General features: G+C 45.1%; 2 protein-coding genes across 2 annotated transcripts in view; both read left to right on the forward strand.

Moving 5' to 3' along the window:
* The first annotated feature begins 33,763 nt into the window (after positions 1-33,763).
* LOC142492352 (uncharacterized) lies at positions 33,764-94,585 on the forward strand. The gene is made up of 6 exons (XM_075594999.1): positions 33,764-33,979; positions 46,371-46,455; positions 79,606-79,683; positions 80,049-80,768; positions 93,772-93,835; positions 94,516-94,585. The coding sequence occupies exons 1-6, from the start codon at positions 33,764-33,766 to the stop codon at positions 94,583-94,585; spliced, it is 1,233 nt and encodes a 410-aa protein (XP_075451114.1).
* Positions 94,586-98,367: 3,782 nt separating this feature from the next.
* FH (fumarate hydratase) overlaps positions 98,368-144,179 on the forward strand; it is a 94,440-nt gene continuing 48,628 nt past the window's right edge. Inside the window, exons 1-3 of the mRNA XM_075596840.1 lie at positions 98,368-98,691; positions 121,070-121,204; positions 123,888-123,998. Coding sequence (XP_075452955.1) covers positions 98,566-98,691; positions 121,070-121,204; positions 123,888-123,998 — 372 coding nt within the window. The 5' untranslated portion in view covers positions 98,368-98,565. The remainder of the gene's footprint in view (positions 98,692-121,069; positions 121,205-123,887; positions 123,999-144,179) is intronic.

Genomic DNA, 144,179 nt, shown 5'->3' on the forward strand with positions numbered 1-144,179 from the left:
AAAGCTTAAGTGTACACTAATAGAGTTAGCGCCGTTTCTTTCACCTTCACTTAGCATGTACTTGGAAGTGACATTGTTATACTCAATTAAAGGATAAAAAATTGAGATAATCAAAATATTACATCTTGTTGGATAACATTTAAATTATGTAAATTACTCAAGATGATATTTGAGCTAAACTTAAATAAGGGAAAATTAGGAAAAATTAGGGAAAAGTTGCCCATGAAAAAATATTGAATTAATTCATAATGATTAATAACGATAGCAATAACAATAGTTTGATTCACAAATGCAAATTTAAATTTCGTTAACATATACACAGGTATATATGAAGGTATATATGAAATGGGGAAAAGAGGGAAAAGAAGGGATATATTCTTATCCCAAAATCACAATATCTGAATCATTGTAGAAAAGGTGCCAAGTCCATTTCATATATACCTTCATATATACCTGTGTATATGTTAACGAAATTTAAATTTGCATTTGTGAATCAAACTATGTGACAAAGTGTCCTTTGGCTTGAAAAGGAAGTAAGGGGAGAAATGTCACACAGGAAAGTAATGGGACTGAACTATCTTGTCAGCAGACACAGGGGAGGGTAGAATAGCCTATTTTAATATAAGAGGGCTGAGAGGTTGCTATAGCAACCCACTGACTATGTGGATAGGGCAGGGATTGAAACAATGTGTCTAAAACACAGACACTGTCAGTCTTCGGAGCAGAGAAGCATGCAACTGAATAAAGAGCTGATAGGCAGAAGCTGCAAAGGCGGGGGGGGGGGGGGAAACATAAACAACAATCCTGTTCCAGGACAGGTTTATTGAGGGCAGAGGGGAGTAAAGATGTCACTTGGCCCTTTATTCACCCCCTTGTCCTCAATAAACATTACAATATGTACTAACTAACAACACACAACCCACCCACCTCTTGTGCCTCCACATAAAACCATAATTAATTTTTTTTTATACACAGGATTGATACCAGAGGCCGGCGGGGTGTCCCTGGGCATCGAGGTGGTCCCCGTGGGTGTCCGGGGGCTCCACCGGGATCTGGCGGTCCTCAGGTGGTTTCCACAGGTGTCCGTGGGTGTGACGGTAAGGGGGTAACCAGGCCATAAATAAGGTATTATCCCCGGCTGGTTACCTCTGATCCATATTTAGGGTTTTAGTGTCAGCTCTTCACCCTGTTTTTTGTACCTGCAATGTATGTGATTGTGCAACAATAAAGAATTTATGTGTGTTTTACCTTTCCAGGGGTGCTAGCAAGCGGAGATTGCTATGCTATGAGATTCAAGGGGGTTTTTACGGAGAAAGTTTTGCCAGAATGTGTCTAGGTTGCGGGATTCCCCAAAAATGTAACCGGGAATCAGGACGGATTCTCGGATACATTGAGACACATTGCTCTGGCAAAATCTCCCCTTGAAATAACTTGGTGACACACCGCTAGGACTCCCTCCTTCAGCACAGACCAGAAAGGTAAGCGGGGCATAAGGGTGTAAGGTATTGCCAGAACGGTACCAGGGTCCCCCCCAGTAACAAAGGGTTCCCCAGTTCAATGCCCGGTTCCCAGAACCAGTATAGAGGTTCTGGGGGTTACTCCAACCGTATATGAGGTTGTGAGGGTTTTTATGAAACCTAAGTCCTATTTTCAGTAAGAGAATGATATACAGCCCTGAGAATGAACCTAAGTGTTTTTTTAGTTCTAACTAAGTTTGTTTTTTCATAAGGGAGTGAGCTACAGCTCTGGGAAGGAACTTAAGCGTCTTTTAATAAAAGTGTAAGGTATATTTTTTTAAACAGGTATGTTTAAAATATATTATGATTATGAACTGTAAAATATGAGCTGGGGACTTCCAAGCCCGGGAAACCGAGAGACCATGTGGCTACTAAGTTTTGTGCCAGTCAGTCTTCTTAAATCCCGGACTTGAAAGCCACAGAGATTGCCAAGGTGTTAACGCCATTTGGGCACCGGGAGTAGGCTTAAGTACTCATGCCCTGGGATGAAAGGCTGTCCTTGACCACCATTTGCTTAGGGGCAGACTGTGAGGCGCTTAACTCCGCATGGAACTTCTGACTGACAAGTGGCAGAGGTGCCAAGTTGGCGCATGCCCTTGTCAGAATCTGAATCCGGGCTTGCCCGGCTGAGATAGAGTGGCAATGCTCTGATTGGCGGGTAGGATTTTTCCCAGGCTCAGATTGGCTGTAGTATTTCATGAATGAATCTGAAATACTATAAGAAAGCTTGCAGCCAATCCGGATGAGATATTCTCTAAGACTTTGAGCGCCAAGACGATAGCAGCAAATTCAAACTCACCAAAAGATGCTCTTGGAGAAATAAACGCGAGCCGGCTTCTGAAATTTCAAGGCAGGAAATTTTCTAAGTCCCACTTTTCGGGGCCAAGTTCTGAGAAGAGAACGTAGCGGTCGTGGCTGGAATTACAAGCCAAAAAGAGTACCAGGACGTTTGCTACTCCCTCCCGGTCAAGGGATTTTGGCTTCTCCGGAAGAGATACAGTGGTGGTGTCTGGTAATTCATGCAGATTTGAGTTCCAGGACTTTTTCCGCTAAGTCCCGGTCAACTTCTTACTTTGTTTTATGGACTGTAGAAGCTAGGAAAGTCTATTCCCCCCCCCCCCCCAGATCCCCAGTTAGTGTGCCTTTCTCTTGTATTTTGTAATCCACTGTGTGTACCTCTGTTTCAATGGAATAAATTACATTTTGTTTAATTATTTGGTTTTGCTCAGTGATAAGATCCCGGTATAAATTCCTGGTCTCCCTTGACAACTACCAATACTAATGCTTCTGTGCTTCAGTATCTGGTAGATCGCAGAGACCAGTTAGAAATGCTTATGGGGTTGGCACAGGCTCACCTCAGGGAGGCTCAGACCAAGCAGAAGACTTGATATGATCAGAATGCCAGTAGCAGATCATTCATCCCAGGACAGCAAGTACTTGTTCTGAAGCCCACTCTTCAGACCAAATTAATGGCTGCCTGGTCTGGACCGTACACAGTACTCAGGAAGATCAATGACTGCAACTATGTTTTGCAGTTAGATGGAGAGACAGTGTAAGGAATCGGGGGCCACATCCCCTGCGACGTGACCCCTCCTTACCCACTACCAGTACTGCAGCTGCCGCTGCCCCTGCCCCCCATCGCTACCCTTGCCGCCGCGTGGCACTTACCGCTACTCACGCCGCGGCCACCATCTTGGATTCTCGCACCGGTGTTACAGAGCACGCATCTATCCTTGGCACTTGTAACACGCGCGCCATGCCTGCCTTCGCCCCCCGCTCGGTGCGGGAGTCCTTGCCACGCCCCCTGCACTCTCAGCTGAGCCCTGTTACTCCCAGCCTCTCAGGAGCTTCTCCTCGTCACGCCCCCGTCCGGATTGGTGGATACCGCTTTAAATACCCTGCTCTGTCACTTCCTCCTTGCTCTGCATAGCTTCTCGCTTTCTGTGTAGCCTAGAAACTGTGTCGTGCTCCCTTTTTTGTCTTTACTCCTGCAGATTTGTACCGGCTTGTCTGACTACCTTCTCTGGCTCCCGACTTCGGCTTACCCATCACGATTCTTACCTCTCAGACCCTCGGACATGGAAACGGATTTTACTACGGAACTCTCTATACTCCAGAACTCGGCAAGTACAACGACTATTCTAAATCTTAACCCAGGCCTGGCCACACTACAACCACATCCCGGAATCCGCTCCCTCTGCTATCGGTGTGTATACTCAACATCCCACCTCAGTACAGGGGACTGGTCTGGTCTGCGGGCTGCACAGGGTGACAGACAGGTAGAAATAGGACTTATCATATTAATATGCTTAATGAGTATTTTAAACAATGTGGCATCAGTGCTGGCTATTTGTAGCCCACCAATGTGGGACCCGGCGGAGCAATGCTCTGCCTGACCTCCTAGGGGAATCTAGGCAGGGGGGCACAGTAGAGCAGGTTGAGATAAGGTCTCAGCTCAGTGCACAGCAGAGAGTGCAAGCAAAGGCTATGCTAGACAGCATAGGAACCTGTTCATGGACACACATTACAGATCACCCAGTGCTTACTGGTGATTAGCGACCTCTACATAAGCATGCTTATTGTTTATCAGCAGAGGTGAAAAGCAGCATAGAGAAGGAAGTGGAGCAGATGCTGGCATAGGGGTAATCGAGATGGTACAGAGTCCTTGGGCTTGTCTGGTAGTCCTGATACCTAAGAAGGATGGTGTCACGGGAGCTTGTGCAGGGTTATAATATACACAAAATAACTGGGTTGAATTGAATGCGACCGTAATATAATAAAGAAAGTTTATTCCTTGAAGAAGGTGAACACAAAGAATATACAAATAAACACCCAAGATATATACACTTACTTAGGGTTTGGGCAATGAAGCAATCAGGATCTGGATTGGCAATTCATTCAGCAATACAGGATACAAACGAAGACACTGGGCATAGGGCTTTCACTCGTTTATATGGCATTTAAGCCCTATCCCTTAACATTGGGTGTCAGGTATTGGTTAACAATTACCTGCACCCATTTACCTTGTGACAGCTAACATGGGAAGCCTTTTGGGACATGCCCCAGGTAGCTGACACATGCGCACATTCCCTGACTGGGGGTCTCATTTTCGTAACCCCACACTAAAGGAATGGCGCCTCTCAGTCTGCCAGAAGAGGATCTGGGCAGGAAAACCTTTGTCTGTAGGTGTGATTTATAACACCTACAGAACTACTCAAGTCCTGCTTTTCCCCTCCCTAGTATATAGAAACAGGGTGGGGGAGCCTTTGATCAGGGTCCTTGTTGTAGACATTGACCATTAACTGACCATTAACATACTGCAGGGGCTAGTAGGTTTCGCAGGCTTTCTGCTAGGCATAAAATACAATATATTTCTATGAATACATATCTATTAAAATAATCTGTCCGGCTGGGCCGAGCGGGCTGCAAATTGCCAATACGGAGGGTATTCTACATAGTGACCAATTTTCAGCTCGCTGGGACCCACCGAACCGGAGTTACAGAAATACACTTTAAACAGAGAAAGATTGGAGATTGCATTTGTCTGCCGTTGAAGTCAATAGCAGAATCACATTTTAACCATTGACCCATACTCCGTTCTGTTGATCGGAGAGGGCTGGAATTTGCCATGCAATCACGCCGGAGCAGTGACTACATGCTGGCCAAATCTCAGTCCTCTGGTCCTTACAGAACCGGAGATCTGGGTTTACACTTTTCACCCTTTTAGACTTGGTGTTAAAACGCCACGCGGCTTTTCTCCGCCATTGCTGGCAATGGGAAGACCCTCATGGCCGGCGAGACCCTTTCTCGCCATCATTGACTGTCGGACCCTGTTGGGGGTCGAGTAATGGGGTCCCCTTAAGCTAGGGGCAGAAAGAATTAACCCGCTAGCTGCCCTAGGACCGGAGATACCATTTTTAATATGAATGAACTTGGCCGTGAGCAAGTTCCCACACCACTTGAGTGATCAAAACTTTTTATTGAAAAGGTATCCGCTTTTGCGGCTTGCGGTCTGGCTGGCTGCCAGCTCGTCTCCGGAGGTCGGCCTTGAGGAATCCCCATTGAAATGCATTACTCCATTCACTTTCAATGGGAAAACGCCGCTCCTCTCGGGCGCCACCTGCAGGTCTTCTCAGGTTTTGGGCCCAAATCGGCAGAATCTCCATAGGATTACATGGAGCTCCAATGGCGACCTACGGAGATCCTGCAAAATGGAGGCTGAAAAGGCGGGAATGGGAACAAAGGGCCATAAACATAAAAATACCATCAACCCTTTCCCTCCCGCCTGGATCCCAGTGTATGTGTTGGTGCAAACACTGAAATGGGGAAAATATGCATTTACTTGGAGGGACACATTTGGTGCTGAAGCAGGGGCATAAAAACAGTACTGAACATCATTCTAGTTAACCCCTTGCCTCCCATACGAGGGCAGGGGTTGGCCAGCTAGGGTGTAACCCCTGTATTACCGGTCCAAGCCCCCCCTCCGCTACACCTCCCCTTCTTAAGGGTTGCCCTGTGGCCCACTACCCCTCACGGGAAGCGGGTCACTGTTGGCACCGTTGAAGAACTCAAGTTCAGATGGGTATTCTTGATGAGAAAGTCCATCTGCGTTGCTGTGTTCACTACCCTTCTTGTTTTGGATAGTGAACTCAAATTCCTGCAGGGCCATGCTCCAACGCAATAGCTTGGCATTCTCCCGGATGCCCAATGTAGCCGACTAAGGGGGTTGTGGTCAGTAATGACTGTGAAAGAGTGCCCATACACATAGGGTTGTAGCTTCCTTAGTGCCCACACAATGGCCAAGCACTCTTTTTCAATGGTGGCATATGCCACCTCCCTGGGGAGCAGCTTATGGCTGAGGTACACCACAGGGTGCTCTTGGCCGTCCTCCCCCACCTGGCTAAGTACAGCCCCAAGGTCAAAGTCCGAGGCATCAGTCTGTATAAGAAAATGTTTGGAGTAGTCCGGGGCAGTCAGTATGGGGGCTCCGGCAAGGGCAGTCTTCAGTGCCTGAAAAGCAGTTTCACAGGCTGGAGACCAGGTAATAAGCACAGGCTGTTGCTTTCTGGTCAGGTCAGTCAGGGGTTTGGCCACGGCGCTGTACTGTGGGACAAACTTCCTATAGTACCCTGCGGTGCCTAAGAATGCCATAACCTGTTTCTTGGTTCTGGGGACAGGCCACTGGACTATAGCCTCTACCTTGGCTGGCTCTGGTAACAGATGCCCTCCAGCCACCCTGTGCCCTAAGTACAGGACCTCAGCCATCCCTACCATACACTTTGTGGGTTTTAAAGTAATCCCAGCTTCCCTAATTCTATCTAGCACCGCTAGTTACTAAGGAGTTACTAAAGACAGAAATGTCATCTAGATAAGCCCTTGCATAACTTTGCATCCCTTCTAGTAGGCGGTTGACCAGGCATTGGAAGGTAGCCAGGGCATTGTTCATCCCGAATGGCATCACTAAGAACTCATAGAGACCACTTTGGGTGATGAATGCTGACTTCTCCCTAGCCTCCAGGGTAAGTGGGATTTGCCAATAGCCTTTGCTCAAATCCATTGTGGTCAGATACCTTGCCCCGCGAGTTCATCTAATAACTCATCCATGCGGGGCATGGGATAGGCATCTGAGACCGTCCCAGCATTGAGCAAGCGGTAGTCCACACAAAACTGGGTGGTCTTGTCCTTCTTAGGAATTAGGACTACCGGGCTAGCCTAAGGGCTCTGGGACAGGGCAATTACCCCTAGGGTCAGCATCTCCTCTATCTCCCTCTCTATACTTGTCTTGACCACTGCTGACACTCTATAAGCGTGCTTATGCAGAGGTTGCAGGTCCCCTGTGAGCACTGGGTGTCAGTGAAGAGGGCCCTATACTGTTCTAGCATGTCCCTGGCCTCTACCTTCTGCCTAACACTTAACTGACCTCCTATCTCCACTTGCTCTACAGTGCCTCCCTGCCTAGCCTCCCCTTGAAGATCAGGCAGAGCATTGCTCGGCGGATCTTCCAGCGGTGGGCTACAAATCGCCATCACCGCTCCCATACTCTGAGCTCTGTATTCTTTTAACATATTAAGGTGATATGTCTTATTCCTATCTGGCTCTACCTGTACAATGTAGTTGTACTGATTCATCTTTCGGATAACCGGGTACGGTCCCAACCAGGCAGCCATCAGTTTGTTCTCCCGAGTCGGTTTGAGAACAAGCACCTGCTGTCCTGGGATGAATTCCTTGCTATGGGCATTCCGGTCATACCATTGCTTCTGCTTGGTCTGAGCGGCCCTTAGATGGTCCTGGGCCACCCCCATGAGCATCTCTAACCGGTCTCGGAGATCTACTACATACTGGATCACAGAAGCATCAGTATCAGTAGATTCCCCTTCCCATCCCTCCCGGATTAGGTCCAGAGGTCCCCGTACCCTGCGGCCATATAGTAGCTCGAAGGGAGAAAAGCCGGTAGATTCCTGCGGTATCTCTCGGTATGCAAACAGCATGTGCTGCAGGTGAATCTCCCAGTCTTTCCCCTCCGCCTCTATAAATGTCGGTAGCATCTGCTTCAGAGTCCCGTTAAACCTCTCACACAATCCGTTTGTCTGGGGATGGTAAGGGGTAGTGTGCCGGTGCTGTACACAGCATGCATCCCAGAGACACTGTAACAGTTCACTCATGAACTGCAACCCTTGATCGGTTAGGATCTCACTAGGGAAACCTACCCTAGCAAAGATGTTCAGTAGCGCTGCCGCTACTGTCCGGGCATCTATGGTGCCAAGCGCTACTGCCTCAGGGTACCGGGTGGCAAAATCCACCACCGTGAGGATGTAGCGCTTCCCTGACCTACTAGGAATCGTGAAGGGCCCTACGATAGCCATCGCTACCTTCTGGAAGGGTTCCCCCATTACCGATAGTGGGTTCAGGGGTGCCTTCACACGGTCGCTCGCCTTGCCTACCCGCTGGCAGGAGTCACAGGAGCGGCAAAAAGTGCCCACATCCCGGGACACCCCCGGCCAGTAGTAACGCTGCAACAACCGGGCTCTCGTCTTAGTGACCCCCTGATGTCCCGCTAGCAGAATAGAGTGGGCTACCTGTAACAGTTGCTGTCTGTATCCCTGGGGCACTACTAGCTGTCGCCTACCGGTCACCCTCTCCTCTGTCCCCGGGATCCCTGCTTCTCTATACAGGAGTCCCTGGTGCCATAGGCAGTGATCAGCGCCCTCCCCTGCCTGAGACTCGGACACCCGAAGTCTCATACCGGCCAGGCTGGGGTCTGTCTTCACTGCCTCCCTAAACTGGGTTCCTAATTCTGGCCACCCCCTGGTCATATCTATGTCGGGGGAACGGCGTACGGAAAGGGGAAACAGTAAGTCGGTCTGTGGTTGCAACTGAGCCTGGCTTACCTCCCCAGTCTTCTCAGAGACCTCCGCTAACGTTGGTCCCAAATGCAGGGGGACTGGAGCCGCCGCCATCGCCGCTGTTTGGCTCCGGGTCTTGGTACCCGATCGAAGGTGCAGGTCATCGGACCCAGGTCGTTGCCGAGGAGCACCTCTGCATCCAAACCGGGTAAAACCCCCACCTCCCACACACCCTGTCCCTCCCCCCCACGGGCAATCTGTAGAAACCGTGGCTCTCCATCTGCCACGGTGATCTGCATCCCGGGTCCCGGCAGCAATTCCCCTGGTCGTACCATATCAGGTCGTACCAGGGTTACTGCAGCACCTGAATCCAGCAAGCGACTGCTTGCCGGTCACCGACTGTGACCGTGGTGAGGTGTCTGCTCCGGCCATCCTTCTGCCGCATCTCCGCTGGGGCTCCGGGATGTCCGCCGTTCCTTGCTGTAGGCACCGAGGAAACCAGGGCAGGCTCTTCATGGGACATCCCGCTGGGGGTTGTTTTCATGACTGGACTGGGATCCTTGGTTGAAGCCATTCGTACTCGGGCTACCTGCTTCGCAGCTGGGGTGCGTTGCCCCTGATGGGGTCCGCCAGAGCGCAGCGGCTCCGGGCAATCCGGCTTGAGGTGACCGGTGCAGGTTACAATTGTAGCACCGCCGCTCATGCCGGAGCTCTCCCGGCCTGGGAGGACTTCTGGTCGCCGACTGCTTCGTGATCCACTGGGGAGTGATGCGGACCCCCTTGGCTGGGGCCGCCACCGCTTTAGCCGCAGGCTTGCCGTTCATCAGGGCTCGGCTTGTGATGTAGTTGTCCGCGAGCCTTGCTGCCTCCTGGTGAGTCTTGGGCTTTTTGTCAAACACCCAAGCCCTCACTGCCAGAGGACATTGTTGCATCAATTGTTCCTGGAACACCAGATCCAGCAGAGTCTGGTATGTCTTATCCCCGCATCCTTCCACCCACCGGGTCCCGTGCAATGCCATGCGGGTGTCAAAAGTTACAAATGACTCCAGAGGTTGTTTCTCCTCCAGACGGAACTTGCCACGGTAAGCTTCTGGGGTGAGGGCATATTGAACTAGCAACAAGTCCTTTAAATGTTCGTAGTCATCGGCGTACTCCTCCGGGAGTGCCAGCATGGTCTGCTTGGCCAGACCAGACAGCAAGGGGTCAAGTCGCATTACCCGCTCCTGTGGAGGTACCTTGTACCGGCGACACTGCATCTCAAAGTTCCTGAGAAAGCTGTCGATCTGGTCGGCATCCTCCACGAACTTGGATAAGCTGTGATGATTCAGCTGGGGAGTATTCCAGTCCCCATGTGCAGGGGGAGAATAAGCGGGTCGGTTCACCGCCATAGCCATGAACTGGGTCCGCTCCTCCAGGGTTCCCGATCGCTCCACAGGGTAAGCATCACCATCATTTCTGGGGTAAACGGACTCGTTGTCGCAAAGGCCAATACCCCTCTGGCTGCATTACTTCCATGGCTTTGGGATTCACCTGCTCCCTCTGCTTGTCTCTGCCGTCCCGGAGCTGGGTCCATTCCCTGCTCTCCGGGCAGTTGATGTGTGGCTGCTGGAGCTGTGATTCGGAGCTCAGCCAGCTGGGTTTCGTGGGCTCTGATCGCCTCCTCCATCTGTTCCATATCTCTGCCCTCCATGGGCAGCCCGTACTCGATACACCTTTCTCTCAGCTGTGCCCGGGTCCGGACAGTAGATGAACCGGCACCCTCGCTCATACTTAGATGCTTCTCACGAGTAGGATAGAACAATTAGGTGGTGCAATATCCCCTGTTATATGATGTACAATCGGTGTCCAACATTAGTAGCCTCAGGAACTCACACTTTTCCCGAGTTCCTGCTGTATTACAGAGTCCCGCAGTAAACTGTAATACATATTCAATTCAATCCTGCCGCTGCCACCAGTTATTATAAGCCTGTCACAGGAGCTTGTGCAGGGTTATAATATACACAAAATAACTGGGTTGAATTGAATGCGACCGTAATATAATAAAGAAAGTTTATTCCTTGAAGAAGATGAACACAAAGAATATACAAATAAACACACAAGATATATACACTTACTTAGGGTTTGGGCAATGAAGCAATCAGGATCTGGATTGGCAATTCATTCAGCAATACAGGATACAAACGAAGACACTGGGCATAGGGCTTTCACTCGTTTATATGGCATTTAAGCCCTATCCCTTAACATTGGGTGTCAGGTATTGGTTAACAATTACCTGCACCCATTTACCTTGTGACAGCTAACATGGGAAGCCTTTTGGGACATGCCCCAGGTAGCTGACACATGCGCACATTCCCTGACTGGGGGTCTCATTTTCGTAACCCCACACTAAAGGAATGGCGCCTCTCAGTCTGCCAGAGGAGGATCTGGGCAGGAAAACCTTTGTCTGTAGGTGTGATTTATAACACCTACAGAACTACTCAAGTCCTGCTTTTCCCCTCCCTAGTATATAGAAACAGGGTGGGGGAGCCTTTGATCAAGGTCCTTGTTGTAGACATTGTGTCGCCCCCTGACCATTAACATACTGCAGGGGCTAGTAGGTTTTGCAGGCTTTCTGCTAGGCATAAAATACAATATATTTCTATGAATACATATCTATTAAAATAATCCATCCGGCTGGGCCGAGCGGGCTGCAAATTGCCAGACCCTCATGCCGGAGGGTATTCTACATAGTGACCATTTTTCAGCTCGCTGGGACCCACCGAACCGGAGTTACAGAAATACACTTTAAACAGACAAAGATTGGAAATTGCATTTGTTTGCCATTGAAGTCAATGGCAGAATCACATTTTAACCAATGACCCATACTCCGTTCTGTTGATCGGAGAGGGCTGAAATTTGCCATGCAATAATGTCGGTGCAGTGACTACATGCTGGCCAAATCTCGGAGGGTCCTTAATGAACCATCTGGGTTTACACTGTTCACCCTTTTGGACTTGGTGTTAAAACGCCACGCGGCTTTTCTCCGCCATTGCGGGCAATGGGAAGACCCTCATGGCCGGCGAGACCCTTTCTCGTCGTCATAGACTGTCGGACCCTGTTGGGGTCGAGTAATGGGGTCCCCTTAAGCAAGGGGCAGAAAGAATTAACCCACTAGCTGCCCTAGGACCGGAGATACCATTTTTAATATGAATGAACTTGGCCTTGACCAAGTTCCCACGCCACTTGAGTGATCAAAGCTTTTTATTGAAAAGGTACGCCTCCCATACGAGGGTAGGGGGTGGCCAGCTGGGGTGTAACCCCTTTATTACCGGGCCAAGCCCCCTCCCCCGCTACAAATGGAACCACTCAGTTCTGTGTGGACTACCAGCAACTCAATGATGAGACGGGGTCGGATGTTTATCCCATTTCCCACATGGATGAGCTCTTAGATTTGCTCAGGGCAAAGTATCTGTCTACCATGGATTTGTTTAAAGGGTACTCGTAAATCCCTCTGACCTAGGAGTTTAGGGAGAAGTCAGCATGCATTACTCCAAGTGGCTTCTATGAATTTTTAGTGATGCCATTTGGGATAAAGAATGCCCCTGCTACCTTTCAACACCTGGTCAATAGGTTGCTGGAAGGGATGCAAGGGCATACCTAGATGACATCACTGTGTTCAATAATTCATGGGACTCACATTTAGTGCACGTAGCTGCAGTGCTGAAAAGGATCAGGGAGCAGGGCTGACACTGAAGCCTGCAAAGTGTCTAGTGGGTATGGCAGAAGTGTTGTACTTAGGACATAGAGTGGGTGGAGGGCACCTGAAGCCGGAGCCGGCGAAGGTGGAAGCTATAGTGCAGTGGCCGGTACCTAGGACAAAAAAGCAAGTCATGGCTTTTTTAGGCACCGCAGGCTACTATAGGAAGTTTGTCCCTCAGTATAGTGCTATTGGGAAACCCCTGACTGACTTAACACAGAAGCAACTCCCAGTTCTGGTAGAATGGTCTCCTGCCTGTTGTGGCGGTGAAGGGTTAACCAGGCCAATAATAAAGGTATTATGCCAGGCTGGTTAACCCTAAACCTTGTTGGGACTGAAGGGGTTAAATTGTATGGTCACTATAATGCCATGTTTCCCCTACACTATCTTTATTGTCCCTGTTTTGCAGCCCCAGCAGTTAGCTGCAGTATTGTGAATGAATGGGAAATGTGCAAACTTTATTCGCGACACAAGGGGGAGCTTCTAGCGCTGTGCCAAGTGCTAAATTGCATAAGTGTGACTGCGAGTAAGTGGCTGCATTGAAGATAGGTATCAGTTTTCAGACCACAGATGTTGAAACCGCAAAGTCAATTGAATAAGTGGTCTGCGGTTTAGCTGAAGTACCTTCTTGCTACAATGTATCCAGCCGTCTCGTGATCCACTTAAGCTGAATTGGTGGCGCGCGTCTGCGGTTACCGATCAAAGCCAGCATGGATACATTGTATGCCGGCTTGTAACCCAGAACGATTATAGGTCAAACCGCAACCCACATCCCAGAGCCCCTTCAATTAAGTGGATAACTTGCGCTAGGAAAGAGCTAGCACTCTAATTTTTGGAGTGTAGCTCGTTAACAAAGTACCATGAATATACATATGAGTTTTATATTTGTTGCATATACAGAACATACATATAAAAATAAACTTTATTTCAATGGTGTTTTAAATGTACAGGCAGGAACCCTTTCCTGCCAGCCCGGCAATGAATCCATTAACATGCCCATATGATATGGATAAATGAGCTGAGGGATTTTTCATCTCCGTACTTCAAAGGGCACCCTGCTAAATTGGTGCCCTGGTGTCTAGAGAAGTCAGGAGTTGAAAAGCCTCAGAGTCCGGAGGTGTTAGGGTGGCCGGGATATTGTTAAGTATCAGATACCGGTGCGAAGTATGGGCACTTCACACTTGGTAGCCAAACCCCAGACTTACTGTCACCAGGTAAGAGGTTGGGCCCGGTATGCTAAGCAGCTTAGGTGTCAGGTTGGCGCATGCTCTTAGCAGACTGGGAAGCAACTTCTGCCCGTTCTAGGAACTCCTGGCAAGTCGGGGATAGGTGGGAAAAGTTGTTCCCACTGGAAGATTGGCTGTGTATGTTAGAGATAGGGCTCTTTACCCTTTAAGAATGCCTGCAGCCCAGTCCTAATCAGATTCATCTGAGATCCACCTGATTCAACCAAGAAACGTCCAGATTTCAGCATCAGCGGTTTCGGAGTATGAGGGGTTAACTACATCGTAACGAAGATTTGCACCCCTCTTCTGGAATTTGTTTGAGCTGGGGATTCCCGAATGAATCCTGTAAGGACTTTACGAAATTATTCCTTTTGGCGGAGATATAGGGGTGGCAAGTTGCGCCCCTAGCCAAAGACTGTCGCTCGGCTCAATCATGACACCTGTGATAAAGCTTCTCAGGCACTGAAGACCGCAATGGCTAGTGCTCCGATTCTGGCTGCATCAGATTACGCTTGGGTGTATGGTTATGGTCAGCGCAAGGATGTCCAAGATGGATCTCAATATAAAAACAATAACAGATGCAAAAGAATATAATATTTGACTTCAAACAGGGGATTAGCCCCTGAACATGAAAGTAATCCACACCAATTGGGGGTGACACTAAATATATATGTGAAACAGATTCTCACACGGCCATGTGTCCTCTCTCCTCCCTTGATCACCAGTTGGACCGAGTATTTGTGAGTAGATGGCGTCACTCCCATGGTCCCAATAAGGAAAATGGGCAAGGCCACAGTGAATGATCAATATAGTTTAATGGTAACAAATAAACATAGCAAAACTCACAATTAAAAATGCACAGAGCAGCTCCGGATCTCTTGGCAAGTCCTCTGCTTTACGGTGAGCCCCCACAAGCGCATCCGACTGCGGGACCTGTCGGCGAGGTCTCGTCTGAGATATATGGTGGCTGTTCGTGACCAAACTAACAAGCACCAGCAGGGAACAAGACTTTTCGCAAGTAAATTGCTTCATCAGGTTCCTGCTGGGTGCTTGTACTCCCAGTGGTATATGTAGGCTGTCTTTAATTGGCAAATTCATGTAATCATTAATCATACAATCAAATGAAAGATCGCTTTGCCACATCAATGGAGGTTCAATCCTGTAATGCTGTCACATATTAAATCCATACAGTCAATAAAACTTAATCTGCTGATTCAAACTAAAAAATAATCATAATAAAAGCCGCATTCTTGTTGTAACACACCAACAAGTTCTTAATGGTGTTGAATTTAATGCAGCCGCCTTAAATGGCTCTCATCTGTAATCAGTACTTGATTCCATTAGTCATACATATTACACAAATGGAATCTGGAAATATATAGATTGAATTTGAAAATATAGAAGTGGAGATCCGTGGAAGGATGGTACGGAACACAGCCAGGTAACAGCCAGAATGAAAAAAAGCGGGGGCAGCAATCATGGATCTGATTAAAATAGATTTATTAAACCAGTGAACACATGGTACAGGGCAGGTGCAAAAACACCACTCTAACGCGTTTCACGCTACAATAGTGCTTTGTCAAGGAGTCACGAGGTCACATTATCTCTGGGATGGGATCCCTTACTTCGTGTCTGTCTGAATACATAGACATTTTCCTACAGCCTTATGTCACAGGGATGAGGTCCTATCTCAGAGATACGACACAGGTTTTAAACATGCTGCAGGAAGTCGAATGGCAAACAGGGTATATGATGTGTACATGTGATGTCACATCACTATACACGGCTATCAATCACAGTGATGGAATTGAGGATATTAACAGGATTTTAAGTTCAGATGCAGAAGTACATCATGAACAGAGATATTTTATATTGGACAGCATTTCGTTCATTTTAAAGCACATTTTTTTTAACTTAGATGGCACATATTTCCTTCAAAAGTGTGGTACCGCCATGGGCCCAGGTTTGCGCCAAGCTACGCCAATTTGTACATGGATGTTTGGGAACTTAAAAAGTGATCATCTAACATTTGTTAGTAAGTTTACAACTGCCAGGGGTTTTATTAAAAAAACACTAAAAAAACACTGGAGAATACTACAGACTGACGACACTTTGAAGGATGTCTGTAAAGATCTCCCACGGTTTGCTTATAAACGGGGAGAGAATTTAAAAGACATCCTAATCAAAGTTGACAATCAGAAACACTACACTACTCCACATTTTCTTAAGTACACCCAAGGCGGGTTGTTATAAATGTTATGGATGCAGTATTTGCAATAGCTTAAATACTGGGGATAAATTTCACCATCCCAGGAGTGGCAAATTGTTCAAAATTAAAGAGCGTATCACATGCACAACCACCAATATAGTGTACATGATTAAATGTCCATGTGGACTATGTTATATTGGTAAGAGCAATCGAATGCTCAAAACAAGATTCATTGAACATAAGAGTAAAATCAGCAATTGTGCAGAGGATACTGCTCTTATTAAACATTGCACCAAATTCAGTCATACAATATCTTCATTGAAATTAATGGGGATTGAACATATTAAAAAAACTAAGGCAGGTATTGACAAGGATGTCTTACTACTACAGCGTGAATCCTTCTGGATTCATACATTAGACACAGTTTATCCCAATGGATTAAATGATTTTCTATCATTGGGGTGCTTTATTGAGGAAAGATAAATGTTTTTTCTTTCCAATCAGCTGTAGGTTGCTGCCATTGCTTGCTGAACTGGATTAATAAAAACTGTAAGGTTAGTACACCTCTGGGATTATGAATTTATTAAAAATGAATCTATTGAGTGACAAAAAGACAAACCATTTTTAATTTTATTTATCTTTATTAGTATTCACTTGACACAGTAGGGTTAAATATTATGCAATCTGTCCATATTAGGTGGTGCTGATGTACCCTTCCTTTCTCCTTTAATTATACAATATGATCGTCTGATGACCAAGATATCACCATTGGCTGCTGGAACCATGGAGAATGATGACCAAGACACATCGAGGGACCAAAACAACAGGATGCATGAGGATATGATGGCCACCGTGTGAGCAGGACGAATACAGATGCCATTGGAGCAATAAAACGCATGCGCAGTGACTGAAATGCAGTCTGCGTTTCATGTGCTCCATAGAGAAGCAGAAAGCAGGAAACCGGCAACAGGATGGACCACGCATGCGCAGAGCCTGAAACGCACTATGCTATGAGTGTGTTCCATTACACAGGGCCCAGATGGATGACGTCATTGAACATGGACGCAGCCAAAGGACCCGGATAATGAGGAACTGCGGAGGTAGCCACGAGACAAAGGAGTGGAAGAAACAGCTGAAAGAGGTTGATATTACTTTACTAGGAATACGGACATTGGAGGAAGAGATATTTTCAGCACATGTTTACTATCCGTACTAATTGGACAGGTTTCATGATGGGGATTGGGGCGCTATTTAAAGGTTGTGATGGGATTGTGTTTTATGCCACTATGTCACTTGATAAAGACCTCTAAGGTCAAAACATTGTGTTGGCTCAATAAATGATTTTAGATATTCAAAATCCGTTGTGCCCTGTGTTCCTTCCACTACTGTTTGGGAACAGGACCATATTTGGTCACCCCATGACTTTGGTGCAGACCTGGTCCTATGGCGGAGATATATTGATGATGTGTTCTTCATTTGGAGGGGGAGCGAGATTCACCTCACCCTCTTTTTAGAATACATCAATCGCAACAATCTCAACCTTGTTTTTACCTCTCAGAGAAGCTATGAATCCATAGACTTCCTTGATCTCATGATTTACATCGAGGCAAATCAAATTAAAATAAAAACATTTTTTAAGCAGGTAGATTGTAATAACTACCTGCTTAGGAATAGTTGCCATCATAGACAATGGTTAGAGAACATACCTCCAGGACAATTTAGGAGAGTGCGACGCAACTGCACCGATGACCATATTTTTAAAGAACAGTCTGAGATTTTAAAAGATAGGTTTGTGAGGAAAAGTATGACACGGGAACATTAGATATGGTAATTAAAAAAACAAGTACACTAAGGAGTGAGGACATATTGTCAACTAATGTGAAACAACCAATGGGAGAATATCAAGACCATTGCAAAATACAGGCTATCCTTAGAAAGCATTGGCATCTCCTTCTAAGCGACCAGGTTTTAAAAGAATATCTTCCAGACCAACCAAGAGTTATTTTCAAACGGGCAGAAAATGTTAAGAGCAAATTGGCACCAAGTCTGTTTAAATCAGAAGGCCAGCAAAAAGACCATAATTGGCTGACAAAGCCTAGAGGCTTTCCTAAATGTTTCACGTGTAAGGCCTGTAAACATGGCTCTAAGGACAAAACGGAGTTAAGTCTAACACAACAGGCGAATCTTTTAAAACGAATAATTTTATGAATTGCCGTTCGGACTATGTTGTGTACCTGTTATGTTGTCTACAGTGGCGTCCGCTTTTTGTCTAAATCGGCTAGATCCGCGATTTTCAGATTATCCCGGTTATGTGCGGTTTTGTGTCGTTTTCGCCCGGAGTGAACTGCGTTATTTTCGCGCTCGTGATATTAGCATTTTATTCTCGCTGTCTGCAATACTGCAATGCCGTGTAAAAACTCAGGGGGGCGTTTGCGAGCTGTTGTCTTGGAAGTCTAATACCTTCGCGGTTCAACCTATGTCAGTACACAGTCTGTGTGTGCGTGCGCAGTAATTGTAAATTTGCATATTTAAAGTATACATGCATTTGCAGTGCTGTGCTGCTTTACGGTATGTCTCATTTGAAAATTGTTGAAACGCATAGGCGTGTACAGTACTGTAACAGTGTCACATTTCGGCATATACAGAGCTCTCCCCTCGCTCAGGATAATTAACTGCACTGCACTGTATTTCAACTTCTTATCTTCTGTGCAATGCAGTACATCTCTCCCACACCATTCCTTTGAACGTGTGTCTGGTTTCAATCACATTCCTGCTTGACAGCAGGAATTTACTGCGCATGCGCCTGTAACTTCACCCACCACTGCATGCTTGCCTGAGTGAGTGACCAAAAAAAAAATTACAAATTAAAAAAACATTTTTATTGTAATTTTTTTATTTTTATTTTCTCCACAAGCCTGCAAAAACCATCTTACTGTATTACAATATTCAATCTGTGCTGTAGCTTTTGACTGCGACCCTGTGCGTTTGACTGCACATGGTTGATTTGTGTGCTTTTTACGTACTGTATTTTGGGGGTGTATTATTATGATGAACTGCCTTTTGAAATTAAAGTATGTCTTTAGCGTTGAACTTCATGCGCCTGTCTTTAATTTTTGGAATCTTGCCATTGTGTTTTGAATCCGTCCATAGCTGAGCTTGAAAGCCTCACTGCGTCTGCGTGTAATCCTTGTTCAGATGGAAGCTTAGCTGCTTACTGCGCATGAGTCACCCAACCCCCCCTCTCCACAGAGTCATTCGACAGATACCTGCACAGAGTCATTCATTTTCTGAAGTTAGTCATTGTGTTTTTAATCCGTCCCTAGCCGAGTGTCACGGGAGACTCCTGTGGCGGGTAGGATCTCGGTGGCCAGAACAGCACGAGCGTAGTAGGGGTCACAAGCAGAGGTCCAAGGCAGGCGGCAGGCAGCGAAGTCAGGTACAAGCAGGGGTCCGAGGCAGGCGGCAGGCAGCGAAGTTAGGTACAAGCAGAGGTCGGCAACGAGGAGACTGGAACAGGACAGGCGGGGCAGGACAGGGACTAAGAACAGGGAGCAGGGACTGAGACCGGGGAGCAGGAATAACCAGGGACAAGCCAGATTACTAGCAAGGACCTTTACTGTGAGCAGACTACAATACAGGTACAGGTACAGGAAACAGGTCAGGATCAAAGACAGGCATGAGCATACTGTAGGAGTCTGACTAGCAAGCAAAGGCAAAAGCAACAGACAGGAAGCAAGCTATAAAGGACAGAGACAGAAGCAACAAGAAGACAGACAGACAGAGGAACCCAGAGCCAACAGAAGACAGCAGCACACCCAGTGGACAAGGAAGCTATGGCTAGGCAGGAGGTCTAGGCAATCCTGACATTACTCCCCCCTCTCAAGAGCGTTCTCCGGACGATCCTCCAGGCTCTTCCCGGAGGCCTTGATGAAATGGCGACTCAAGGTGACCCACCTCTGGTGGCTTGTCAGTGGGCAGAGGGTACTCCACAGGTACATTTGGTGCAGCAAGGAACCTCCAAATGGGTGCGTTCAACCCAAAAGCAGGGGCAGAGAAGCCAGTAGATCCTCCTGACAACCCTCCTGGTTTAGCAAGGTGTCCCTGATGGAAGGCCGACTCACGATGGCCTTCGGACAACACTCCAAGTTTTGCAGGAACATAGGGATCAGCAACAACTCCGGACAACCTTCCAGGCTCTTCAGGGAAATCTTGATGGAAGGCCAACTTAATGTGTACGTCAAGTGCTGATGGGAAATCTGTGAGAGGTGCATTTATCCTTATCGCAAGAGCGTTGGCATCAGCATCAAGAATATTAGGCATAGCAAGGAACTTCACCAGGGATCCGTCTAACGTCATAGCAGGGGCATCGGACACAGATACATCAGGCTCTTCACATGCGGCAGAGGGGACATATTCACTTTCCGTGGTCTCTTTTTGTGACCAATATATCTCTTTTAGTTTTGGAATCTGGAACTTCCCAATGGATACGCTCAAATCCATTGCAGAGGCAGACTTTTCACATGTGTAAGTGGGAACGTAGAATTCACGCTCCATGGTCTCCTTTTGTGACTGCCGTTTTGTGGTATCACCTAAAGTCTGATTAAGACCAGCTATTTGATTTTTCAGCTCTTGAGGCTGTCCTTCTGCATTTCTTTTCCCACTCAATGCAGTTGTCAGTTCGGCTTCTTTGGAGTTGAGTCGCGACTCCATATCTCCCAGCTGACTCAGAGTAAAGCTTAAATATGTTTCATCTTCTTCATTTCTGATCTGCAGCTGCCGGTACTCCTTCCGGGCATTGTCCAGCTCCAGCTGCAGCCGGACCTTATCACGGGCTGTGTGGTCCAATAATTTGCAGGCATCGGCCATTTTGACCTCATAGCGCTTTGTCAGGCCAGCCACTTGACAGACGGAAACCTTCTCTCTCTCCTCCTTTGTGGCAAGCTGTGTCTTGAGCTCAGCGATCTGCGCCTGCAGCGCTGTGAGCTGCTGAGATGTGTGTTCAGCTGCTAGCTTTAGCTCTTCCTCCAGCGAGGCTCTGGTTATGCTCAGTGTGGCCTTCAGCTCCTCATGCTGTTCTTTGGGGACACACTGGGTACTCAAATAATCTTGCATCATACTTATTTTGTAGGCAGTCTGGAAACTTTCTTCCTGCAGAACTCGCTGCTTTTCTTCAGCATTTACCCATTTCTCTTTGGTGTCCTGCAGATGTGTACGCAGTTCTCGCAGCTGACTCTGCAGCATATTTTCTGCTTGTGTGCGCCGCTCCAGGGAGACACGTTCTTCTTGCAGCACTCTCTCTGCATTCTGCAGTGCTGTCTGCACGTCTAACTTTTCCTGGGCCAACTGTTTCTTCTCCTCTCCTAATTCATGGAGCTTCTTATCTCCTTCACTGACTTGGACATAGAGATTCTTGCACTCCTGGGTTACCATTTCAAAACTGCTATTTAACCCTTCGAAGATCTCTCTCAAAGAACGTAGTTCTGTGTTGAAGTGGCAATTCTTCTCCTCAGAGGCTTCCAATTTTGTGCCAACTTGAGCCATGAAACTCTGGTACTGCGCATTATCAGCATAGGCCTTCTCCAGCTTACTTGACAGGATTACCCTGTCCCTCTCCAACTGCTCTCTTTCTTTCTCCTGGAGAACACACTTAGCAATTGCTGAAGATAGACCGCTTTGTAGTGCAGTCTTGGCCTCTTGCTCCTTATCTAAACGTTCATAAAGACAATCAATCGCTTTCTGTGCAGCTTGCAGCGTCTGAGTAGGGGCATCTTTCTTTTCTTCCACTATTCCTGGGATACATCTGTGAGTTGCCTTAAGCTGCAGCATATCTCTTTCATCAAATGCAGACTCTGAGGTTAAATTTTCATTCTTAATTCCTTCTGCAACTTCCACAGTAATGCCTCCCTTCTTTTTCTTCTTCCTTGCTTTGAGAAGTTCTGAAGAATCAGTGGTACTGTGTTCACATTTACTGCTCAAGACTGTTTGAGTGGGAGCCATAATTAAACCACACTTCCTAAGACACCAGTAAAGAGGAAATGTGTTTTTAAAGCAGAAGCATTAGAATCAACAACAGGAATATTAGACACAGAGAGACACAAGATAGGAGAGCTGACCCTTTGAGACTTTAACATCAGTCACAGAGATTATAAATGCAAGTAAAAAACATAGACAGAGAAACCTGCAGTTATATCTGAATCTTTTAGGCATAAGGCGTAGGGATATCATACAGACAGAGAAAACCTGCAGTTACATCTAAATCTTTATGCATCAGGCGTAGGGATATCATATAGACAAAGAAAACCTGCAGTTACATCTAAATCTTTATGCATCAGGCGTAGGGATATCATATAGACAAAGAAAACCTGCAGTTACATCTAAATCTTTATGCATCAGGCGTAGGGATATCATAGTAGACAAAGAAAACCTGCAGTTACATCTAAATCTTTATGCGTCAGGCGTAGGGATATCATATAGACAAAGAAAACCTGCAGTTGAATCTGAAACTTTTGATATCAGGCATAGAAATATCATAGACAGCAGGAAACTAATCCAGAGAAAACTTGTAGTTAGATCTGAAACTTTTGACATAGGAATATCAGACAGAGAACCCTGCAGTCAAATCTGAAACCTTTGATATCAGGCGTAGGGATATCATAAGTTGCAGAGAAACAAACTTTAGGGGAACTTGCAGGTAAACCTGAAACCTTAGAACCAATCATATGAAAAACTATAGATGAAAGAAAATCAAAGCATGTAGCAACAAAATAATGGGAGCACTTTTGTCTTTTGAAATGAAGACCCTGTGAACAGCAGTAAATCAAGGTAACCGTCTTAAATAGAAATGTGAGTCTGAAAATCTGCAGTGGCCCACCCACAATGCAGAGACAATTCTTGTCCAGGTAATGAAAGTCTGAAAATGGCAAAAACAGGTACTGCAGGGAGGGTTTTTTTTTTTTTTTTTTTTGTAAAAGGGAATTCTTCTCAGGGAGAAAGTGGCACAAAAAACCCTGCAGAAACCTTTGCAAAAATAAACATCTCAAAGAAAGCTGCAATAGTCGGTAGCAACAGTTCTAGTCTCAGAAAAAATGTTTTTTCGTTATGAACGCAATAATTCTTGCAGAACACTTAGCAGCAACAAAAAAAAAACCTTTCAAAATCCCAACTTGGATTTCCAAAAAAGAAACGAAAGTACTTATCTTCAACCATGCGGATGTGGTCTGCTGCAGCAGGCAGGAAAGGGTGCAGGCAGAAGAAGAATCTGTTCCAGCGAGATCCAGAAGTGGCCTTTGCTTTCTGTCACGGGAGACTCCTGTGGCGGGTAGGATCTCGGTGGCCGGAACAGCACGAGCGTAGTAGGGGTCACAAGCAGAGGTCCAAGGCAGGCGGCAGGCAGCGAAGTCAGGTACAAGCAGGGGTCCGAGGCAGGCGGCAGGCAGCGAAGTTAGGTACAAGCAGAGGTCGGCAACGAGGAGACTGGAACAGGACAGGCGGGGCAGGACAGGGACTAAGAACAGGGAGCAGGGACTGAGACCGGGGAGCAGGAATAACCAGGGACAAGCCAGATTACTAGCAAGGACCTTTACTGTGAGCAGACTACAATACAGGTACAGGTACAGGAAACAGGTCAGGATCAAAGACAGGCATGAGCATACTGTAGGAGTCTGACTAGCAAGCAAAGGCAAAAGCAACAGACAGGAAGCAAGCTATAAAGGACAGAGACAGAAGCAACAAGAAGACAGACAGACAGAGGAACCCAGAGCCAACAGAAGACAGCAGCACACCCAGTGGACAAGGAAGCTATGGCTAGGCAGGAGGTCTAGGCAATCCTGACACCGAGCTTCAAAGCCTCACTGCGCCAGCGTGTACTCTAAGCCTCTTCGAGATGGGAGCTACCTGCTTACTGCGCATGAGTCACCCAACCCCCCCTCTCCACAGAGTCGTTAATTTTCTGAATCTTGTCATTGTGTTCTTAATCCGTCCATAGCCCAGCTTCAAAGCCTCACTGCGCCTGCGTGTGATCCTTTTTCAGATGGGAGCTATTTAGCTGCTTAGCTGCTTACTGCGCATGAGTCACCCAACCCCCCCCCCCCCTGTCCACAGAGTCGTTAATTTTCTGAATCTTGCCATTGTGTTCTTAATCCGTCCATAGCCGAGCTACAGTACAAAGCCTCACTGCACCTGCGTGTAATTCTCTTTGAGACGGGAGCTATGAGGCTTTGTTTACAGCAACGTTTTGGAAAATCCCTTCTCGAATTTGATTTGCACAGAGCATCACCTTGATATTATAATAATAATAATAGCATGTTTTTGTATAGCGCTGTTAGTTACAGTATATGTAGCGCTTTGCAGAGACATTTTGCAGGCACAGGTCCCTCCCTGTCCGGTGGAGCTCACAATCTACTGTATGTTTTTGGTGCCTGAGGCACAGGGAGATAAAGTGACTTGCTTTTTATGTACTGTATTTGGGGGTTGTATTTGGGGGTTTATTGATCAAATTATTATGATGAACTGCCTTTTTAAATTACTGTACTCTACTCTACAGTATGTAATTTCTTTGAACTGCAGCACAACTAATCCTTCATCCCTCCCCCACGCACACACAAACTATTTTCGACAGACACCTCCACAGAGTCATTCATTTTCTGAAGTTAGTCATTGTGTTTTTAATCCGTCCCTAGCCGAGCGTCAATCGCCTCACTGCGCCTGCGTGTACTCTAAGCCTCTTTGAGATGGGAGCTAGCTGCTTACTGCGCATGAGTCACCCAACCCCCCTTCCCTCTCCACAGAATCATTCGACAGACACATCCACAGAGTCATTCATTTTCTGAAGTTAGTAATTATGTTTTTAATCCGTCCCTAGCCGAGCGTCAATCGCCTCACTGCGCCTGCGTGTACTCTAAGCCTCTTTGAGATGGGAGCTAGCTGATTACTGCACATGATTCACCCAACCCCCCAAACCCTTTGAGGCTTTCTTTATGGTAACGCTTTGGAAAATCCCTTCTCGAATTTGAAATGTAAATCTGATGTGCACAGCATTGTGAGAATTGAGAGAACAAAAAAACCATTAACTAATTTATGTTGTTTTGTCATTCATTCTTATACTGTAGGGGTGGGTGGGGGGGAGGGTGTGTGGTTGTTGTCAATGATTATGATTACCAGGAATGTAAATAAATATTTATTTTATTTCATCAGGAACCAAAAAATACAAATATAAAAATAATCATGAATAATACATAATGCAGTCTTTATTAAGTTCTTCTAGCAGATTGAAATTGGATAAACATTTACAAAACATTTGTAAAACATGGAGAAACATGAATTATGCACATTTATAAGAATATTATTTAATAATAAATATACTGTAATGTATAATATATATATATATATATACAGTATACATAGTAATATTATTTTTTCGGGTTTATTACACAGTATACTGTACTGTATATAAAAAAGTATTGTACAGTATACTGTACGGCCGGAAAACATCAGCATACTGTTTCAGGTACAGTATTCTATCCTAATCAATAACAACGGCAACTAAACTGTAGACTCCGGTACGTGGGTTTTTAAATCCGATTCAGCAATGTGCAGGCATTGTTACACAAAGCGATATTATCCATCGAAATCCCTCCATTAGCCGTTTTCTTTTCTGAGGAAAAACAAAAAGAAAAGTTTTACTGTAATGGTCAGCCCCCTAAAGAAGTTCCCAGCCAGTCCCACCAATAATTTTCTCGGGGAGCGTCTCCTGTTCACATGCGCATGCGCCTACCGTCGATGCGATGACACATATGCGTTTCAAGAAGGCTCCAATGAGCATGCGCCTAGCGTTCCACCAATTGTTCAATATCTGCAGTACTGTAGAAGCCGCTCAGCCAATGATATTGCTTACAGGAGAATCGCTTGACTTTTGAATCGCACCGATATTGATACTGTATTGTCAAAATAAAAAAAACACAGAAAATAATACGGCAACAATACTCACCATAGAATTTCCCATTCAGCTGGCGCCGGCACCGGTCCACTGCCAGTTCAGCGTTCTTGATCAATCACGTCGATAGTTTGCAGCGGGACTAGTCCACCTGTAGTCAGCTGATGAGGCTGGAAATTGCTTAGGTACATGCAAGCTTGATCGAAACTGCACGAGAAATCCGGCTCAGGTTCAGGGTTGTCACTGACGGCGGGACCGTCATTGGAAGCCGGTGCTGGTGCATTGCTTGGCAGCGACTGTCGTTTCTTAATTGGTTTTAACACGACCCTTCGCCTTTTGCCGTCATCGTGATCATAGATACAGGAAAAAGCCGGTGATACACACCAAAACCCTCCAACAAATTGTGGCTCAATACGATAAAAACAGGGATCGCTACATAACCTTTTTCTTATTGCACGCTTCCACGTATGAGGAGTTGGCAAAAATTTGTAAAAGTCATAGTTTTCGATAAAATACCGATAAATTTGAACAACTGTTGCCATCTTATCCTCTGTTGCATTAATCGCGGCCCATATCAAAGGTTTTTGGACAGCGGGCTGCACTTGAACACTCATGGCGGGCGGGTCTCTGGAGAATACTGTAACCGAAACTGGTCTTTGTCTTTCTTTAATATGAAAAGCCTAAATTGATACATTTTTGCAACCTCTTCCTTCAGTCTCAAGGCCAAGTTACAATAGCACACTGTGGTATCTTTTTTAAACGAAACACCTGCAAGTCGACACATTACTGAAGCTCGTGATTTAGTATAAAAAGCAAAGCGGAGCGTGACCAGGGCGGAAGTGAACAGCGTCGCCGGGCAGGGAAAGCACCGTGCACGCAATAACACACTGTGCAAGCTAAAACGCTCAAATGAGCAACATCAACCGATACTAATAGTTAAAAGGTATCACAGCAATAATTAATCCTTAATCCAACGCGTTTCGAAGCTGTAACGCTTCTTCAGGGATAATTTTAATGGCACTAACCCCAGGCAATAAGTACTCAGGTCTCTAATGTTATTGGTCAACCCATTAAGGCCATTGACCAATCACTGTGTATACTCATCATTAGGGGAGTGGCATTAAATCGTTATGCATATGACAGGTATTAAAAAACATAGTAATATACATCTTTAATCAATAATCTCTGCAATAAAAAAACAAGAAAAAAGAAGAAAAAAGAGAAAACATGTTAGAAACATGCACTTGAGGTATAAACCCCAATTGGGTACATATAAAAAACACTCCTCCTAAAAATTAAACATGATAAGTTTCTACGTGACAAAGGAGATTACATCAATAACATACAGAGAGACTGGGCCAAAAAAGAGGAGAGAGGTAGAGTTGTCAGTCAGACCTATGTTCCCAACAATAGGGACAAGTCTAACTCCTCCCGTTCGAGACAGAGAGACCCAAATGATCAACCATATAGATCAAATAACCAGTCACGTGGAAACTTTCATGCGAATGGTGGTGGGAACAATACAAGGGGTTCCCACCACCAATATGATAATCATGTCCGCAATCCTAATTATAGAGGGAAAAATTATATTAGAGATTTTAAGCCAAATTTTAAACCCAACCCCCATCAATATCAACAACAAAAAAGCTATAAAGAATATGTTCCAGTGAGAACAGAGTCTTACACATATTCACCTAAGGTTTTACCCAAACGCAGTATCTATTCACGTTCCCCTAGTCATTCATCTCCGTCTTTTTTAGAGCTGGTGAAGACAAGATTGGCACCCCCAATAGAGAAAGGAGTGAAGGCAAAAGAGATCACATTGGACCCTCCTTCATCTCGACAGAGAAAAAGATCTCTGTCAGACGAGGAACCAGAGGTGGTGCCCTCATCCAAAAGAAAAGAGAGTCATCAAGAAGGGTCTCCTCAATAGAGAACGGTATTTTTAATCTCTCTATTAGCATTCTGACGCAAGATCAAGTCAGAGTGTTAAGCAGGGGTTTGACCTTCTCCCGAACTTGTGGACCGAGCTCATTTCAACTGTTCAAAGATCTCCACAAGTTCACACGAAATTTAACATTAAAAAGGCACTTTTTAATAAATGAATTGGAGTCTGCTCCAGTTTCTGTTTTATCAATCCCAGATGCACAAGCTACCCCTACTATTCAGAACCCTAGACCGAATATAAGACATACGGCCTTTAAGAATCAGTCCAAATTTTATCCAGCCCAATCAAAAGGACACCATATAGATGCATTTTTTACAGTGGTAAATAATGAAATTGGTGCTTTGGCCGAAAATTTCGACATAGGCAAGATTAGACAAAATCTAAATGCGAAAGAAAACTTGGCCTTGAAAATGCTTAGAGATAATAAATATTTAATCATTAGACAAGCAGACAAGGGAGGGGGGGGGTGGTGTTACAGAACCGTAAGGATTATGAACAAGAAGCACATAGGTTGCTGCACGACACCTCCTTTAATAAAAGATTGTATAAGGACCCCACTTTGGAATTTCAAGGTCTGTTAAAAGTACTCTTAGAAGAAGCTACTAACCAGTCTGTCATTACCGATGTTGAATTTTCTTTTCTTTATCCGGTTTTTCCGAGGCTACCAATTTTTTACCACTTACCGAAAATTCATAAGTGCATCACTAACCCGCCAGGACGACCTATTGTCTCAGGGATACAATCCCTGACTGCAAATGTGTCCCAGTATGTCGATTTCTTTTTACAGTCGTATGTAGTCCAACTGCCTTCCTATATTAAGGACTCTACTACAGTCCTTAAACTTTTCCAATCTTTTGAATGGAAGAGCAGCTACAGATGGCTGACTTGTGACATTAAAGCGTTATACACCCATATTCCCCACTCCAAAGGCCTAGACACTATTGAGGCCTGTATGAAACAGGACCAGCAATTACATCCCCTAAATATGGAATTTATACTTAAGTGCATTAATTTTATATTGAAACATAATTACTTTATGTTCCTTACCGAATTCTACATACAGGTTTGCGGAACTGCCATGGGCACTCGCTTTGTCCCCAGTTTCGCAAACCTGTATGTGGGACACTGGGAGAGTCAGTTCATTTGGGCCAATAACCCTTTCGCCAGTAATATCATCATGTGGCGACGTTACATAGATGACGTCCTGGTTGTTTGGGACGGAGACATTGAATCAGTCAAGCAGTTTGTTTCTTTTATTAAGAACAACTTATATAATCTAGAGTTCTTATCAAACAGATGCTAGTACTATTACTTATCTAGATCTTAAGTTAACATCTACTAAAGAGGGAAGGGTATCGACTGAAACTTTCTTTAAGGAAGTTGATACCAACAATCTATTAATGGCAACAAGCAATCACAAGGATACTTGGATTAAGAATATCCCAAGTGGCCAATTCATGAGACTTAAAAGAAATTGCAGTGATAATGATATTTTTATAAAATAAGCAGAGTTATTGTTTGGTCGTTTTATTGATAGGGGCTACAGTACTGATTATTTGAAGAGGGAACTAGATAGAGTTAAACTCATTGATCGTAATGATCTGCTGACCCAGAAAACAAAGGTTCTAAATAGGGATAAAACAAACAAAATAGATGTAGCATTTGTGACAAACTACAATACAGCCTATAAATCAATCGAGAAAGTGGTTTCCAAACACTGGGATATTTTGAGCAACGACCCAATTTTGGGTGAACATCTAGTTAAAAGACCCAGGTTTATATACAGGAAAGCTTCAAACCTAAAAAATATTTTAGCTCCTAGTGACATTGGACAACAGATATATCCAATTCCCACTAAAAATTGGCTGGACACTAAACCTAAGGGAAATTTTAATTGTGCCAAATGTTCAGTGTGGAAATATATGCATACTAATCGTAAGACTTTCTTCTCAAAAAAGACAAAAGAGGTTTTTATTATAGAAGATTTTATTACCTGTGATTCAAACTACATAGTGTACCTATTGGAATGCACCTGTGGATTACAGTATGTGGGGAGAACTAAGCGTAACCTTAAAGTAAGAATTCAGGAGTATATTCGTAATATAAAAAATGGTTTTGAGAAACATAGCGTCTCCAGACATTTCCTAACACACCATCAGAAAGATCCCTCCCTTCTAACATTTATAGGAATCAAATATGTGCCGAGAAATAGGAGCGGGGGAGACAGATTAAAAGCCTTATCTGCACAGGAATCCTTTTGGATTCATAAATTAAATTGCATGGCCCCTAAGGGGTTAAATGAAGATTTGGATGTGTGGGCATTTTATTAGGGGTTTTGGTCTTATTAGATTTTATACCTAACAGATAAACATACTATATTGAGTTTGATTAGCTAATCCCATTGAACAAGCATCTGACCTCCTGATATTGACTTGGAGGTTTTATTCTCCTTCTCCTTTCTATAAGTTTATTTTATATGTTCATGTGTTTTTTATACTGTATGTACCCAATTGGGGTTTATACCTCAAGTGCATGTTTTTTTCTTGTTTTTTATTGCAGAGATTATTGATTAAAGATGTATATTACTATGTTTTTTAATACCTGTCATATGCATAACGATTTAATGCCACTCCCCTAATGACGAGTGTACACAGTGATTGGTCAATGGCCTTAATGGGTTGACCAATAACATTAGAGACCTGAGTACTTATTGCCTGGGGTTAGTGCCATTAAAATTATCCCTGAAGAAGCGTTACAGCTTCGAAACGCGTTGGATTAAGGATTAATTATTGCTGTGATACCTTTTAACTATTAGTATCGGTTGCTGTTGCTCATTTGAGCGTTTTAGCTTGCACAGTGTGTTATTGCGTGCACGGTGCTTTCCCTGCCCGGCGACGCTGTTCACTTCCGCCCTGGTCACGCTCCGCTTTGCTTCATGCCCTACGAGTGACGTCATTGGAGCGCGCGATCCACAAGGCGGAACACCACCGCTGGATGCCGGTTGCCCTCCCCTAGTGAGCATAGGTCCATACGGGCGCGTGCCACGAGTTCCAGAGACTTAAATTCTGCTACAGAGACTATTTGCTGTGATTTGTACGTTGTACATAAAGGACATTACAGTGCGGTGTCGAGCCATACCCTTGGAGTACCTGATATGCTGATTGCAGGACAACATCGTGTGAGAGACAAATGACGTCAGAATTACAGCAGGAAAGGATCCACTGGGGTTACATCTTCGAGACCACCATCTCTGATGAGGAGTGTGCGGTAACTTCGTGTAATACTACACGTGAATGCTATATATGTTCATTTATGATGTACACAGAATACTTACCTCTTTTATACTAAATCACGAACTTTAATGTACTTCACCATTTGCGTTTTGCGCTTTTTTTTTGTCTTTTATCTTCTAGTGCGTGGGTGTGCTGAGCCACTCTTTAATTATAGCTGCATGCGCTAACACCGAACGGTTTTGTATGGTTTAAACACGGGTTTACCACTTCCACAGTAGGGAAGTGCCTTATTAAGATTTGTCACTCACATGATTTTATAAGGATTTAATGGTGTATTGTTTGACATTGTTTCAACACGGTTAAGTTGTTTTTTAAGTTGCGCACTTTATTCTTTTCTTTCTACATTACTGAAGTGCATGCGCATTACAATTCATGAATATCTGCCATCTGGTGGACACGCGAAGAATTGCAACCTATTAAATCCGAACCATTCTCAATAAACGCATCAACCGCGCGTCAGCCGCGCATGACCCGTGGCTGGGAACGCAAAATGAACGCGGCATGCGCCAGGTGAAGAGCGTCGCATTCCAGGAAAAAGCCAGGGAAAAAACGGCGATTTGTTAGAATAAAAGCTGCCACAGCAGTATGTGGTCTCCAGTATGTGGGACGTACCAGTAGGCCACTGAGGATCTGCATACTGGAGCACATGGGCAACATTAGGAAAAAACTTGTAACACATAGTGTATCTAAACATTTTCACATGAACATAATGGTGACCCTTCTGGTCTTTTCTATAGGGCAATCCAACACTTAGTGACAAAAGCGCTCAAATACCGGATCCTTTCAGTGCAATAATGTATGCAATATACAAATAAGCAGGATAGGAGAAGGGGATTGACAAAATCAATGCTGTCGTAAAGTCCCCAGACAGACCAATAATCCCTGAAGGGTAAGATAAGTAGTCATAAACCACAATCAAACCCTCATTGGGATGGTTCCTGGACTCCCAATAAACGTTCATTGAAAAGGAAGAACAATACTCACAGATGCCCCCGTCCTATATATCCTGATAGGCGTGCAGCCAAGTGAAGTGATGCTAATCTTGGAGAAGGAAAGAGAAAAAACTGGCGCACAGCCAAGAGTGGGTCCCAAATGGTATATAAAAAATATTCTTTGGGGGCTTCCGGTGACTTCATCCGACATGGCCGCGTTATAGGAGAGCTCCGTGGACCCCTGCGCATAATCTAAAATTTAATCACCTTTCCCCTAACTTTTACGGCCCCAAGCAATCATCCCCAGAAGGGGGAAAACCGTGGCAATGCAGTCGAGACAGCGAAAAGCCACAACTCCGGCGGTAACTAAATACTCTCCACCGGCACAGAGAAGCCCAGGCACGGCGTCCGAAAACCAAGATGGCGCCGATGCACGCGGCTCCCCCGCCACTGGAAGCGACCGCCACGACCCAGGAGAGCCCATAACAAAAACGTACCTCGAGGATTTAATGACATCCCTCCACAACAAACTCTATTCATCACTACAGCAGGACCTCAAGGCCGTCGTCATGGACCTTAAGGGGGAGATATCAGGCCTGTCCGAGAGAACCACCGAGCTTGAGACAAAGCAGGGTGAGACTCTGCAGAGGCTAATGGAGGCCGAAGACGAAGTATTTCGGCTGGGGAAGAGGTGACTGGCCTTAAAGACGCGATAGAGGACTAGGAGAACAGGGACAGGAGACAGAATTTGCGGATCCGCAACGTCCCTGAGGCTGTTCTCCCTGATCTCATCCGGCCGTACCTCCTGGAACTTTTTTCCTTCCTGTGTAGCGAGATGGAGACCAGAGACATGGAGATAGACCGGGCCCACCGAGCCCTTGGCCCCAGGTCGGAGGATCCGAATAGAAGAAGAGACCTGATTGTTAAATTCCACAGATACACCACCAAAGAACGAATCCTTACAGCTTGCCGAGAAAAAGGAGACATTATCTTCCAAGAGGAAAGAATACAAGTCTACAGCGACTTTTCCAGAACCACCGTTAACAGGCGAAAGGAACTCAAACCTTTAACGCTGCTCCTGCGAGAAAGTGGCGTCCGCTACAGGTGGGGATTTCCATTTAGACTAACGGCCAGCAAAAATGGGAAATTCTTAGCCCTGAGGCGCCCGGAGGAGATGGTGGAGTTCGCAAGAGCACTAAGCCTCACTCCCCCGCCCTCTTGGGGATCAGAGGAGCGCCCAAGCCGAGCTGCTGAAGCGGGAGACGGGCCCAACCGCCCCTTCCGCAGAACCGCTTCTCCAACCCAAGCGCAGGCAAAAAGAAAGTAAAGGAAAACCCAAACTAACCTCCTTATTCCCAGTTGGCCGTTACCGCAGACCTGTGCCAGCGCTGAGCGGATACGACCGCCTGCAGTGACCACTGAAGAGGAGACGCAGATACATCTGCCAGCGGCCGTCCACTCCGTTGAGTACACCTGAACGGCGCGATCAAATCCCCGGCAGCACAGACGGCCCACCTACATCATGGAGAGGGATCACTTGAAAGACAGCACGCCCCTGAGGGGCTGCGGGAGATGAAGCCATCGCCAAACTCGCGCCTGAGGACCACTCCGCTGAGTGCACCTCGACGATGCACCCAGAACCCAGGCCTCATCGGAGACCCACCTGCGCCACCATGGAAGACCTGCACGAGCGGACCAAGGAGCAGAGCCGAGAAGGAGACACCGGTTGCGGCTTTTGTGGGGTGTGGGGGGAAGGGGGGCGGGCCGGAGATCCCGGGAGGAGAGCTCACTTGGAGCCGAGGGAGGTCCCCTCTCTTGCGGAGAACCGGCAAGAGGAAGCCGCGGTGCCAGCTGCAGAGAGCCATTCCCGTTCCTGAAGACGGTCTGTAAGGGGAGGCGGAGGGGATGATGAGGGGGGTCTGGACAAGGCCTGACTCCATGGGCCATGCAGAAGGACTGTCGATCATCCATATCCATACAAGCGTACCTGGTCCCCCCATACCCTCCCCCCTCCCCTACCCCTAGTCATGTCCCGCCCCCCCCCCCTCCCAAGCACGAGCTAGGTAACAGAGCCCACCACATATGTGCCCCCACCCCTCCTCTTCCTCCCTCCTCCCCCCCCCCCGAGGTAGGACTAGGGGAATGAAACGGGACATAAATGGAATGTTGATAGAAACACCATCTGGCGGGGACATGTGTATTGCAGTAAGCAGACAAGGCATGAGTGCTCAAGTACTCCACAAATACTAGCCTGATAAATGGTATGTGTGCACTGTAGAATGCAAATCCTCTGAATGATCCACTTGAAACAGCTGGACCCGCCCCCTCCCCCCCTCTCTATCCCCACGCGCCCCTCCGTCACCCCCGTCACTCCCCTAGCCCCCCTCCACCCCCACATATCATCTTTCTCCAGGAGACACACTTCACAGACCACGAGCCACCTAAAATATTTAATAATACATTCCCGCTGGGCTATTATTCCTCGTTCAGTAGCAAGAAACGAGGGGTAGCCATCTTAATCCGCCAGGGAACCCCATTCAATTTTGTCAAAAAAGTTTCAGACCCAGGGGGTAGATTTCTTGTGGTATATGGCTCACTGGCAGGCACGGTGATCGCCCTGGTCAACCTCTATGCACCAAACGAGAACCAACCAGAGTTCCTGAAAACAGCCCTAAACACAATTGACCCTACTTACCTATCCTCACTGATAGTGGGGGGCGACCTAAAAATGGCCTTAAACCCACTGGAGGATAAGACACTCCCTTCTAACCGCCCACACACGGTACTATCCCTAAAGATGGGAACAGCATTTAGAGCAATTATCAAAGAGTTTCCCTAGTGGACGTTTGGAGATCTCAACATCAGGACCAAAGGGACTATACCTTTTACTCCGCACCCCGCCAGACCTATTCTCGCATTGATTACCTCTTTACAACCAAGAATGTCTTGGAGGCCTCCCAAAAAACGGATATAGGCCCGATCACATGGTCGGATCATGCCCCTATCTCATTAACTCTCTCAGTTCCATTCACAAAGTCGAGCGCATTTAACTGGAAACTAAACGATTCATTATTGAATCACCCGGAAAGAGAGAGAGAAATCAAGTCAGCCCTATCAGAGTACTTCAGGAACAACTCAGGTTCAGTCTCATCCTCAGCAGTACTATGGGAAGCCCATAAGGCAACCATCAGAGGTACTCTTATCTCCATAGCATCCCATAGGAAAAAAACTAAGGCAAAACTACTCAAAGACTTGACAGAGAAAATAATCAAACTAGAACAGCAACACAAATCCAACCCCTCAGGGAAAATATACAAAACCTTAACTACCGCCAGAAATGAGTTGAAAAAGATCCAACTCGAGGATGTCGAAAAAGCCCTTTGATGGACTAACCAGAGATACTATGATAAGGGCAACAAAGCTGACAGACTATTGGCCAGTAAAATAAGAGGGGTACAAAAGAGGTCCCAAATAACTGCGATCAAGAACAGGACAGGTCACATATTATATAATGACAGGCACATTGCGGAGGAATTCACCAAATTTTATACCAAATTATACAACCTCAGAACTCAAGAGGAAAATAATAGAGCATCAAGGCTTACGGCAGTCTCGAACTATTTAGATAGTTGCAACCTCCCATCCTTAACAGAGAAGGAGAATGAGACACTAAATGGGAAAATTACAAAAGAGGATTTGGCAGATGCGGTAAAAGCTCTAAAACTATCCAAAGCCCCGGCCCTGATGGATTCACAAACGCCTACTACAAGAGGTTTCTCCCGTCCCTATCTCCTTACTTGCTGGACTTGTTCAACTCCTTTATGGAAGGTGACCCCATACCAGCATCGATGTCATTGGCTAACCTAGCAATAATCCACAAAGAGGATAGAGACCCAATGCAATGTGGGAGTTACCGCCCCATATCGCTGTTGAACAACGACCTAAAACTATACAGCAAAATACTAGCTAACAGATTAAATCCCATCCTACCCAGACTTATCCATAACGACCAAGTGGGATTTGTCTCGGGCCATCAGGCTTCGGACAACAGCCGCAAAATTATAAATATAATAGACCACATTAACCTTACAAACACCAAGGCAGTTCTCCTGAGCTTAGACGCAGAGAAGGCGTTTGACAGAATCAATCGGCTATTCTTAGACAAAACCTTACAAAAATTTGGCTTCAGGGACTGATTCCTAGAGGGGGTCCGAGCACTGTACCAAAATCCATCGGCAGCAATCAAACTCCCGGGAGGCACAGCGCAGAGATTTCCAATAACGAATGGTACAAAGCAGGGCTGTCCTTTGTCCCCTCTCCTCTTCGCCCTGACGATCGAACCCCTGGCGGCCAAAATACGCGAGAGCATAAACATTCAGGGCGTACCAATTGGAGATACAAATGACAAAATCTCGCTTTTTGCCGACGACATAATACTGTCCCTAACCCACCCCCAAATATCGCTTCCCAACCTTCATAAAGAATTGGTGGAGTTTGGCAAAATTTCAGACTACAAAATTAATAATGACAAATCAGAAGCCCTACACTTAAATGTACCAGAATCGGAAGTTAATTTACTGAAACTGAACTTTAATTATAGATGGAGTTCCTCATACATTAAATACCTGGGAGTGAATGTATCAGGCAACTACCAATCATTGTGCAAATATAATTACCCGGCTTTATTCGGGAAAATCAAAAAAGATCTGGACAAATGGGAAGACTACCAGATCTCATGGATTGGAAAGATGATCTCGGTAAAAATGAATATACACCCAGATTGTTATACTATTTCCAGACACTCCCGATCCATGTTCCCAGCCCTGAACTTAAGAACATCCACAATAAAATGTTTAATTTCATTTGGAAGGGCAAAAGGCCCAGGGTGGGCAGATCGGTCCTCCTGACGTCAAGAGGAAGAGGGGGCCTGGGTGTCCCAGATATCACAAAGTATTATTTAGCGGCCCAGTTGAGGCAAGCTGTAGTGTGGAACGCTGCTTACTCCGATCCACAACAACCCCCACTTCCCCCCAGGATGTGAACAAAAGCAGTTCGACTATTTCCGTCTGAAGGGGGTTAGGGTGGTCGCCAACCTACTGAGCGATGGAAGGCTGCTGAACTTTCAAGAATTACGAACACAAAATATGAGGCCCCAGAACTGAGCCCATTTAAGTAACTCCAAATTAGACATTTTCTCCAAAAATTGTCCCCAAAATTTGAGTATCCTCCCCTCACCAACTTTGAGAGGCTTTGCCGAACTGGCACACATCAAACAGCCTTGATCTCTAACATATACGCTGTTATGGAGAGAACAGCAGGCCCCTCCACTCACGACTACATGTCCAAGTGGGCGGCGGAATTCAGTATAGACATAGATAGAGAAGACTGGGAGGATATTTGGGACGCTGCTTCAGGAACTTCCATCTGTACCACGGCAAAGGAGACTATCTACAAAATCTTGTTCCACTGGTATCTTACCCCAGTTAGATTGAAGCAAATCTACCCCCTGGCCTCAGATCTATGTTGGAGAGGCTGTGGACAGAGAGGAGACATGGCCCACATTTGGTGGTCATGCCCAAAAATCCAAAACTTTTGGCTTTCTATCCAAACTTTAATCCAAGAGGTAACTAGCCTCACATTAGCCCCAGATCCACTGACCTTCCTCCTGGGCAGGCCAATAGAGGAAATTGACCGCGGCTAGGTGTGCTGTGGCATTCTCCTGGAAAAAGAGCTCTCCCCCCTCCATACAGGCGGTTAAGAGAAGAATAGATGACGTAATGCTTATGGAACGTCTGACGGCGTTTCTCAAATGCAAGACTGCAAGTCATTACAAAATATGGGAACCCTGGGAGGTTCACTGACACCTAAGAGAACCTGATAGGAGACACCATGATCACCCAGACCACAGCCTGAAGGACGTTAGGGTCAGCGGGGCGGGGAAGGCTCACCCTCTCACCCCCCCCCCCCATCTCCACATCCCCTCCCCCCAATAACCCATCCCCCACCCCCCCATCCCCCCTCTCTTTTTCAGACAACTCGCTCTCCTGTTCACCCGGTGACCCAGAGGTCGCGCCACCCTTGGCGGTACACCCCCCCCCTTCCAACACGGAAAATCAGAAAACCAAAGTGTATTAGGATATTGTGACGTGATATATGCCTGTAAATTTGCCTGTTTCCTAATAAAAAAGTTAAAAAAAAAATATATTATTTTATTAATCCTTCATAAAAAGGAGGTTAACACCCTCCTACGCGTTTGTGTATACAATACACTTTATCAAGGATTATTGATAACGTGTATTGTATATACAAAACGCGTAGGAGGGTGTTAACCTCCTTTTTATGATGGATTAATAAAAGAATATTTTTTATATACCGTTTGGGACCCACTCTTGGCTGTGCGCCAGTTTTTTCTCTTTCCTTTTGTATAGGGCCATTGAGCAGGTGCCTGCAAACTGGCGAGGGGGAGATAGACTTACCCAATTGGCCAGAAAAGAAACTTTCTGGATTTTTAAACTTAAAACAGTAGCACCCCGGGGTCTAAATATAGACATCGATATAGGTGCTTTTAAATGAGTAACGAGGGCTGCCATTTTATATATATATTATATGGAGTACATCGTTTTTATGGATTACATTGTTCTTACTGTTTTTAATTGGAATGTTCTATGTTGTATCCCCTATTTATTGGACAAATTAATCATATATTGTTTCCTGTTTTTAGCTTGGATTCTTCTACAATTCCACTGTGTTTTGTTTTAAACAATGTTGCATTTTGGATTGTGTTATATAATTTTATGGGTTTCACTGGCCTCTATGTAGTATTGAGATTAGTTATCACTGACATTTTTTGAACATCTTTTAAAAATAACATGCATATATTATTGAGACTGTAATATGTATTTATAGGATTTTTAGGGTTATTGTTATGTCATGAATGGTCCCTTAAAAAAACCTTTCTAATAAGGAATGTTTAAATAACGGGTTCTGAACACGTAGTTCCCTAGAAAGGGTTCTCAACTTGAAGCATTTATAAGCAGATTTTATTACATGGTAATTGTATAAACTCACCACTAGAGGGAGCACCATGTCTGACTGTAATGAAGTTTATGTTGTAATATGTTGAACTCCAAAGTAGATGGAGTCTTTCACTCTGTTCTTGGAATATGGCTGAAAAACATTTTGCAGTAATAGCTAAGAACTGAGTATCCGCAAAATCACTATATATTCACATATTTTCAAATTCAATCTATATATTTCCAGATTCCATTTGTGTATTACTGTACTGTATGTATGATTAATGGAATCAAGTACTGATTACAGATGAGAGCCATTTAAGGCAGCTGCATTAAATTCAACACCATTAAGAACTTGTTGATGTGTTACAACAAAAAACTCAAAAATAGGAGCGCATGAAATGAAAACAAGAAAGACCCCAAATTAATACATATACTTTATATCATAGAAAGAAAATTCTTCATATAAACACACATACAGTATACAGAAACATATACATCAAAACTGTCTAAAATGACACTAATAAATAATACATATAGAGCCCAAGCAGCGTGGAGTAAAGGGGTGTAGACACCCAAAATCACAAATGTCCTAGTTGTAACAGGAGGGGAGAAGGTGCTAGGAATGCTAGATGGAAAAAACACAGACCTTAGGCACTCTAACTCTCCAGTGTACTCCTCGTGGTATACAGTAGCTGGGCTCTGGCAACAACACAATCAGACCGTCGTCACGGCCGTGCGTCGCTGTGTGATGATGTCACCAAAGCATTTCGTGTCCAATGACACTTCATCAGGGGGTGGTCATGAACTCTCATGGTGGCATTGAAATACCTCCAATGATTATTACATCCACCAATGAGAGACCCTGTCAGATTATAGCAATTCAACCCTCCAATCAGGACCAACTTAACATACTAGCATACAATATATGCTGATTAAAACAAACAAAAACAATGAACATAGAAACATACCAATGATTTAATAATTAAATTACTTAATGAATTAGATGCATACCCTAGCTGGCGATATTCTAGATAAAATAGAATTATTCACTAGAACATCCCAGCTAGCTGAAAATAAAATTTGGTCTGGGCTATAGCACACAGAACCCAATGTAATACATACACCCTTTATCTTATCCATACTATTAAAATTATTAAAATATAAAAGACAAGAGATAGATGTTAGCTTAGCACATATTGACATAATTAGCATTGACAATTAATGAATAAATAAACCTTCGCAACTTGTCATAATTTCCCCTAGGGGTCAGAGTGAAACTCGCAGGATCTCTAGAGGTAAATGAGGATACACAGAACCCCATACTATAAAAAATAGGGCATATAAAAATAGTCCCACGAGGTGCATATATAGACACATAAACACCTATGGACTCATAAAACTGCACAAAAATAACCTATAAAAATTAATACGTCATTGACTAATTCCTGATACTAAATAAATGCCCTAGTAGGAGATGTAATTCTTTATTAAATATTTACCATCGCAACCTATTAGGATTACAATAGGGTCAGAGCTATGCTCGCAGGACCCCATGTATCATACGTCAAAATTACTTAAAAGTAATATAAAAGGAATTATTAAAATTCCAAAAAAACAAGAAGTGATTATTAACAGTATAATGAATAAGTACATACAACATCACAACTTGCAATATTAGCTCCAAAAGTTCAGAGTGAACCACACAGGCCCTTCAAGATAGTTACAGAAATATAAAGAACCCATATTGTATTGGCTCCTTAAGATCAAAGGGAACCAGACCTTACTTCAGAAAAGGGGCCAACTCAATCTGCTCATTTAACCCTCCAGGTGATTTACTCCCCAAGGTATAGATCGAAAACTGTTCCCTTTGGAGTAGGAAATTGTCCCTATCCCCCCTTCCTAGGATCTCTGGGTATTATCTCGATTCCCCTAAAACGTAGGGTATCAACTTCCCCTTTATGATGTGTCAAAAAATGTTGAGCTAGATTGTGGATTGTTTTACCCTTTTCTAAATTCGGTCGCGCATTTTTAATCCCATTTATATGTTCACAAATATGCACTTTGAGGGGTCTAGTAGTTTTCCCAACATATAATAATGTACATGAACAGTTGATAACATATACAACAAAAGTAGTCAGACAGTTCACAAATTGATTCACAACATAATCATTCCCATTTTTATTGTCATGGATCACCTTATCCTTGCTCATATGTTTGCAAACCACACACCTGCCACATGTGTAGTTGCCAATGGGTTTGACAAGAAAATTGCCACTTGTAGATACACATTTATTATTATTATTAGCCTTTTTGAGAGCACTCAGTGCCAGCCGATTCTTGATATTCTTGGCTTTCCTAAAGGCTAATTTAGGTCTAGTAGACAGAGTTCCCTTTAGAATGGGGTCCATTTTAAGAATGTCCCAATGTCTATTAAGGATCCCTCTTATCTTATTTTCTTGTTTGCAAAAGCCTGTCACAAATATTGGTGTGTCACTATAAACACTTTTCTTTTGTACCAATTTTTGGGATTTAGGAATGAGTAGTTCTTTTCTCGAGAGTCCTCTACTTTTCTTAATAGATTTATTTATGAGTTTCTCATCATATCCTTTTTCCATAAATCTAGTGGCAAGGCTTTGAGTTTGTGTATTAAAATCAATAATTTGTGAACAATTCCTACGGACCCGCAACATCTGTCCATAGGGAATATTATCCAACCAAAAAGTAGAATGGTTGCTGTTGCGGTCCAAGTAGGAAATGACATCTACTATTTTGAAAAATGTTTTCGTAATAATGGTATTATCCTGGATAGTCATTTTAAGGTCCAAGAAATTAATTTCTCTATTGTTATTTTTGGGGAAAATAACAATAGAGAAATTAATTTCTTGGACCTTAAAATGACTATCCAGGATAATACCATTATTACGAAAACATTTTTCAAAATAGTAGATGTCAATTCCTACTTGGACCACAACAGTAACCATTCTACTTTTTGGTTGGATAATATTCCCTATGGACATGTGTTGCGGGTCCTTAGGAATTGTTCACAAATTATTGATTTTGATACACAAACTCAAAGCCTTGCCACTAGATTTATGGAAAAAGGATATGATGAGAAACTCATAAATAAATCTATTAAGAAAAGTAGAGGACTCTCGAGAAAAGAACTACTCATTCCTAAATCCAAAAAATTGGTACAAAAGAAAAGTGTTTATAGTGACACACCAATATTTGTGACAGGCTTTTGCAAACAATAAAATAAGATAAGAGGGATCCTTAATAGACATTGGGACATTCTTAAAATGGACCCCATTCTAAAGGGAACTCTGTCTACTAGGCCTAAATTAGCCTTTAGGAAAGCCAAGAATATCAAGAATCGGCTGGCACTGAGTGCTCTCAAAAAGGCTAATAATAATAATAAATGTGTATCTACAAGTGGCAATTTTTTTGTCAAACCCATTGGCAACTACACATGTGGCAGGAGTGTGGTTTGCAAACATATGAGCAAGGATAAGGTGATCCATGACAATAAAAATGGGAATGATTATGTTGTGAATCAATTTGTGAACTGTCTGACTTCTTTTGTTGTATATGTTATCATCTGTTCATGTCCATTATTATATGTTGGGAAAACTACTAGACCCCTCAAAGTGCGTATTTGTGAGTATATAAATGGGATTAAAAATGCGCGACATAATTTAGAAAAGGGTAAAACAATCCACAATCTAGCTCAACATTTTTTGACACATCATAAAGGGGAAGTTGATACCCTACGTTTTAGGGGAATCGAGGTAATACCCAGAGATCCTAGGAAGGGGGGATAGGGACAATTTCCTACTCCAAAGGGTACAGTTTTGGATCTATACCTTGGGGAGTAAATCACCTGGAGGGTTAAACGAGCAGATTGAGTTGGCCCCTTTTCTGAAGTAAGGTCTGGTTCCCTTTGATCTTAGGGAGCCAATACGATATGAGTTCTTTATATTTCTGTAACTATCCTGAAGGGCCTGTGTGGTTCACTCTGAACTTTTGGAGCTAATATTGCAAGTTGTGATGTTGTATGTACACTGGCGACACACTTTATTCGAGCTCGGCTAGTCCCACGAATTCGGGTATACTCGGGTGTATTGAGGTTTGTGACTGTTTTCTGCCCGAGTGCATTGCGTTATTTTCCAGGCAGGGATTGAAGCATTTTATTCCCGCTGGCTGCAATACTGCACAGTATATATATATATACTGCATTACAATTCATGAATTTATGCCATCTGGTAGACACGCGAAGCATTGCAGCCTATTAAATCCTAATCATTATCATTTAACAGATCAGCCGCCCGTCAGCCAGGCATGAACCGTGGCTGGGAAGGCAAACGCAACGGGGCTTGTCAGAGGTGAGGAGCGGCGCATTCCAGGTATCTGCCAGGTACATACTGGGTATTTGCTCGAATAAAGTGTGTCGCAGCAGTACTTATTCATTATACTATTAATAATCACTTCTTGTTTTTTTGGAATTTTAATAATTCCTTTTATATTACTTTTAAGTAATTTTGACGTATGATACATGGGGTCCTGCGAGCACAGCTCTGACCCTATTGTAATCCTAATAGGTTGCGACGGTTCAATATTTAATAAAGAATTACATCTCCTACTAGGGCATTTATTTAGTATCAGGAATTAGTCAATGACGTATTAATTTTTATAGGTTATTTTTGTGCAGTTTTATGAGTCCATAGGTGTTTATGTGTCTATATATGCACCTCGTGGGACTATTTTTATATGCCCTATTTTTTATAGTATGGGGTTCTGTGTATCCTCATTTACCTGTAGAGGTCCTGCGAGTTTCACTCTGACCCCTAGGGGAAATTATGACAAGTTGCGAAGGTTTATTTATTTATTTATTGACAATGCTAATTATGTCAATATGTGCTAAGCTAACATCTATCTCTTGTCTTTTATATTTTAATAATTTTAATAGTATGGATAAGATAAGGGGTGTATTACATTGGGTTCTGTGTGCTATAGCCCAGACCAAATTTTATTTTCAGCTAGCTGGGATGTTCTAGTGAATAATTCTATTTTATCTAGAATATCGCCAGCTAGGGTATGCATCTAATTCATTAAGTAATTTAATTATTAAATCATTGGTATGTTTCTATGTTCATTGTTTTTGTTTGTTTTAATCAGCATATATTGTATGCTAGTATGTTAAGTTGGTCCTGATTGGAGGGTTGAATTGCTATAATCTGACAGGGTCTCTCATTGGTGGATGTAATAATCATTGGAGGTATTTCAATGCCACCATGAGAGTTCATGACCACCCCCTGATGAAGTGTCATTTGACACGAAACGCTTTGGTGACATCATCACGCAGCGACGCACGGCCATGACGACGGTCTGATTGTGTTGTTGCCAGAGCCCAGCTACTGTATACCACGAGGAGTACACTGGAGAGTTAGAGTGCCTAAAGTCTGTGTTTTTTCCATCTAGCATTCCTAGCACCTTCTCCCCTCCTGTTACAACTAGGACATTTGTGATTTTGGGTGTCTACACCCTTTTACTCCACGCTGTTTGGGCTCTATATGTATTATCTATTAGTGTCATTTTAGACAGTTTTGATGTATATGTTTCTGTATATGTGTGTTTATATGAAGAATTTTCTTTCTATGATATAAAGTATATGTATTAATTTTGGGTCTTTCTTGGTTTCATTTCATGCGCTCCTACATTTGAGTTTTTTGTTTGCTGAGTGTGCCCCGATGATAACTGGAGATTAGGAGCTGCAGGGTGGAACCGGACAGCCGAGGGGGGAGTCATTTGGAGGGACAGCGCGCTCAATATACATTTTTTCGATGTGGCACAACAAGAATGCGGCTTTAATTATGATTATATTTTATAGAATCAGCAGATTAGGTTTTATTGACTGTATGGATTTAATATTATGTGACAGCATTACAGGATTGAACCTCCATTGATGTGGCAAAGCGACCTTTCATTTGATTGTATGATTAGTGATTACATGAATTTTCTAATTAAAGACAGCCTACATATACCACTGGGAGTACAAGCACCCAGCAGGAACCTGATAAAGCAATTTCCTTGCGAAAGGCCTACTTCCCTGCTGGTGCTTGTTAGTTTGGTCACAAACAGCGACCGTATCTCAGACAAGACCTCGCCGACCGGTCTCGCAGTCGGACGCGCTTGCGAGGGTTCACCGTAAAACAGAGGACTTGCCGAGAGATCCGGAGCTGCTCTGTTCCTTTTTAAGTGTGAGTTTTACTATGTTTATTTGGTACCATTAAACTATATTGATCATTCACTGTGGCCTTGCCCATTTTCCTTATTGGGACCACGGGAGTGACGCCATCTACTCACAAATACCCCTACTCGGTCCATCTGGTGATTAAGAGAGGAGAGGGCCTATATATATACTGTATATATATATGACTCTAAAGACCCCAGATATGTGAAGTGGCTCACACATGGCCGTGTGAGTATCTGTTTCACATATATATATATATATATATATATATATATATATATATATTTAGTGTCACCCCCAATTGGTGTGGATTACTTTCATGTTCAGGGGCTAATCCCCTGTTTTGAAGTAAAATATTATATTTTTTTGCATCTGTTATTGTTTTTATATTGAGATCCATCTTGGACATCCTTGCGCTGACCATAACCATACACAAAAGCTGCTTCATGAAGATTATGGGATGATCTTCTTCTGGTTAAACTGCAACATTACCCAACAGGCAAGTATTAATCTTTTATTTTACTGTGTATTTTCTGGTCCAATATTCTGTGTATTTTGAATTATTATACTGTGTTTTAACGGTGGTTTAACGTTTACACCTACATTCAGGGAGCGCCCCAGTTAATTTATATAATTGCATCAGATTATGCCAAGAAATTCCTGGTACAGACAGATGCCTCCGATTACGGTATCGGTACTGTACTCAGCCAAGTGGGCGAGGAGAGGGGTGAACATCCTGTGTATCTGAGCAGAAAATTGCTACCCGGAGAAGTGGCTTATGCCACTATTGAAAAAGAGTGTCTGGCCATTGTTTGGGCTCTACCGAAACTGCAGCCCTATTTGTATGGCAGGACATTTACTGTTATCACGGACCATAATCCACTAAGTTTGCTCCAAAGGGTGTCGGGGGAGAATGGCAAATTGCTCCGCTGGAGTCTTGCACTGCAATAATTTTATTTCTCCATACAGCACCAGAAAGGCAGCGAGCACAGAAACGCTGATGGACTTTCCCAGAACACATTCCTGGTGAGCCAAAAGCCTCAAGAGGTGTCAGGTTAGTTGACCGCCTGACGTGGCGGCTGCAGCCGAGCCTTCATCTTGAGGGGGGAGGTGTGATGGTGAAGGAGTAACCAGGCCATCAATAAAGGTATTTTGCTCATCTGGTTACCTCTATTCCCTGTTTTAGAGTGTCAGCTCTTCAACCTGTGTTTTGTACCTGCAATGAATGTAATTGTATGACAATAAAGATTTTATATGTGTTTTACCTTTTCCAGGAGTGCTAATCAGTGGATATTCTCAGTTTATGGGGTGACTTTAAGGTAAAGGTGTTGTCAGAATGTGTCTAGGTAGAAGGGGCCCAGAGTTGCTGGATACCCCAAAAATGTATCCGGGAATCAGATCATATTCCCGGGGACATATAGACAAATCATTCCGGTCAACGTCTTCCCTGGAAAGCAGTTGCGCGACACACCACCAGGTTTCCCTACTTCAGCACAAACCAGAAAGGTTAATGGGTGTGATGGTGAGGGGGGAACCAGGCTCAATAATAAAAGTTATGCCCACTTGGTTACCCCTGATCCGTGTTTCAAGGGTCTAGAGTGTCAGCTCTTGGCCCTGACCGTCGTATATGCATCACTGTGACATTACAGTTTTTTGTGTTTTTTACCTTTCCCGGAGTGTTAGCCACCGGAGCTTGCTTGGCTGTGAGTTTTTAGGGTGGGTTTTACAGAGAAACTTCTTTCAAATTGTGGCTATGTAGCGGGGTTCCCAAGTTATGGGATACTCCAAAGATGTACCCGGGAATCAGGTAAGATTCTCAGCACATTGAAGCACAGTGCTCCGGCAAAATCCTACCCTGGGAACGTTCTTGCGACTCACCACCAGGGTTCCCTGCTCCAGCACAAACAGGAAAGGTAAAAAGGGCATCAGGGATCAAGGTATCCCCAGAACTGTCCTGGGGTTCCTAGCATAAGGTGGGCTGCCCAGTGTGATGGTGAGGGTGTTACCAGACTTAATAATAAAGATTAAGCCCACTTGGTTGTCCTTGAACTGTGGTTTGGGGTCCTAGAGTGTCAGCTCTTGGACCCGTGTTTTGTGCATGCATTACTGTGACTGTGTGCAAATTATGTGACAATAAAGATTTTTCTGTGTTTCGCCTTCCTGTGGTGCTGGGACCAGGAGATTTCTAGGCTATGAGTTTCAGGGTAAGTTTGACTGAGAAACTTCTTTCAAATTTGTGTCTATTTAGCGGGGTTCCAAAATTACTGGAAACCCCAAAAATGTACCCAGGATTCAGGTTAGATTCCCAGCTACATTGAAGTGCAGTGCTCAGGTCAAAACCCTACCATGAAAAGCGTTCTTGCGACTTACCACTAGGAGGTTCTGCTTCAGCATAGGCCAGAAAAGTTAAACGACGGCACAGGGATGCAAAGGTTACCTGAAGCAGTCAAGGGATCTGTAACAGGGGACTTATCCCTGTTCAAAAACGTGCCTCTAATCCAGCAGTGTGGTGGTTAACTGCTGGTAGACAATTAACCAACACTACCTGGCTGATTACAGGTGTCAGAAAAAGCCTGCCTCTGAGACAGGAAAGGAGGATTCTTCCTGAGCTCACACGTGAGGTGAGCTGACCCAGGAAGCAGAAAGAGAGAGTTCCCTAGTCCACAACTGGGCTGACCTGTGGAACAAACCGATGTCTTGACAAACCAAAAGATAGTACCAGCACTCTCTGTCTCACAGCTACAGTTCTGTAGCTGTGAGACAGAGAGTGCTGGTACTATCTTTTGGTTTGTTAGTACTTTTGAAGGGAATTAGGGTCCCTTCCTGTTCCGTGCACCCTGCAACCTTGCTGAGTTATTGAGCCAGAGTGCTGTCTATCACCCCCCCTTTCTGCCTGAAACCGATGTCTTGAGTTGCACGCTGACAACAAGACAAAAGAGACAAGATTCTAAGCTTGGATCCTGACATTACCTTAGCACACAAGGGTGCGGACACCAGAAGAACTGAGAAGCCTTCCCCTACAGCTACCAGAGAGACAGATAAGCTTTACTTTCTAAGACTGTTGTATATCTGCACATATCCAAATATATGTTTGGGGCTGGGAAACATGCTATCTAAAGGGAGTTGTTGACTGCATAGGTTTAACTAGAAATACTCCCAAGTGGAGCAGAAGCTTTGTTTAACCCCTTATTTGCATACGTTTGATGATTTTCATGTGTTAAAGAAACAGGCGCAATAAAAGCCTTATTTTTGTTCACCTTAAAACCAGTCTCTATTGCGTACCTCTGCACACGTCTCTTACATATGGTGTCAGAGTGGGATGAGAGGTGGCCCTTGAAGTTCAAAGGGGCCCCGGAGACTGCCTGTGAAAATGTTTGTACTTTTGCCTGCATAGTTCCTGTAAACAGTCTGAGCAACAAAACCAAAGAAACACATCCAGGCAGCAAAACTGCACTGCCTGTGAAAAATGTTGTGCTTATTTTCCTGCATATGGTTCCTGCAAACAGCCTGAGCAACAAAGCAAAGAATCACATGCAGCAGGGCCCAGAATTTAAGGGATACACACCCAGGCAGGAAATCTACACTGTACTGAAGAAAGCCACAAAACCACAGATGGACTCTGTTCCCCAATCCCAAGAGGAGAGAGAGAGAGACTGCTGAAGCAGGTAAACCTTACTTGCCTATCACAATGTGTAATATGGTTGTTGAAAAGGGGCTTTGCCTTCCAGCCGTAGTCAGGGTTCAAGAAGTGAGTTAGCGCTCCAGAGGAGCTAGGCTTTGTTTATTGTTTTCTTTTTAAAAAAAAAATTGCGCTGAAGCAGTGAATACAGATGTGACCCACGAGTGGTACTGATTCTGGAAGTAAAGACTGCCACACCGCCTAGGACCACCAGCTGTGAATGGAGTATATGCAGAAAAGTGTGAAAATAGATGCAGGACTGTGCTGAAGCAGGGAAACTTTTACGGACGGTGACCCACGAGCGGTACTGATTCTGGGAATTTAAAATGGCCGCCCAGCTGAAGTCAAATACAGACTCTGCACAAATGGGGAAGAAAATGTGTTCCTGGTGTAAAGAACTCCACCACACGGAGCAGTGTCCCTTCAGGCCTTATTCAGACGATGAGAGTGAATGCATGCACAGTACTGCTAATATTTGTAAAACTTACCCAAGGGAAGAAAAAGTCTACAGAGATGCCTGTGAGAGCTGCGACCTCTACAAGCAAAATATGCTCACCTGTAGGACTACCACAATTTGGGGTTCTAGCAAATACAGTGATAACAGTTGCAATAGCGCCTCCTGAGGTCGGGAAGAAAAATACACCTGATATCCCCAAAATGGAGGACAAGATGCGGCGTTCCTGTAATGAACCCTACCCCACGGAAGAGTGGCCCGTCCAGTCCGATAAGGAGGAAGACATCTCTTATGGGGAACCGGAACCGAGTCACACCCACAAAACACCCCAAGAATGGTGGGGGTGCCTGAACTCGGTACGAACTGAAAAGACCACTCTCTATGTTGACGAATGCGATTGGCAAGAGCGGGAGCAGCAGATCACCGAATATATACGCCAGCTACTACAATCGCAAGAAAAGCATTGTGGATCCAGTGAAGCTGCTAAAATTTCAAATAAAGATGGAGACCCCAGTATTCCTGATGGGACGGAGTCATCCAAAACAAAGAGGCGGAAAAAGAAAAAGAAAAGCAGTTTTTCACTTACCGTGGAAGGAACAGACACGTCCGCAGATCCCGTGGAGAAAAAGGGGGACCGAGATGCCCTGCAGCCTAGAGAAAATGGAGAATTCGTCATGCGGATGACAGAATATACAGAGAGCCCTAGGCAGAAGTCGTGTAACCCAAAGAAGTGTCTGTCCGGTGCCAACAGTGAGGAACCCTTAACCAACCATCCCAGGGAAGCGGAGCCGGAACAAATGAGTGACGATCCCTTGACCAGCCCTGAAGATGCCCTGTAAAATGCCAGGCATAACTGTGATCTGCTCCATGAACAATTGAAAATGGAGAGAGAAAATAATGCTGAGCTACAGAAGACGGTGCTCGCAATTTACTCGGCGGCCAAGGCTGAGATAGCCACTGCAAACACTACTAATGCCACCATGGTGGAAAAGCAGAGCCAATCCGATAAAATGATGGCTAAGCTGGAGCAGAAGTATGAGGAGTCACTGAAGGAGATTACAGTCTTTCAGCAAGAGGTTCACAGTCTTCACCTAGAATTGAATGCCTCACAACAAGCGGTCAACAGTGTCCGGACAGAGGTGGACGCATCCCAGAAGGAGGTTCATACACTCTGCACAGCACTGGATGCCTCGCACCACGAGATCAGCAGCTGCCGCACAAAACTGGAAGTCTCCAAAAAGGAACTTCACAGTCTCGCTGAGGAGCTGGACAATTCTAAAAAAACTATTGTCAATCTTAATATAGATCTCAAAGTCTCAGAAGGGGCTTCAGATCCTCAACCTAGAGAAGGAAGTCTCACGCCAGGAGACTGTCATTCTCAAAGCAGATGTGCGTAAATGGAAGGCGGACTACATGGAGACTGCAAAAAAAGAAAATTTAAGACTGAAAGAAGAAAATTCTGAGTTGACAGACCACGTCAATAGAAAGAATGAAAAGCTCCACGAGTTGGAAAAAATAAAGAAACTTCTGGAAGGTGAAAAGGTTGAAGCAGAGCACCGACTGCAGAACCAACTACTGCTGCGGCACAGTTTATTCGAGCATTTGCCCGTTCTGTGCCGCAGCAGTAGCCTGGCGCGCGCCCGAGAGTGACGGGCGCACGCCGAAGCAGCGGAAGAGCGCCCTCCGATCGGGGCGCTCTCCCTACCGCTGCCGGGTCCGCCGGGTCCCCCGGAACCCCCTGCCGCTGTCCCGCGATCGCGGGACACCAGGGCTCCCTCGGGGAGCCCCTGGACGCGCGTGCAGGGGGCGCACGCTCCCGAAGACGCGTGACCGCGCAAGACGCGCGGCACGCCGAGGGGCGGCCACTAGCAAGCCGGGAAATCTCCCGGCTTGCGGATCTGGCCGCAGTGTAATAAACTGTGTCGCCAGTGTACAAGGTCTGCATACACACCTCCAGAATGCCGAGGAGAAGCAGCGAACTCTGCAGGAAGAAAATCTGCAGGCTGTTAAAGAGGTACAAGCGCTGCAGGAACGTTTGAATACCCAGTGCGTCCCCACAGAGCAGTATGAGGAGCTAAAGGCCACACTGCATGTCACCAGAGCATCGTTGGAGGCGGAGCTTCGAGACCAGGTGACTCTGTATGAGAGGGTGCGGGAGAAGGCCCAGAAACTGGAGCAAGAGCTGGAGAGACAGAGAGTCTGTTCCATTCCCTTGAGTCAGTACACCAAGGAGAAAACAGACGGAATACTCCCAAGTGGAGCAGAAGCTTTGTTTAACCCCTTATTTGCATACGTTTGATGATTTTCATGTGTTAAAGAAACAGGCGCAATAAAAGCCTTATTTTTGTTCACCTTAAAACCAGTCTCTATTGCGTACCTCTGCACACGTCTCTTACATATGGTGTCAGAATGGGATGAGAGGTGGCCCTTGAAGTTCAAAGGGGCCCCGGAGACTGCCTGTGAAAATGTTTGTACTTTTGCCTGCATAGTTCCTGTAAAGAGTCTGAGCAACAAAACCAAAGAAACACATCCAGGCAGCAAAACTGCATTGCCTGTGAAAAATGTTGTGCTTATTTTCCTGCATATGGTTCCTGCAAACAGCCTGAGCAACAAAGCAAAGAATCACATGCAGCAGGGCCCAGAATTTAAGGGATACACACCCAGGCAGGAAATCTACACTGTACTGAAGAAAGCCACAAAACCACAGATGGACTCTGTTCCCCAATCCCAAGAGGAGAGAGAGAGACTGCTGAAGCAGGTAAACCTTACTTGCCTATCACAATGTGTAATATGGTTGTTGAAAAGGGGCTTTGCCTTCCAGCCGTAGTCAGGGTTCAAGAAGTGAGTTAGCGCTCCAGAGGAGCTAGGCTTTGTTTATTGTTTTCTTTAAAAAAAAAAATTGCGCTGAAGCAGTGAATACAGACGTGACCCACGAGTGGTACTGATTCTGGAAGTAAAGACTGCCACACCGCATAGGACCACCAGCTGTGAATGGAGTATATGCAGAAAAGTGTGAAAATAGATGCAGGACTGTGCTGAAGCAGGGAAACTTTTACGGATGGTGACCCACGAGCGTTACTGATTCTGGGAATTTAAAATGGCCGCCCAGCTGAAGTCAAATACAGACTCTGCACAAATGGGGAAGAAAATGTGTTCCTGGTGTAAAGAACTCCACCACACGGAGCAGTGTCCCTTCAGGCCTTATTCAGACGATGAGAGTGAATGCATGCACAGTACTGCTAATATTTGTAAAACTTACCCAAGGGAAGAAAAAGTCTACAGAGATGCCTGTGAGAGCTGCGACCTCTACAAGCAAAATATGCTCACCTGTAGGACTACCACAATTTGGGGTTCTAGCAAATACAGCGATAACAGTTGCAATAGCGCCTCCTGAGGTCGGGAAGAAAAATACACCTGATAGCCCCAAAATGGAGGACAAGATGCGGCGTTCCTGTAATGAACCCTACCCCACGGAAGAGTGGCCCGTCCAGTCCGATAAGGAGGAAGACATCTCTTATGGGGAACCGGAACCGAGTCACACCCACAAAACACCCCAAGAATGGTGGGGGTGCCTGAACTCGGTACGAACTGAAAAGACCACTCTCTATGTTGACGAATGCGATTGGCAAGAGCGGGAGCAGCAGATCACCGAATATATACGCCAGCTACTACAATCGCAAGAAAAGCATTGTGGATCCAGTGAAGCTGCTAAAATTTCAAATAAAGATGGAGACCCCAGTATTCCTGATGGGACGGAGTCATCCAAAACAAAGAGGCAGAAAAAGAAAAGCAGTTTTTCACTTACCGTGGAAGGAACAGACACGTCCGCAGATCCCGTGGAGAAAAAGGGGGACCGAGATGCCCTGCAGCCTAGAGAAAATGGAGAATTCGTCATGCGGATGACAGAATATACAGAGAGCCCTAGGCAGAAGTCGTGTAAACCAAAGAAGTGTCTGTCCGGTGCCAACAGTGAGGAACCCTTAACCAACCATCCCAGGGAAGCGGAGCTGGAACAAATGAGTGACGATCCCTTGACCAGCCCTGAAGATGCCCTGTAAAATGCCAGGCATAACTGTGATCTGCTCCATGAACAATTGAAAATGGAGAGAGAAATTAATGCTGAGCTACAGAAGACGGTGCTCGCAATTTACTCGGCGGCCAAGACTGAGATAGCCACTGCAAACACTACTAATGCCACCATGGTGGAAAAGCAGAGCCAATCCGATAAAATGATGGCTAAGCTGGAGCAGAAGTATGAGGAGTCACTGAAGGAGATTAGTCTTTCAGCAAGAGGTTCACAGTCTTCACCTAGAATTGAATGCCTCACAACAAGCAGTCAACAGTGTCCGGACAGAGGTGGACGTATCCCAGAAGGAGGTTCATACACTCTGCACAGCACTGGATGCCTCGCACCACGAGATCAGCAGCTGCCGCTCAAAACTGGAAGTCTCCAAAAAGGAACTTCACAGTCTCGCTGAGGAGCTGGACAATTCTAAAAAAACTATTGTCAATCTTAATATAGATCTCAAAGTCTCAGAAGGAGCTTCAGACCCTCAACCTAGAGAAGGAAGTCTCACGCCAGGAGACTGTCATTCTCAAAGCAGATGTGCGTAAATGGAAGGCGGACTACATGGAGACTGCAAAAAAAGAAAATTTAAGACTGAAAGAAGAAAATTCTGAGTTGACAGACCACGTCAATGGAAAGAATGAAAAGCTCCATGAGTTGGAAAAAATAAAGAAACTTCTGGAAGGTGAAAAGGTTGAAGCAGAGCACTGACTGCAGAACCAACTACAAGGTCTGCATACACACCTCCAGAATGCCGAGGAGAAGCAGCGAACTCTGCAGGAAGAAAATCTGCAGGCTGTTAAAGAGGTACAAGCGCTGCAGGAACGTTTGAATACCCAGTGCGTCCCCACAGAGCAGTATGAGGAGCTAAAGGCCACACTGCATGTCACCAGAGCATCGTTGGAGGTGGAGCTTCGAGACCAGGTGACTCTGTATGAGAGGGTGCGGGAGAAGGCCCAGAAACTGGAGCAAGAGCTGGAGAGACAGAGAGTCTGTTCCATTCCATTGAGTCAGTACACCAAGGAGAAAACAGACGGAATACTCCCAAGTGGAGCAGAAGCTTTGTTTAACCCCTTATTTGCATACGTTTGATGATTTTCATGTGTTAAAGAAACAGGCGCAATAAAAGCCTTATTTTTGTTCACCTTAAAACCAGTCTCTATTGCGTACCTCTGCACACGTCTCTTACATATGGTGTCAGAGTGGGATGAGAGGTGGCCCTTGAAGTTCAAAGGGCCCCGGAGACTGCCTGTGAAAATGTTTGTACTTTTGCCTGCATAGTTCCTGTAAAGAGTCTGAGCAACAAAACCAAAGAAACACATCCAGGCAGCAAAACTGCACTGCCTGTGAAAAATGTTGTGCTTATTTTCCTGCATATGGTTCCTGCAAACAGCCTGAGCAACAAAGCAAAGAATCACATGCAGCAGGGCCCAGAATTTAAGGGATACACACCCAGGCAGGAAATCTACACTGTACTGAAGAAAGCCACAAAACCACAGATGGACTCTGTTCCCCAATCCCAAGAGGAGAGAGAGAGAGACTGCTGAAGCAGGTAAACCTTACTTGCCTATCACAATGTGTAATATGGTTGTTGAAAAGGGGCTTTGCCTTCCAGCCGTAGTCAGGGTTCAAGAAGTGAGTTAGCGCTCCAGAGGAGCTAGGCTTTGTTTATTGTTTTCTTTTTTAAAAAAAATTGCGCTGAAGCAGTGAATACAGACGTGACCCACGAGTGGTACTGATTCTGGAAGTAAAGACTGCCACACCGTATAGGACCACCAGCTGTGAATGGAGTATATGCAGAAAAGTGTGAAAATAGATGCAGGACTGTGCTGAAGCAGGGAAACTTTTACGGATGGTGACCCACGAGCGTTACTGATTCTGGGAATTTAAAATGGCCGCCCAGCTGAAGTCAAATACAGACTCTGCACAAATGGGGAAGAAAATGTGTTCCTGGTGTAAAGAACTCCACCACACGGAGCAGTGTCCCTTCAGGCCTTATTCAGACGATGAGAGTGAATGCATGCACAGTACTGCTAATATTTGTAAAACTTACCCAAGGGAAGAAAAAGTCTACAGAGATGCCTGTGAGAGCTGCGACCTCTACAAGCAAAATATGCTCACCTGTAGGACTACCACAATTTGGGGTTCTAGCAAATACAGTGATAACAGTTGCAATAGCGCCTCCTGAGGTCGGGAAGAAAAATACACCTGATAGCCCCAAAATGGAGGACAAGATGCGGCGTTCCTGTAATGAACCCTACCCCACGGAAGAGTGGCCCGTCCAGTCCGATAAGGAGGAAGACATCTCTTATGGGGAACCGGAACCGAGTCACACCCACAAAACACCCCAAGAATGGTGGGGGTGCCTGAACTCGGTACGAACTGAAAAGACCACTCTCTATGTTGACGAATGCGATTGGCAAGAGCGGGAGCAGCAGATCACCGAATATATACGCCAGCTACTACAATCGCAAGAAAAGCATTGTGGATCCAGTGAAGCTGCTAAAATTTCAAATAAAGATGGAGACCCCAGTATTCCTGATGGGACGGAGTCATCCAAAACAAAGAGGCGGAAAAAGAAAAAGAAAAGCAGTTTTTCACTTACCGTGGAAGGAACAGACACGTCCGCAGATCCCGTGGAGAAAAAGGGGGACCAAGATGCCCTGCAGCCTAGAGAAAATGGAGAATTCGTCATGCGGATGACAGAATATACAGAGAGCCCTAGGCAGAAGTCGTGTAACCCAAAGAAGTGTCTGTCCGGTGCCAACAGTGAGGAACCCTTAACCAACCATCCCAGGGAAGCGGAGCTGGAACAAATGAGTGACGATCCCTTGACCAGCCCTGAAGATGCCCTGTAAAATGCAAGGCATAACTGTGATCTGCTCCATGAACAATTGAAATGGAGAGAGAAAATAATGCTGAGCTACAGAAGACGGTGCTCGCAATTTACTCGGCGGCCAAGACTGAGATAGCCACTGCAAACACTACTAATGCCACCATGGTGGAAAAGCAGAGCCAATCCGATAAAATGATGGCTAAGCTGGAGCAGAAGTATGAGGAGTCACTGAAGGAGATTACAGTCTTTCAGCAAGAGGTTCACAGTCTTCACCTAGAATTGAATGCCTCACAACAAGCGGTCAACAGTGTCCGGACAGAGGTGGACGTATCCCAGAAGGAGGTTCATACACTCTGCACAGAACTGGATGCCTCGCACCACGAGATCAGCAGCTGCCGCACAAAACTGGAAGTCTCCAAAAAGGAACTTCACAGTCTCGCTGAGGAGCTGGACAATTCTAAAAAAATTATTGTCAATCTTAATATAGATCTCAAAGTCTCAGAAGGAGCTTCAGACCCTCAACCTAGAGAAGGAAGTCTCACGCCAGGAGACTGTCATTCTCAAAGCAGATGTGCGTAAATGGAAGGCGGACTACATGGAGACTGCAAAAAAAGAAAATTTAAGACTGAAAGAAGAAAATTCTGAGTTGACAGACCACGTCAATGGAAAGAATGAAAAGCTCCACGAGTTGGAAAAAATAAAGAAACTTCTGGAAGGTGAAAAGGTTGAAGCAGAGCACCGACTGCAGAACAAACTACAAGGTCTGCATACACACCTCCAGAATGCCGAGGAGAAGCAGCGAACTCTGCAGGAAGAAAATCTGCAGGCTGTTAAAGAGGTACAAGCGCTGCAGGAACGTTTGAATACCCAGTGCGTCCCCACAGAGCAGTATGAGGAGCTAAAGGCCACACTGCATGTCACCAGAGCATCGTTGGAGGCGGAGCTTCGAGACCAGGTGAATCTGTATGAGAGGGTGCGGGAGAAGGCCCAGAAACTGGAGCAAGAGCTGGAGAGACAGAGAGTCTGTTCCATTCCCTTGAGTCAGTACACCAAGGAGAAAACAGACGCAGCGGCAACCTTCACGACAAAAATTACAGAACTCCAGAATATAAAGGAGACACTTATACAAACTCAGAGAAAGCAAAGAGCGCAGATAAATTCCCTGAGAAGAGACTTGCAAGATGCCCTCAAAAACCAGAGATCTCTCGCAGATGAGATTACACTACTACAAGGACAAGTATTGACCCTGACCAAGCGTCAGTATCCCACAGCCACAAAAACCCAAAGAAAAAAGGGTACAGTGAGAGCAGGGAACACCGCTCACCTAAAAAAACAAGGTTACAAAGTCTAAACCACCTAAGCAAGCACTAGCTAAACCTTCAGCGACACAAAAAGGTATACGTGCCGAATCAAAACCAGAAAAATCCTTAGCTAGTGAAGCTGAGAAGATAGGACGTTCTCTGGAAAGGGAGGTGGAAGTTGTCACGGTGACTTTATGACAGGCTGCAATTTACACCAAAATATATATAATATTATAATAATATAATATATATATATATAACTGGGTTGAAAAGGGACGAGACTTAGATATGATAAAATATAATTTATTCCTTGATAAAGGTGAACACAACAGATTATACAAATAACAGGCAAAATATGGACACTTACTTAAAGATGGAAATGATGAAACAGTCACATCTGGACTGGCAGTTCATACAGCACTCTTCATCATCCCAAGACATTGCATAGCATTTCTCTCAGCAATCAAGATGGTATAGAAGAACAACACAGGATAAAGGGTGGACAACCGTTTATAAACCTTTTGTAACCCTATCCTTAACATTAAGTACAGGTGATTGGTTTTCAATTACCTGCAGCCACTCACTAACATGGGAACACATTTTGATACATGCCCCCAGCTAATTGGCACATGCTCAGTTGGACTCTGGGGTCTCATTTCTGCAGCCCCACATTTGCATCAGGAATGCCAGCCAGTCTACTAAACGGAATTTCTGGCAGGAAACCCTTTGTTGTAAGGTATGAAATGGGACACTTATAGCCTGCTCGGGTTTGAGTCATCTCCGCCCTCCTGTAAACAGTGTAGGTGATAAACTCCTTTGAACAGCACTTAAATTCTAGACATTGGGATGCTTCCTTGGCCATCTGCTACCTTATGGCTGTAAGGAATCCACTACCGGCTTTGACTATAGCCTTGCAGACCTGTGCAGTTGCAAGCTTCCTCTGGCAATCTATGGCACAGGTGCTGCCTCTCATTGCAGCTTCTGCCCTGTGCTCTTTCATTGGAGGAATTCTCACACACCCTCCTCCTGTGATTGGATCTCCGCCCTTTATATCATGGGCTTTGGCACTGAACCAGTGCCGAGCATAACCATTCCTACCTCTATGTTACTGTCTCTGCCACAAACCACCCCAGGCCTCTCTCCTAGCGTTCTTACCTTCCAAGTTCCTGAGTATCCAGAGGTCTGTTCTTTCTCCTGTGCTGAAGTGTTGTTGCCAGCACTGGTAACTGCTGCATTCCCTCCTAGCAGTGGCTACCCTTCCTGTCCTGCGGCCTGCTGCTATCCTCCTGCAGTGGCCTGTTCCTGGACGTCTGTGCTGAAGCGTTGTTGCCAGCACTGGCCTGCTGCTATCTCCTTGCAGTGGCCTGCCCTGGACGTCTGTGCTGAAGCGTTGTTGCCAGCACTGGTTTCTGCTGCATTCCCTCCTAGCAGTGGCTACCCTTCCTTTCCTGCGGCCTGCTGCTATCCTCTTGCAGTGGCCTGCCTTGGACTTCTGTGCTGAAGCGTTGGTTCTCCCCGACGCTGTCCTGCGGTGAACTTCGGCCAGCCTGCTGTCTCCTCCTGCTGAGATCGGCGTCATGGGCCGAGGCCGCACCTCGCGCAGAAACCACTCCCGAGCCTACGCTCCTAATCTGAAGCGGGGAACTCCTGACTACCTGTTGCCGAACTCCTGCTTCAATAACGACGATGCTGCCTTCTCCAATCCTGACCCTGCGATGTACGACTACGAACTGCGCACTCCGGATCAGTCTGCGTGGACTAAGGTCGGTGATTATATAACCCCACCTCAGCCCCGCGGTCCGGTCTCGGTTTGTGGCGAGCATCGGCGTAACAATGGCCAAGGGAATTTCCTCTGGTTTCTGCCCATACCTTGGAACACAGTATTAAAGATAATACACAACCATATTAAAATATCCGGTTCCGTTGGGTCCAGCGGGTCCAAACTTCCCAGTTCTCAATGCCGGAACTGGGACACCATATGGTCCAATTTGCGACTTGCTACGACCTTCGGAACTGGAGTTCCACAAATACACCTTAAACCATTCCCTATTTTAATACAATAAACTCCGCTGTAAATTAAATCACGGTTTTTCACTAAATCCTCATTGAAAACAACGGGCTTCGCCGCCATAGACTCTCAATGGCAAACCGCCGCCGTTGGCGGCTATGGGAATCCGCCACGATAGACTTTCAACGGGGCCACGCCGCCGTTGAAGTCAATGGGGGTTTTCCGCCATAGCCGGTCAACGGAAATTGGCCGCCATTGAAGTCTATGGGAAAAGTCCCGAACTTTCAAGGGGGTCCATACTCCGTCGGGTTGGTCCAAGAGGGTCAAGGATGGTTCTGCAGCGATGCCGGAGCAGTGACTACAGGTATCCCAAACCCTGGCCCTCTGGACCCTCCGGAACCGGAGCTATGGATTCCTAAATTTCAGCTTTTCACACTTAGCCGTTTTCTTGAGCTGTTTCTGCCGCCGCCATTGGAACCTATGGCGCGACCCGCTCTTCTCGGTTCGACCCTTATCGGGGGTCCAGGATTCGGGGACCCAGTGGTGGTTGAGTGGGGGGAGGCCTAGGAACTAGGGGCAAAAAGAATTTTATTTCTAGGTGCTCTAGAACTGTTTATTCCCACGCCACTTGTCGTTGAACTTGGCTAATAAGTGATCAAAGCTCTCTTTTAGAAAAAGTATCCGCTTTGCGGTTTTGCGGTTTGGACGGCAGCCAACTCGTTCCTGGAAAGCTCCTTCGAGGAATCTCCATTGAAGTCAATGGGCCCATTGACTTACAATGGGAAACCGCCGCTCCTCCTCTCGGACGCCATCTGCTGGTCTTCACAGGAAGCAGGACCAAAACAGCAAGATTCGCCATTAGAATGCATTGAGCCCTAATGGCGGCCTATGGGACCCTGCAAAATGGTGCCTGAAAAGGCGGGAAAATTACACAAAGGGCTATAATCATTAAAGAACTATTAACCCTTGTACTCCCGGATGGATCCTAGTGTGTGTGATGCAGACACTGATATAACAATAAAACCTGGGAACAGGGGAATACACATGTTCATGTTATAACAAGGGTTAAATCACATTTTTGGACCTCAGCCCAGTTAACCCCTTGTCTCCCTGGTGAGGTCAGGGGGTGGCCAATTGGGGTGTAACCCCTTTAATCCCGGGCCAAATCCTCCCCATCGTCACACCTCCCCTGCTCAATGGGTGCCTGTTGCCCCAGCTGCCTCGCCCTGGCACTGGGATACCAATGGCGCCCTTGAAGCACTCCATAAGTCCTGAGGGGTTGGCCTGGCAAAATTGTCCTCTGGCATTGTCCAGTACATTGTCCTGGCCACAGTGGATTGTAAAGTCCAGATCCTGCGGAGCAGGGCTCCACCGTGGCCGCTGGGCAATCTCCTTTGCCTCCCTCTGCCCTCCACCCAGTGCCTGGTGAACCCAGTCCATGGTGAAGGGGCCCCTTTGCAGACCAGGCTGCACCCTGCCCAGAGACTGGCATGTTTCTGCACCTGCAGGAGACCAGCTATCCAGCACAGACCGTCGCTTTCCTGTCAACCAAGTCTGGGAAAGAGCTATGTCACTATCCTGTAGGGACCCTACCTTTCCTGGCTCTGTGCCCACCTGTTGCTGCTCTGCTATACTCCTGACTCTCCTCCCTGGCTGCCTATCTACCCACAGCCCCTCCTTTGGGAACCCTGGGGAATCTGTCAGGGGGGTCACTCCTGGCCAGTCAGAACAAGGGACCTTCTGCCTACCTAGCCCATCCCTAGCTTCTGCCAGCTGCCTGACACCCCACTGACCTCCTATCTCCCCCTGCTCCACGGTGTCTCCCTGCCTAGCCTCCCCTAGGCCCAGCACCTCAGCCTGCTGCTTACCTCCCTGCAGCCCCCCTGCACTCCTCTCTCCCCTGGGCGATCCTAACCCAGACACTGGAACTACCTGAGTGCACCTACCTCCCTGACCTTGTCTCCCCCTTACCAGGGATGAGCTCAGGGGCACCTCTCCAGATGCAACCGCCTTAGCTCTTGGCTGGCAGGTATCCCTGGGGTGGCACAAGCCTGCCACTGCCCATGATACCCCCAGCCCATAGCCAGGCTGCAACAGGGGGTTGCTGATCTGAGACACCCCCTGAGGCTCTGCCAGGGTAATTAGAAACTCTAGCTGCCATACCTGCTGCTGTCCCTCCCCAGCTACCACTAGCCCTTCTTCTCCCATGGAGATCTGATGCTGGCTACCTACCTGCAGCCTCCCCTCACTCCGCTTCTCCCTAGCTAATCCTAACCTGGATCCTAGGGACACCTGAGTGAGGCCATCTCCCTGACACTGTCTCCCCATTACCGGGGATGAGCTCAGGGTTGCTGGTGCAGATGCACCCACCTTAGCTCCTGGCTGGCAGGTAATCTGGGGGTGGTCTAACTTTGCCACAACCCCTGATACCTCCAGCCCATAGCAAGGCTGCAACAGTGGGGCTCTTAACTGAGAGTCCCCTTGCTGCTCTGCCAGGGTAATGGGGAAATCTGGCTGGCTCACTTGCTGCCTTCCCTCCCTGGTTCCCACTGGCCCACCCAACCCTCTCCCAGGCAATCCTACCCTAGAGCTGGGTGCTAACGGTGCTAGCCCCTCTCCCTGAAGCTGTGCCCTCATTACCGGAGGTTAGCTCAGGGTTGCTGGTGCAGATGCACCCACCTTAGCTTCTGGCCGGCAGGTAATCTGGGGGTGGTCTAACTTTACCACTACCCCTGAAATCTGGGGGTGGTCTAACTTTGCCACAACCCCTGATACCTCCGGCCCATAGCCAGGCTGCAACAGTGGGGCTCTTAACCGAGAGTCCCTTGCTGCTCCGCCAGGGTAATGGGGAAGTCTAGCTGCCCTACAAGCTGCCCTTCCTTCCCCTCCCCTGGTACCCCTATCTCCTGCTACCCCCCAGTCACCCCTAGAGTGAAACAACAGGGTACAGTCATAGGAACAAATAAGTCAGGGTCAGTCTGCGACTTGGTCTGGCTTACCTCGCTGGTCCCCACAGAGACCGCCACTTTCGTTGATGCCGATTGCAAGGGGGACTGGAGTGGCCGCCGCCGGCATCATCTGGGCCGGGAAGCAACGGGTCACCGCTGCAGCAGCGCCCAGTGGTTGGCACAGGGGAAACGATGCAGGACCGGGGTCCCAGGTCTTTGTGGAGAAACACAGCTCCATGCAAACTTGGTAACATAACCCCCTCCCGCAATCCCTGTCCCTCCCCCCACTCAGAAAGGGCTCCGGCACTTGGCCGGAATCGCAGCTCTTCTGCCGCCGCCGCCGCCATGGGCGAGCCCCGGGTAGCTGCCGCAGCAGTACCCGGCTTTGATGCAGGGTCGCCGGCGTGGATTGTGGGGCTCCGGTCATCGCTGGGAATCGCCGACTCCGTCAAACAATGTGAAACACCCACCTCCCCCACACCCCAACCCTCCCCCCAAATAAAATTGCCGCCGGCATGATGCCGGAGTGGCGTCTTCTTCTCCGCCGCCGCCGGTTCTATGCCGGGATCAGGTGGATGGCCGCCGCTCTCCGCCGCTGTTGCTGATGCAGCCCGTCCAGGTTCTCCAGGAGACGTCCCGAGGAGGGTTGTCACCCCGGCTGGGCGGGAGCCATCAGAGGATGCCGCTAACTTGGTCATCTTTTCCGCAGCTCGTGAGCGCTGGCCCTGAGGGGCTTCCTCGCCCGACCGCGCACGGTCAGGGCACCGGGCATTATTGTGGCCCGTTTGGTGGCAGTGCCGCAGCGCCTGCCGGAGATTCTCCGCCACCGGTGGACTAACCCCAGCAAGGGGCAACGGAGTCCAGAGCGGAGTTGCTCGAGCGCCGGGCTCATTCCAGAGCTTCACCGCCACCGGTGGACTAACCCCAGCAAGGGGCAACGGAGTCCAGAGCAGAGTTGCTTGAGCGCCGGGCTCTGGGAGGGGATAAGCGGGTCGGTGTGGTACCGACGCCAGGAACTGGGTCCACTTCGCCGGGAACCACGTCTTGCCCAACGCACACACCAGTGCTAGCTCTTTCAGGGAAAATGGACGGGCCGCCGCAACGGCCGTTACCTCTCCTGGTGCAAGACTTCTGTGGTCTCCGAGACCACCCGCTCCCTCCACAAGTCTCTGCCATCCTGGAGCTGGTCCATTCCCTGCTCTCCGGGCGGTTTGATGGTTACAGCAGCTGCAGCTGTGGATCTTTGCTCAGCCTGCCGGGTTTCATGCTCACCGATCGCTGTCTCTCTCTCAGCCTTGCCGGCTGCTGGTCCCCGCGCCGACTTGATGCACATGTCCGGTCTCGGTGCCCGGCTCCAGTCAGACGGATGGCCGGCACTTTGGTTCTGGAGGCAATGCTTCTCACAAGTAGGGGAACAGTGAGGAGGTGCCATATCTTGTGTTATATGTTGTACACTGTGTGTTCAATATCTTTAGTCCCAGGAACTTGCAATTACCATCAAGTTCCCACTATATTACAGTATCCCACAGAACACTAGTAGTACAGGTCCAGTTCAATCCCACCTCTGCCACCAGTTAATTACAGGCCTGTCACAGTGACTTTATGGCACGCTGCAATTTACACCAATATATATATAATATTATAATAATATAATATACAGGCATACCCCGGTTTAAGGACACTCACTTTAAGTACACTCGCGAGTAAGGACATATCACCCAATAGGCAAATGGCAGCTTACGCATGCGCCTGTCAGCCCGTCCTGAACAGCAATACCGGCTCCCTTCCTGTACCGAAGCTGTGCGCAAGCGGGGAGACTATAGAGCCTGTTACAAATGTGTTATTTACACCAGTTATGCACAACTATGACAATTGCAGTACAGTACATGCTTCGATAAGTGGAAAAAAGGTAGTGTTTCACTTTAAGTACATTTTCGCTTTACATACATGCTCCGGTCCCATTGCGTACGTTAATGCGGGGTATGCCTGTATATATATATAACTGGGTTGAACTGGAACGAGACTTAGATATGATAAAATATAATTTATTCCTTGAGTCAGTACACCAAGGAGAAAACAGACGCAGCGGCAACCTTCACGACAAAAATTGCAGAACTCCAGAATATAAAGGAGACACTTATACAAACTCAGAGAAAGCAAAGAGCGCAGATAAATTCCCTGAGAAGAGACTTGCAAGATGCCCTCAAAAACCAGAGATCTCTCGCGGATGAGATTACACTACTACAAGGACAAGTATTGACCCTGACCAAGCGTCAGTATCCCACAGCCACAAAAACCCAAAGAAAAAAGGGTACAGTGAGAGCTGGGAACACCGCACACCTAAAAAAACAAGGTTACAAAGTCTAAACCACCTAAGTAAGCACTAGATAAACCTTCAGCGACACAAAAAGGTATACGTGCCGAATCAAAACCAGAAAAATCCTTAGCTAGTGAAGCTGAGAAGATAGGACGTTCTCTGGAAAGGGAGGTGAAAGTTGTCACGGTGACTTTATGACAGGCTGCAATTTACACCAAAATATATATAATATTATAAAAAAATAATATATATATATAACTGGGTTGAACTGGAACGAGACTTAGATATGATAAAATATAATTTATTCCTTGATAAAGGTGAACACAACAGATTATACAAATAACAGGCAAAATATGGACACTTACTTAAAGATGGAAATGATGAAACAGTCACATCTGGACTGGCAGTTCATACAGAACTCTTCATCATCCCAAGACATTGCATAGCATTTCTCTCAGCAATCAAGATGGTATAGAAGAACAACACAGGATAAAGGGTGGACAACCGTTTATAAACCTTTTGTAACCCTATCCTTAACATTAAGTACAGGTGATTGGTTTTCAATTACCTGTAGCCACTCACTAACATGGGAACACATTTTGATACATGCCCCCAGCTAATTGGCACATGCTCAGTTGGACTCTGGGGTCTCATTTCTGCAGCCCCACATTTGCATCAGGAATGCCAGCCAGTCTACTAAACGGAATTTCTGGCAGGAAACCCTTTGTTGTAAGGTGTGAAATAGGATACTTATAGCCTGCTCTGGTTTGAGTCATCTCTGCCCTCCTGTAAACAGTGTAGGTGATAAACTCCTTTGAACAGCACTTAAATTCTAGACATTGGGATGCTTCCTTGGCCATCTGCTACCTTTTGGCCAAGGGAATTTCCTCTGGTTTCTGCCCATACCTTGGAACACAGTATTAAAGATAATACACAACCATATTAAAATATCCGGTTCCGTTGGGTCCAGCGGGTCCAAACTTCCCAGTTCTCAATGCCGGAACTGGGACACCATATGGTCCAATTTGAGACTTGCTACGACCTTCGGAACCGGAGTTACACAAATACACCTTAAACCGTTTCCTATTTTAATACAATAAACTCCGCTGTAAATTAAATCACGGTTTTTCACTAAATCCCCATTGAAAACAACGGGCTTCGCCGCCATAGAGTCTCAATGGCAAACCGCCGCCGTTGGCGGCTATGGGAATCCGCCGCCATAGACTTTCAACGGGGCCACGCCGCCGTTGAAGTCAATGGGGGTTTTCCGCCATAGCCGGTCAACGGAAATTGTCCGCCATTGAAGTCTATGGGAAAAGTCCCGAACTTTCAAGGGGGTCCATACTCCGTCGGGTTGGTCCAAGAGGGTCAAGGATGGTTCTGCAGCGATGTCGGAGCAGTGACTACAGGTACCCCAAACCCTGGCCCTCTGGACCCTCCGGAACCGGAGCTATGGATTCCTAAATTTCAGCTTTTCACACTTAGCCGTTTTCTTGAGCTGTTTCTGCCGCCGCCATTGGAACCTATGGCGCGACCTGCTCTTCTCGGTTCGACCCTTATCGGGGGTCCAGGATCCGGGGACCCGGTGGTGTTCGAGTGGGGGGAGGCCTAGGAACTAGGGGCAAAAAGAATTTTATTTCTAGGTGCTCTAGAACTGTTTATTCCCACGCCACTTGTCGTTGAACTTGGCTAATAAGTGATCAAAGCTCTCTTTTAGAAAAAGTATCCGCTTTGCGGTTTTGCGGTTTGGACGGCAGCCAACTCGTTCCTGGAAAGCTCCTTCGAGGAATCTCCATTGAAGTCAATGGGCCCATTGACATACAATGGGAAACCGCCGCTCCTCCTCTCGGACGCCATCTGCTGGTCTTCACAGGAAGCAGGACCAAAACAGCAAGATTCGCCATTAGAATGCATTGAGCCCTAATGGCGGCCTATGGGACCCTGCAAAATGGTGCCTGAAAAGGCGGGAAAATTACACAAAGGGCTATAATCATTAAAGAACTATTAACCCTTGTACTCCCGGATGGATCCTAGTGTGTGTGATGCAGACACTGATATAACAATAAAACCTGGGAACAGGGGAATACACATGTTCATGTTATAACAAGGGTTAAATCACATTTTTGGACCTCAGCCCAGTTAACCCCTTGTCTCCCTGGTGAGGTCAGGGGGTGGCCAATTGGGGTGTAACCCCTTTAATCCCGGGCCAAATCCTCCCCATCGTCACAGAAGTGCAACTCAATCCCAAAGAAGCTGAACTGGAAACTCCGTTGAGTGGAGGAAGTGCAGAAAGACATCTTCAAGGGCGGAAAACTCACAAGGCTATTCTTAAACGCTCTGCAACTGTCACCATACAGTCTGCCTACAAAAAGAGGAGCGCCCGACGCAAAGGAAATCTGATGACCACGCACTCAGTAAAAAGACTATACTTGGAAAAAGTCCTCCTCGAGCGACTGAGGAGCGCTGATCTCAAGCACCTTCAGGAGGAGACACGAATAAACTGGAGAAAGGTCTCCAATCCCAGCGGGACTGATGGTTCTTTTCCTTCATCCACTCTCATTCAAGTCACAGAGATATCTCAAATGAGAATGGAAGATGGGCTTTGGCCGTGGCAAGCCCGAGCTTCCCACAAACAGGGGAGGTAAGACAACACCTTGAATATGGAGTACAATTTTGGGCACCAATCCTAAGAGAAGACATTATGGAACTAGAGAGAGTGCAGAGAAGAGCCACCAAATTAATTAAGGTGGATGTGCATTCTAACTTATGAGGAGAGGCTAGCTAAATTAGATTTATTTACATTAGAAAAGAGGCGTCTAAGAGGGGATATGATAACTATATACAAATATATTCAGGGACAATACAAGGAGCTTTCAAAAGAACTATTCATCCCACGGGCAGTACAAAGGACTCGGGGCCATCCCTTAAGGTTGGAGGAAAAGAAATTTCACCAGCAACAAAGGAAAGGGTTCTTTACAGTAAGGGCAGTTAAAATGTGGAATTCATTATCCATGGAGACTGTGATGGCAAATACAATAGATTTGTTAAAAAAAAATGTTGGACATCTTTTTAGATGGGAAAGGTATACAGGGATATACCAAATAAGTATACATGGGAAGGATGTTGATCCAGGGATTAATCCGATTGCCAATTCTTGGAGTCAGGAAGGAATTAATTTTTCCCCTTAATGGTTTTTTTTGTTTGCCTTCCTCTGGATCAATAAGTATAGATATAGGATAAAGTATCTGTTGTCTAAATTTAGCATAGGTTGAACTTGATGGATGGAAGTCTTTTTTCAACTAATATTCAACTCATCTAATATGTAACTATGTAACTACTATGTAACTATGTATGTAACAGGGGATATATCCCTGTTCAAAAATGTGCCTCTAATCCAGCAGTGTGGTTGTTAACTGCTGGTAGACAATTAACCAACACCACCTGGCTGATTACAGGTGTCAGAGAAAGCCTGCCTCTGAGACAGGAAAGGAGGATTCTTCCTGAGCTCACACGTGAGGTGAGCTGACCCAGGAAGCAGAAAGAGAGAGTTCCCTATTCCACAACTGGGTTGACCTGTGGAACAAACCGATGTCTTGAGTTGCAAGCTGACAACAAGACAAAAGGGACAAGATTCTAGCCCTGGATCCTGACATTACCTTAGCACACAAGGGTGCGGACACCAGGAGAACAGAGAAGCCTTCCCCTACAGCTACCAGAGAGACAGATAAGCTTTACTTTCTAAGACTGTTGTATATCTGCACATATCCAAATATATGTTTGGGGCTGGGAAACATGCTATCTAAAGGGAGTTCTGGATTGCATATGTTTACCTAGAAATACTCCCAAGTGGAGCAGAAGCTTTGTTTAACCCCATATTTACATACGTTTGATAATTTTCATGTGTTATAGAAACAGGCGCAATAAAAGCCTTATTTTTGTTCACCTTAAAACCAGTCTCTATTGCGTACCTCTGCACACGTCTCTTACATGGTCCCTAATATAACAGGAGGGGCTGCCCAGTTCATGCCCAGGTCACCCTAACTCTGGTATAAGGAGTTTAGGGTTTACTCCAGCCAAAACACACAAGTGGGCTGAACCTTTTATTAGGGAGCCTGGTTAACCCCTTCACCGTTACACCTCCCTCCTTAAGATGAAGGCTTTGTTATGACCGCCTCGTCCGGCGGTTTAACTGTCCTGACACGTCTGAAGTTGCTGACTCTGACGGTGAGGGGGTACCCAGGCCAGTAATAAAAGTATTATGCCCAGCTGGGTGCCCCTGAGCCATATTGGGGAGTTTGAAATGTCAGCTTTGCAACCCAGTTATGGCATGTGCACTGTATTTTAATAAAGATGTATGTGTGTTTTACTGTTCCAGGAGTGCCAACCAGATAAGATTCGCAGGGTATGAGTTTCAGGGATGATTTTACGGTAAAATGTTGTCAGGGTGTGTTTGGGTAGAAGCGGGCCAGACTTGCTGGTTACCCCGAAACATGTACCCAGGATCCTACCAGATTCCTGGAGACATGAAGACACAGACCACCGGACAAAATCCTCCCTAGGAAGCAGTTAGCAGTTCACCCCAGGTCTCCCTGCTTCAGCACAGAACAGTAAGACCGGGCAGGGGGAAATCACATTCCAAGGTTCCCCGGTATATGCCCAAACTCCCAGAGCCCAGTATAGGGGTTCAGAGTATCTCCCACCAGGTATAAGATGGCGAGAGGGAATTATTTTCTAAGTGATAGTGTAGAATGTTTTACCTGTAAGATAAAGTGAGGAAATGTTTCTAAGTCCCGCACTTAAAGAATAAAAGCGGCTTTTTGCTAACTTCTGTTAGGAAGCTCCTAGCGCTCTGAAACTTGCTGTGCGCATAGTTCAGGGAGAAACATATATAACGACCATAAGTCAATTTTTATAATTTTTCATAAAAATTGATGAATGAAAGTGCCCCTATATTGGTGTTAAACATGATAGGCACATTTGGGCTTTCATTCAGAACACTGGAGACAAGGAAACACTCAATTGATTATATCACTCCACTTAGAAATGCGTGTAGAGAATAACTGTAGATGAGCTGAGAGATCTGCTGCTCCGGACTTCTAAGGCAACCCGATGGCTTGCTGCTGCAATGTCAGTTAAAGTCTGGAGTTGAAAGTCTCAAAACTCCTAAGGTGTTAGGTGGGGAGGGGTCCCGCAAGTACCCCCATCCTAGTGTATAGTCCGGGCAGTTTGGCAAATGGTTGCCAGCCCAGAATTATTGTTGCCAGGTAGAGGGGCTGGGTCTCATATGCTAAGAAGCAAAGGTGCTAGGTTCGCGCATGCCCTTAGCAGAATGAGAAGCCCCCTCTGCCAGGTGTCTGAAGTATTGGCAACTCCAGAATAGGTGGGAAAAGTTATTCCCACGGAGATATTGGCTGCCCTGGTTAGATATAGGGTTTTGAACCTTATAAAAAACCCTGCAGCCCATCGGGAATCAGATACTTCTTAAGATTCATCATGCATCATGAGATTCACCAGGAAATTGCTCCTAAAGGTTCTATTTTTCAACATTTCGTTCTGGAAATAAATTATTTTGTTTGCTCCCGTCCCAGTAAGTGTATTTTTTACTGTAATTGTGGAACATTGTGTGTGTTTTTTCGTGAAATAAATTACAATTTATTTTACCTCCTTGCTCTGCTCAATCATGTGATCCCGGTATAAATGTGTTAAGAGACCTGGGGCCTCATGCAGTAAGCGACGAATATGTGAAATCGGCAAGCTTACCGATTAGTCATGTTATTGGCGATTTTTCCTCTCCGTATGCAGTAAGTGGCGAATACATTCAAAATCAAGGCGAAAACAAATCCGCCCACTCTCACGATGATTAGCCGATCACACACAGGTGTATCGGCGTGCGTGGCGGGGTGCTGTTAGGTTGCCCAATCACAAATCTTGCTGAATCAGGCGAACCAAGCATGTATTGGATAGCGCGCCATATTTAAAGGCAACGTGTACTGCTAATCATTCTCTGTGTTGTTGGGAGTGAGAGAGAGAGAGACGCACAGAGCTTGGTGATTTAAGATTTGCATATTGACTGAGAGACTTGTTGTGTATTGGGAAAGCTTTGTCCTTTGTTGTTTTGTTTACATCTTTGTCTTGTTTTATATGTGGAAGTGTTTCGTGTGATTGGCTGTACATTTATTGTCTGTTTTTTGTGAGTGCTGTAAGTATGCCCGCAAAGCGTGGGAAGAGTGATGCTGGTGGGAGTGGGAGTGCTACTCGTGCGAGTACGCGTCGGAGTGAACGTACTGTTCAGGGGAGTGATGTTGCTGGTGCTGCGAGTGGTGTTGCTGGGAGTGGGAGTGCTGGTGCTGGGAGTGGGAGTGGTGTTGCTGGGAGTGTGAGTGCTGTTGCTGTGAGTGGGAGTGCTGTTGCTGTGAGTGGGAGTGCTGTTGCTGGGAGTGGGAGTGCTGTTGCTGGGAGTGGGAGTGCTGGTGCTAGTAGTGGGAGTGCTGGTGCTAGGAGTGGGAGTACTGGTGCTAGGAGTGGGAGTGCTGGTGCTGGGAGTGCTGCTGGTGGCGCAGTTGCTGATGGGGTGTCTGGTGGTGGCGTGCTTGCTGGTGGCCAGCTTTTGGAGGCTCTTCCATTGGAAGAAGGAGAGTCCAGTCAGCACCAGCCAAGCTCTGACCCTAAACCTGCTTGGAAGAAACGTGTGGAGAAGCCACGTAATCCTCGCTTCAATGACCAGGAAAATAGAGCTCTTGTCACTGGGATTCTGGAGCACTATGACAGTATCTATGGACATTTACTAGGTAAGTGTACCTTTACATTTATTATTCAAATACATGTGATCCTAGGTCATCTGAGTTTTGTTCATATGCAAATATGGGTTCAGAATATCTTTCTATGTTAATTAGTCTGGAAACACAGCTTTTTATCATGCGTTACAAGGACAACTAAACACAGGCGGTCAATTTGCCATAACTGCATACAATATGAATGCAAGCTTGCTTACATGTATAGGTTTAGTAGTGAATGCTCATGTGCTTCACATATTACACCTAAAACAGCATGTTTGCTATCTCTTGGAACAGCTAGCAGTGTAGGAAACTGGTGCTTGTATTATTATTAATTGGCCTCATATATTTTATATGTTTTTCAAGGGCGGACAAGTGCATCAAGCAGAAAAGAAATGTGGGACACAATAGTCATTGGTGTCAATGCGTGTGGGAATCATGTCAGGGACAAGCGGAATTGTCACAAGAGATTTGACGATATTAGGTCAAAATTAAAAAGGAAAATACAAGACCAACGCGTTCATGCTACTGGCACTGGAGGTGGGCCGACACCACAACGTCTGATATTAACTCCATTGGAGGAGCTGCTTCGGGCAAAATTACTTCCCGTCGTCGTGGAGGGATTGGCTGGTGACCGTGATATTGGAATTTATCCCTCACAATTTCCACCAGGTGAGAAATATTACTGTACTAAGCGTGTCGTTGTTTACAGTTATTTTGCATATTTACGCAGCTTTTTATAGTGTCTTCCCAATATAAACATACCTACATCTATATATGTATATGTCTGTTTCTCTCTGTCTCTCATGTATATATATATATATATATATATATATATATATATATATATATATATATATATATATATATATATATTGTGACAAACGGCTTACTCCGGGGCTCCGTCGTTTGTCCGGGACTGTTTAGAACACGGTCTTTTAGGGTAGGTTAAATGATGAGGCGTCACGTACTGTTCCTTTAAACAGGCTATGCCTGGTTTATTCAGTCCCAGGCACTGAGACTGCCACAGTGCATACAACAGAAAACAGATCAAAACAAAAGCTGCTCACCTGAGCGATAACTTAACTTAGATATCCCTGACTCAGGGTTGGAAGTGGCTTTTCCACTTCCAACATCAAAACACGGTACTTTTGCAGTCTTACACAAATGAACAGAAAGATTGAACCTGTTTGGGGAAGAGGCTTCTCCCCTCTGTAGTTCAGCAGCCTTCCAGCCTCCTGGCTCTTGTGGGGAGACCAGAGCAAACAGGAAATCAGTCTTTCATACCTGATTCCTAATTAGCATGACAGGTGACAGAAATCAGGCAGCAGACAAACTCTGGTCTGGATCTCTCATCCCTCAGTTCCAGCGCTTGCCAAACTGTGGGATGGAGTGTATGTATTATAAGGCTGCACTCCCAGGCCAAACAGGATAGAAACTGTCTAGTATCCTGGGAGCCCTATATACGGAATTTATTACCATCCCCTGGTTTCTGTCACATATCCTCCCCCCCAGCTCAGACCTCGAGGGATGAGCGACCATGGATATTAGGGAGTGCATCCTTGACAACCCGTCAGCATTGCCATGTTTGTGCCCTGACCTGTGTTCCACAGAAAATTTAAAGGGTTGTAGGCTTAGGAACCACCTGGTCACTCTAGCATTCTTTTCCCTGTTTTGACACATCCAGGTAAGGGGTGCATGATCTGTGACCAACCGGAATTTTCTCCCCAACAGGTAGTATTTGAGCGTCTCTACAGCCCACTTTATTGCGAGACACTCTTTCTCTACTATGGAGTAATTTTTCTCCTGGGGATTTAGTTTCCTACTTAAATAAAGGATGGGGTGCTCCTCACCTTGAGACTCCTGGGAGAGTACCGCCCCCAGCCCTACCTCAGATGCGTCGGTTTGGACTACGAACTCTTTGGAGAAGTCAGGTGTGACCAACACTGGTTGGGCACAGAGAGCTTCTTTCAGGCTTCTAAAGGCCTGTTCGGTTTCGGGGGACCACTTTACCATTAGCGGTCCTCTTGCTTTTGTGAGGTCAGTTAGTGGGGTTGCCTTAGTTGCAAAATTGGGAATAAACCTTCTATAGTACCCAATTAACCCCAAAAGGTCCTTACTTGTTTTTTTGTAACTGGCCTTGGCCAATTTTGTATCGCCTCCACTTTGAGTGTTTGGGGTTTGAGTAAACCTCTGCCAATAGAATATCCCAGATACTTGGCCTCCTCCAGACCAATAGTGCATTTAGCGGGGTTAGCAGTTAGTCCAGCAGACCGGACTGCGTCAAGCACAGCTTGGACCTTTGGAAGGTGGGATTGCCAATCTTCACTATGGATTACCACATCATCCAGGTAGGCGGCAGCATACCGAGCATGTGGTTTTAAAATTTTATCCATCATTCTTTGGAATGTGGCGGGAGCTCCATGTAAGCCAAAAGGCAACACCTTATACTGAAAGAGGCCGTCTGGGGTTGAGAAGGCTGTCTTTTCTTTTGCCCTTTCTGTGAGGGGAACCTGCCAGTACCCTTTTGTTAGGTCTAGGGTTGTGAGATATCGGGCTTTGCCCAGTCTCTCTACAAGTTCATCTACCCTGGGCATAGGATAAGTATCAAATGTTGACACCGCGTTTAGTTTCCGGTAGTCATTACAAAACCTTGTTGTACCATCTGGCTTTGGGACTAAGACTATAGGGCTGTTCCACCCACTTTGGGATTCCTCAATTACACCTAGTTTTAGCATTTTTTTAACCTCTAAACTTATAGCCTTTCTTTTGGCCTCTGGGATTCGGTACGGTTTAAGGTTAACTCGGACCCCCGGTTCAGAGACTAGGTCATGTTCAATTACGCTAGTTCTACCTGGCCGTATAGAGAAGATTTCTTTGTTTCTTTTCACTAAATTCTGAACCTCTCGTTTCTGATGAACAGACAGGGTTTCAGCTATGCTAACCTCTGGGTCAGTTTCTTGATTCTCTGACGGACCTGGGGGTACTAGGGTTAACAAGACTTCTCTATCTTTCCAGGGCTTGAGTAGGTTTATATGGTAAATTTGCTCAGGTTTCCTCCTACCTGGCTGTCTTACCTTATAATTTACTTCTCCCACTCTTTCCAAGACCTCATATGGCCCATGCCATTTAGCAAGGAATTTACTCTCCACGGTGGGAACCAGAACTAGTACCCTATCACCTGGAGAAAAAATTCTGACCCTAGCACCCTTATTATATGTATTCCTCTGTGCTTCTTGAGCTTTCTCCATGTGTTCCCTCACTATGGGTAGGACTGCAGCAATGCGGTCCTGCATCTGGGCAACATGCTCTATTACACTTCTGTAAGGGGTAACCTCGTGTTCCCAAGTCTCTTTGGCTATATCCAGTAAGCCCCTTGGGTGTCGGCCATACAATAGTTCAAACGGGGAGAAGCCTGTGGATGATTGGGGAACTTCCCTAATGGCAAATAACAGGTACGGTAACAAACAATCCCAGTTTTTCCCATCTTTATCAACCGCCCGCCGTAACATGCTCTTTAAGGTTTTATTGAACCTTTCCACTAAACCATCTGTTTGTGGATGATAGACTGAGGTTCTGAGATGCTTGATTTTTAGGAGTTTACATAGCTCTTTCGTTACTTGGGACATAAATGGTGTTCCCTGGTCAGATAGAATCTCTTTAGGAATCCCGACCCGGGAAAACAGAACTACTAACTCTTTTGCTATGTTTTTAGCTGAGGTGCTACGTAGGGGAACTGCCTCCGGATATCGGGTGGCATAATCTAATATTACCAATATATGCTGATGTCCCCTAGCAGACTTTATTAGGGGTCCTACTAGATCCATAGCAATCCGGTCAAATGGTACCTCTATTATGGGAAGGGGTACCAATGGGCTGCGGTACGCCTTGAACGGGGCGGTGATCTGACATTCTGGGCATGAGGAACAATAATTCGTAATTTCTGCCAGAACCCCAGGCCAATAGAAGCTTCGGAGAACCTTTTCTTTTGTCTTTTCCACCCCTAGGTGTCCCCCCAATGGATGACTATGTGCGAGGTGTAATACTACGTTACGGAATGTCCGTGGTACCAACAATTGTTTAGTTGTAACTGATTTCCTTTTATCAACCCGATATACTAGGTCGTTCTCTACCTCGAAGTAGGGGTAAGAAAGTGACCTATCTGGTTGGCCAGGAGTACTATTCTGGTCCCGTATATTTCCCCTTGCTACCGCTAATGTGGGGTCCTCCCACTGGGCCTTCTTAAAACTCCCAGGACTGACCTCTAGGTCAGCGAGGGTCTTATCGGGTTCTGGGTTGGTAAGTGTCTGCTCAACATCTTGATTTGGGGTATTCCCTACCAAAGTAGTGATGGGGAAGGGAATTTTACAGCACTCCTCCTTTTCCCCCTTCTTATTTGGGCCCTCGTCAACCTCCATTTCTGAAAAAGGGAAAGGATTTGTTTCTTCTAATACTTCGTTATGGTCCGCTATTGAACTCTGGGCGCTATTCTGAGCGGGGGACCACATTTTTAGAAAATGGGGAAAGTCGGTCCCTATTAACACATCATGTGCCAGTTTGGGTACAATACCCACCTTGAAATCTAAAGAACCAAACTCTGTTTCAAAAAAAACATCAACAGTGGAATATTCATGATTATCCCCATGTATACAACAAATTGCCACTCTTTGTGAACTGTTTCCCTGTTTCTTCTTAATGGGCAAGAGGTATTCGGACACTAGTGTGACCATGCTCCCAGAGTCAAGAAGTGCCCGAACCCTCTTACCATTAACCTTTACAAATGCCCACAGATGGTTATTCAAGGGGTCCTCTGGGCTAGGGCCCATACATTGGGACAACAGCGAATAAGGTTCCACGCTGTTGCATTTCATGGGCTCATCATTTAGTGGGCAGATTTTTGCTGTGTGGCCCCTCTCATGACAATTTACACATTTAGGTACATAGTCTGTGTCCCACTTAGAGCCTTTTCCCGGCTCCCCATGTTGGCTATTGCCCTTAGTGTGCGAACCACTGTTGCTGGTGCTGCGTGAAGGTGGTCGCCGCTCTTCAGCGCCCCTTAACCCCGGTACCCTTTTACCGTCTCTGGAAGAGTCCTGGAACCTCGGGTAGTGGGGTTGCTCCACGACTGTGGGTTGCGGGTGCTCTTCTGCTGCATTGTACCTTTCTACGAGGGCCACAAGCTCATCCGCATTGTGGGGGTCACTCCGACTGACCCAACGGCGTAAGGCAGAGGGAAGTTTCCTCAAGAACTGGTCCATGACCAACCGTTCCACGATGTGGCTGGCTGAGTTGATCTCGGGTTGTAGCCACTTCCGGGCGAGGTGGATGAGGTCATACATCTGGCTTCGGGTGGCTTTATCCATCGTGAAGGACCATGCGTGAAACCTTTGGGCGCGAACAGCCGTGGTTACGCCGAGGCGGGCGAGGATCTCGAACTTCAATTTTGCATAGACGTTAGCTTCGGCTGGCTCTAGATCAAAGTAAGCCTTCTGGGGTTCGCCGCTTAGGAAGGGTGCGATTAGACCAGCCCACTCAGCTTCTGGCCATCCCTCTCTCTGTGCCGTGCGTTCAAACGTGAGAAGATAGGCTTCCACATCATCCGAGGGTCCCATCTTCTGAAGGTAGTGGCTTGCCCTGGTCATTTTCGGAACTGGGGCTGCCACTGCCAGTGGAAGGTTACTGATAGTCCCCCTCAGGATCTCGAGTTCCTGCTGTAAGCCCTGAGCGAACCGCTGTTGCTCCTCTCTCAGCAAGCGGTTTGTCTCTTGCTGGTTTGCATTCGCGTTTTGCAGGGCTTCATTCGTCTGTTGCTGGTTTGCATTCGCCTGTTGCTGGTTGGCATTCACCTGTTGCTGGTTGGCATTAATCTCTTGCTGGGCTATTAGCAGCTGTTGCTGCCCGCATTCTCCACCATATGTGACAAACGGCTTACTCCGGGGCTCCGTCGTTTGTCCGGGACTGTTTAGAACACGGTCTTTTAGGGTAGGTTAAATGATGAGGCGTCACGTACTGTTCCTTTAAACAGGCTATGCCTGGTTTATTCAGTCCCAGGCACTGAGACTGCCACAGTGCATACAACAGAAAACAGATCAAAACAAAAGCTGCTCACCTGAGCGATAACTTAACTTAGATATCCCTGACTCAGGGTTGGAAGTGGCTTTTCCACTTCCAACATCAAAACACGGTACTTTTGCAGTCTTACACAAATGAACAGAAAGATTGAACCTGTTTGGGGAAGAGGCTTCTCCCCTCTGTAGTTCAGCAGCCTTCCAGCCTCCTGGCTCTTGTGGGGAGACCAGAGCAAACAGGAAATCAGTCTTTCATACCTGATTCCTAATTAGCATGACAGGTGACAGAAATCAGGCAGCAGACAAACTCTGGTCTGGATCTCTCATCCCTCAGTTCCAGCACTTGCCAAACTGTGGGATGGAGTGTATGTATTATAAGGCTGCACTCCCAGGCCAAACAGGATAGAAACTGTCTAGTATCCTGGGAGCCCTATATACGGAATTTATTACCATCCCCTGGTTTCTGTCACAATATATATATAGTGTGTGTGTGTGTGTCAAATTAGACATATCTGTTGTAGTCCTACTAAAAGCAGTAACTAATATACCACGTTGCATTGCGTGCTCATTTGCATGTGAATTCCCACAATGCTTTGCTGCATTGGAAGCAATTTATGGTGGGCGAAGATGGGGAACAACAGGGTAGCACACATGTGTAACACATGATAATGAGAAATTATTACTACCTACAGGTACAGAACATTAATATGTATAATATTATTGTGTATTTTATTTATTTTACTCCTACAAACACGACATTACTGCCTATTTTAAACATGCATCAAATATATTGCATGCAACGGCCTACAAACATCACTTGCACTAACACATCTATAGTTGTTTATGAAAAGGTCCATTTTTGCTTAATGTCATATACAGACAGCATAATGAGGCACACGTAGCATATGTTATGTCATTGTGTTCATAACTTAAACACTGCAGACGACTATTTAGCTCCTCTACCATTGTGTTAAAGCAGCTGCAATTAATATCTCATCACAGCATACACTTCAACAGAGGGGGTGGGGTTCAGCACACACACAAATTACAGGCTCATCTTAGGGTCAACTTAGTTCACACCATTTTCACCTGTGTGAAGTAATTGAAAGGTCTGGCTGATTAGGCTTTTTGGGGAAGGGAATACCGTTCTTACAACCTGACTAGCACAACTGAAGTTAATCACATTCATTTGAAAGCGTAACTCTAGCTACTAAATGCCGCAACAACTCATTAGTTATCAAACCGTACGTCACACATTAGTTCACTCATATCTATAGTTGAACTACTATCAACGACACATTATCACACACTGCATGTCTTGTCTTGTTGAGTGACAGCCACATTCAGGTGTGCCACATCTTCTATTAATGTACCACACATATCCTGTACCAAAAACAAAACTTTTTGCTATATGACCACCTTCATGATAACCATTGTGAATGTTCATCTCATGATACTTATGTACATTATGATACTGATATCACTACACAACATATGATTTTTATGTACAATTTTAATCTATTTATCCTCACGCATTACTGCAGAAACATAGTATGTTGTATGTTAGGGAACTCAAACGTTCTAAGTACACAGGCATGTACATTGTTATTACAACTATTTATGTTCACTTTCAGACACACATTTTCGGTTAAGGAACTGATGCTGTTAGGTACTCATAAATACTGAACATACAATAACAGTTTGTTCAATATTTACACATGTAAATGTAAAACTAATGTTATTGTTATATATAGTTGCCCCTGGAGGACATGTGTCACCTGAGACGGAACAAGTGTCTTCACCTGGGTCATGCAGCTCAACACACCTAGAAGGTGAGTGTATCAGTTGGTGGCCATATAATATGTGCACTTCTATATGTTATGTTGTCATGTTCATTATTTGTTTTGCACATGTTCTTTAAATAGGATTACTTAGTGTCATTGAAAATGAAGTGTAAGCCAACATGTATTGTGTTAGTGATGTTAACTATCATGTAGGAGTTGTGAGTTTACAGCAAGTTTTCATTCATTCATATTTCATACTGAGTCCAAACATTATTCGTAAGTCAAGGTAGTTTTTAATGTGAGGTTATAAAACGTATGGAAACATGTTAGTTGTTACTTATGACACAGTATAATTACATAGTAACACAGCAGAGATTAACATGCCATTTAATAATGTGTACATTTATTTGTAGAACATGATGATGAAGATGATGATGATGATGCCACCGCCATAGACACAGAAATACAATCAAGTGAGCATGAAGAGGTTCCAATTGAAACAGTTTTACCGCCAAATCGTCCATCAACTACCACATACGATGCAATTGTAGCTTCTGAGGGAAAAATTGTGGAAGCAGAAAATCGACGCCATTCTGATCTGATGACAGTGCTGGAAAGGATGATTGCACTGCAGGAAGAAACGATATCACAATTGGCACATCTCCACAGAGTCTTCATTGAAGTGCCTAAACAGTTGCAAAAAATCAACACCTCATTCGAAGCATTAGTTGTTCAGCAAACCCAAGCAAATTACTTGAGAATGACTACTGTACCACATTTAAACTTCAACACCTCACAGGCAGGATCTTTACATGCTGGTAATTTTTCACCACATGCATCTGAGCTTCATTCCCCAGGTCCGAATGTTACCGCTCAAGTAGCAGACATTGCTGTGCAGGTTCCTGACGACATCCTACCGCTGCCATCTGTACAAAATCAGGAGCTGACACCTACAAAGGAGGCGACAAAAACAAAACAGCACAAGCAGTTACTACTGACCAGTTTTTGGACACAAACAAAAAAAGACACACATGAAACAGACCAACCATCACTTGTGCAGTGTCTACCAACTTGCTCACATGTGTCAGTGGGCACAAGCCCTGTCGGTGAGTTACTGCCCAAAAGCCCTGTCGGTGAGTCACTGCCCAAAAGCCCTGTAGGTGAACAGTCACTGCCCACAAGCCCTGTAGGTGAACAGTCAATGCCCACAAGCCCTGTAGGTGAACAGTCAATGCCCACAAGCCCTGTAGGTGAACAGTCACTGCCCACAAGCCCTGTAGGTGAGTCACTGCCCAAAAGCCCTGTAGGTGAGTCACTGCCCAAAAGCCCTGTAGGTGAGTCACTGGCCACAAGCCCTGCCCGTGAAGTGCCAGAGGCCACTCAAAGTGGCTCTGTTGTGGCTAAAGTTGTTGCAAAACGAAAAAGGAAAATACAAGAGACAACAAGCAGGCCTGTTACTCGCTCTCAAAAGGAACAAAAAAAATAAATGTTATAATTCACTAAATATGTCTTTGGCCTTGTTTTGTTTACTTCAGATTATCTAATTAATATTGTATGTATGCTGAAGACTGTGTTGTTTCCAAACTTTCAAGTATGTTCTTGTACACGTGAACTTTTGGAAATTTTAACAGTCCTAATTAATGAATAGTGTTATTAATATTGATGTATGAATCGTGTATTCAGTAATGGTCCACCAGGAGCCAGTTGCTAAGTTTAGAGAAGCTGGCATTGACTTTGCAGCAAAACATTGCATTTGGGTGTGTTACTTGATGTAATCATTGCATGTGCATATTATGCACATGCAATTAAAAAAACACCTATTTAACTGCAAACATCTTTCTTGTACGTGTACAGCAGGATTTTGTGTTAAATATTACTTACCTTTGCTGGCCATTGTAATGTTGTCCTTTAATCATTTATGTGTTCTTGTTTCAAGAACATCTGTGAATTTATACTAATATATATGTAGTATGTATGGATATATGCACACACACACACACACACACACTGTGTGTGTGTGTGTGTGTGTGTGTGTGTGTATGTATATATAGTACTATCTAAACTGGTATATATGTATTTACAAAAAACATACACTTCATGCTTCCTTGTGAAAACACACTATTTTAAGAATACAGGCCTAATGTTTGAGAACTATACTAACTGTGAGCCTATAACAGTATTGGCCTAAAACAAATGTTTATTACTTAATTCACTCATGTTTAACACCATTTTAATAGGTTTCATACAAGGCCTACTTACTGCCATCAATATGTTGTGTGTACTCCTGCATTATATATATATATATATATATATATATACTACAATATACATATAGTACAATATATACTTTATATATATATATATATTTATGAGAGATATATATTTATAGATATATATACAGACGTACTTCAACTGATGCAGACAGGGAGTTAACCAGACTTTCAAATACACACAGAAATTTATGCGGAAAAAAAACATTTCCTTTTGCAGGTGTCTGTGTATTTCATGATATGGCTGTGTAAGCACTATTTTCACACAGTGCTCTATTTTATTTTTCAAGAAACCACAATGTTACTTAATTAAAAGTCTCGGAATGTTGTGAGAAACGAGATAAAAAAATGATACATGTTTGTCAGACAAACGGCTATCAGAAACCACAAACGTTCAACCAATTAATTCAACATATTCAATTGGAGCTTCAAAAAAAGGAGTAACAGTTGATACTTTTTATGACCTTGAAAAGGAAACACAGCAAATTGTTAGGCATTGACCACTTTCATTCTTATGAGCAAAGAACAGAGACCTGCACACATTTTTTGTGTTAATCTGCAATGGCTGATGAATTCGTAACGACTATGAATCCGCACAGAGGGTATAAATTCATGATAGCAGAAGCGATTTTGTCGACTTGCGGACACAAAGCTAACACACGTCAAATCTATGATTTGATTAGAGCCAAATATCCTTATTACCAAGAACGTGGCCATGCGCGCAATTTTAATTCCTCAGTAAGATTCACTTTATCAACTAATGACTGTTTTGAACGTGTGCAGGATAAGCTAGAAGACAGGTATGGTTTCTGGAAGATTGCCAAGGATAAACATTTCACCGTGAAAGAGGGCACACATATTGTGCTTAATGGCATATTTATTCCTAATGCCAATAGCAATGGATCCGCTACTACTGTTCCGTGTGAATCGATACCTGCTGCAATATCTGCACCCTCCATTCCTGAAAGCCACATTGTACAAGAACATAACTACTATGATTATGTACCAAGCCTTTCAGCTGAAAATGCATTGGAATGGGTACCCGAAGAAATGAACCTACCTCCGGACCAATTGTTTGAAGAAAGCAGTGGCGATTCCTATGAGCGCTTCATGGAGGAGATGTGTGTCATACTGGATTCAGCGTTTGGGTCAAGCGTGGATGAAAATGCCTTGCATTTCTGGAGCGAACAGTTGCAGGCAGACGAAGAGTTAATTCTAGAAGAATGGTAAATATAACAATCGTTATGCGTTGACTCTGCGTTTACATTTTTTTTTTTTTGTAACCACCATTTTCACTTTCAATGCGTGGATACAGCGTAACATTGCAGACTGCATAACATGTAGCGATCACAAACAAATTGTTTCCTAATACAATATAGTAGAACCTGAAAGAGTAGTACACATTGCTGACGGAATAAATATACGTACTTTCCTATCCCTTTAAACATATTAGCAACATTTTACCATAACTCTAACACATACCTGTTTTGTTATCATGCAACATCTACAAAATAAAAAACCGGGTCCACCACGTATGACGTGGGACCCTTGTCATGGGCCAAGGCGTCCTTAAAAAGGATTACGGATGTAAGTCCCGCCCCCAAGCGACGTGCGCGCCTCAAAGCCTATTGGCTGTCTTGTTTTGTTATAGTAACGGTAACTGCACTGTGTCATACAGTGGGGGCGTACACTGGGCGTTAGCCGAATGTTAATTGAGTGGGAGGAGTGTTAGCGTGCGTTTCACGCTGGCTTAACATGACGTCACATGTATTGCATTTGCGCATTTTGTTATCGGCCGTGCTTTCTGTCCAAACACGTCTGTTTCAAAAGAATACAGATGTACTCGTTCAGAACGAATGTAGTTTCGTCTTCATTGTATTTGAAATAAAGATTTTATGTTTACTGGTATTTTCAACATGTATTGAACGCACAACGTACGCATTGTTTTGCGCATGCGCTAACAGTTAGTCGACCCAAGCGTGAAGTGCGTGCGCACACTAAGATGTGCGCGCACATTTTTCAGTATACAGGCAACGTTCACTTCATATACATAGTTATGCCTGCTACAAATTTAATGAAAAATTACATACTGATGTACACTTGTACTTCTAACATATAAGTGACTGACATGTGTATGTACACAATCATATAGAGCTGTGTAACGCGTTGTCACGGATACATATATAGTAAGGTGCCATCTTTGACCATCATGTGTTTGCTGTATTTCAGAGATGTCGGGGAAGATACAATCGGATCAATGTATGATTTCAGAAGAGTCTACCTTTATATGAGATGATTGTGAGGAGGAGCCACCGACTACTATACTACATATGGAACTAATTTTATATTGCTTGCAGCGCTTATTAACAAAAAATTAAAAATGTGATACCCTTATGCCTATATTGCATAAGCACTTAATTAACATAATGATGTTGCAAAAGAGTGCCTCATGAATTTTTATTGAGTGTTCTTTAAATACTACTAGCATTTTATGGCATGGTGTGTTTTATATATAACAACCATTCCCACTCTGCTAACACATTTGTGTATTCTATTGTGTAATGGAACGTATGACTGTCGAAACTATGTAACAATAATAATAATTATAATATGAGCATGTTCATGTATAGCGCTGCTAGTTGTACGCAGCGCTTTACAGACACATTTTTCAGGCTGAGGTCCCTGGCCCGTGGAACTTACAATTTATTTTTTGCCGCCTGAGGCACAGGGAGATAAAGTGACTTGCCCAAGGTCACAAGGAGCCGACACCGGGAATTGAACCAGACTCCCCTGCTTCAAACTCTCAGTGCCAGTGTGTGTCTTTACTCACTGAGCCACTCCTTCTCCCAATGTAAAGGACACTTACAACCAACTAGCCATTTATTGTTAAAAATCTCTTGTTACATGGGTATGTTGATAAAATGGTTTGGGACTGTAGCAAATAATGTTATTGCCCAGATGTTGTGGTCCCCTACAATGCATGATGTTCTGAATATTACATCAACATCATGTAATGAAGTACGTTTCTGTGTATATTTCATTAACCTAACTAACTATAGTTTACTGTGTTTATTAAACGTTCTAAAAATAAATAGTATAGTCAATATGATGATATAAGCTACCATAATAAAGCTGCTGTTATCATTTGTCGGTGTTATACATGGATCCTACACAAATTGATACAGACACAAACAGTTGTCTTAAAAAGTGTGTCTATGCTAATGTGCACGTGATTGACGTTACAATTGTGAGAATATTTGATAATTATCATCATGATAATGATGAAGTGACGTGATTGACATTCCAAAAATATTACCAACATTGTCATATTGGGAAATTAGAAATGCTAAATTACAGTAACATTTGCGACAAAATTGTGGTTTCTGTTAACAGTTTTACACTTGGTACATGTAGGACACATCCACACACGTGTGACTTATACATACACATGTCACAAATTTAAATTAATGTTGACTATTAATTCTTAGCATTAATAAACACCCACATTGCTAAATATAAGATGTAGTACGCATTGTTGTGATTACAGGCATTCATGCATGGAGTGTTATGATCAGTCAATTTCATCCGTGATGAATGAGCTCCCGTAAGTAAACAAATAAGTACAGTTATCCCCTTTTCTCCAAACACCTCTATCTTACATTAATGGAATTTATAAGGAAACATACATAAAATGTGATGAAATGTGAGTAATCATTTTCTAATACAATGCACATGAAACCTCAAGAGTAGCTAAATGCATATACATGATACAGAAAGTACATGTATGTTACATTTGTCTTTAAACCAATATGTTGGGTTTTTACTTCAAATAATTATAGGAAGATTGAGGTAGGCACATCTTATGAGAGATGTCAGCAAATATACATACCATGATCAGTCATACTGGAGATATACCTATAATGCAAAGGAACAATATATAAATTGCAAACATTGACATGCCATCTTCAGTACCGTAAACAACACAGCAAAGTGTGTATTTGGTGTTAAATGTGCAACACCATGTATATTTAATCACATTCAAAATGTAAATCAGCTTGGTGTACACATCATATGGATATACATGTTACACTGCACCAATAACATTGTATGTAAGCATACTAGAAGCATGAATGAGTATGGGCATAATATGTGTATTGTCTTAGCATAAGGAACAACACAATGCTAAAATATTAGTGCTTTGTTACCCCAGTTGTATTCACATACACACAACTAAAGTACAATTGAAGAGGGATTATATAACCTGTGCAACAATAACATACCGGTGCCACATTCCTTTGTGCACACAGCAGAGAAAAGAAAGGTGTGCAACCCATATTCATCTGTGTCCTAACAGAAGGTTATATAAAAAAACATTATTGTTAAGATAACATAATTTAACTATAAAAGTAGAACTTGGAACATATATGTTTTTACTTACAAGAAAAAAATGAATTGATGAGATTCTGGCGTGTCTGGCCACCACTGGCTGTTTGTTCATTTTCAGCAGCTACATGGGTGGGATGCTCGTCTACCAAAGGCTCAGCTAGGTCTGATTGTACATTGTGCCTGAATGCAACATTGTGCAAAATGCAACAGGCAAGGATAATATCAGACACTTTTTGAGGCTTGTATAGAAGAGCCCCACCAGTTCTGTCCAGACACCTAAATCTGGTCTTGAGTAGGCCAAATGTCCTCTCTATAACAGATCTTGTAGATATATGGGCTGCATTGTACCTCTCCTCTGCTTCAGTTTGAGGGTTTAGCACCGGAGTCAAGAGCCACGGCCTAATTCCGTATCCTGAGTCACCTATAATGAATGGAGCACACATAAGCTGACATTAGTGATCAAATTCTACAATGCCAACATTCCTAAATAAAAATGTGTTTTGTGTTAGAACATGTAAATCTGTACTCACCCAGCAGCCAACCATGTTCAAAATGTCCCTCTTCGAACGCATGGAAGACTGAAGAGTTCCTCAGGATAGAGGAATCGTGACTGGAACCAGGGAATTTGGGTACCACATGCATTATCCTCATCGTGGCATCACATACTACCTGTACATTGAGTGAATGGTAGTGCTTACGATTGCGGTACACATGCTCACTCTGACTAGGTGCAATCAAAGCAACATGTGTGCAATCGATTGCACCCAGCACACATGGTATCCCTGCTATATTATAAAAGCCAGTCCTGACTTCCAGCCACTCTGTTGCCTCTGTAGGAAAATGAATATAATTCCTAGCGCGTCTATTGAGTGCATAGAGAAACTGGGTAAAGGCCCGCGAGAATGTAGATTGCGAGACCCCGCCCACTATGCCCACAGTTGTCTGGTATGACGCGGAAGCAAGATAATGTAATGAGCACAGCATTTTAACAAGCCCAGGGACTGCACGACCTCTGGCTGTGAAAAAATCTAAATCTCCCCTTATCTCCTCATAAAGAGATAAGATTGCTGCTGAACTCAAACGATAGCGACTTACTATCTCCTCCTCACTCATCCCATCTAACAGGGTTCTCTCCCTGTACACACGCGGACGAGGCACAACTTGTCTCCTCTGTCTTCTCCTCTGATCTCCTGTCCCTCTACCTGTCCCTCGGCCTGTCCCTCTCCCTGTCCCTGTTGTATCCGCGTGCCTGTCCCTGTCACTGTCCCTCGGTCTGTCCCTCCCTTGCCCTATATCATTCTCTTGATCAGCAAGCATGTCATAGAAAAGAATGTTCCTCCGTCTCCTAAACAATCGCAACATTTTGAAATGAGTAGCTGTGAATGAGCAGGTAATGGGCGTCCTTTAAATAGGTATGTGATGATGTCAGGTGACATAGTAAAATGCAAGGTGTTACATTAACATAATAAAGTACTTCTGTGGCAAGCTGTGTGCAGTTGTTCTTAGAAGTATTTGTTGTGTGTATTCTGCAGGGAATGATGATATTTGCCAATGATGTGACGTGAAGCTTTGTACAAAGATTGCTTGAAAATAAATAGTTTAATGTGCAATGCATGTAACACTTGTGAACGCAACAGTCAGTCATGTAATTAGACAAAAAGGCTGAGATTGACGTGGGAAAAGTTTGCTGTAACATGTGTAATTAGCCATGTTATTGTCACATGTTGACAACAATGAATAGTCGTGTGCATATGCATGCATTTCTGTAATGAGGATAGTTGCTATAGAATGAGTTTACAAGGTGTCCCAATGATGAATTACTGTACATGTGTGTATAAGTTAGGTTGAAGTGCTTGTAATGCAACGGTTATAATGTAAACATGCAATGTGATTGAGCGTCCAATAAGTGACGTCATGAAAATAGGGAGGACCAAAACTAGATGTAAACATGAGAATAAAGATGTACATGAACGTTTAAAGATGCGTGACACATAACAAGCATTGTGTAATGTAAAGGAACATGAATATACGGTGTATGTGTGACATGTGTGACATGTGTAACATCATGTAAATAATTGTCGCTCAGTTCAGTAAAATGTGTGATATGATGTGAGGTTCTCCTTTAAGAGTTGAGTATAGTATTTTCCCTTGACACATCATCACATGATGAGTAATGTGACCCGCAAATGCTGAAAACATGTAAAAGTACAATGTTATGCAAATAATACACGTCAGCTGTGACACAATGCAGGGAATGCCCCCACACTGTAATGCAAATGACGTTTGTATTGTGAGCAATGAAACGTAAACAGTACTATACTGTTATACGTCCCCGCTCCATTGACTCCATTGATGTACAGAAGTTTTTTTTTTTCTAAGTGCCGTTCCGGCAGCCTTAGCGATCGTTCTCCCCTCCAAACTGCCAACTTTAGTTGGCGGGAGAAATTGGCCATAACATCTCAATTTCGTAGTGCCGATCAGCCCCGATAAGCTGATTTTTTTTCTTGAATCCAGCCGATTTAAAAAAGTGGCGATCAGTGGCGAAAACAGGCTTATCGGCAGCCGACTGGCCATAACAAAATTATCGGCTCCGAAACCTGCCGAAATCAAGCACTTATCGGCGCTTACTGAATCTCAAACCCAATTTTGGCTTTAAAATGCCGAAAAATACCTTATCAACGCTTACTGCATGAGGCCCCTGGTTTCCCGTGACACTGGCTCACTGGGTCTGTCCTGCCATGAAAGTCCATCGGCATTGCCGTGTTCACTGCCTTTCTAGTGCTGGATAAAAAAGTCAAATTCTTGCAGGGCAACACTCCAACGAAGGAGCTTGCCATTTTCCTCAGCCACTGTCACGGTAGACCAGGTCTTACCAACAAATTAATACCGGGATTCTGGATTGAGCAATACAAGGCGGGTAAAATAAATTGTAATTTATTTCCTTTTAAAACAAACACACAATACTTCACAATTACAGTCAATAAGCACTTACTGGGATGGGGAAACTAAATAAAATGTCCACGGAACGAAACAAAGTCTCTGGACACCCCTGCACGCATGCAAGTGGGTGCGCGATGTGAGCTGTGCGACAGTTCTTGGCTAGGGGCGCAACTTGCCACCCATATATCTCCGCCGAAAGGAAAGATTTTGTAATGTCCTTACAGGATTCGTTTGGGAATCCTTATCTCAAACGAATTCTGGAAGTGGTGTGGAAATCTTCGTTATGATGTAGTTAACACCTCACACTCCGGAACCGCTGACGCAGTAACTTGGACGTTTCTTGTTAAAGCTTAGATGAATCTGACTAGGAGGGGGTTGCAGGCATTCTTATAGGGTTAAGGGTCCTATTCCTAACATGCACAACCAATCCTCTTGTGGGAACAACTTTTCCCACCTATCCCCGACTTGCCAGGAGTTCAAAGAACGGGCAGAAGTTGCTTCCTGGTCTGCTAAGACCATGCGTTAACCTCACACCTGAGCTTCCGGGCCCAACCTCTTACCTGGCGACAGTAAGTCTGGGGTTTGGCTACCAAGTGTGAAGTGCTCATTCTTCACACCGGTATCTGGTACTTACAAATATCCCGGCCACCCTAACACCTCAGGTCTCTGAGGCTTTTCAACTCCGGACTTCTCTAGACACGGGGGCACCAACTTAGGGTTCCTGTCTTTGCATTGAAAACACCATTGGAATGCAGTTTATTTATAAATGTATGTTCTGCATATGCAACAAATATAAAACTCATACTGTATGTATCTTCATGGTTTCTTTTTACCTAGCTGCACTCCAAAAATTAGAGTGCTAGCTCTTTCCTAGCGCAAGTTATCCACTTAATTGAAGGGGCTCTGTGATATGGGTTGCGGTTTGACCTATAATCGGTCTGGGTTACAAGCCGGCATACAATGTATCCGTCCTGGCTTTGATCGGTAACCGAAGACATGCGCTGCCAATTCAGCTTAAGTGGATAATGAGACGGCAGAAAACCATGTATCAAGAAGGCACTTCAGCTAAACCGCAGACCACTTATTCAATTGACTTTGCGGTTTCAACGTCTGTGGTCTGGAAACTGATACATATCTTCAATACAGCTACTTACTAGCAGGCACACTTCTTTAATTTAGCGCTTGGCACAGCGCTAGAAGCTCCCGCTTGTGTCGCATAATACAGTTAGCACATATCTTATTCATTCATTTAACTGCAGCTAGCTTCTGAGCTGCAAAACAGGAACAATAAAGGTGGTGTAGGGGAAAACATGATATCATGGTGTCAATACAGTTTAACCCCTTCTGTCCCAACACGGTTTAAGGTTAACCATCTGGGCATAATTCCTTTTATTATTGGCCTGGTTAACCCTTCCACCGCCACAGCCACCCTTTGTAGCCAACTGAAGGGGTTGTGATCGGTGATCACAGTGAATGTCCGGCCATACATATAGGGCTGCAGCTTTCTCAGAGCCCACACAATAGCCAAACATTCTTTTTCAATGGTGGCATAAGCCACTTCCCTGGGCAGTAACTTTCTGTTCAGGTACACCACAGGATGCTCTCCCCCCTCCTCCCCCACTTGACTGAGTAAAGCACCAATACCGTAATCGGAGGCATAGGTCTGCACCAAAAATTTATTGGAGTAGTCAGGGGCTGCGAAGATGGGTGTGTTGGCCAGCGCTGTCTTGAGTGCCAGAAACGCTGTTTCATGGGCAGGAGACAAGGCTACCAGAACTGGGAGTCGCTTCTATGTCAGATCGGTCAAGGTTTAACAACGGTGCTGTACTGTGGGACAAACTTCCTATAATACCCAGCAGTGCCTAAAAAAGCCAAAACCTGCTTCTTAATCTTGGAGATGGGCCACTGCACTATAGCCTTGATCATAACTGGTTCAGGCTTGAGGTGCCCTCCGCCCACCCTGTGCCCTAGGTAAAAAACCTCTGCCATACCTACTAAACACATGGTGGGTTTCAGTGTGAGCCCTGCTGCCCTAATTCTGCTTTGCACCGCTGCTACATGAACTAGGTGACTGTCCCACGTCCCGCTAAACACTGCAATGTCGTCCAGGTATGCCGTGCAAAACCCTGCATCCCTTACCAGGCGTTGGAAGCATTCTTCATCCCAAACGGCACCACTAAGAATTCATAGAGGCCACTTGGAGTAATGAAGGCTGACTTCTCTCTAGCCTCCTGGGTCAGCGGGATCTGCCAGTAACCTTTACTGAGATCCCTAGTGGTCAGATACCTTTCCCGCACGAGCTCATCTGACAGCTCATCCATGCGGGGCATGGGATAAGCATCTGACACCAGCCCCGCATTGAGCTGCCGGTAGTCCACACAGAAGCGGGTGGTCCCGTCCTTCTTAGGTACTAGGACTACCGGACAAGCCCAAGGGCTCTGGGACGGTACAATTACCCCTAGGGCCAGCATCTCCTCTACTTCCCTCTCTATACTGCCCTTCATCTCTGCTGATACCGATAGGCATGCTTATGCAGAGGTCTCAGCTCACCGGTGAGCACTGGGTGATTGGTGATATGTGTTCTGCCCGGCTTGTCCGTGAACAGAACTCTATACTGCTCTAGCATAGCCTTCACCTGTACCTTCTGCTGTGCGTTGAGCTGGGACCTTATCTCTACCTGCACTACGGTGCCCCCCTGACTAGATTCCCCTAGGAGGTCCAGCAGAGCATTGCTCACCGGGTCCCCCATCGGTGGGCTACAAATAGCCAGCACTGATGCCACACTCGGTGCAAAATACTCCTTTATCATATTAATGTGATAGGTCCTAGTTCTTTCTGTCTTTCCATCTAACTATACAACATAGTTGTACTCATTCATCTTTCTGAGAACCGTGTACGGTCCAGACCAGGCAGCCATTAATTTGTTCTGTCGAGTGGGCTTTAGAACAAGTACTTGCTGTCCTGGAATGAATGATTTGCTATGGGCATTCTGATCATACCAAGTTTTCTGTTTGGTCTGAGCCTCTCTGAGGTTAGCCTGTGCCAACCCGATAAGAATTTCTAGCCGGTCTCTGAGATCTACTACATACTGAAGCACAGATGCATCCATATTAGTACGTTCCCCTTCCCATTCCTCACGGAATAGGTCAAGAGGTCCCCGTACCCTGCGACCATATAGCAGCTCAAAGGCAGAGAACCCAGTAGAGTCTTGCATACCTCTCGGTATGCAAACAGCAAATGCTGTAGGTGAATCTCCCAGTCCTTCCCTTAAGCTTCTATAAAAGCTCGCAGCATCTGCTTCAGGGTACCTGTGACAGGGTGAAGTCAGTCACTAACAGTTATGCCTGGGAGACAAACGTCTGATTGCTTCATCCAGCACTCAGAGGGTTATCTCAGGAGAAAAAGCTGAAAAATCAAGAAGTAAGCAGACACCTGACAACCAGCATGATGAGATATAAGAGAAGGAGAAAAACTGGAAGAGCACTATTGTAGGTATCAAAAAAGTAGAAAGGAGGGTGCGTATCCCATAAAAAGATTATTTATTGGTCATGGAAAACCAGGGCAATGGAGAGCCCTACCAACGTTTCTCAAGGTACCTTACCTTACCTTGAGAAAGCGCTCTGTGAAGCGTGAAACATTGGACGGAAGCACACCTGGGGACCCCTCACCTTTGGATAGCATGGACTGTGCAGCACTCAGAGTGAGTCAATCGCTTGCTACATGTTTTCCTGTTCAGGACTTTATTTAGACAATTGGTATGTTATAGGGTGTTATTATGCTCAATCTTCCTGGTGTTATTGTTAACAACAGCGTCACTTATTAGTGAGCTTACCATCCGGGACTGCAACCCAGTACCTGTTTTCTATCAAGTTTATGTTTAGGGGTCCCCCCTACAAGTATCTGGTTATTCATTCATTCATTTATCCTACTTTTGGAGTCTTTAGCATTACGCAGTCTCATGGTCTGATGAGATATAAGGAAGTCTCTGCTGGTAGTCAGGTGGCTATCTCAGACAAGATCCTAGACAAGCTGCTATGCAGATGGATTCACAAGTACCTCTCTAAACCACAGTAAGAATTGTTCATATTGTTTTCGGACTGTTTTGTTATATGTTAACGGTTTGGTTATGGATTAGCCAGCCAGCCTGATAGATAGGCTTGTAGTGTTAGTAAGCTCTCCCAATGTGGAGCAGGTTTTATTTTGCAATGTTTTCTTTATGCCTTAAAAGGACAGTGTGCCCACATGTTTAGTTATGCTGGGGAGCAATAAAGCCATTCAACGTTTGCTCTGAACCTGAAAATACATGTGGACTATTGTCTAACCTTGGCTACAGGCCGTCCTACCACAGTACCATTGAACCTCTCGCATAGCCCGTTGGTCTGGGGATGGTAAGGTGTCGTGCGCTGGTGCTTCACCCAGCACGCGTCCCAGAGACACTGTAGTAACTCACTCATGAATTGCGACCCTTGATCGGTTAGAATCTCACAAGGGAAACATACTCTAGTGAATGTGACTAACAATGCTTTTGCTACTGCCCTAGCATCGATGGTGGAAAGGGCCACAGCCTCAGGGTACTGGGTGGCAAAATCCACCACCGTGAGAATGTAACGCTTGCCTGACCATCTGGGGATCATGAGGGGTCCCACTGTGTCCATAGCTACCCTCTGGAAATGTCCCCCAATTACTGGTAACGGGTTCAGGGGTGCCCTCACACAATCACCCGCGTTACCTACTCACTGGCAGGCATCACAGGAGTGGCAGAAATCTGCCACAGCCCCTGATGCCCCCGGCCAGTAGTAATGCAGCAACAGCCGGGCTCTCATCCGAGTGACCTCTTGATGCCCCGCTAGTGAAATGGAGTGGGCCAACTGTAACAACTGTTGCCTATACTCCCTCTGTACCACTAACTGTTGCCTACCGGTCCAAACCCTATCTAGACCCATAGCCATCTGCTCTTTATATAAGAGCCCGCGGTGCCATGAGAAACGTTTTGACCCACTGTCCGAGTTAGGATCGGATGCCCGGAGCCTCATGCGCTCCAAGCTGGGGTCAGACCTCACCGCATCCCTAAAGTGTGTCCCTAATTCTGGCCACCACTCCCTAGTCTCTAAGTCAGGGGAACAGGGAACAGGTGAAGGTAAGTCAGTACACTGTCACGACCCAGTCTGGCTTACCTGCCTGGTCTCCTCAGAGACCCCTGGAACTATTGGTCCCAATTGCAGGGGGACGGCAAATCCTTCAGGTGCAACTCCTGATGACTGACCCCTTGTAATCGCTGCAACAGGAGCCAGCTCTGTCATGAAAACGCATGTTACATGCCCCAAGTCATTGCCAAGGAGGACCTCAGCATCTAACCCGGGCAATACCCCAACCTCCCCCATGCCACGTCCGGCACCCCAATCATGAAAGACCTGGGCAACCTGGAGGGACTTCAGTCCTCCATCTGGCATGATCACTTGCATCCCGGTGCCCGGGAGCAAATCCTCTGGCAGGACCATATCAGGTCAGACCAGGGTAACAGCGGCACCGGAGTCGAGAAAGCCGACTGCTTGGCAAGCTCTGATGGTCACAGATGCCTCTGCCAGACATCGTTGTACTGCATCACGACTGGTGGAATCTAATGTCCCTCTGTCTCCGCTGCTGGATCCTTGGTGGCAAGTGCAGATCTCTCCATGGAGGTTCCCCTCGGTGCTGGTCCGATGGCTGTACTTGGCTCCTCTGTGTGTGCCTCTCGCACATGGGCGACTGGCTTCGCAGCTGGAGAGTGTTGCCCCTGATGAGGTCCACCATACCTCGGACGGTCCGGACAGTCTGGCTTGATGTGCCCAGTCTTGTTGCACTGGTAGCACCTCCTTTCATTACAGAACTCTGCAGTTTTGGGTGCACTTCCCTCTGCTGCAGGTTTACTCTTCCACTGAGGAGTGCTCTTGGCTCCCTTGGCCGAAGTCGTTGTGTCCTGGGTAGCCCCTTTCTTGCACAACACCCCCCGACTGGTGACAAACTCATCAACACGTTTTGCAGAGTTTGTGTAAGTCTTTGGCTTGCGGTCAAATATCCCTTCCCGCACGTCTGCGGGGCACTAATGCAATAACTGTTCTTTATAGATTAAGTCCAGAAGCAAGTGGTACTTAGTAGCACCATACCCCGACACCCAAAGCCATGCGGGAGGCAAACAGTGTGTAGGACTCTCAGGGCTGTTTTTCCTCAGATCGGAACATGCCCCGTTATGCTTCTAGGGTGAGGGCATACTTGGTGAGCAGGAGGGTTTTCACATGTCTATAGTCATTGTCACCTTTGTGTGTGATTGCCTGCAAAGTCTCTTTGGCCGCATCGGACAATAACGGGTCAAGTCGCAGAACCCAGTCATGCTCTGGTACCTTGTATCTGTGACACTGGGCTTCAATGTTCCTGAGAAACCCATCAATTTTGTCCGTGCCATCCACGAACATCCCGAAGCTGTGATGGTCCACTTGGGGGGTTGCTTGCTCCCCGTTAACAAGGTGGGAGCGCAAGGATGGTGTTCCTTGTGCGGCTGCAAGCAGCCGGACCCTTCCATCTAAGGTCGCCCCCTCTCCCCATGAGGCAAGGAGTGCGACGATTCCGGAAGTGGCAAATCCATTAGCCACTGGGGCTACCACAGCCGGGGCTACCACTGCCGCACTCCCCCGAACCGTTGCCCTCCGACAATGTCCATATGGGCACTTGCTCCATCCCCATGTCCTTCATCTGCCACCGGGATTGGATTAACCTCCTGTGCCCCTGGCTGAAGTGTTACCACTGCAACTGCAGCTGAAAGCAAGTCCTCCTCTGGTAAAGCCATCCGGGCTTCGTGAGCTTCCAAGTCCTCTTCCACTAAAGTCTTTGACCGACCGTCTGTCGGTTGCCCATAGGTTTCACACCGGGCAACAATCTTTTTTCGGTCCCATGACCGGTGCCGTCTTGATCGCTTGTATATGTTCGCCCACAGGCATTAAGCTAAGGGGTAAAGAGAACCTGTGTTTTCCTTGCCTTGTTTAACGTCTGGAAGTTACCGCTTGTTTTGGGAGCTCGCATTCTTCAAGTTTCCCGCTATGTTATAAGACCCCGCAAGATTTTATAACATAGACTCAATCGATCCCACCTCGGCCACCAGTTAATATAAGCCTGTCATGGGAGACCAGGTTTATCAGCACCTTTTTATACCTGGATTATTGATTGAGCAAAGCAAGGAGGTAAAATAAATTGTAATTTATTTCAGGAAAAGGCATACACACAATGTAACACAATTTACAGGGTTAACACACTTACTGGGAACAGGGCTAACGAATAAATCTATTCTCTAAACAAAATTCACAAAAATTACCTCTTCGGGAACCCTTTCCAATGACCGGGAGGTACTCACATAAATCCCGGAACTGATTTCGGCATGCAATGCCAGCCGCAACCACTGCGTTCTCAAAAGCAGGACTTAGAAACTTTTCTGATTTGAAAATCCTTGAAGCCAGCTGGTGTCTATTCAATACAGAACATCTTTGAATTTGCTGCTGTTGGTTTGGCGCTTGAAATCTGCGCTTCTTTTTGGCTGCACGGCTCCTTATGGGTTTCAGAGTCCCATTCACAAATCTCTACAGCCTATCAGAGCGTGGGAAAGGCCCTGCCAGCCAATCACCGATTTGCCAGTATTGTAAAGTCGGGTGGGTACCTTTTCTCAGTCTGTCAAGGGGCATGCGCCAACCTGGCACCTCTGCCTCTTTGCATACTGAGCCCACCCGCTGTCCAGGCTCCACAGAGTCTGGGTTCTGGCAAATGGTGGCCGGATAGCCCTGTGTTAGCCCAGGATGTGGATAATCAAGCGGAACTGTAGTACCCCTCCTGTTCTAACACCTTGGCATCCCTGAGGCTTTCAAGTCAGAACTTCAGATGGATACCAAGCTTGGTGCCTATGGGTCTATGCGGTCTCTTGGAATCCATGACTTGGAAATCCCACAGTTCATTTACAGGTTATCAGTACATATACCTATTAAATATAACTCTTTAATAAAATATACGGTGTCCTGTCCTGTCTTATGTATGGTAAAATATATATATATACGTCCCTATTCTGGTGTCAGGGATGGAGTGAGTGTATATATTTCCTACACTCACTTGCCTCATTCTTGGCACACTTTAGAAATGGCTTTAAAAACTTTTACACACAAGAAAGCACTCTCAGCTTTATCACATAGCTGGAGTCCCCCCTGAACCCCTATACCAGGTTCAGGGTACGTGGGCATGTATCTGGGTACCTCTCCTTATACTAGGGACCTCTCTTTATTCTAGGGACCCCATGTAGGATTGCAGGTATACATTAACCCCATTCATGCCCGTTTATCTTGTCTGGAAGATGCTGCAGCAGGAATCTTGGCGGTGAGTCGTAATAGCGCGTTCAGAGTCAGAGTTTGCCCGGAGCAATGTGCTTGGCTGCATCCGAGAATCTCACTCGATTCCCGGATCCCACTCCTGGGGTATCCCATAACTCTGGAACCCCAATACACAGCCACATTCTGTAAAGACTTTCTCCGACAAACCCACTCTGAAACTTACAGCCTAGAAATCTCCCGGTCCCGGCATCCCAGGAAAGTCAAAACACACAGGAATCTTTAATGTCGCATAATTTGCACACAGTCACAGTAATGCAGTTAGGATATCTGGGTCCAAGAGCTGACACTCTAGGACCTCAACACACGGATAAGGGGTAACCAAATGGGCTGAACCTTTATTAGTGACCACGGTTAACCCCTTCACTGTTTAGACATAAAAGTTACATTCAGGAAAAGGAGTTCCTGCCCCGAAGAGCGTACAATCTCATTTATTGCATTCTGTATTGTGTTAGAATTAGATTGTGTGCGGGTATCAAACATTAGACATGCATTTGTGAATGTTGGAAATGTGGTGGAATGTATGCTTCTTTCCTACTTAATTTAAAACTTGACATACTATCCTGTCCTCCGTTCAAAGCCACTGTCCCCCGTTCAAAGCCACTGTCCCACAATTTCAGGCGGCTGAATCAAGTACAGGCACAGAGAGTGCTCGCTCCATGTCACCCCCCCCCTCCCCTCTCTCCATTATCAGGCTTTGACTTGATTTGTCTGTTTTGACGACTGCACTGGCTGCATCACACTCTGTTTACCTTCCATTGCCATGCGCGGAAGAAAAGGATTTTCGCAGGCTGACTACAGTACATTTGTAAATGACGTGCTCATACCCCCTTTTACTTTCTGTTTTTTGATTGGCTGCTTGTTCGTGCGCTGAATCTTATTCAGCTGAAGTTCATTGCTCTTTGGTTTCCTCCTACTCTGACTCCACAGGCCGCGCCATGTTTCGCTCTTTGCGTTCTCTGCAGCTTTTCCCACTCCGTGTCTGCAACCGGACGCTACTGTCAGCACCGAACAGACATACTCCGGCGTTGAAACTCAACTCAGTCGCTCAGCACGAGAAGATGGTAAGTGTGTATTCCGTGGCAGTCCCGGAGCAGGCAGTGTCTGTCCTAGGGGTCACCTTTTCCTGTTCTATGGTGCAAACGGTCATCAGACGCTATTCGTATAAAGCTGACTGGGGCAGTGCATTCGTGCAAATACATTGCACTTGTGGTGCGGGGGAAGTAGGCAGCATTTATACTTAAAAAAGAAATAAAAATTATACACATTATGGTCCTGTATGTATGTTACTGTTTTCATATGTGCAGTACCCCCACCTAAAAATATAATTTCTGCAAGCCTTATTGGACTAGAATTTGTCAGAAGTCGTGATATATTCAAATGGAAATATATATATATATATATATATTTTTATTTGAACGATGACTTAAGTGCTAATATTTGTAAGCCGACACTTTGTTCCTTTTACTGTCTGAAGGGCCAGCAACACATTGCTCTGACATATGTAGCGCCTGACACACGTTCACACACACTTGGTTGCACACATTCACACGTACTATACACTAACACCCTTGGTGCACAGAACCAGGCATACACGTACCCACAAAGGCACTGATTTATACACCTATACTTTTTGGTCTATTTGACAGTGGTTCTAAAAGCGTTGGCTTAAATCTCTGGCTGTTACTTTTAGTACAACAATAGCTTTACTTTAATTGTGGCCATCCCATTTAGTAGGAGTGTTTTTGCCCTGAATAATTTTGTTTTGGATTTGAGTAATTTAAAATAACTTTTAATAGTTTAATGATATAAAATAATGTGGGACATAAAACACAGACTATTTACTAATGTACAAACATCGAGGTGAAACAAAATAAACATGTGCTTGTATTGTCCACTATGGTAGGGTGGACAGATATCTGATATCAGAATATAGGATAATAGATGATTGTCAAAGATCTAAATGTCTATCCTCTAGATAAGAGTAGAATATATATTCTTGGATTAAGATGGTGCCTAAAGCGAAATGCTAAACCTAATAGTAGATTTAAGGACACCTAAGACCTGTGCATTGGCCAGTATGAATAGCCTCACAGCACATGAATTGCGGAACCAAAGCTGCCGTTGGATCGGATATCCCTCGATGTACACAAAGTATCAGCACTAATATATAGACACAGCTTAAATGTGTATCAATCTGCAGCCCATTAGGCCATATGGAGATAGTTAAACTGTATAGATAGTATGAATGTATCACTAGGGTATAGTGAGTAGCTAACAGCCAGTTGGCTGGCCAATGCATAGGTCTTAGGTGTCCTTAAATCTACTATAGGTTTAGCATTTCGCTTTAGGCACCATCTTAATCCGAGAACATATATTCTACTCTTATCTAGAGGATAGACATTTAAGTCCTAGGAGGAGTATATCAGATCTTTCATAATCATCTATTATCTTGATCCAATTAACCTATATCCTGATATCCATCAGGTATCTGTCCACCCTACCATAGTGGACACTACAAGCACGTGTCTATTTTGTTTCACCTCGATGTTTGTACGTTAGTAAATAGTCTGTGTGTTTTATGTCCCACATTATTTTATATCATTAAACTATTAAAAGTTATATTTTTAATTACTCATCATTACTTTACTACTAGGATTGCTATAATAGGGGTCCTTTTTTGCTTACTCTTTTAAGTCTTTCTGCCCTATGTTATCACCCCAAGCACCCAGTGTTGCTCTGACTGTTGCAGGAGTCCACCTCCCATTGTTTCCCTTCCCCTCATTTATTAGTGCAACATTTGTTCTCAGGTTTCATAGATACCATATAAATGTTTAACTAACAGAGGTCGGTCAATCATCAAAAATAAAGTACATTTAGTGGTGCACAACAAGGCTACTTTTTTTTTTTTTTTATCATAAATGAATACAAAAGTGAAGATATGTGAATATAGTGAATATAAAATAACACATGGTGCTACTGGCTCTGTTATATGTCTAGCGTGATCTATTTTGCTACAGAGGTTATAATATGGAACTCACACTTGCCACATTTAGTATATTGAAGTATCTATAATTGATATTGTAACTATAAAGCTACACAATTAGTCCAGTTATGATGGGGTGATTGTCATATCACTCTATATTGCTCTAGATGTGAGAGCCAAATTCAGTTAACTCTATTGACTCCACCTTCAGACTAGGCACGTTGAATAATTAATAACATGTGTTTAACCTTTAAACCAGTGTTTCCAAACTCCAGTCCTCAGGGAACCCCAACAAGTCAGGTCTTAAGGATATCCCTGCTCCAGCACAGGTGGGTCAATCAGCGGCTCAGTCATTTTGACTGAGCCACCTGTGCTGGAGCAGGGATATCCTTAAGACCTGACCTGTTGGGGTTCCCTGAGGACTGGAGTTTGGAAACACTGCTTTAAACAACAGATCATGCTACCATCTTGGTCACACAAATATAATGTCCATAAAATTTGAGAATGAACCATTCACTGTGACTCCATATGTTGCATAGATTCCGCAGTGGTTAATTACATCCCATAAGATTCTTATTTTCAGAAGCTACTGCATTCTATTTATGGTTTTACTGCACTAGCAACAATCAATGTTAGGCTTTGCCTATAGTGCCGTCGTAGTCACCCGTCGCCACCGGCGAAAGTTATGTTTCGCCGGTCGGCGGCATCGCGGGATTCCCGCAATATGATTTGTTAAAGGGCCGTCACGTGACGCGACGGCCCTTGAAAAATCAAATTTTGCCGGCGGCGGGTTTTCGCAACGGCAACATCGCTCTGTCACTTGTCGCCGTCGCGTGCACTATAAGCGCACGCGGCGGCAATGCTTTTGTTTTTGCGCAAATTCGCGTCGCCGGCACTATAAGCACGGCCTTACATGGCTCTTGCACATGATATAACTATATGGCTGTTAAAATGTGTCACTACGCAATGCACAATGTATTGTTCTCGGTATGACAGACACATTCTATGCATATAAGACTATCATATAAATGCTGTTAATTTCAACAGCACAGCTCCAACATCACTGCATAGATCTAACTGTTCTAGCAATTAGTAAACATTGATCCACACAGCTCTTGCATCCATTTGGGCTTGTTGCTGCAGAGGACACTGTTAGCTAAACTGTAATATAAAAGCTGTTTATAAATACAGCGCAGCTCTAACATCACTGCTTAGGTTTACAGTAAGCTCACTAAATCTACATGTTGTTCTTATGCCCAAATGCAACAAAAGTGGCGATATCGCTAGAGTGCAGCCGAATACTTGGCTACAATGTGGTGTCTGAAATTCTGGTAACAGGAGGTTCTTCTCGCAGCGGCAGCCTTAGCCCACGAGGACCTCGTCACTATGCCCTACGCGTTTCTCTCCAGGCGAAGCTTTGTCAGGGGAGACGAGTACAGGGATCTCCCCCTCTCAGTCCTTTTATCGTATCTATTTCGTAATAGAAAGCGATCAACCCATAGACTTTGAAGTCATGTGATATTACCAGCCTATGAGATCGAACGAGAGTCGCACAATGTCTGTATAGCTACACTGATTATTTATGATTCATAATATGACCCACCAGTGTTAATATATATACAGACTAGTGTGCAATTTTCCCTGCCATTCTTCACAGGCAACTCGTAATCACACTATTTACTGTGATTATTATCTTGACTTTTTTTTATTTATCAAATTATTAAAAATTGCATTTCTTCAATCTGTGTATATTACACTGACTGGTGAACATTTCGCCACGGGGTCTGCTCGGATCCTGGACTTGAAAGTTTCAGAGATGCCAAGGTGTTAGGGCGGGCGGAGTACCGGAGTTATATTCTAGTACCCACGTCCTGGCATGAATGAGGCGACCATTTGCCCGGCTCCAGACTCTGAGGAGCCTGGCCCAGCGGGTGGGTTCAATATGCTAAGTGGCAGAGGTGCCAAGTTGACGCATGCCCTTTGCAGACTTTTGAAATCAGTGTCCACCCAGCTTCAGGGTACCGGCAAATCGCTGGTAGAAATATCCCCACGCTTTCATTCAAAGATGCTCTGTGAGAGATGTCAGTGAGCCGGCTTCGGAAATTTCAAGGCGAGAATTTTTCTAAGTCCCACTTTTCGGGGCCAAGTTCTCAGAATACTTCGTAGCGGTCGCGGCTGGAACTGCATGCCGATTTCAGTTCCAAGTATTTTCGGGCTTAGTCCCGGTCATCTGAAAGACTTTGTAAATACTTTGTTTTCTGTGCTATTTCAACTTTGAAAGGTTGGTTTTGTAGCCCAGTTCACCCATTAAGTGTGTTTTCTCATGTTTATTGTAATCTACTGTGTATGTCTGTTTCAATGGAATAAATGACAATTTGTTTTACTACTTGGTTTTGCTCAGTGATATGATCCCAGTATAAAGGTGTAATTGTCTGGTCTCCCTTGACACTATCTCCCCCAGCTAACTCATTGCCACCCGCTGGGCAGGCTCCACCAAGTCTGGCAGCTACAAAAGGTGTCCCCACAGGGTGCCCTTTGTTCTCCGGACCTGGCAATTCACCCTTCCTTGCCCACCAAATGGTCTTCTCACCTCTGGACATCCTCTCCTCTTTGAACTACGGACTGTATACAGACATGCTGGCATCTATGCTGATGCCCTGGCTGACTGTATAGTGTCTTATAGCAAATGTCTAATACATTATAAAGTATACACATTGGGGAACCTTATACCTATAAGAGAAATGGATTTGGGATATTTTGGGCTCGATACCCTGGATTCTGTGGGACACTGGGTTGCCCCGGTGTAATTCACCCCGGGTACCGGCAAATCATGTACACAGACACTCCAGTAACTCATATAAAATCTTTTATTAGGTATATGTAAACAACAATTGGAACACACACATACATATAAAAACAATTAAAATAAAGGAAAGCTAATAACGGACATATACCACACTTACCCTTGTAAGGGCTATTAAGTCCTGTTTGACCCTAATGGGTAGAATTACAGTGTGGTACACATACATATACCTAATAAAAGATTTTATATGAGTTACTGGAGTGGCTATATGGGATACTATTATCCCACGAATTTAATGTTTCCGGCCACTCTACCAGATGCAATTATATGGTTTATATTGAGTGTAGTCAGGTGTCTTTTTGGGTTGATACTTACAACCTTTTTCTTTACACATTTCTATATCCCTTGTGCACCTATTAACCACACATGTCCCTACCAGGATTAGGAGAGCATTAGGTACCCCCCTTTTTTGTATACCGGCAAATCATGCCTGCTCGCTGGGGAGAATTAAAGGACTACCGGTAACATCGGCCCCCGAACTCCTGCAAACAAAATAATTGTATTTCTACCCAAATATCTCCCTTAAAACGGACCCACAAGAAATCTCACAGTTCTAGGGCCAAGGGAACATTATTTTCAACATTTATTGTCCCTGGCTTATGGTGTGTCACGGGAGACCAGGCAATTTACACCTTTTTACCAGGATCATTCATTGAGCAAAACAAGTTGGTGAAATAAATTGTAAATTCGCATACTCACAGTGGAACACAAACTACAGATGAAAATTAGACGTTCTATGGGACTGGGGTTGAAAACTAGACTCTATTAGGTGCAGGGAACTCTAAATAAGTTTTAACCTGACCTGGACTTGGCCCAAAATCCTCTGGTTCCCAAATCGGCATGAAGTAACACACGCCACCGCCCCCTTCTCTCCAGAGGACTTAGTTTTTCTTGACTGGGACGTAGTACCAAATTTCCTTGAACTAAAATCGACTTAAAATCCCAATCACGACCGCTACGTTAGTTTCTGAGAACTTGGGCGCAAAAAACTGGACTTAGAATATTTTCCGGGCAGACGTTTCTGATACCGGTAACTTGCTATGCACGCAAGAGCACTTTTGAAAAGCCCACCCACGCTTGTTCTTATGAAGGACATGAATCTGATTGGTGCATCGATCCTTATTGTATTTCTGGCTCCATTCACAAAATACTACGGCCAACCAGGGCGTGGGAATTTTCTCAAGCAGCCAATCAGAGACAAACCGGTAGAAAAAGCCCAGATAGCAGGAAATCTGAAAGAACCAAGGGACATGTGCAAGTTGGCACCTCCATCCCTGATTTCCTCAATGCCACCCATGGTGATGGGCTCCTCGAAGTCTGGAAAAACAACTGGCAGCTCGGTATGACTGCCATTGATCCCCGGACTTGGGTACTCCGCCTTTTAATGCTGCCCATTTGCCTCTCACACCTCTGACTGCTTTGAACTCTGTTCAGCAGACTTACTGGCACCAACTTGGTAGCCCTGGCAGTCTGTCTGAACATTTGGTTCTGAAAGTCACACTACATTAGAGTACACAACAGTACATTATAATTTATTAATAAAATAAACCTTGTATTACATCCCTGGGTATGGGGAATAGAATATAAAAGTGTCCTTTTTTTAAATTCTACTAACCTTTATTCCCCATACACTATCTAAGGGACTTAGACTAGACTCTGAGAGTCCCCCACAACCTTATCTACGGTTGGGACTACTGTGACGGTAAGGGTAGCTGTCATCAGATAACTGGGATGAAGCCCAGCTAGCTACTCCATAATCCATGTAACTTGGCCACCTATGTAAGGCTTATTTAGGCCAATTGCACTTTAAAATCCGGGGAAGAACAGGGAATGTGTAAATGTAACCCATATCTGTAAGAATGTATTTCAAAGCCTGCATTCTTTATTCCTTGTGACAATCCTTCCCGCAATTTAGTGACTCAACATTGTTCTGTAATGTGATTTGGGAGTCAGCCCTGTAAAGTGTAAGGCCCAGGGCATGGTTACTGCTTGCTTGCTCTCGCTTGCTCTCGCTTGCTGCTGCTTGCCACTGAGCCCCTACAGTCGCAATTAAAGCGGCTTTAGTAGGGGCTCGCGCATGCTTTCCGTTGCTTGCTGAGGCGCGCTTGAACAGAGCCGACAGTGAAATTTTAAATTCACGCGCTGAGTCCGCTCACGTGACGCCTCAGCAACCAATGGAAGGAGAGCAGGGAAATGTGAACGGGGTCTGGCGCCAGCGGAGTGAGTGTACCTTCTGCCCGATCCCTGTGGCTGTCAGCCTGCGGGAGATGGAGGGGGCTTGCGCTGCCGGGGGGGAGCGGGTGATGTGCCTCCATCTGCCCGATCCCTGTGGCTGTCAGCCTGCGGGAGATGGAGGGGGCTTGCGCTGCCGGGGGTGAGCGGGTGATGTGCCTCCATCTGCCCGATCCCTGTGGCTGTCAGCCTGCGGGAGATGGAGGGGGCTTGCGCTGCCGGGGGGGAGCGGGTGATGTGCCTCCATCTGCCCGATCCCTGTGGCTGTCAGCCTGCGGGAGATGGATTGGGCTTGCGCTGCCGGGGGGGAGCGGGTGATGTGCCTCCATCTGCCCGATCCCTGTGGCTGTCAGCCTGCGGGAGATGGAGGGGGCTTGCGCTGCCGGGGGGGAGCGGGTGATGTGCCTCCATCTGCCCGATCCCTGTGGCTGTCAGCCTGCGGGAGATGGAGGGGGCTTGCGCTGCCGGGGGGGAGCGGGTGATGTGCCTCCATCTGCCCGATCCCTGTGGCTGTCAGCCTGCGGGAGATGGAGGGGGCTTGCGCTGCCGGGGGGGAGCGGGTGATGTGCCTCCATCTGCCCGATCCCTGTGGCTGTCAGCCTGCGGGAGATGGAGGGGGCTTGCGCTGCCGGGGGGGAGCGGGTGATGTGCCTCCATCTGCCCGATCCCTGTGGCTGTCAGCCTGCGGGAGATGGAGGGGGCTTGCGCTGCCGGGGGGGAGCGGGTGATGTGCCTCCATCTGCCCCGTGTGTCTGTGTGTGTGTGCATGTATGTGTGTGTGTGCATGTATGTGTGTGTGTGTGTGTGTGTGTGTATGTGTGTGTGTGCATGTATGTGTGTGTGTGCATGTATGTGTGAGTGTGTGTATGTGTGTGTGTGTGTGTGTACCAGTGTGTATGTGTGCGTGTATGTGTGCATGTGTGTGTGCATGTGTGTGTGCATGTGTGTGTATGTGTGTGTATGTGTATGTGTGGTGTGTGATGTGTGTGCGCGAATATATTTATCAAAGTTGCACAATGTTAATAAATAATTTACTCTCACATGTCTTTTTTTAAATTTTTTAAATATTATATAATATACACACACACACACACACACACACACACACACACACACACACACACACACACACACACACACACACACACACACACACACACACACACACACACACACACACACACACACACACACGTTCCCCAGTGACACACAAACACACAGATCACTTCAAAGTGACACACACACACAGTGATACCCGCCTCCCAAGCGCTTGCTGTCTCCTCTGCAAGGACAGCAAAAAGCTCCTGGTAGAGCGAGCGGCAGCAAGCGAGAGCGAGCGGCAGCACCTAAGCGCTTACTATGTCCAAGGCCTAAATTGGATTATGTGACTGTATGTACTCATTTCAAAGATAACAGACTGTAATGTGAGTTGCTTTTGTAAATTTCTATGGAGGGGACTCTGTGATTTTAATCAGCCGAAGTCCCTGCAGAGGAAAGTGGATTGAGATAAAGGCTGGGAGCGTAGCAGTGTCAAAGACATTTTGGTGAGTGGACAATCGGGTCTGCTCTGATTGGCCAGCAGCCCCTGTCCCATGTAAAGGATAGCCACAGAGGGCTATATAAGGGGCACTGCTGATGAGACTATCTGAGAGATTTTAGAGACATTCTGTGAAGGAGTTTGGATCTTGAATGTGACCAGCTGGAGATACGTCAGAGGGGCTGCTGTGTGATCAGAACTCTGATATCCTGGACGAGAAGCGGACAGGGCAAGCCTTCTTGAAGCAGGCCCCTGCACCTAGCGAGGCTAGAGTCTACTCCCCAGGCCCCCAGTTGGTATTGTATCTTGTTTTGTCTGCTGGTTTGCCAAAATAAACCTCATTTTATTCAACAACCTTGTCCTGTCTGGTGCTAGTGATCCCAGTGGTTTCTGTTTAAAAGTACTGGTCTCCTGTGATAGCTACCCACAAACCTAATACTGGTTATGAGCTACCTGGGCACTAACTGGGGTATCCCCCTTAGCCTAGGGATTGCCACAGTTACAGGGACACTTTTCATCCATGTGCCTCACTTACCTTTCTGGGCTATGCTGAAGCAGGGAACCCTAGCGGTGAGTTGCGCAAGCGTTTTCAAGGGGAGGTATTGCCGTGACAATATGCCTACATGTATCCAGGTATCAGGCATGATTCCTGGGTACATTTTTAGGGGAACAGACAACTCCAGACTCCAACTATTTAGGCACATGCTGACAACAATCCCTGCTCGCTGGCATGCCTGGAAAGGTAAAAACACAAAAATGTGTTCTTCCTGCAAAGTACGTATAAAGCATATATTGTTACTGGGTCCAAGAGCTAACACTCCTGAACCCTTGTATATGGATCAGGGGTAACGATTCATGGAAAAGACAGAAAAACAAGGCGCACAACGCACATAGTGAAGTAAAATTTTAAGTCAAATTTACTCATAAAAAGATATAAGTTCTGCGTACATCAATATAATAAAAATGTGCAGTTGGTAATTGGGTATACCACACCAGTAGACAGCTGCAAGCGGCACTCCTCACTCGGTTGTAGGGTGCAGGGGATCAGCAGTCATCTACGTCAAGCTGGTGGTTGTAGAAGCCGTCTCCTTCTCTCTCAAGACGGGGCAGGTATCAGTCTTTGTTACCAAATGGTCCTGGAACATATATATATTGGCCGCACCAAAAGATGCATCTTTTTTAGTCTGGCAGACTGCTGCTCTGCTCCCAGTGCTGCCACTCGGGGGGGAGCCTGTTACCTAGTCACACCCCCTGAGTTATACCCCTCAGCAGCAGGGCCTGGGGATCAGGGAGCAGCAGCAGCAGCTCTCACACACAGGGCTGCTCTCCTGAGAGAGGAGCCTGGGGAGAGAGCAGCCCTGTGTGTGAGAGCTGCTGCTGCTCCCTGATACACAGGCCCTGCTGCTGAGGGGTATAACTCAGGGGGTGTGACTAGGTAACAGGCTCCCCCCCGAGTGGCAGCACTGGGAGCAGAGCAGCAGTCTGCCAGACTAAAGGAGATGCATCTTTTGGTGCGGCCAATATATATATGTTCCAGGACCATTTGATAACAAAGACTGATACCTGCCCCGTCTTGAGAGAGAGGGAGACGGCTTCTACAACCACCAGCTTGACGTAGATGACTGCTGATCCCCTGCACCCTACAACTGAGTGAGGAGTGCCGCTTGCAGCTGTCTACTGGTGTGGTATACCCAATTACCAACTGCACATTTTTATTATATTGATGTACGCAGAACTTATATCTTTTTATGAGTAAATTTGACTTTAAATTTTACTTCACTATGTGCGTTGTGCGCCTTGTTTTTCTGTCTTTTCCATAGCTCCAGGGGTGTCGAGACACCCCCAAGAAGGGCTGCAGACGCACTATTAGTGATCTTCCCACATTCAAGGTTGATTAATTTGATTCTATCACTGTGCACTGTACACTGTTTAATTTGCTTCACTAATTATTAGCTGCGCACTAATCACCTATTCGTTTATCATTGTAACGATTCATGGGCTTGACCTCTTTATTGAGTGCCTGGTTAACCCCTACCGTCACATGATGCTTATACAGGGACCCCACGGTTTCAGGGGTAACCAGAGGTCTTAACCTTTATTGTATAGTCTGCTTACCCCCTCCCTTCACATCCTGTCACCAGGCCTCTGAAAGAATCCTGCAACTTCCATCTTGGTGTTTTTCGTGCCCTTTATTGGCTTTGGAGGCATGCTTGAACCTCTGGAGGTTATCTCTGCTTAATTAAACTTTTTTTTAAGTAGTTTTCAAGCTTTAAAACATGCTGTGGGTGTTCAGGGACGGAGTTTGCCATTACACGTCCATCCGCCTCAAAGCCACGCATGGGCCCCAAGAGGTGAATTTTAAGGCTGGTCTGTTTTTTAAATTAGATTGGTTAGCACTGTTAGAGAGGCAGGCGTGGTCGTGTGTGTGTGTGTGTGTGTGTGTGTGTGTGTGTGTGTGTGTGTGTGTGTGTCTGTCTGTCTGTCTGTCTGTGTGTGTCCAGGATTAGGAGAGATCCCCAGCAGCAGGGAGGTGAAGGTGAGAAGGGCATTTGTGGGGGTGCTTTTAATTTGAGGGTGTAGAAGTTATTGGGAAGTAGGTGTACTGTACATAGTGGTGCAGTGTTTAGGCCCAAGCATAGCTGACGGGAAGGAGAGATGAAGAAATGTGTATAGGAGGAGTGTGAGGAAGTTGGAGAGAACAGAAAAGTTGACAAAGGAGTGAAGAAACGGCAAACCGAAAAAGCAATAGGGCATAATGAGATGCAGGGAGAGAAAGGTAGGGGGTGAGTTCCAAGGTATTGGAGGATAAGAAAAAGAGTTAAAATGGCAGATGTATAAATCGGGCCTGGGTGGACAGTGTAGCACTGAAGGTTACACCACAGCTTAGAAAGTTAGTCTTCAGATGTGAAATAATTGCCAGAGCATTTAGAAAGCCAAGTTCTCACAGTTGTGGTTACATAACCAATGCACAGTCTCATTATATAGGATGCAAAGTCTCATTGGCTATCTCTGGGTGAGTGACATGCCGTTCAACCTATTCAAGGGATGTGCAGACATCCTTAGAGAATTATAGATTACGAAATATGAGTATTCAAAGCAAAATACTATGAGTTAATAACTATTACAATGTAATGGTTTTTTTTAAATTATTCATAATAGATGGAGTCTGTTTAGTTACGTAGTCACAATTTTTTTTTTTTTTAAATCCCTTAACCAGTATGTGATGGTGAGGGGGTGGTAACCAGGCCATCAATAAAGGTATTAGGGAAGGTTACCTCTGATCCATATTTGGGGTTTTAGAGTGTCGGCTCAAACTTGTCTGCCGTACATGAAATGAATATGATTGTATGACAATAAAGAATGTATGTGGGCTTTACCTTTACAGGAGTGCTAACCAGTGGAGATTGAGAGGCTATGAATTTCAAGGGGAGCTTTGCGGTAAAAGTGTTGTCAGATTTGTGTCTAGATAGATAACTGGGGTCCAGAGTTGCTGGCCACCCCAAAAATGTATCTAGAAATTGGGTCGGATTCGCGGGGACATATAGACGCATCACTCCGGTCAAAATCTTCCCTGAAAATCAGTTGCGCGACTCACAGCCAGGTTTCCCTGCTTCAGCACAGCCCAGAAAGGTAAATGGGGGCATAGAGATTTGTGTATCCTGGGTACAGTCAGGGGTCCCTAAGTTAGTGAGGGTCCCCCAATATATGCCCAGGTACCCTAGAACCAGTATAGAAGTTCTGGGGGTTACTCCAACCATATATGAGCAAAAACAGAAAGGCCAGCACAACATATAGTACAATATTTCAGTTCTTATTTGCTCATGAGTAAAGGTTATTTAGTTAAACCCTTTGGCCAAAAGGTTATAAGCCTGCAGCCACTTCACGGCATGACCAATCTGCAGGTCCTAACTAAGGAATCTGTTCCTGGGTTTGTTGGAAACTTTTTCCTTACAGAACTGTGCGGTTTCCAGACAACCTCCCCTCACATCCACCTGTGCTGCAATTACTGCCGCCCTGCCTCGGTGCTCTCTCATTGGAGGAATGCCTTCATACCTCTCTCCTGGGATTGGCCCGCTAGCCTTCTTATACTGTTCTCTCACACTGCCTCAGTGCCGAACATACTGTAGTAATTTCTCTTAGGACGTTACTGTGTTTGCCACAAGCTACCTGTTTGGCCGCCCTGTTCCTGTATTCTTGTTCCTCGTTCCTAGATCTGGTTCCTGTGACCTGCTGCCTTTTCCCATAGCAGAGGTCTGCCTTCTGAGTCCTAGGTCTGCTGCTCTCTCGCCTCGCAGAGGCCTGTTTTGGACTCCTGTGCTGAAGCGCTGGTTTGCCAGAGCTGCCTTGCGGTGTGCCTGTTTCAATCTGCCTTCTCCCTTTGCTGTGTCCGGTACCATGGGCTTTTCCTGCTCCTCGCGCAAAGGCCACTCCTGCGCTGCTGCTTTTACGCTGAAGCGGAACGCACCTGATTTCCCGTTGCCCAACCCCTGCTTGGATATCGATGTTTCTACTGTCTCCAACCCAGACCTTGGCGTGTCAAAGGATTACCCTGGCCACCCCAACCCTGACCCTGCTATGAACGACTACGAACTGCGCAATCCAGAACTGGCTTCGTGGCCTAAGGTCGATGTATTCACATCCCCACCTCAGCCTCGCGGTCCGGTCTTTGTTTGTGGCGAGCACAAGCGTGACACTAACACTACCTGGCACAATTCTCATGTACCTCTCTTTTCTGCTGGAGGGATAAAGACCATACTGGGTCTGTGATTCCATATATGAGGTTGCGAGAGGTTTTATGAAACCTATGTCCTATTTCCAGTAAGGAAAGGCGATACAGCTCCAAGACTGCTGTGAGAGGGGTAACCAGGCTTTATAATAAAGGTTAAGCTCACTTGGTTACCCCTGAACTGTGTTTAGGGGTCCTAGAGTGTCAGCTCTTGGACCTGTGTATTGTGCATGCATTACTGTAACATGTAATAAAATATGCGACAATTGCAATTTTTTATGTTTTACCCTTTCCAGGAGTGCTAGCAAGTGGAGACAACCGGGTTGTGAGTTTCAGGATAGGTTTGACGGAGAAACTTCTTTCAGATTGCGTCTATGTAGCGGGGTTCCAAAGTTACCGGAGACCCCAAAAATTTACCTGGGATTCTGATTACATTCCCGGCTACATTGAAGCGCAGTGCTCCAGTCAAAACCCTACCATGAAAGCGTTGTTGCGACTCACTGCTAGTCTGCCTGCTTCAGCACAGACCAGAGGGTAAAACGGGGCACTGGGGGATAAGGTACCCCTAGATCTGTACCGGGGTCCCCCAGTGTATTGAGGGGATGCCCAGTGTTTGCCCAGACCCCTTAAACCTAGTATAAAGGTTTGGGGATTACTCCAGCCAGGGATATGGCGGTTAAAATGTTTAAAAGTCTTGTTTGCTGTGTGTAAGGGATAAAGGCTAGTTTTAGTTTTACATTCCATCTCATACACCAAAGGACAGTAACGCATTTTCGCTTGGAGAAATAGACGCGAGCCGGCTTAGAACATTTCCTGCCTTGAAATTTTTGAAGTCCCACTTTTCGGGGCCAAGTTCTGAGAACAGAATGTAGCGGTCGCGGCTGGAACTACAAGCAGAAAAGAATATCAGGACGTTTGGTACTACCTCCCGGTCAAGAGATTTTGGCTTCTCCAGAAGAGATACAGCGGATATGGTCATGGGAGACCAATGCTTTTAACACACAAATACCCGAATCCTTTGAGCAAAATGTGAGAAAATAAATTGTGATTTATTTACATGAGAAACACACAAAGCTTGATTTACAAAATAACACAAATAAACACTTACTGGGACCGGGCAAAACTAAATAAAATCTTTCCGGAACAAACTTAACCGAAATAAAGTCTAGGTACCAATTCCCAGGAGCGGGGTTGGTGCGCAAATAGAGCCGCAAAACCGTCTTTGGCTAGTGGCGCTGCCTGCAACCACTCTTACTTCGCCGAAGGTAATCTTTTCGTTCTGTCCTTGCAGGATTTGTTCGCAAATCCTTAGTTCTAACGAACTCTTGAAGGGGTACAATCCTTAGTTACGATGGAATAGTCTTTAATGGAACCAACGCCCGATTCGCTGCACGGACTTTTAAAAGCACCAAAGCCCTATCGGTATAATGTGCAGCCAATCCCTGCATGGGAGCAACGCACCTATTGGCAAGGTTCACCCATACTTCATGGAGCCAGGTAAAGGCTTCAAGGTATGCTACGTTCATGCGTCAACTTCGCACCTGAGACGCTTAACATACCTAATGCAGAATTGAACCCATTGCTGGAGGAAATCATGCGCAGAATGTCACCCGGATCTACAGGGTCCTCAGGTGGGAAGACATCATGCCTGTTGTGTGGGGGTTCCTGGCGGGGGTGCGCAAACTTTGCTTCAGGGGGCCATCTACACTTCAGAAGAGGGGGAGTAGGAAGGGAGAATCCGGACCAACTGGACATTATATAACTGTAATTAACGGTCGCGGGTGACGATGAGCCTGAGTATGTGACAAGGGGTGATGAGGAAGTCAGGCTTAGAAGAAGGAAGGAGTCAGGAAGCCATAGAAATAGGTGTTAATAAGGGGCCAAAAGTTAGGACTGATCGTGTCTGGGCTCGGACAACAATACAGAACAGTGAGCGGCCGATTAGTAAATACACGTTAAAGAGTATAAGAATAGAGTTATAATTAGGATCCTGAAACTGAACACAAGCATACAGGGTACTCAAGATTTGAAGCCAGCAGAAAAACAGAAATAGGGCAAGGAAAGCGGGAGAAAAGTAGGACATAACTCTAGAACCGGGCACAGGAGCATAAGTGGAAAGAGAAGAACTTCTAAAAAGGGCAGAAAACATACTTAAGTTTAACTTCAAGAAGTCTAGCAGGTTTTGCAAAAAGACAGTTCGACATGTTCACAATGTAAAGTTAATACTGTTTAAATAATTAGTAATATAGAAAATTATGAGCACCAGGAGGTGGGCAGGGGCTCCGCTACCTCGGCCGTTGGCATGTGCTGGCAAAGCAGTGAGACGGGCTTAACCCGCCAAGCTGCACAAGTCCCGTGGGTTCATGGGTTAACTTACGGCCCATGTCCTTGGACCCAGGAGGGAAAGGGTCTAAGGAGCGTAGGATACCCCAGGGCACCGGAACCTTGGTCACTTGATCACCAAAGGTTCAATGGTATGTGTAATGTTTGAGTTCTCCCCCGTATCCCCCTCTGTGTGTTCCCATCCCGTTCCCAGCAGGAGGGCGAGAGAGGTGCCTCAACTCAAAGACAACACAAGTGGAGCTGGAGACCCTGTGGGCTTCGCAGCTTAAACATGATAAGGATGAGCAACAACCGCAGCAGTCCACATAAACAATACAAATGGGAGTAACATTTATTTCACAAAACGTAAAAGGTTTTTACAGTCCACAGAAGCGACGTATCGCCTTCTCTGACTTTAAAAGGAAGAGAGCGGACATCCTGTTTCTACAAGAAACACATTTTAGCGTGTGGAATAGCCCCAAATTCCTGGACAAAAATTATAGACAATTTTACCTAGCATCCGCAAAGGAAAAAAAGAGGGGTAGCCATATTGTTTAGCAATAAACTGCCCTTTCAGGTAGAAAAAATAAAAAGGGACATAAATGGCAGATTTCTCATTATAGTAAGTCAGATTCTCAATAGCAGGATAACCTTAGCCAACATATATGTGCCTTGTGAAAATGACCCCCAGGTAGAGGAAATTCTGCAGGAGTTAAATGTAAGTATCGAACTTAACTTGCTCCTTACCTTCCAGGCTGAAAAAACGCTGAGCTGGACAAAGACAACATTTTTTTAAAAGGCCATCAAGCCAGATACTATGCTAGCCAACAGGATTCGGAATAGGCAACCAAATTACAACATACACACAATTCGGATGCAAAAAGGAGAAATGACCGCCAACCCAAAATGTATAGTGGAAGAGTTTAAGACATATTAGGAAAAATTGTACAATGGGGAGAAAGTAAATCACACTGTAAAGGCGAGTAATACGTTAGAGATTTCTGGCCGACTCGACTTTACCAAGGCTGAGGGAGATGGAGCGGGAGTCACTTAAAATTGACTTTACTCTAGAAGAACTAAAAGAGGTGGTTAAAAATCTCAAATCCTCGAAGGCGCCAGGCCCCGACGGGTTCTCCAATCTATATTATAAAAAAATGTATTGGAATTCTGGCCCCACAAGTGGAGGATGTTTAACGCAGTCCTGGCGGGCGAGTTATTCCCGGAACAGATGCTCCAGGCGTCAATCTGTTTCATTCATAAAAATAAAGACTTTTAGATAGAGAAAGGGCAGTTCCTGCTCTGCTGATAAATATGAGTGGTGCACATGGGAACCAAAGCTATATTGGAAAAAAGTATTCCCTTTGATAGTGCACTCTACCTCTAGTACAATATAGGAACTTAATTGTAAATCACTGGAAAGAGATGGTTTCCCATCTTCACTGATGCCATAATATTTATTTAAACAATAAAATTTGCTGTTTAAAACCTAAATCAAATTAGCGCTACTAACTAGACATGCACATATATATGCACTGCCTATTAATGCTGCTATATTCCTGTATGATAGCTAATCAAAAGGGTACAGTAACTGGTCATATCTTCATGGGCATGCATCCATTGTGATCGCTAAGCAAAGTGATCGTGTATATACAAGGTGCATTTGATTCTTACTTTTTTGCATTGACTTTCCTAGTTGAAATAAAGTCTGTAAATGGTAAGTTGGTTGATCGGGACTTAGCCCAAAAGGTTCTGGAGCTGAAATCAGCATGAGCCTCCAATAGTCCCGCACTTTCCACTCCAAATGGTACTGAAAGTCTGACTTAGGAACTTTGCTGCTTAAACTCCTGTAGCTCTTTCCTTGCTGTATCCGCTAGGCTTCTTGGCTTGGAGTCACTTACAACTCCTAGGACTTGGGATCTTGATAACTTGAAAATCTTGGCAAAACATTGAATCACTGGGGAAAAACCTGCTCTCTGGGCTGGCTGCTCACTTTTTTTTTATAACCTTTTCAAACTAATTCCTGCAGTATTACAGCCAATCCGCAGCGTGGGAATTTCATCTCTTGCCACTCACACACTTTGCCAGGTTTGTGAAACCTAGAACCTCTAGCTTCAGCATGGCACTGAGCATGTGCGACAAAACTACCATCTTATTTGTTATGCAAAGTTCCTGCAGTGCTGGGGCCGCTCTGTCTAGGGAGGTGACAGTTTGCTAGGATGGCCTGTATTTCTTCACAGGCCACTGGCACTTCACTCGACCATCTTAACTAATGGCTTTCACACCCCGAGCATCTAGTGTCACTTTGATCTAGGGACTTAGGAGTAGTCTCACCGGCACCAAAGCCCCAGATGGTTAGGAGATGAAAGACCCTGCCTTATGTTTCAGTAAAAAGTATGTAACATTTTTAAACATTGCTGCTTTAATAACTATACTTTTCTACTCTTCTTTATTAAAATGTGCTAAGTCTATTTGGTGTGGGGGATAGAGTGAAAACTGTAACTGTTTTTTTCCTCACTAGCAATATCCCTGACACTCAATAAATAAACTTCTTATTTTAATAAAAAAAACCTGCTCAGCCTTATACATGGTTGGAGCACCCCTGTACCAGAGTCAGGCTAACATGCTTGCCACACTTTATTAGAAATCCCTTCAGTCTTTTGAGGGGGGGGGGGGAGGGATAGAGGGGGCACTAAACTGTCTGTCCCCCCCAGCCATATCTCTTGTATTCTGCAAACTGAGACTTTTCTTTATTCTAATAACAGCTTCTCAGCCTTATACCTGGCTGGAGTATCCCCTAAACTCCTTATACCACAGTTAGGACAAGAACTGGGCAGCCCCTCCTGTTGTATTAGGGACCCCTTGACTGTTTTTCAGTGACCCTTTTCCTCCCTGTGCCTCATTTTACCTTTTCTGGTCTGTGCGGATGCAGGACCTCCTAGTGAGTCGCAAGAACGCTTTCATGGTATAGTTTTGACCGGAGCACTGCACTTCAACGTAGCTGGGAATCTAACCTGATTCCTGGGTAAGTTTTTGGGGTCTCCAGTAACTTTGGAACCCCGCTAAATAGACGCAATCTGAAAGAAATTTCTCCGTCAAACCTACCCTGAAACTCGCAGCCTGGTCGTCTCCACTTGCTAGCACTCATGGAAAGGGTAAAACATGAAAAATTGCAAATGTCGCATATTTTATTACATGGTACAGTAATGCATGCACAATACAAGTGTCCAAGGGCTGACACTCTAGGACCCCAAAACACAGTTCAGGGGCAACCAAGTGGGCTTAACCTTTATTATAAAGCCTGGTTATCCCCTCACTGCCACACCCTGTACCTCTGTTCCCATTATACTGTCCCCTGCAGCATTATGAGCTAGGGATGCCATGTGTGGTTAGGGTCCCCATAGGAAATGGCTGCAGGACTGGGAGTTTGGGAGCGGGAGGTTAAGGGTAGATTCTGGTGAGCAACTAGAATTAAAATCTGTATAAAATGTTGCTGACTGGAGATACCGGTACTACTGATATTTTACCCGCAAATAGTGTATGATTTGCGGGTACACGTCTGTAGATAAAGATGTGGTGGGTTATGGAAGTTCAATGTAATGTATAGGAAAAACCTGACCTGTTTTATGGTTTACCTATTCCCCTTTCCCCAGAAACATGAGACTTCAGTGGTGGGAGTTTTAGATGGGATATATGGGTAAAAATGTGGTTATCTTCCTTGCAGGAGTTTGAGGGACAAAGTTAACAGCAGTCCCGTAATTCTCCCTGACGTTCAGGCATGATTTGCGGGTACGTGAGGTGAATTACACCAGGCTAAACAGTGTCCCTCAGAATTCTGGTTTTCCAAGTATCCCAGACCCATTTCCCCATATATATATCAGGGTCCCCAAAAGATGTTTATTAATGTTTTATACAATCTATATTAATGTCTTTACAGTCAGCCCAGGCATCTGCATAGGTGCCGCGATGTCTTCATAGACATCGGAGTTAAAAGGAGGGAGGATGGATGTCCAGAGGTGAGAAAACAGTTTGTTGAGCGGGGAAGGGCAATATGCCAGGTCCAGAGAACAAAGGACACCCTGTTGGGACACCTTTTTGGACTGTCAGACCTGGTGCACCCTGCCCAGTGGGTGGCAATGGATTAGCTGAGGGAAGATGCTGCTCGTAGGCGCGTTTCCCATTGGCCAATTCATATTTCCCGTTCTCCCGTCTTTCCGAGCCGGCTTGGCACGTCGGCTTCTCTGACAGCCATCAGACCAGCTGCCATTTTGATTGGCTGCTACGGAAATGTCCGACCCTCTGATTGGTCACCGCTCCGACTTCCATGTTAGAGGTTGCTCAGCGGAAGTTATGTAAGAAGATGGCCCGATCAGAGAACCAGGCCATCTTGTGGCTTGAGTTGGTGAAGCGCGGGCAGGCTTTTTAAAGTTGCTCTGTTGCGGTTGGGTATTCTACCCGAAAAGAGTACTAGGAAGCCGGAGAGATTTCTAAAGCAGGAGCCCTGCACCTCTTTGAGGCTAATTTTTGACCCCAGACCCCCAGTAAGTGTGTTTTATCTGTATTTTATATTTCATTGTGTGTACGCGGATTTCACCTGAATAAACTACGTTTTATTCCACTACACTGTTTTGCCTAGTGAATGATTGTAACAATGAAGGGGTTAACCAGGCTCAATAATAAAGGTTCAGCCCACTTGGTTACCTATGATTTGTGTGTTATGGTCCTAGAGTGTCAGCTCTTGGTCCCAGATGTCCTAAATGCATTTATGTGACTGTGTACAAATTATGCGACATTAAAGATTTCTGTGTGTTTTGCCTTTCCTGGGATGCTGGGACAGGGAGATTTCTAGGCTGTAAGTTTCAGAGTGGGTTTGTTGGAGAATGTCTTTACAGAATGTGGCTATGTATCGGGGTTCCAGAGTTATGGGATATCCCAGGAGTTGGATCCGGGAGTCGAGTGAGATTCTCGGATGCAGCCAAGCACATTGCTCCGGACAAACTCTGACTCTGAAAGCGCTATTACGATGCACTGCCAGGATTCCTGCTGCAGCATCTTCCAGGCTTGGCGCATGCCCCTCTACAGACTGAAAAATGGGGCCTGCCTGGCTTTACAATACTGGCAAATCGGTGATGGGCTGACAGGAGAATTCCCATGCTCTGATAAACTGTAGATTTGTGAATGGGACTCTGAAACCCATAAGGAGCCGTGCAGCCAATGAGAAGGAAGATTCCAAGCGCCAAACCAACAGCTGCAAATTCAAAGATGATCTGTACTGAATAGACGGGAGCCGGCTTCAAGGATTTTCAACTCAGAAAAGTTTCTAAGTCCTGTTTTTGAGAACGTAGCAGTTGTGGCTGGCATTGCATACCAAAATCAGTTCCAGGACTTTCTTGAGCACCTACCGGTCAAGGAAAAGGGCTACTACAGAGGTCATTTTTGTGAATTTCGTTTAGAGGTTAGATTTATTCGTTAGCCCCGTTCCCAGTAATTATGTTAACCCTGTAAATTGTATACAAAAAAAAAAAAAAACTGCCCAAAGCTACTTCCAATGTGACAAAAATACACAGTGCAATACCTAATAATAATGTTTGGTGGTTTTCAGAGCTTGTTGGGTATCTGTGTTTATTAACCCTGTAAATTGTTACATTGTGTGAGTCTTTTCCTGAAATAAATTACAATTTATTTTACCTCCTTGCTTTGCTCAATCAATGATCCTGGTATAAAAAGGTGTTGATAAACCTGGTCTCCCGTGACAATGATCCCGGTTAAAAGTCCTGGTCTCCCGTGACAACACTCCCCTCCCCTCTCTTCCGGCCACTCTTCTTCTGCATCATAGCGGCAGGAAGAGAGATCGGGATTGAAAAGGGCAGTGTCTGGCAGTTGAGTGGGAGACCTCATACAGAAGATAATTTCTCCTTTTGACAGGCAAGGTCACCTGCACCTCAATTCCTTCCTCACCCTGGGGCTCCACGTAAGTACCCCCCCCCCGCCCCCAAAAACACTGATGCTCCACTGATGACTTATAAAAAAAAATTGCCAGACAGAATTTGTAGATGTTTAGGCCAAATATGTTTGGTTAATGTGCATTCTGACACTCAACTACAAAAAAAGTTCTGCAAAAAATTGAGTATTTAGGGGGGAAAATGGATTAAAGCAATGGTTTTCATGGCCACCCTTGAAGTTGGATGTTTTCAAATGCCGTCTAGGACGTTTGGCTGTGACCAATTTGTCAATGGCGCTCTGCTGCCATAACTTCTGACCACAGGTCACCTCGCAGACACCGCCTTCCGCATGCCCTCAGCGTCTCTCCTGGCCTGTCATCTGTGCCTCTCGAAGCCGCAGGGCACTGCCACTGTAGCATTTCGTCAGCGCCTCTGTTACAGGACACTTCCGTGGCAGGGGAAATGTACCGCAGCCAGGACACATTTTTACATTTCTGGCGTGTCCTGCGTGTCTGGTTGGCAAAGGTCCCCTGCGGGTCGGAAAAGTGCGGAAGACATGCGGCGGATGTGCCTGGCTGGGAGAAACACAGAGGAACGTGGAAGGTGGTGACGGCGAGGTTACCTGCGGCGACTCACCCTTCGGTCAGTAGTTATGGCGGTGGAGTGCCAGTGGTGATTTGGTCGCGTCCATATGTCCCATTCTAATTCAAATGTATTTCAGTCCCCAAATAAGCCCAAATTAATTTGCTTACAATTATTTAAAATGATAAATTGCACTCTCTCCTTTTTTTTTTTTTTTTTTTTTTTTGAGGATTTAAAATTTGTATTTACTTTCAGGCCAGCTCTGACACATACAGAATCGAATCTGATACTTTTGGTGACCTCAAAGTGCCAAATAACAAATATTATGGGGCCCAAACAGTGAGATCAACAATGAACTTCAAGATTGGAGGTGTGTCTGAAAGAATGCCGGTAAGTACCTATAAGTGTAATGTCCTCTAAGCTGGGGTATTGAAAGTATGTGTTTTTTCCCCTCTTCTAATATGCCCAGGTAAAACTACACCTCCCATGATGCTCTGAGGCAAGGATTGATGAGTTTACAGGGGAGGGTATATAAGAAGCTGTGACTCTTTCTAGAACACCCTCCCTGAGTCTGGGTAGTGACTGATGAGGAATTACAAGCAATCACTTTCCAAGGTTCCAGATCTTAAAAAAACAAAACCTTAAGCATCAGCTTCAGTTGGGAGACTGGATTGCAGTCAGCTGTACAAACACTCCTGTGTTCAGAGCAAAGCATCAAGCTAAATCTCCTATTAGAGGGAAACTTGTTGCTCAGTTAGACTCCTGGCCTTCAGTGGGGACATAAGCCAACAGACTTGGAGGACCTTTCCAATAGCAGCTGGATAGAGGATCATCATCCCAGTGTGTTTACATGGAGGATTGTGACCTGCGAGTGATGCGGAGAGTGAGTTCATCAAGGGAGTATCCCTGCCACGTTCAATAGTTAGATTAGGGTTCAGGTTGGTGGCTTAACCACTGAAGATATTATATAGTATTTCCATCCTGATAAAGGACTGGATATTCACTACATTTTTATCTTGGGTATGGACTTTGTGGGTATTGAAATAGCAGTGCACTGCAGGTTTTTTTTTTAATTTGACAATATTTTGTGGCCACTTTTCTGGGAGACAATCTACTAGGAAAGTTTTACTGTACATGTTTATGCTAATTTGCTTAACAATGTTTTTAATTTTAGTATAAGATCTCTATTGGGTGTGTCTAGGGTTGTTGGGCTGAGTATCATTTTCATGACTGGCTGGCTGCCAACCAACATTGAAGTGCAACAAAGTAGAACTCCATATACAGCCCTTTAGCAGTTAATAAACTGCTGCACTTATAGTCCCAGCGACGCGACCGCGTGACGTTATCCGTCACCGTTGTTATAACGATTCCTGCTTATAGTGCAGGAGACGAGAGGGCAACTGGGTGGCGGAGGCGTGGCATGAGCCATCCACCCTCATTTGCTGAACCGCTCGGGTGACGCTGACGTCACGTGGCTATCGCCGAAAAAAATTAAATTCTATTGATTTGAGTGATTTTGGTCACTGTGTCACTCCGTCGTGGTTGCGCCCACTATAGGCGCACGCGACCGATTACATCAACTTGTTTTGACGCTGTCGCAGTAGCCGGGACTATACGCGCAGCATTAGGCCGCGATTACACTGGCTGCATCACACGCGCAGCCAAAACAAATACCTGAAATCCGTGATGGGGCACATAGTGCGTGTAGGTGCAATGGAAAGGCAGAATCCTGGAGAGACAAATGAATGTGTCTCTATGCGATGACCACGTGACGTCAGAGTCACGTGAAGCGGTTCAGCCAATGATAGTGAACTGCTCATGTGACGTCACAGACCACACCTCCGCCACGCATCCCTTTCTCCTCCCGATATCTCCTACATACAGTGTAGGTTTTACGCGAGTGACGTCATGCTTGCCCCCTGCAGCACCCACTATAATCGCAGCCTTACTTATAATTGTCTGCAATTTCTGGATCCCTGAAAAGGTGCTCAGGATCTCAGGGCTATCAGTGACATCCCTAGTAGCATCCGTTATTGGCGCTCTCTCTGCGCTCGCGCTCTCTCTGCGCTCGCGCTCTCTCTGCGCTCGCGCTCTCTCTGCGCTCGCGCTCTCTCTGTGCTCGCGCTCTCTCTCTGCGTGCTCGCGCTCTCTCTCTGCGTGCTCGCGCTCTCTCTCTGCGTGCTCGTGCTCTCTCTGCATGCTTGCTCTCTGCGCGCTCTCTTTCTGCGTGCTTGCTCTCTCTCTGCGTTGTTCTCACGGTATGCAGAAAGGCCCGAATACCAGTGAGAGCAACATTTTAACAAATGGCGAGTAGCCGTCGACGAGATGATCTGCCCTCCGAGATCTTACTGGCGAGTTGATTCTGCTTCAGCGAGAGAGATGCCTCTCCCTGCGCAAATGTCGGCCGAAATAAAAAAAAATGTAATTTAAATTGTATTACTAGTGTAGAGGTGCAGGGGATCTCCGGAGCAGAACCGCGTTGATTTCAGGTCCGGGGACCACCCGGTTTCCCGAGATACAGGCCCCGTTATGGGGTGCCGGTTTCTCATATGCATGTAAATATCCCACGTCACGTGATGCAAGGTATAGTGCCATCCATGTACAGGCATACCCCGCATTAACATACGCAATGGGACCGGAGCATGTATGTAAAGCGAAAATGTACTTAAAGTGAAGCACTACCTTTTCCCCACTTATCGATGCATGTACTGTACTGCAATCGTCATATAGGTGCATAACTGATGTAAATAATGCATTTGTACCAGGCTCTATAGTCTCCCCGCTTGCGCACAGCTTCGGTACAGGTACGGAGCCGGTATTGCTGTTCAGGACGTGCTGACAGGCGCATGCGTGAGCTGCCATTTGCCTATTGGGCGATATGTACTTACTCGCGAGTGTACTTAAAGTGAGTGTCCTTAAACCGGGGTATGCCTGTACATAGCAATTGAAAGCAGTAATACATGTGATATAATAGGAATTCAGACATAATGTTTACTTAGGAAAAGTCCCTGCCCCAACAAGTTTACAATCTAAATTTATTCCTACTTTAAACCTGTTCTGTTCTTAATTTTAGATTCCTGTTATAAGAGCTTTTGGCATCTTAAAAAGAGCGGCTGCTGAAGTAAATCAGGATTATGGTCTTGATCCCAAGGTTGCTAAAGCTATTATAGAAGCAGCTGCTGAGGTAAGATAATATTTGGTTGAAACGTTACAAAACACATTTGCAATAATTGTAGCTAAAATAGATAAATACATACACGCAAAGACTACGCTAGTTTCTGTATGGTGTATCGGAAATGTGGTAAAAAAAATTATTTTAATTTTGTGTATTTCACCCTTGAAATTTGTAACCTAAGAATTGGTATTCTGAACACAATCTGTTTTGTTTTGAAATGTAAAATTTAAATCTAACATTTTGCATTTGCCCACTTATATAACTGAAGGGAGATTGAAGCTGGCAAGATTGTTCCTTGAAGCGACTTCACTTTTAATAAGCCCAGTATATAATGTAGGAGATGGTAAAATCTTGTCCTTGTGTGATAAATACGTAAGACTCTTCCTGGTCTAGACAACGTATTGGCTCTCACGGTACAAGAGTTATTCAGTCGAGTCCTGATGATCTGACCTCCGCTTATCCGACCTTCTGTGCGTTGCGAGCAAGTACTGTAGCTTTGTTTGCTCATCTCGCTATAAACAAGACAAGTCAAAAGAGAAAGAGAGTATTTCTTTCAATTAAACAAAAACTTGAAGCCTTAAAGAGATTGGACAAAGGCGGGTCCATGAAAAAAATTGCATCTTAATTAGGTGTTGAGCGATTTCGTGACGGTAGGAGAAAAATAAGTGAGTTGGAAAACTGGTGCTCTGATCGGTCCTCAAATGAAGGGTTGAAAGATATAAGAAAACGATGATAAAATGTGATTATGAGAAGGTCAGTGAAGCTTTGTTCTTATGGTTCACACAGCAAAGAGATAAGGTAATGCCTATCACTGGTCCGATCCTGCAAGAGAGAGCTCTAATTTCCCAAAAGGAATTCAATGAAGGGGAACCTGATTTCACAGCTAGTGTAGGCTGGCTTGATCGCTGGAAAAAACAGTACAGGGTGAGATATCTAATATCTATCTAATGATATCTCATAAGGGAAAAATACATTCCTTCCTGACTCCAACAATTGGCAATCAGATTAATCCCTGGATCAACATCCTTCCCATGTATACTTATTTGCAGTGGTCGACAAATCACCCAAAAATCTACTCGCCGAACCAAAAAATCTATTCACCAACTAGCCCCGCCCCCAGCCCTAAAAAATAAATAAATAAAATAAATTGAATAAATTCCTAGTAAGAACATTCGTTTTTGTCATAAGTTTATTTATTGTATTATATTATACTACAATTAGTCCTTGTTACGTGTGTGTGTGTGTGTATAAATGTCGAATCTAGGGGGAAAAAAAGCCAGATATGAATGACTAGTTTCCTTAACCCCTTAACCAGTGTCTGGATGCCCCCACTTCCCAATATCTAAAGCAGCAATCCCGCCTGGGATCTTACCAGATCCACAGTCCTTCGATGTCCAGGTACCCTCATTCCCGTAATGTTATATGTTGGAGAGGAGATGTTCCTTACCTATCTTCTGGGTTAGGGGGGATTCCGATGTCTCCCGTGTGAAGCTTGAGTCAGATCTGGAAGAAAGCAGTATAGGTTATTTCGGTGTAGGTACAGTATAGGGCAGTTAAGAGATATATATATATATATATATATATATATATATATATATATATATATATATATATATATATATATATATATATATATATATATATATATATATATATATATATATATATATATATATATATATATATATATATATATATATATATATTATAGTAAATAAGATATCCCGAGTGTGAGACAGAGAGTGTGGGTGAGAGAGAGAGACAGAGAGTGTGGGTGAGAGAGAGAGACAGAGAGTGTGGGTGAGAGAGAGAGACAGAGAGTGTGGGTGAGAGAGAGAGACAGAGAGTGTGGGTGAGAGAGAGACAGAGAGTGTGGGTGAGAGAGAGACAGAGAGAGGAGGGTGAGAGAGAGACAGAGAGAGGAGGGTGACACAGAGAGAGGAGGGTGACAGAGAGAGAGAGGAGGGTGACAGAGAGAGAGAGGAGGGTGACGGGGAGAGAGGAGGGTGACGGGGAGAGAGGAGGGTGACGGGGAGAGAGGAGGGTGACGGGGAGAGAGGAGGGTGACGGGGAGAGAGGAGGGTGACGGGGAGAGAGGAGGGTGACGGGGAGAGAGGAGGGTGACGGGGAGAGAGGAGGGTGACGGGGAGAGAGGAGGGTGACAGGGAGAGAGGAGGGTGACAGGGAGAGAGGAGGGTGACAGGGAGAGAGGAGGGTGACAGGGAGAGGGAGTGACAGGGAGCAGGTGACAGTGACTGTGTGTGTGTGTACACACACAGTGTCTCACACAGTCACACACACACACAGACAAACTCAGTGTCACACACACACTTGGTGACACACACACAGTGTCTCACAGTCACACACAGTGTGACACGCACACAGTGACGCACACACAGTCACAGTCACTCAGTGACACACAGTCACTCAGTGAAACAGTGACACACAGTCACTCAGAGACAGTGACACATGCACACTCAGTCACACACACTCAGTCACACACGCACACTCAGCCTCTCACACACACAAACACACACTCAGTCACACACACGCACACTCAGTCACACACACGCACACTCAGTCACACACAAGCACACGCAGTCACACACACACACACACACTCAGGCGCGCACACACACACTCACACACACACACTCACACACACACACACACACACACACACACACACACACACACACACACACACACACACACACACACACACACACACACACACACACACACACACTCACACAGTCACACACACACACAGTCACACACAGTCACACACACACACACACACACACTCAGTCACACACACACACACACTCAGTCACACACACTCAGTCACACACACGCACACTCAGTCACACACACGCACACTCAGTCACACACACGCACACTCAGTCACACACACATACCCTCAGTCACACACACACCCTCAGTCACACTCAGTCACACACACACTCACAAGAAACTGAGCCGCTCGCTGGAGACAGAGCGGGTGAGGAAGCGCTCCAAATCCCACGAGACTAAGTGGAACCGGCACCGGGAGTCCCGCTCCAGGTCCCAATCACCGTGTCCAGCAGGGACATCGGAGAGCTGCGGGTGACATCGGAGAGCCGCCGTGGGGGGGGGGGGCGCGCGCATCAAGAGCCGCGGGGGGAGGGCATCGGAGAGCCAGGGGGGGGGGCATCAGAGAGCCGGGGGGGGCATCGAGAGCCGCAGGGGGGGGCATGGGAGACGCATAGTGGGGGACATGGGAAAGGCATAGTGGGGGACATGGGAGAGGCATAGTGGGGACATGGGAGAGGCGTGTGGGGGTATGGGCGACGCATAGGAGGGACATGGGTGAGGCGTGTGGGGGTATTGGAGAGTACTTACGTGCTCAGATGTGCTCACGAAAGGAAGGCCGCTTCCATGCAAGCTCATATAGCCTGGATGCGCGCCCAAAAAAAAAATTGGCAATGTGCCAAGTTGCGTCACCAATCAAATAGGAGGATTTTTTTTCCGCCAGCGCGAGCAGGGAAAATGTAAAACATAAAATAAAAAAAAACACATGCGCTGCTTGGGCCAACAGGAGGTCTCCACAATGTCAAATCCAGTCGCCCGGGGCGTGCGGGTGACTGGATTTGTCGATCACTGCTTATTTGGTATATCCCTGTATACCTTTCCTTTCTAAAAATATGTCCAACCTTTTTTTGAACAAATCTATTGTATCTGCCATCACAGCCTCCATGGGTAATGAATTCCACATTTTAACTGCCCTTACTATAAAGAACCCTTTCCTTTGTTGCTGGTGAAATCTCCTTTCCTCCAACCTTAAGGGATGCCCCTAAGTCCTGTGTACTGCCCGTGAGATGAATAGTTCATTTGAAAGCTCCTTGAACTTTCCCCGAATATATTTGAATATAGTTATCATATCCCTTCATGGACACCTTTTTCTAATGTAAATTAATTCTAATTTAGCGAGCCTCTCCTTATAAGTTAGATTGTCCATCCCCTTTATTAATTTGGTGGCTCTTCTCTGCACTCTCTAGTTCCAGAATGTCTTTTCTAAGGCTGGGGCCATGGTGCCTTCGCCTGTGCGGAGGCGTGCGCGGCCGCTTGAAGTGGGTGCGTTTTTCGGCCATGGTACACGTGCCATCCGTGTAGCCCACATTGGGCGACCCGCTCACGTCACTGGCCTGGCGCCCCAAGAAATCAGTTTGAACTGATTTCTTGCGCAACGCGTGATCCCTCCCGCGTGTACGCATGCCGCATGGACGTGAACACTGTCTTAAGGCAATGGTATAAAAGGGGTATGACTCCATGAAGATACCGATGCTACAAAAACTTGCTGTATGAAGTATGCAGTCCTACAGTTCCTGTGTACAATAAACGGAGATGACCACCACTGTCAGCAGTAAATGAAATAAATAAATCAGATTATAACACAAACGCACACTCTTTGATAAAGTCCCTTCGTGGGACAAAACGCGTTAGAGGTTTTTTCTATGTTCACTATTTTGTATCAATAAAGTTTTTTCAATTATAATGCTTGGTTGAGCTTCATGGAGCCTTTGCAGTGACCGCCGGGATTTCTCTTCTGTTACTACTGCCTTAAGGCAGTTTGTTCGCTCAGCACAGTCTGCGGAACCACGTCACATTTTCGTCATATGGTTCCCACCATGTGCTTTGGCCGATAAAAAAATAAATGATGACGTCATTTAAAGGCAATGAAAGCACAGCCAATCAGAATGGCTGTACTTCAATTGCCTTTAAGATGACATCATGAAAAGAAAGATGGCCGGCCTCACATGGTACGGTAGCCAATCAGAGCGTGGGAAATACATCCCAACTCTGATTGGCTCTTGTACCATGTGACAGGCTCTCAATGACGTCACATCCGTTCTCCCCCCAAGCCTCTGTCACATGGTCTACTAGAGCCAATAAGAGTTGGGATGGAGTTCCCACGCTCTGATTGACTACCGTACCATGTGAGGCCGGCCGTCTTTCTTTTCATGACGTCATCTTAAAGGCAATTGAAGCACAGCCATTCTGATTGGCTGTGCTTTCATTGCCTTTAAATGACGTCATCATTTTTTTTTATCGGCCAAAGCACATGGTTTTCACGGCCCAATCAGGGCCGTGGGAACCATATGACGAAAATGTGACGTCATAGGCCTTTAAAAGCCTATGTCGTCTCATTTTAGAGCCAGACGGCGTGGAGGGAGGACCTCCCCTCAAAGAAGAAGGCCGGGGCGTGGCCGCGGAACAGAAGAAGAGCAGATAAAGAATACAGATGAAGACTCCACAGACGGAATGGATTACAAATAACAGACACAGACCCCTGGATTTTTATGGTTTATTTTTTTATGGTTTATTATTTTATGGGTTCCTGTGCGTGGATTGGTTCGAGAGTAAGCAGTATCAACGGGAGTCGGTGAGTGGGACAAGTAATGGTAAGTTTACAAAAGAAATGTATTTTATTTAGCTTTTACAGGTTTTGAATTTTTTTTTTAATGTGATTGATTTTTTTTTTTTATGTCCATTTATTGCCTCTGTATTTATGTATGTCCCTATGGATATACATACTACAGAGCAAATAAAAGCTTGTATTGCTCCTGTTTGCTTTTTTTGATGCATTTTTAACTGTATTTTGCAGCTTGGTGTGCAAATGTGTGTGCTATGGTTTATTTCAGGGGGGGGGGGCTTGCTTTTTAATAGTGGCTTATTGTTGGTTAGATTTAGTTGATTGATGGTAATTTATTTCTGATTCCTTGTTTTGTTTCTAGGATTTGAATAGTGAATTGTGTACAGTAATTGATTTGGATTGAATTGTAATCGATTTGTGAATGGATTGATTTATGGTAATTTATTTATTTTATTTTATTTAGAGCACTAGCTGATATACCCGGCGTTGCCCGGGCGTGGAAGGGCAGGGGGCATGGAGTGGAAGGGGGGGGGGGCAAAGGGCAAGGAGGGGGGGCAAAGGGCAGGGAGGGGGGCGCAAAGGGCAGGGAGGGGGGGGACTCAATCCCCCCCACACACACACAATCCCCCCCCCCCCCACACTCACACACAATCCCCCCCACACACAATCCCCCCCCACACAATCCCCCCCCACACACACAGTCACACAATCCCCACACTCAATCCCCCCCCCACACACACACAATCCACCCCCACACACAATCCCCCCACACACACACACTTCCCCCCCCCCCCCACACACACACACACACTCAATCCCCCCCACCCCCCCCACACACACACTCAATCCCCCCCACCCCCCCACACACACACTCAATCCCCCCCACCCCCCACACACACACACACTCAATACCCCCCACCCCCCACACAAACACACTCAATCACTCCCCCCCCCACCACCACCACCACCAACACACACACACACACTTAATCAGTCCACAATTTCACCTGTGGGGGCGACATGCTCCGATCCCCCAACCCCCCATGCTGCTGAAAACGGGAAGCAGACAGGAAGAGAAGGAGGGGCTGTCTGTGTGCAGAGAGAAGCCCGCCCCCTCTGCAAGACACAGACATAGAAGCAGCAGCACGGATCTTCTGGCCCCGCCCCCTCTGCAAGACACAGACATAGAAGCAGCAGCACGGATCTTCTGGCCCCGCCCCCTCTGCAAGACACAGACATAGAAGCAGCAGCACGGAGCGCCCGTGCACAGCTCTGGCCGCTCCCAGGTTTCCCTGCAAGCTGCTCGCGCCCCCCTACATAATCGTGCGCCCCCCCTACCTAGTGTGTGTGTGTGTGTGTGTGTGTGCGTGTGTTTGGCCCGTCACTCTGCCTCAGGCCAATGAGAGGGGGGGCGGGCGGCCCATGGGACCAATGAGATTTCCCCTAGGGACACCGGACATCCAGACAGGCATACATACTTTCACTAATATAGTATAAGATTGCTTGGTTGGCATACAGTACTGTAGTGTTGTATGTGTCAGAATGTACTAGTACTGTATTGCAGTGGTAGTAAGTACAGTAGAACTGTATTTATTTTATTACTGTAGTTAATGTGTTTAATAATGGGCCAAATAATCTATTATCCATATCTGGATCATAGTTATTTGGCCCATTTATGTAATGTACTGTACAGTATGTGTGTTTGGTGGTACGGGGGGGGTGGGGGTGATTTATTTAAATGTACTGTACTGTGTAGGCCATGTTTTAGGTTTTTCCACACACAGGGTTGGCACCTGTGCCTTAACCCCTTCATTGCCTTAGCGGGCATTGCTAAGGTAATGAAGCTGCTTACATTTTTAATTTTTATTTATTGTGTGCGTGAGCAGGGGGTCTCCTGAGCTGAACAAAGTTTATTTCAGCCTTGGAGACCCCCTACTTCCCGAGTTACAGGCCCAGTTATGGGGTGCCCGTATCCCTCTAGTCCCGCGGTCACGTGACCCACAATTTTAACATGGCGTGGATACCGGCACCCCATAACTGGGCCTGTAACTCGGGAAGTAGGGGGTCTCCAAGGCTGAAATAAACTTTGTTCAGCTCAGGAGACCCCCTGCTACAAAACTGTAATTTTAGAATTTTATAAAAACCCCTGCGATCGCCTGTGAGAGGCGCGCAGTTAGAGGGGCTGATTCAGACTCTCTTTCTGCGCGTCTATTACACAAAGGCAGACGCCGGTAGCATTCACACAGCAGGGGTCCCTGCTTTGGGAAGCTAATGCGCCGCGGTCAGTTCAAAAAAATTACGCGCCAAAACCGGGGAGAATTAGGGGATTATATCGTTCTCCAATTCGTGAGCCGTTCGAATAACGGCCGCTGCATCAGTAATACAGCCAGCACTTCAAATCAACCACACACATCAGTATACATATATAGGCACCGACGTACAAGAAAGGAGGGTATTAAAGTTTTTAATAGCGCGTTGTCAACTTGTCATGTGTTTGAGTGTCCAAGGGTGGGGTTACTGATAACCGCTTGCTCTGTCTGTTTTCTTGAAGTTGTCATCTTATTTCTACTTGCCCGTTCCTGTTGTAATTTTGTTTGCTTAATCTCATACAGGTAGTCCTCGTTATCCAATGTTTCACTTTAAAACGAATGGCATATCCAACGCTTTACAATGCAACCCTAAGGGCTGTTTTTTTACGCCGGATATGTGTTATCCAATGCCTGAATACGTTATCCAACGCTCACCGCCACTGATTAACATGGGATTCACTTTACAACGGTTTCACTATCCAAAGCTACTTCCAGAACGGATTCTGTTGGATAACTGAGGACTGCCTGCACTGCATTAACAAGAGACATCCTATGCTGTAATTGGAACAGTCTCCTGATATCTTGCTACTAATTTCCAGGTGTATTAATGTCCAACAATAACAGTACATAAGATGTCCGTTGTTAAAGAGGAAGACCAACCTAGGGCGAACATGAACTAGACAATGTATAGTTTAAGTGTAGCCGATTTGACACATTTGTTTAAATATGCCGGGTAAGTATTTAATTTTTTTAAACCTTGTCAGCTCCATGGTAAACAAATGCTTTTGAGTGGTATAACAATGTTTGGTTAACTTATCTCCTATATGACATTTAGTTAAGGAAATCTGCTAAACCTGTACACTGACCAGTTGTTTAAAAAAAAAAAAAAAAACCCTCAGCATGCTGTGCTGCATCAGGCAGTCACTTCTGAGACAGGAGGATGTTACCTATGATAGAGAAGCAGCCAATCGGAAAAGCTGTGGCAAAAGGGTGGAATTTTTAAGAGACTGCAGCTGCATGTAGAGACCTGCAACAGCACGTAGTCGCCAATGTACTGTAAGACATACTTTGTTCATTATGGACTACCTGCTAGAATCCATTCTGAAGATGGACGAGATTTTGAGAGCCGCCTAATCATGGAGCTGCTACACCTTTTGTGGGATATAGAAATCTTGAACAACACTGCACCTCTCACAGTGGGGCCCCCAACCTGAGCGTTTTAATAGGACACTATTAAACATGATGGGCACATTAAATACCTGGGGATAAGCTCAGGAGACCCCCTGCTCAAGCACACTATTAATAAAAACAAATTTATGCAGCTTCATTACCTTAGCGGCTAACTGTGATAGGAGGGGGTAACCAGGCTCCATAATAAAGGTCAAGCCCGTTTGATTACCTCCTACTCCATTTATAAGGGTCCCAGAGAGTTGGCTCTTGGACCCAGTAACATTGTATGATCACATTGTACTTGATGTAATAAAACCTTTTTTTGTGGTTTTTCACTTTCTGGGCATGCCATCAAACAGGGATATCTAGTGTATGAGTTTCAAGGGGGGTTTTGCGGATGAACTGTTGACAAAATGTGGCTAGTAGGTTGGAGTCCAGAATTACCAAGTCCCCAATAAATGTACCCGGCAATCATGCCTGATTCTCGGATACATGTATGCACATTGTCCCAGCAATACTTCCCCTTGAAAAGGAGCCCAGAAAGGAGAATGAGGCACAGGGATAAATATGTTTTCATGTTGCTGGTGGAATCCCTAGGTTAAGGGGGGGTACTCCAGCTAGTGCCAAGGTGACCCACAACCAGTATATGGTTTGTGGGTGCCTAACCATATATAATTATATTTATGTTGAATAAATTACAATTTATTTCATTACCTTGTTTTGCTCAATGAATGATCCTGGTAAAAAGGTCTAAATAACCTGGTCTGCCGTGACACTAACTGCTAAGGTAATCAAGAGGTCAAGACAGACTACCAGGTTTATTGGGGGCAGAGGGGGGGAGAGGAAGGGGTAATAGACCCAGGGTGGGTGGTTATGCCTACCGGAAGGTTGTAGTAGCGGTAGTAATCGCTATGGTAATGAAAGGGTTAATCCCTCCCACTACCAACTCGAGGTCTAACCACCCACCCTGTGGCAACTACCCCCTTCACTCCATCCCTCTACCCACAATAAGCATTAAAATACATACTACCTACTGTACCAATACACAACCCACCCCCTGTACCTCCATCAGCTTCCCTAACTCATACAGTACAATAATGAGTAAAATTACTATTATCCAGATATGGATAATAGTGCATTTGCCCATTTAAAATAAAACATCAGCCAGCGTAAAGTAAATAAAACTTGCACTTACCCCTGCCAGGACGAAGGCTATCCTCATCACCGTCATTAATGACCTTGAGGTTGGCATCGAGAGCAAAGTCTCCATCTTTGCTGATGATACTAAATTGTGTAAGGTAGTAGAATCAGAGCAGGATGTAATTTCTCTCCAGAAGGACTTGGAGAGAGTGAAAAGGTGGGCAGGTAAATGGCAGGTGAGATTTAATACAGATAAATGTAAGGTTATGCATTTGTGATGCAAGAATAAACAGGCAACTTAAATGGGCATACATTGGGGGAATCCTTGATGGAGAAGGATTTAGGAGTGCTTGTAGACAGCAGGCTTAGCAATAGTGCCCAAAGTCATGCAGTACTGCCACGGCCCCCTTAAACCTCCAACATCACCGTATTAATACGGGGAAGTTTGCTGTTTCTGCCGAACTTGGCTGCGCGCCAGCCGCATCTCCTGTTCATCGCTAATGGCGCTGAACATTGAAAGCGCCCGCGGCGCCGAAACCGAAGGAAAAAAGCCCGCGTCTGCCCGCGCTTTTAAAAATCCAGCGGTGGCGGCCGCAGGAGACTAAAGGCGGCTGCCACTGTAGCTGCAAAGGCAAACAAGATCTTTTGCATTAAACGGGCAATGGATGGAAGGGAAGTAAACATAATTATGCCCATTTACAAAGCATTAGTAAGACCACACCTTGAATATGGAGTACAATTTTGGGCACTACTCCTTAGAAAAGACATTCTGGAACTAGAGAGAGTGCAGAGAAGAGCCACCAAATTAATAAAGGGGATGGACAATCTAACTTACGAGGAGAGGCTAGCTAAATTAGATTTATTTACATTAGAAAAGAGGCTTCTAAGAGGAGATATAACTATAGACAAATGTATTTGGGGTCAGTACAAGGAGCTTTCAAATGAACATCAAGTGCAGTACATAGTACTCGGGGTATCCCTTTATGTATGAGGAAAGGAGATTTCACCAGCAATAAAGGAAAGGGTTCTTTACAGCAGTTAAAATGTGGATTTCATTACCCATGGAGACTGTGATGGCAGATACAATAGATTTGTTGAAAAAGAGGTTGGACATCTTTTTTTAAAGGAAAGGTATACAGGGTATACCAAATAAGTATACATGGGAAGGATGTTGATCCAGGGATTAATCCAATTGCCAATTCTTGGAGTCGGAAGGAATTTAATTTTCCCTTATGAGAGATCATTGGATGATCTGATACTGGGGTTTTTTGTTTGCCTTTCTCTTGATCAATAAGTAAGTATAGATGTAGGATAAAGTATCTATTGTCTAGCATAGGTTGAACTTGATGGACGTACATCTTTTTTCAACCTCATCTACTATGTAACTATATGTAACCGTGCTAGTCCTCCGTTATCAGCAACAGCACAACTGTAATAAAAAAATACTATCTAATGGCCCCTTACCCATGTATCAACTTAGCAGTTAGTAACCACTATAGTAATTAAGGAGTTAACCCACCCTCCCCCACTACCCACCGAGGATGCCTAACCACCCATCCCGGGGACACTACCCCCACTACCCACTGATTGGCACAGTGAGTGCCCAGGTCATGCTGAGTTTTTCTAGTATTGACAGTTTCTGTTGGAGGCCTTGTTCTGTTGGTAACAGCAGGAACAGATTGTCTGCGTATAGTAGGAACTTAATTTCTGTGCCAACCAAGGGGAGCCCGGTTGCTGAGGAGGATTCTAGGGCTGCTGAAAGCTCATTGATGTATATGTTAAAAAGTGTTTGATTCAGGCTGCAGCCCTGTCTAACTCCACGGCCTTGATGGAAGAAGTCTGTCCTTTTTGTTATTAACTTTCATGCAGCATTTGATGGTGTTGTGTGGTCTCTTTTTCCGCTCTCTAATATTTTCAGCAATAGACTTAGATGCCAGATGGCATTGAAGGCCTTTTTAAAGTCCACAAAGCAAGGAAATATTTTGCCCTTCTTGGTGTTGTGGACGTGCTTGTTGATCAGGCTGTGTAGGGTGTAGATGTGATCTGTGGTGCAGGGATTTGGCAGGAAGCCTATCTGGCTCTTACTCAGTACACTCTGCTCTGTCAGGAAGGTGAGGATTCTGCTGTTCAAGATGCTGTTGAACAGTTTTGCCATGGTGCTGCTGACACATGCCTCGGTAATTGGATGGGACCAGCCTCTCTCCTTTCTTGTGATTAGGGGTTATCAGTCCTTCGTTCCACAGTTCAGGGAAGTAGCCAGAAGTAAGGACCAGGTTGAACATTTTCAGTAGGGCTTCCTGTATAATGTTCTTCAGCATCTCATGTAGAATGCCATCTCGTCCATTGGCTTTCTTGGTTTTTATTGGTTTTATCTTTTCTTTTATTTCCTGGATTGTGATTGGTATGTCCAGGGGATTTTGCTTATCTTTTATAACGTTCTCCAGTGTTGTTGGTTTGGTGAGGATTTTTTTTTGTTCTTGTCAGGTTTTCTTCTGGGATTTTTTGGTAAAGGTCCTCAAAGTAGTTTTTCCACATATTGCCATTCTGGATGGCCAGGTGTAATTTATTCTGTTTTGTATCAACATGTTTCCAAGTTTGCCAAAAAGTATTCTCATCCAATGCTTCTTCAATTCTTTCTATTTTTTTTTTTTGGCAATGTGGTTTTGTTTTTTTCTTTCTTGGGGTGTGCCTGTAGTGCTTCAGGTGTTGGTGGTATCTTGTTCGTAGTTCTGTATTGTTTGGGACTCAGTTTTTGGTTTGATATTGTTCGTAGGCTTTTTCTAAGGGTGTTGCATTTTTTATCAAACAATTTTACTTTGTTGGCGTTTGTTGTTCGTCTATTATAAGGGCTGATTTTTTTCAAGTTTGATTTTCTTGCTATTAGATGGAATGTTTTGTTGAGATGGCTTCCTGCCAGGTTTACTCAATGTTTGTTCTGCTCGTAGTTTGTGTTCTGGAAGCTTTGGAGTAGGTGTCCGACATCTGGGCTGTTGATTGTTTCTGTGTATGTCGCATGGCTCAGTTTTGTCCATTTTGTAGGTGACATTAAGGCTATAGTGGTTGGAGAGGGTTTTTTGTGTTGTGCTTGGTTGGTCTGGTCTCTTGATAAAGAGCAGGGTTTGATTGTGGTCTGATAGAGGTGATGCTGGTGTAACTATGAAAGCACTGATGGCTTGTGGGTCTATATCATTGATTCCATAATCCACTGTGCTGCTGCCCAGTACAGAGCTGTATGTGTATCTGCCTATAGAATCTCCCCTTGTCCGTCCATTGATAATGTACAGTCCCAGACCGCGACACAGGTTCAGGAGCTCTTTGCCATTCTTGTTTATTACGCTGTTTTAGCTGGTTCTTTGGCATGTCACAGAGCTATGACAGCAAGTATAATTTCCAAAGATGTAGTTATTTCCATCTGTAGATGTGTAGTCTTGTTCTCTGTCTGTTCTGGCGTTGAGGTCTCCACATATCAGCACTTTGCCCAGGGTCTGAAAGTGGAGTGTCTCTGTCTGCAAGATTTCGAAGATGTCTGGCTTGTAGTATGGCGAGACTGAGGGAGGGATGTATGCTGCACATAGGTATGTGTCATATTGATGGGTGAACATGAAGCCTTTTAATTGTAACCAAATGTGGGTATCTCCTCCTTTTTATTGAGTTTATTTGGCCTTTTAGCTACTCATACCATATTATGACTCCTCCTGAATGGGTGCCTCGTTTCCCACTTTTGTGTTTTTGGGCTGGTACTAGGAGCTGTCTGTACCCATAGGTATGAGAGAGACGTCTCCTCCGATTGGGTCAATGTTTCATGGAGAATACAAATGTCTACGTTCGTCAAATTGTTTATGTAGTCTTGATCTTGTGGTTTAGACCCAAAAGCTGACGCATTCAGGCCCTGAATGTTCCAGTTGCTAATTTTAAAAGATCCCATCTTGGATACAGTATATATTATATATCTTATACCTTCCAGTGAGCTAATTTGCAAGTGTTGTTTTTGATTTGTTTTGTTTTGCTAGTCTTTGTTGATACTGTAGATGTGGGTATATTCATTCTTGGCATTAATGTATTTCTCTTTCTCTGCATATAGTGATGTATGCTTGTTTATGGTAATGATGTTGGTCGAATTTTGCATACTTACATCAGTCTGGTGTGAGGACAGAGAACAGGGTCCTTCGTTAAAAGGGAAAGGGAGGTGTCTTTAGTCTCTCGTCAGTTTTAACAGGCAAAGAGTGTGGCACCCTGAGCAACGGTCTCTCATATGCACCCTCATGTTGCCCAAAACTCTTCACTGACTTACACAAAATGACATGTAATCTTACACTTTAGCGGCATTTTATGAGAATGGATGACAGGAGGGATGTCTCTCTTTTAGACAGTTCATAATAGCGTGATCCCGGTGGTATAACACTCGCTGATATAACTCATACCCACCTTAAACCATAGTCTAAATTCTATCCAGATCATTCTAAGGGCAACTTCATCAACACATTCTTTCATATGGTGAACAATGGTTTTTCATAACTTGTGGAGGCTGGTGATGCATTCAAACATAATCTCATTAGAGAGTAGAATTTGGCCCTACGTAAACTTAGGGACAATAAGGATATAATAATCAGATAGGCAGATAAAGGAGGGGGAGTGATAGTGCAGGATAGATTGGACTATCAGAAGGAAGCACTCCAACTCCTCTCAGATCCCAAGTCCTATTCCCTTCTGGCAGGGGAACCGCTTACCTCAATCAACTACAATTGATTCTGAAGAGACCTCTGGAGAAAACTGTCCTGATTGAGAAGGAATTTAATTTTCTTTCTAGTTGTTTTCCGAGGATTCACGTTTTTTTACCACCTCCCCAATGTACCTAAAAGTTTGATTAACCCTCCGGAGAGGTCGATCATTTTGGGGATTGGCTCCCTGACATCTAATGTTTCACAGTACATGGATTATTTTTTGCAGAGATATGTATCTAGACTTTCCTCCTATATCAAGGACACAACTGCTGTTATTGGTATAATGACTGTCTTTGTCTGGAATGAACAATTTAGGTGGATCATGTGTGATGTTCTGGCGCTCTACACGAGCATCTCCCATGACAAAGGTATTCAATCAGTCAGGCAATTCTTAGTAGAGGACCAGGATTCATGAGACCAATGTAGTCTTTATTATGGAATACATCTCCTTCATACTTGAGCATAATTATTTTTTATTTCTGGATCGCTTCTACCTACCTGCAAATGTGTGGTACTGCAATGGGCATGCGGTTCCTCCCAGCTACGCCAATTTGTATATGGGTGGCTGGGAGCGTCATTGTGTCCTTTGGAATAATCCGTTTCTTGACCACATAGTGGTATGGATGCGGTTCATTGACGACATCCTCATAGTCTGGAAAGGCTATGGGGCATCTGTTGAGGAGTTTCTACTCTACCTCAATGCAAATAATGATAATTTAAAATTTACTTTAAAAAAAGATCCACTGATAATTTACTTTCTAGACCTCCGTCTAGAAGCATTACCTAATAACACCTGTCAGTAAATCTACATTTTTCAAAGAAGGCGATACAAACAGCTTCTTAAAAGCCTCAAGTAATCATTTTAAGGGATGGATTGACAACATACCCCTTGACCAATTTGTTTGGCTAAAAAGAAACTGCACCCTAGAAAGTGTTTTTGAAGAACAAGCTGCAGAGCTGTATAACAAATTTGTGGACCGTGGTTACTGTAGGAATATACTCGACACTGCATTGAATAAGACTAGGGGGATGGTGAGGAGAGCACTCGTGACTCAATGAAATAAAAATAACTGTGTACTCCGTTTAGGATCAAATAATTTGACAACTGATCTGGTTCCGGTAGATGTAGAACAGGTGGGCAACCCTGTCGCCAATTGCCACAAATGGTGAATTGGCCATGAAAGTGTGGCGAATTTGAGTTTGCCAGCTCCCACAGTAAAATAAACTTTTTCCTGACGGCGTGTGCTTGTTTCCACTTTCTGAATGAGTCATTGATGCAACACAGCCACCAAATACTCCCCTCTGACTTTAGTTGGAGTCTTGACCGGACCTTGAACTATTATTTTTTATGAGAGCTAAATTTGTAGTGATGCAAGTAAATGAAAAGCATAGTGTGGCGATTTTCACTTCTCATTCACCACACCTGTTGCTACATTGAGAAATAGGTTGCCCACCTCTGATGTAGAATATGATGACAGGACCGAGGGGAATTGTCTACAAAGTGGCCCAGATATTAAAACCATTGTTGTTCCCTTTGGGATGAATTACTACTCCAAGGATAACCAGATTAAGTAAATAATAAACAAACACTGGGGCATATTGGGAAATGACCCTATACTGGGTCCTGTCATTTCTAAAAAAAAAAACAAAAAAAAAAAAGAAACTAGTTATTTTTAGGAAATTGAGAAATTTTAAGAACCAATTGTACTTGCCCCGAGCGATATTAACATACCATTTTAGAGGATACCTAATGCTACCTAGTTGCCTGACAAACCAAAAGGCAATTTTGCCTATGGAAGCTGTCTAGCATGTAAGATGGGGATTGGATTTATAAATTAAATACTGATTGTGATGGCAGAGGTAGTCAGCTTTCATAATAAAAGTGAAGCCTGACTGTTTACCCTTGAAACCGTGGGTCCCTAGTATCTTAGAATAGGCGTGTGCAAATTTTCTGTGCTGCGTCCCCCCCCCCTCCCCTGCCAGCCCCCTGTGCTCGCCTATTATCCAGCGTCAAATGACGCGCGAGGTCTTGTAAGGGGACTGCACGATCAGAGAACCTGACCATCTTGAGACTTGCGTCGATGAGGCTGGCGGGCTTTTCAAAGTTACTCTGTTGTTAATAGCAGAGCAACTGGAGAAGCCTGCCTGGCTGAGACCAAGTTTTAAAGTTGCAGAGAATGATGCGGGGAAAGTACTGTGGCACTCCCGAAAAGAGTACCGCGTGTTCCTGGACGTGTTGATTCAGGGAGAAATCTGATTGCCATTATTTGGACTCAGGTGTTTAAAAAACAGATAAAAACCAAGTCTAGCACAGTGGTCCATTGTGAATCGACCTTGGTCCTTGACGCTGAAGACGTTATCAAAGTTAGGCGTTTCATAATGAAAACCTCTAAGACACAATGCATTGGGCTTTTTTCTACATTCTACATACAGTATATCCTTACACAATTGCTGACTTGACTGGACACCATGTGTACACCGTACACGTATAAAAAAAAAACTGACTGTAGTTATTCATTTTTAATATTTTCTGCAATTAATGCGGCTAAAGATAAGATGGCGACTGTAGCAGAAATATATGAATATTTCATTTCGAACTATGATTTTTACATACACGCATGCGTGGAAATAATATTTTACAATCAGAAGAAGCGACGTTATATTTTTGTATTACTCTTTTTCCCTTTATTATCCTGTACAAATAACACTTAATTCGTACAAAATACTCTTATTATGTTTATTTATTTTATTTTTATTTATAAAATATTTTACCAGGAAGTAATACATTGAGAGTTACCTATCGTTTTCAAGTATGTCCTGGGCACAGAGTAAAACAAATAATACATGGTTACAAGTACAGTTATTTTTAATCTTCTACAGTTAGAGGATTTGTGTATGGCTAAGGAGCCTCAGAAAGGACTTCTTTGTAAAGTTAATATAAAAATTACAATTACACTATACACACACTTGAAGTACTGTACGGCAATAAAAGACAGGTTTACTGTAATTGCTAATAACAGTGTTGATCAAAAGAATGATCAGAAATTTCCCTTTCCCCTACCACAAAGACCAGGCCCTTCTTTTTTAGAGAATACAGGCCTTTTCCCTATTCCAACTACAAGAGGAAAACAAGGAGGGGAAAGGGCAAATTTTCTAAGAGATCGAGAGAGATGGGCCTATCAGGAGCCATCCAAGAGGAGAAATCCTCGGGGGAAGACAAGACGACGCAGGTAATCAATCTATCCTGTAAAATTCTGAGCCCTAATCACATTAGTGTATTGTCCAAGGGGCTATCATTTTGCCCTACCAGTCAAATTGATTTATTTGACGGTGTCAAAGATCTAAATCTGTTTTGTCGAAAGTTATCATTTGCATACATTTTTCAAAAAACGGAGACCGTGGCAAAATGTTAATACCCCTCTAGAACTTTTGAATACACAAGATCTTAATAATATTGATATTCTAGAGGAACTTGCAGAAGAAAGTCTTAGACCATCTGGCGAAGGCCCATTTATAGATCTAAAACAGAAATCTTCATTTACACCTCCTATTGACTGTTGCTCCAATGTCCATGTTTTTAATCAACTTGTAACCAGGGATTTAAAAAATTTAAAGACAAACAAAGGACCACAAAACTTGACCTATCAAGAAAGATTAGCTTTGAGAGATTTGGAACTGGACAAGACCATTATTGTCAAACCATCAGACAAACAAAAGACAAAAACATGGCTAGGTACCAAACCCTGTGGTTCCTTTCCGTGTGCAAGGTGTAAAGCCTGTCCCTTCATGCCAGTCACCAAACAATTAATGGATTCCAATACTAATACCACATTTAAGATAAAGGATTTTATCAATTGTCTAACTTGCGGTACGATTTATCTTATGACATGTGATTGGGGTATCATGTATGTGGGCAAGACCCACAGACCATTGAAGACGAGGGTACTTGAACATATTGGAAATGTTCGTAATGCAACTGACACTCCCATTGCCAGACATGTCATAGAACATCATAAGGGGGACCCTAAAGTTATGCACTTCTGTGGGATTGAATATATACCTAGAGACCCTAGAGGAGGCAATTGGGACCAGCGGCTTCTACAACAGGAATGCCGTTGGATTTTCCAACTACATACCCTGGCCCCCATAGGATTAAACGAAGGGTTTATCTATTCTCCTTTTATTTAGCTTTGAGGTTACATCATCTGTTCACAATATATACACATATATATTAGTCTATTTAAATCACATGTTTAGACGCTGCGCACAACTTCTTACTAATTTTAGGTGTAATATAAATAAGGGGCAACTATATTACTATTTGATCTGTATTGACCTTAAAGGGCAGATCACTCTTTCTTTCATATAAACATCCACTCCTACACCTGTACATTACACATATTACACTCTAGATATTGATTTGGTTAAACAGGACCTGCATTGACCACTATGGGCAGGTCGCTATATTTGAGTAACACTCCTACACAGTACCCTTTATCATTAATGTGTATATATATATATATATGGGCATGGGTCTTTCCTTATTACTCACAATAGCAATTATCACCAATTATTAAGACACAATAATCACATACACACACAATTAAATATTTATTTATTTTATTTCATTATTATTTTTTATATTAATTTTTTATGTATTACACATACACATATACAATACATTACACTCATCTGATCATAACAAGACTCTGTACTATGTTTATCCTTTATTATAAAACCCTATATCTTCGCTTTCTAGAATAATAATCTATCGCTTACAATCACTATATAAGTGACTTGTCATGTTTAAAACGATCAGCTAACATTGATTATTGGTTAAACATCTGATATAGGCACATGTATGTATGTATGTATGTCTTTATTTGTATAGCGCCATAAAATGTACCTAGCGCTTCACAGTAGTAATACATGTCATATAAATAACAAATATAAATAACAGATCATGGGAATAAGTGCTTCAGACATACTGTAAAAGTAACATTAAGGAAGGAGTCCCTGCTCCGAGGAGCTTACAATCTAATTGGTAGATAGGGAGAACGTACAGAGACAGTAGGAGGGAATACTAGTAAGTGCGTCTGCAGGGGGCCAAGCTTTGTGTCATGTGTCCATGATTATCCAGTGCTACTCATATGCTTCTTTAAGCAGATGTGTCTTAAGGTGGGTCTTAAAGGTGGATAGCGAGGGGGCTAGTCGGGTATTGAGGGGAAGGGCATTCCAGAGGTGTGGGGCAGAAAGTGAGAAAGGTTTAAGGCGGGAGAGAGCTTTAGATACAAAGGAGGTAGAAAGAAGACATCCTTGAGAAGAACGCAAGAGTCGTTATGGTGCATAGCGAGAAATTAGGGCTGAGATGTAATGAGGGGCAGAAGAATGTAAAGCTTTAAAAGTGAGCAGTAGAATTGAGTGTGAGATACGC

The sequence above is a fragment of the Ascaphus truei genome, chromosome 4 (assembly GCF_040206685.1).
Source record: "Ascaphus truei isolate aAscTru1 chromosome 4, aAscTru1.hap1, whole genome shotgun sequence".
In the NCBI taxonomy this organism is placed as follows: Eukaryota; Metazoa; Chordata; class Amphibia; order Anura; family Ascaphidae; genus Ascaphus; species Ascaphus truei.

Coding starts and splice junctions, on each gene's coding strand:
- LOC142492352 (XM_075594999.1), top strand. CDS start 33,764: ATGCACCCAGAACCCAGGCCTCATCGGAGACCCACCTGCGCCACCATG. Junction 80,769..93,771: donor ACTGCCCAAAAGCCCTGTCG/GTGAGTCACTGC, acceptor CTACTGCCCTAG/CATCGATGGTGGAAAGGGCC. Junction 93,836..94,515: donor AAATCCACCACCGTGAGAAT/GTAACGCTTGCC, acceptor TCGCTGCAACAG/GAGCCAGCTCTGTCATGAAA.